Source organism: Crinia signifera, chromosome 19 (assembly GCF_055691185.1).
Source record: "Crinia signifera chromosome 19, ASM5569118v1, whole genome shotgun sequence".
Lineage (NCBI taxonomy): Eukaryota > Metazoa > Chordata > Amphibia > Anura > Myobatrachidae > Crinia > Crinia signifera.
Genome location: NC_139226.1, coordinates 65947162 through 66072429, shown reverse-complemented (window position 1 = coordinate 66072429; position 125268 = coordinate 65947162). Strand labels below are relative to the sequence as shown.

Here is a 125268-nt window from a genome sequence, read left to right as displayed (position 1 = left end):
AGTAAACAGGGCCTGGGGAATGCATGCACTTGTGTTGTGCTGTATGGTTTGAGGGTATTGGTAGGAGGAGAAGTGATAAAGTGCCTGATACATTATCACCAGCCAATGAATCTCCTAACTGTTAAGTTACAGGCTGGGTTTAAAAATGAACAGTGTGGAGCTGATTGGCCGGTGATAAAGTACAGTACCAGGCACTTTATCACTTCTCCTCCCTTATCACTGCTCCGTACATCTACCCCACAATGTGGCCTGGCTGCTCTGATTCTCTACTGCCTTCAAAGAAGCTCAGGAAGCAGATGCTCACAGTATAATCTGCCCCTGATCCAAGGCCCCTACAATTGGAGGGCCCTTGGGCAGCTGCCCATTAAGCCCATACGCTAAGATGGCCCTGATTCAGGCTGCAGTTCAGGGTGCAGAAGGTATTGGCTGTTTTCGTTTGTAGTAAAACTACTGCAATAGCAGTCACTTTAATGAGTATTGGGGAGCGAGACTCTTAATAACCGTAACATGGATGCGGGGGGGGCAGGCAGCTGACGTCAACAGATGTCAGCTGCCTACCAGCTTCACGCACAGGGATGCCACAGATCTAAGACACGAGATCTGTGAATGCTGTATAAATCATTCAATAGTCGGACACCATCAAATTATTTCGCCCCCGCATGCAAGGCTGCGGAAGGATGTTTATTCTAGACATCCATTTGCATGTGTGCGGGGAAATCAGCGTGCAAGTGGGGGGGACCGTCGTGCGGGCTGGCGATGGGTAGCATTTAGATGACCTGAAAAACTATGAATTTCACAGCTTTGGGGGTCAACCAGGATCACCTACCTTATCTCCACCCTTGTGAGAGCTGGGAACAAAACAGTGTACCTGTACTATATAAAATACACCATTACGCTATACTTGCCATAACTCACCTGTGTAGTGTTAGATGCAGATAAATCACCCACATCAGCAGAATTTTTGCGGGAGACATTGTCCTCATAAAATAGCAGAGGGGAAACTCCAATCTAGTTGAGAGGATATACAGAATAAATGAAATGATTAATAGCCTCAATGTACTGCAATATATTCAGTTGTTTCCTTGTGTCTTTATACAATAATTTATACAGGGGTCCTCAAATATGGAGACATTTGATATTTATTTTCTACATTTCTACAATAATAGATTGGTTATTTATAATGGTCACAAAAATCAACTGTCTGTTATTTATAGGAATGCCAAATAGATTGTTTATGAAGTACTGTATAAGAAATTATAAACTAGTGAACGTTTTACACATTTTATATTATATATTATTAATAGATGTGTAATATCCTAAAAAGAATGCAATGCAACTACACTTCAGCACAATAATGAAATCTTTCACTATCATCATCCTCATGTCTTAACACACTGGCTTTTTTTGCCCAGCGCGTATGCGCAGTGATCGCTGTAATTGCTGTGCTGAAAGATCTCATTGCATACATACTGAGCGATTTTCCCTTGTCCAGCGATTTTCGCTGCTGTGAATGGCTTTCACTAGCAGGACGCTATGGCACCACACCATAAAAAAAGATATTGTAGAACAGGAGAGGGCTCAGAGAAGGAAAAATAATTTGATTAAGGGTTTAGAGTCATTGGGCTATGAAGAACGGTTAGCCAAGTTTATGCTGGAAAAAGACACTTAAGATGGGATATGATTAACATATACAAATGCATCAGGGTCCAATACAGAGAACTGTCAGGTGCTCCGTTTTCTATGAGGTCTATGCACAGGACATACGGGCACCACCTAAGGTTAGAGGAGAGGAGATTTCACATCCTGCATAGGAAAGGATTCTTTACAGTTAGGGCAGTTATGATTAGGAATACTCTGCCACAAAGGTTGTGATGTCAGACAAAATTATTTTATTTGAGAAAGGGTTAGACAAATTTTTAGCAAAAAAAAATATAATCCAGAGATACAACCATTAGTTTTAAATAATATAGGTTGAACTTGATGGACCAATGTCCTCTTTTATAGATGTAGTCGCTTTCAGCCAGCCCGCCATATCGCAGTTTCTGGCAAAGCTGGTGGATGGCAGCATCTAACTTGCTCACGCGTCCTTTTACTATGCTGACGGGTGTACCTCATGCAGGCTTCGGGGGTCGGTGCAGGATTCGGGTGCAGATGTGCAGCAGAGCTGGCAGAGCTCTGCTGCGCTGGTAATCGTGCCACTGTAATCGTACAGCTGGAACGGTCACGAATGTGGTACACGTGCGTCTCATTCGCACGCGTACCCCATTCCTGATGGACCTGGTGCATGGCCATAGTCATGCCAGGTCCCCATCTAAGTGGCTCCGTCTGTATATTCAAGTTGTTTGTTGAAGTCTCCACATACTTAATCCACTATTATCAATGTCTTTTTTCAATCTCATTAAATATGTTCAGCTGGACTCTGAAGAGGTTTAGAAGCCAGTGTAGGGATTCTTATTTTTTTTAAATTGAGTAATTTTTTTATTGTTGTTATTCATTTCACATAACATAAACAATATTGAACATGTAAACACAACATACATAACATCTAAGGCTTGAATACCCATTTCCTTAAATATTTAGATATCTTGGTGCAGGTAATCCCTCAGTAACCAACATTTGTTACCGATACAGCCATTGGGAGATGATTTATATTCATTTGTCTGCTAATTCTACCACTGGAGGGCTTTTTATATATATATATATGACTATTTTCCATCGGCTAAATTACATAGCTTTTCTTAATTTATTCTCATTATCGTTTTTTACGGAGGCTTGGTTGTACATTTCGGAGGGGGCAGTGCGATGTGATTTGGGGTATGTGTTTTCTGTGCTGTGATTGACAAGTGTGAACTCTGTTTAAGGCCAGTGAATTCCACTCCTAGTGCTATATCTATAACAGTGAGGTCCTTCTGAGGGAAAAAATAAATATATTTTTCCTTTTTTTTTTCTTTCTCTTTTTTGTAGATGTATATACATGCCTGTATATACATCTAAATTACTATTTGTGTGCTATAAGTGCTCGTGCTTGTAAGTCAGTTTCTAATTCCTAAAGAATCATGTGTATAATTACTATTGGGCCCAATAAGTGTAGTTTGTGTATAAACCTATGTGTATTTGCCCCCCCTTCCCTCCCGTTTTCCCCCCTCTTCCCTCCCCTTTTACCCCTCCCCTTTCCTACCCCTATCCCTTTGTTGGCATCTGAGGGATCCCTGCATTCAGGAGAGCAGAAAAAAAAACAAAAAAGACATTCTTATAGCAGCATTGCAAACCTTAGAATAAAAAGAAAAGAAGAAAAAATACATATATACATATAGATAACAAAAAAAAATAATAAGAGAAATAATTAAAAAATAAATAAAATAAATAGAGAGAAAAAAAAAGTATTCGTTAACCTAACTATATTGTGCCATCCACTAACAGCGTCCAGCTATTGTGACTCTATTATTTCCTTCTTATCTGTTCTCTACCTACCCAAATATTTGCTTAAGGAGATATACAGTCAACAGGTATCAACAGGTTATTCAGTATTGTATAGTCATCCTTATACCCCCACCAATAGCTTAGCATCCACATCTATAACGGGTGACCTTTTACAGGCCGACTAAATATCCCTTGCATTCTCCTCATTCTCGCCCAGTCTAGAAATACACCTCCTATCCCACTTTTCTAAGAATTTTGGGGTGGCTCCCTGTATTTTGTACATATATCGTTCATGCCGAGCCACCTCGCTAACTAGTACTCTCCACTTATGTATATTTGGGGATTCTTGTGCAAACCAAATCCTTGCTATTACCACTTTTGCCAACGTAGTAAGGCATAAAACGTATCTATATATATATTAGTTGAGTACCTTTCTTCCAGATGTAGCCCAAATAGACAGATCAGTGGATTAAAAGTAGGGAGTGCAGGAGTAGTAGACCGCACATCTCTCCAGACTTTCTCACAAAATTCATATATAATTGGGCATTCCCAAATCATATGCCAAAATCCTGCATTTTCCCCTTGACACTTAGGACAATGTGAATTATCCCTAAGACCAGCCCTCTGGAGAGACACCGGTGTCCGGTAGGCTCTGTGAAGAACATAGAAAACTACTTGCCTATATCTAATGCATGGGGTAGTGTGTTGTAATGATCCCAGGATCTGATTCCACTGTTCATTAGAAAGAGACCCAAAATCTATTTCCCATTTTAATCTAAGTTTAGTAATTTGATTTGGAACTAGTATATCATTGATAAGTGCATATATTGTGGACATCTTGCCCCTCTGTACTAGGTTGAGTAACATTTTCTTAATGGGTGAGTCTGAAATCATAGGGAGACCCTGCAGAAACTGTGCAGTCGCTGCATGCCTTAACTGAAAGTAACGATACAGGGCTGTATTGGGTACTCTAAAACTTTCCTTCAGTTGCTGAAAGGACCTAAACACACCATCACTATATAACTGATCTATTGATATCAGGCCCTGAGTAACCCATATATTGTCTTTAGATAATTTAAACATTTCATTAAATGCTCTATTAAACCATAACGGGGTATCTCTATCTTGATCTGACCACTCATAAAATGTATCAGCCAAACGCCAAACCATTAAAGCTTGGCGAAGCAGATGTGGCTGCCTAGTGGATGAAAGGCCTGACAACAATATTTGAAGAGGAGAAAGGGGAAAGGTAGAGGAACACTCCACCTGCTCATCCAGAAAACTGGCCATTGTTGGATCAACCCTACCCCTTACCCATTCAATCAAATGTACCAGTTGTGAGGCCACGTAATATAACCTCAAGTTAGAAAGACCCAGCCCTCCTTATATAGGAATCTTATATATTAATCGAGATTCTAGCTGGACCATTATTCCAAATATATGTTAACAGGACACTTTCAATCCTACTAAATATCTGCTTTGAAATATATATAGGAGAGTTCTGTAACACATAAACAAATTTGGGTTGGATGGCCAATTTAAATAGATTGATTCAACCCAGAACAGATAAGGGCAATTTTCTCCAGGCTACGGCCCTATCTCTAAAGTGTTGAATAATAGGATCTATATTTTGTGCTACGTATTCAGTAGCCTGGGGTCCAATCCACACCCCAAGGTACTTAAACAGAGTTGTCCATCTCAAGGTTTGGTCTATATCTCTATTATCATGAATCTTGATATTGGGAATATATATGATTTCTCCCAATTGATCAACAATCCTTAAAATACCCCAAATCTTTCTATTATCTGAAAAGCAGCTTTAAGAGAGCCTTCCGCGTCCTATAAAAAGAGTAACGTGTCATCAGCGTATAGGGCCACCACATCTGTCACTTCTCTTGTTCTGATCCCTCGAACCTTCTCTGCGTCTCGCAGTATACATGCCATGGGTTCTATAGCAATTGCAAATAATTCCGGAGAGAGAGGGCACCCCTGCCTAGTCCCTCTCTCTAGTGGAAACATTTCCGATGTATACCCATTTACTGTCACTCTAGCTCTAGGATTAGAATATAGGAGCTGTACTATCATGTAACAAATCGTGGCCCAAAAGAGAATCTCCGAAGAACCCCCCAGAGATACCTCCACTCAACAGAGTCGAAGGCCTTGGCGGCATCTAAGGATACCACCACTGCCCCCGACTCTGCCGAGGCCCCCCTCTGAAGATGACAAAACAATCTCCGCAGGTTCTGGGTGGTAGATTTCCCTGGCATGAATCCAGTTTGATCTAGGTGGATTATAGACATAATAACTCCATTTAATCTAACTGCTAATATCTTTGCTAAGATTTTTACGTCTGAATTTAACAAAGATATGGGGCGATAGGACTCAGGAAAAGTAGGGTCCTTGCCCGCTTTTATTAATGCAATAATATTAGCTTCGCTCATGGATGGTGGAAGTGATCCCCATTCATAGAGCGAGTTAAATAGATCCAGTAGATATAGTGAGAAAAATTTACTATGTGTTTTGTACATTTCTGCTGGTAGTCTGTCGCAGCCCGGAGCCTTCGAAGCAGGAAGCAATAATATAGCTGCTTCTATTTCCTCTACTGAAAACGGAGCATCTAGAGCCTCAGCCTCCGCCTCCGCCCTTGACAAACATGGCAATTTTATTGCCTCTAGATATTCCCCCAGTTGTGTCTCGGAGTATGAGGCTCTTGACTTATACAAGGAGGAATAAAAGTCCAGAAAACACTTGCCACCTCTGCCCCAGAATAACATAACTGCCCATCAGGCTTTCGTATGCCTTGTATTATATTACTGCTGCCTAAATCTGCACGTGCCAGGTATGCCAAGTAGCTCCCATTTATTTCAGCCTGAAAATATTTCTCATGCCCAGAAAAGATAAACCGTTGCCTAGATTTTTCAAATAGAAAATCCACCCATTCCCGTTGCCCCTCTTGCCATATTATCCTATCCGACTGTGAGTGTGAACCTATGTAATTAGCCTCCAACTGTTGGCTCTTGACTTCTAGCCTTTCTTCTTCCTTTCTATTTGCTGCTTTAATTTTAGATATGCATTTGATAAATGAGCCTCGTATATAAGCCTTAAAAGCGTCATGTTTAATTGTGGGGTCCGAGTACGCTGAATTATCTATTTGAAACCCCTCCCAGGTTGAAGTTGGGTCCTTATCCTCCCCTATCTGGGTTAACCAGAAGGGGTTGAGTTTCCACATCCTCATACCTTGGTCCGAGTTTATCCTAATAGTGAGAAGGACCGGGGAGTGATCGGATATACCTCTCGACAAATATTCTATCGCCACTACATCTGGCACTAGATCTGGAGAGAGAAGGGCCATATCTATTCTTGAAAAAGTATAGTAAGACGCGGAGTAGCACGAGAACTGACTTACAGCCGCGTTCCTCTTTCTCCACACATCAACCAAACCCATCTCCATCACTAATCGTGCAAATGGGGTAGTAGTAGAGGTTTGTGCATTATCTAGTGTCCTCTCTCTCCTTCTATCCATACATGTATCCATAACATTATTGAAATCTCCTATGCATATTACGGGGATCATATGCGAATCTGCCATAAATTTGACTGCTTGCCTCATTAGTATATGGGGGAGGAACATATATAGCTAGTATATGTAACAGTTTTCGGTTAATATACGCACAGAGAAAAACATATCACCCGTATAGATCTATCTCGCTCTTTTCCAAATGAAACTGCACACTCTTCCTAACTATTACAGATACCCCACTTGCGTTACTTGAAAACGTAGAATGGAACACCTGACTAACCCATGGTTTTTTTAACGACAATACCTTACTACCAAACATGTGTGTTTCAAATAAACATATTACATCAGCTTGATATTTTTTTTATCTGTGACAAAACCAGCGACCTCTTAATTTTGTCACTTAGCCCTCTAACATTCCACCCTAATAAGTAGATTTCTCCTGAGCTGCTAGTCATTCAAAGAAATAGAATAAGAAATTAGTTGAGGAATAGAAAGGGTGTCCTTGCCAAATAAACAATATGCTCCTATGAGCACCTTAACCTTGCTTCCTAATAGTGACAAAATATTTTCATTTTTCGTTGCATGCCTAATTTTTATAGATTTAATCATTTAAATTCACACACGTGCACATTTATACACATCTACATATGCATAGAGAGTGTCAATAAACAAACAAGGTTTTAAGTGAATTCTCCTCTCCTCGAGCATTATGGTCACTTTTCTAGCAATATTGAAGATACTTGCATAATAATGCCCATCTGATCTAACTTTTGTAGGTGGAATACTTTGTAGAGAGACATACAATCAACCAGGAAAAAGAAAAAAGAAAAAAAATGATGCTGGCACTTACAGATGGAGCCGGCCTTAGTGTTGCTGGCGAATCGGGCACCGGGCGACCGAGGGCAGCACCGTCGGAAGGGGATGCACGCGCACCTCGTGCGCGTGCGTCCCCTTCCGGCATACAGATGACGCGGGGCAGGGGATGGCGGCTGGCGTCGCCATCGCCATCCCCTGCAAAGATGAATACAGCTACATCTGTAATACAAAAAAAAAACCTTCCCAACCCCACCCTGTATAGCCTTGAAAACCTAAGGAATACCCATACCCAAAAAAGAAAAGAAAAAAAAAGCCTAAACAGAACCCTTCGCGGTTTAATTTAGGGGATAGGGGCATGCTGAAATAACCCCTACACTATCTTCAGTAGGATCTCCTCCATATACATCGGTATTATTTACCCTGACGCCAGCCACATCTAAATATATTTATGGGAGACAATAGTGGAGAGAGAGGAAGGAGAGAAAAAGAAGACAACAAAAAAAAAAAAAGGGAGAAAACATTTCCTTCCCGTCTCTCAACCCTCCACCCACCCCCATGCACATCCCCTTTATTGATCCACTTTCAGTGGTGTCCACACTGGCTTTTCAAGTGTATGATCTTTTAGCTTTTAATACCCGGCTGCCTCTCTAACCAATTCTCCGCTTCCTTCGGGGAATTAAAAAAATGGGTAGTATTATTATAAACCACCTGCAGTCTAGCCGGGAATAACATTGAGAATTGATTATTGTGATCACGCAGTCTTTTCTTGATTTGCACAAACTGCGATCGACTCTTCTGCACTTCCTGGGCGAAATCCGGAAAAGTTAGCACATTCTGTCCGTCCCACTGCAAGGGCCCCTTCACTCGTGCCAATTGAAGAACAGTATCACGGTCCTTGAAATGCAAGAAGCATGCAATAAAAGTTCTGGGAGGGGCACCTGGTGGTAGTTGACGGGTTGGAAGCCTATGGGCTCGCTCTATAGCAAATTGAGAAGTAAATGCTTCTTTCCCAAACAGCTGGACGAGCCACTTCTCTAGGAAGAATTCTGGGTTAGTACCCTCCACCTTTTCTGGAAGCCCAATAAATCTGACGTTATTACGTCTCAGCCGCCCTTCAATATTGGCCATTTTAGCCTGCATATTGACCATCTGGGTAGATAATTCTTCTACTTTTATTTTCAGGGGTGATGTGGTATCTTCCAGAGATGAAATACGATGTTCGGTCTCATCCACCCTTTCTCTGATCTTTTGTAGAGCAGCGCATCCATACAGTGTGGCCGCACAAACAGCCCGGCTGCCAGGACACAGGAGGGTTGCAGCCGGAAATGACCCAGTGCGACTCGTCAGGCAGTGTATCTATCAGTCCCGGTGCCGCTCTCTATCCTCGGCGCTCAAGCACCCAGCCGGCTCCGGATTCCCCCAGGTTAGTAGCGTCTCAGCTCAATCCACAGTCCCTGCAGCACACGGATATTTCCCCGCCAGGTGTATACCTATCTCAGCTTGTCAGGGTTCATGATATTTCCTAGGATTTGGCTGGAGGAGACGCAGCCCGTGCTGCTACTCCATGCTGATCCTAGCCACTCCCCCCCAGTGTAGGGATTCTTGAAGAGAGGAGAAAGATATAGTACATCTGGTAAGAAAGATGAGTCATGCAGTGGCACAGATTAGAATGGAGAGAGGTAGAAAGCAGGGAGTTCCAATAGGACGAGGTCACAGTAGTCCAATCTGGAAAGTGCAATACTGTCAATAGGTAATGAAATGATTGCAAGTGAGGATATGCACGAGGTTGGAAAGATGATCAGTTTGGTCCTAGACATGTTAAGTTTAAGGAATCAATAGGAATTTCAGGAAGATATTGCAGAGAAACAATTGGAGATAGAAGTGAAGCGCGGAAGAATAGGTCAGAGGGGGTGTACAGTAGTTCTGGGTATCATCAGTATAGAGGATATTGGATGTCAATAGAGGGAGAATAGTAAAGGTCTAAGAACAGGTCCTTGATGGAAACCTACTGTGATATGAAGCCAAGAGAGTAGACAGAGAATAAATGGTCAAAGAGGTAGAAGGACAGCTAGGAGAGGCTAGATTCATATAGACTGGGCATCACCAGCTACTCATAATGCCCTTCACGAGTGTTGAAGTCTGACTTGCATTCATCTCTCTGCAGTAACTATAAATTTTGCTCTCCCTGCCAAAATAGTATCTGGCAGTGGTGCTGTACATGTTCTTGTTGGGCAGGAGCAAGGGCACACATAGGGTGAGCAGGGGCAAACATGGGGTGGGCAGGAGCAGGGTCACACATAGGGTGGGCAGGGGCACACATATGGTGGGGAGGGGCACACATGGGGTGGGCAGGAGCAAGGGCACACACATGGTGGGCAGGGGCACACATGGGTTGGACAGGAGCCAGGGCACACATATGGTGGGTAGGGGCACATATGGTGTGGCCAGGGGCACACATGGGGTGGGCAAAAGCAAGGACACACATGGGTTGGGCAGGAGCAAGGGCACACATGGTGGGCAGGGACACAAATGGGTGGGAAGGGGCAAGAGCACACATATGGTGGGCAGGGGCACACATGAAGTATAAAGAGGCAGTGGCACAGCCTCTTTCTACTTCTAAATCTAGAATCACTGTTACAGGAATTAGGGGAGGACAGCAGAAAGGAGGAGCTGTAGCTGGAGATCTGGGGGCGGAGCAACACATACAGGAGGTAATGCAGAGCGGATGCTTCTGAGCTGCAGTCTGCTGTGTTATCTGAGGGGAGAGAAGACCGGCCAGGGGGGATCAGGCTGGAGCGCTTTCTCCTCCCCTGCTGTAGCTTGATGCTGCCTGTCAGCTGTTTGACAGGAGCAGCAGGGAAAGTGCTTGTCCTGGCTGTTGCCTTCCTGCACTACAGAGACATTACTCAAGGCAACTTCCTGTTGTTTGAACAGGATATTTAATCCTCTTGCCTAGCATGGATGTGCAAGCTAACAGGATGGTAACTGTAATCTCAGGAGTGGAATTAGAGGATTGCAGTGAGCGTTCAAATGGTGAATGCTGAACCACTGCCAGCAGGGAGCTAAGGAGTTACAGCTGTCAGAACACTGGGCTAGAGTCTCTCGGGTGTTTAATCAGGGAGAGCTGAGCATAGTTTCACACACAATGATTGCAGCCTAGGTGCAGGCTAAATTAATCCAGGCAGAATACACTGAAAGACCATGCAGAACAAACACCCAGGTTCGTGACAATCAGAATACCTTAATGAAAAAGAACCCCATACCAGCTGGCAAGGTGGAGGGATGAATAAACCCCTTGACTGTAGTTTCCTTAATATAGACACACATGGCTTCCATTTTAGGAATCTAAAGTGAATATGTGCTTCCCTTGGGAGGCATCTTCCCCCAAATCAAATCCATGGGACAGTCCGATGCCTGTGAAGTGGGTGCTGACCTCTTTGGTGGACTTCGAGGGAAATAATTTGAGTTTCAGCCTTCAAGCTGTAGGGTGATGACACAAAGCACAAAGTGCTGAGGTCTGCAAACAGCAAAACTGTATAGCAAACCAAAGTTAACCTTGTATCTTATTCTTCTTTTGATATCTCAAATGCACCAAGGGCCTTATTCAGACCTGTTCGCTTCTGTGCGAATCAGATAGTTACCGCCCAGACAGGGTGAAAATCCACCCTGTGCAAGTCTGAGAATGGCTGCGAAAATATCACTATTCGTTATCCAGCTGAAAATCCACACGCAACTCACTCACCATGGAATGATTTTTCTGTTGTGGCAAGTGTGCGTTACACTGACCTTTTCACACGTGTGCGACAGTGACAGGCTGATCAAGGTCTGAGCTGACATCATACAACCACCCTTAAAATGCCTGGCCATGCCTGCTTTTTTGTGACACTCCCAATAAGTGTCTGGTTACCAGCCCCGCATGGTAGATTCCTGTCAGCCAGGGATTGCAAAAAAGTCATTGCTGATTTTTGTCGCTGTTTGGCCTTGCAAATTCGCAATGTTGTCCATAGTCATGCCGCTTATTCGAAAATCGATCATCTCATGAATTTGCACAACAGTAATCAGCTCTGAATAACCCCCCAAGTGTTTTGTGTATTATTTTGCCAATTACCTCACTGTAGAACCTGTCTCCCTCATTACTGATGACAAGTAGAGTTACTTGATTCCCACTGTTCTGAATGAGACTGACAATATCCTCATGCTCCATCCCTTTCACGCTCTGTCCATTCACCGCTAACAAACGGTCCCCTTCACGCATTCCAGAATCTTCTGCTGGCAGTCCTGGATCCAATTCACGCAGGAATTGTCCTAGTTTGGTGTCAAGGTACAATACAATACAGGTACATTTAGATATTCAAGTATTTGTTTAAAATCAGTACAATGTACACAACAAATATGTTTTTTTTATAGTCTAAAATTATAGTCTAAAACAGGGATGGGGAACCTTCAACCGTCCAGCAACAGCTGGCGGGACAAAGGTTCCCCATCCCTGGTCTAAAATAAGACATTTACATATAGTATGACTGATGCATAGTTTTTTGGAAAATTTGTTTAATTAATAAGGGCGGCATGTACTAAGGGGAAAATGCGGTAAACCCCCCATTTTACCGCATTTTCAAATGTACTAATACCCAGCTACTGTACCGCGGCATCGCAGGACAGGGTATCGCCACCTTATGCACTGCACCCCGCTAGCGGACAGTACTCTCCGGTCAAAAAGGTGAGTCTGATCACAGATGGACAAAGAGGGCGTATTGTTGGTGTTCTTATGGGAGAGGCTAGAAAACAGGGCGAAACTGGGCGTATCCCTGGGCGTACATGGGGGCGTGTACCCAAACTGCACGGAGGTGCATTCGCTTGGCTCGGCAAGCGCTCGGGACACTTTCTGTCTAAACCATCTGTCTGGCAAAAACTGCTCCCTAGCACTCTTAGACCATCCGGATGAGTACGGCCGCAATCGGTTGGCTAATTAACGCGCACCACACCTAAAATACTGACATCTAAATGCAATAATAAGCAACGCTGCAGGCAATTTAGTATAATAGCTCATTTGAGTACCTGCAAGCCATACACAGCCCTGAAACACATCGGAAGGTTCACTTTTCTACACTTGCCACCGTTCCAAGTTAGGATTGTTTTTATTGTTTGATATGTTTTTATTGTTGGAATCAGTGGCGGAGATGCTGTAAGGCAGCCCCCGCTGCTGCTTGGGGGAGTGGGGGCTGCGTGGGCGCCGGGTGCTGGACAAGTGATTGTCCGGCACTGTATGCTGCTGCTTGTTGTGCCACGGCCGCCGCCTGCCGCTGCCCGTGCGCTTGCTGATTACACATCGGCGAGTCGGCGTGGGCGCGGCCATGACAGTGGATCTGTCATTCGACAGGTAGGTGGGTTGCCCAATGGGAGTGCGGCTGGGTGGCTGGGAGCACAGCCTTGTAGTGTCAGACTGAGGCAGGGGAAGCAGCAGTGTCTGCTGGTCCCTGCCTCAGCTTCAGCTGCTCCTATGCGTGTGACGTCATCACGTCACACGCTGGAGCCTAGAGACTGAGGCCAGAGGAGCCGAGAAGCCAGCAGGAGGGAGCAGTTCCCACTCCTCTCCTGTGTCTTGCCTTGTCTTCTGCTGCTCTAGATTTGCCCAGCTAATCTCTCCCCCGTCGCAAGCCACCCTCGTCGCATCCCACCCACCTGCACTCTCTCCCCCGGGCCCCCATGAACTCTATTGTGCTCCCTGGACAGGCAGAGGAAGAGAGAAGGCTGCAGCCTCTTCTATACTGAGGAGAAAATGCCTAGTGCAGGCAGAAACCTGACCAGTCCAGTAGTACTAATGGTAAGTCCCAGGCATGAAGAGGGGCTGTAGCATGAGGGGATCACTGTTCTGCAACACAGCATGGGGGGGGGGGGGGTAATCTTACGGTCATCAGGGGGCCATCGCCCACACACCCCCTGGCACTGTGTACAATGCCCCCTAGTTATCTAGGTGCCTGTCTCCCTGTCATCAGGGGGCCTATGTGATGGGGGACAGCACTCACCCACTAACCCCTATGTACAGTGTCCCCTATATATGAAAGTGGCTGTCTCACTGTCATCATAGGTGCAATGTAATGGGTGCCCTCACCCACTCACCTATTAGCCCTATATACAGTGACCACTATGTATCTAGGTGGCTATCTCACTGTCATCATGGGTGCTATATGATGGGAATCATCTGGCTATAGGTAAGGGTAATTTTGTTATGTGGTGTAATGTGTAATTGTCATTACAGTGTGTGTCGAATAGTGTATGGAACATTACGGGGTGTGTCCTATAGTGTAAGGGTCATAATGGTATGTGACAAAATGTGTAAGGGGCACTACGGGGGGGGGGGGGGGGGGGCGCAGAAAGCTATTTTGGCTGGGGGGAGCAAATTATATAGTTACGCCACTAGTTGGAATATGTGGAATTAGGTCTCTTTTAAACATCTACCACCTTAATGCAAGTGTGCCTGTCATGTTAGGACAACAGGACACACAATTCACAGGAGTCGACATGTGTCAACACTCACACTTGCACAAAAGCATACACTTCACATCATTAAATTACACACCTCTATCAGGTCGAACAACAACACTGCATACTTGCCTACCAGACCCTTTCCATGCGGGAGAAAATGCTCTGTTCCTGGACTTCCCTGGTAATGTTTGATTGCCATCACCTGTGGTGAAATACCTTTACCTTGCTCCCCACAGGTGATGGCAATCATACATTACCAGGGAAGTCCAGGAACAGAGCATTTTCTCCCGAATGGAGAGGGTCAGGTAGGCAAGTATGCATCGCTGATGTGTTTCTAACTAGAGATGTGCGGGCTCGGATTTCAGAGATCCGAGCCCCCATGGACGTCATCATTCCGAGCCCGATTCCGAGCAGTGCTTGGAGATTCCCGCCTGACTCGGGTCCGTCCGCGTGATTAGAACGTCATCTCCCGGCGTTGGATTTCGCGAGGCTTTATAAGCGGCTGCCGCGCCCGCCATCTTCACTCCAGTCAAGTAGTGGGTTGGGAGAGGGTGTGTTGGTGCTGCTGCTGGGGCTTAAACTTGAGGTTGACCTTGAGCTTGAGCGCAATATTTTGCAATCGCTGGTGCTGTCTCTCAGTGCTGCTGTGTAGTCTAACTGTGTACTACTTGTAGTACTACTGTCTACTCTGTGCGGTCTACCTCTGGTGTGCTGTGCTGTAATTAATTATTTTATTCGCTGGGGCTGTCTCCCTCAGTGCTGCTGTGTACTCTGTTCTCCTCTGCTTAGGAGAACAGTCTAACTGTGTACCTGTAGTACTACTGTCTCCTCTGTGCTGGGGCCTACCTCTGGTGCTGTGCAGGCTGTAATATTATATTATATATTAATAATTAATTAATTAATTAATTATATTATATAGTCCACTTATGCTGCCTGCACTGAATCTGCCAGTATTATTTAGTTACTCAGTTACTTTTTGGGTGGCTAAACTTTTTTGTGGGCGGCTGCAATGAAACTTCTTTTTAGGCGGCTAAACTTTTTTGTGGGCGGCTGCAATTAAATTTCTTTTTGGGCGGCTAAACTGTTTTGTGGGCGGCTGCAATCACACTTTTTTTTGGGGCAGCTTAACTTTTTTGTGGGCGACTGCAATTACACTTCTTTGGGTTCGGCTGCAATTACACTTCTTTTTGGGCGGCTAAACTTTTTTTTACCTGTCTGGTGCCCACTGCTGAGAGTCATTCGTATGAGGGACTTGTCTTTTAAATGCATACAACTGTTTGCATTCCACTTGATTGCTGCATCTTCATGGGTGAGAATGTGATCTCCCTGACCTGGGGGAGTCAGGGCTGGGGCAGGAAGGCTGCAATTACACTTCTTTTTGGGCGGCTAAACTTTTTTGTGGGCGGCTGCAATGAAACTTCTTTGGGGGAGGCTGCAATTACACTTCTTTTTGGGCGGCTAAACTTTTTTTTACCTGTCTGGTCTGGTGCCCACGGCTGAGAGTCATTCGTATGAGGGACTTGTCTTTGAAATGCATATAACTGTTTGCATTCCACTGATTGCTGCACCAATCGGCAACTGCTGGTTGCAGCTCTCACCCTGCATTAATTTGGGAGTCTGCCACTGCAGCCTTTTTTTTTGGAGCCTTGAAACTTTTAGGGATGCTGTACTAGCCGACACCTTTAGGTGGACTCTGGTCTGTCTTGTATCAAGCACAGTGGTCTCGTGTGCAAGAGATTGTTCTCTGTCCTCTTTTAGAATTGTGTCACCATCACCATCTTCATGGGTGAGAATATGATCTCCCTGACCTGGGGGAGTCGGGGCTGGGGCAGGAAGGCTGCAATTACACTTATTTTTGGGCGGCTACACTTCTTTTTGGGCGGCTGCAATTACACTTCTTTTTGGGCGGCTAAACTGTTTTGTGGGCGGCTGCAATTACACTTCTTTTTGGGCGGCTGCAATTACACTTCTTTTTGGGCAGCTAAACTTTTTTGTGGGCGGCTGCAATTACACTTCTTTTTGGGTGGCTGCAATTACACTTCTTTTTGGGTGGCTGCAATTACACTTCTTTTTGGGCGGCTAAACTTTTTTGTGGGCGGCTGCAATTACACTTCTTTGGGGGCGGCTGCAATTACACTTCTTTTTGGGGCGGCTGCAATTACACTTCTTTGGGGGCGGCTGCAATTACACTTCTTTTTGGGCGGCTGCAATTACACTTCTTTGGGGGCGGCTGCAATTACACTTCTTTTTGGGCGGCTAAACTTTTTTATGGGCGGCTGCAATTACACTTCTTTGGGGGCGGCTGCAATTACACTTCTTTTTGGGGCAACAAAGAAAGGAACTAGGTGATCAGGTGCGCACGACACACAAGCAGCTTATAAACAGTTTAAGGTGACATTCAATGACCACCTGGTATAGACAATGTGCAAGAAAGGGTTAAGGGCCGCATTTATCAAGGGGGTAATGACACAAAAAATGCGAAAACCGGCCTTTAACGTGAAATTGAAGTATCCCACAAATGTATCAATGTGCTATCACCTTTATTATCGCAAGATGAAGGACACAGATATCGCATGTTTACTGTTTTCGCAGCTCCCATCTTTACTATAGGAACTGCTGTCTTTTGAAATGTATCAAGTTCCGAAAGCATTTTTCTTTCGGAACTTGATCCCCGATATCTTCGCGAGGCTAAAGTGGCGTTACCACCCTCCCCGGTGTGCCCTCCTAAATTACCTGTTAGTATGCTGCCATTGCCGCTCAGCATTACTGCCATCTTTCACCCACCAGAGCGGGGTCCCAATAGCAGGCAGCTTGTGTCCCCCACTGCAGCGCTGATTGGATCACCCACCAAACAGCAGCCCCGACATGAGGCAGCTTGTGTCCCCCACTGCAGCGCCGGAGTGGTGATAATAGTGTGGAGAGATTGCTCTCACTACTCAGCAGTAGCCAGCACATCCTCTCCTCTGCTCCGGCTCCCTCCGTGCACAGACTGCTCCCTCCGTGCAGACTGCTCCTGCTCCCTCCGTGCAGACTGCTCCTGCTCCCTCCGTGCAGACTGCTCCTGCTCCCTCCGTGCAGACTGTTCCTGCTCCCTCCGTGCACTGGATCTTTAGGTTATGCATGTGTGACAATGTATATCTGTACATATATATATATATATATATATATATATATATATATATATATGTATTTCTGTGTAATAAAAAAAAAAATATATATATATATATCAAGTGCCTGTAGAGCCTTGCTGCATGTCCATTGATTGGTCTGGTGAAAAGGGGGAGTGTCCGGGCGAGTGTTCTTAGAAGAAACACTTCGCCTTTACAGGAAGCTGCTGATCGCTGGGACAGCGTTTTTACGCACCCACTCTCCCTGCCCACATCCTTTCATACATTCAGGTGATGTTGGAGAACACCGCAATGCGATGCCAATGCGATGTTCAACGATGTTATCGTGAGTACATCGCCTTTCATTGATAAATGGGGCCCAAAAACTGTTCAATTAGCGCTGGTGTTGTTTCCATAAAATAGTCTCTGTGTTTAAAAAACACCAAAAAGTCACAGAATTGTCACCAATGAGGTTCCACAATAGGTAGGATTTCACAAGGGTTCAGATCCTCCAATAACAATGTCCTCCCAGTTAGGATATGAAATGACACAAAGAGAAATAATAGTGCATAACTTTTTAACCCCTTCCTGACAGAGCCAGTTTTTGCGTTCCTGACAGAGCCCTTTTTTTCAAATCTGACATGTATCACTTAAGTGGGGATAACTACTTTTTTTTGCTTTTACTTATCCCAGTGATTTTGAGATTGTTTTTTCGTGACACATTGTACTTCAAATTAGTGGTAAATTTGGGTCGATACAGTCTGTGTTTTTTTGTGAAAAATACCAAAATGTCGTAAAAAAATGGAAAATTTAGCAATTTGCAAAATGTTAAATTTTCTGCTTGTGAGACAAATAATCATACCACTCAAAATAGTTAATAACTAACATAGACCATATGTCTACTTTATGTTTCCATCATTATTTCAACTTCCTTTTAATTTTTTTGGACACTAGGAGGCTTACAATATGAATTGCTGAGAGTCATTCGTATGAGGGACTTGTCTTTTAAATGCATACAACTGTTTGCATTCCACTTGATTGCTGCATCTTCATGGGTGAGAATGTGATCTCCCTGACCTGGGGGAGTCAGGGCTGGGGCAGGAAGGCTGCAATTACACTTCTTTTTGGGCGGCTAAACTTTTTTGTGGGCGGCTGCAATGAAACTTCTTTGGGGGAGGCTGCAATTACACTTCTTTTTGGGCGGCTAAACTTTTTTTTACCTGTCTGGTCTGGTGCCCACGGCTGAGAGTCATTCGTATGAGGGACTTGTCTTTGAAATGCATATAACTGTTTGCATTCCACTGATTGCTGCACCAATCGCCAACTGCTGGTTGCAGCTCTCACCCTGCATTAATTTGGGAGTCTGCCACTGCAGCCTTTTTTTTTGGAGCCTTGAAACTTTTAGGGATGCTGTACTAGCCGACACCTTTAGGTGGACTCTGGTCTGTCTTGTATCAAGCACAGTGGTCTCGTGTGCAAGAGATTGTTCTCTGTCCTCTTTTAGAATTGTGTCACCATCACCATCTTCATGGGTGAGAATATGATCTCCCTGACCTGGGGGAGTCGGGGCTGGGGCAGGAAGGCTGCAATTACACTTATTTTTGGGCGGCTACACTTCTTTTTGGGCGGCTGCAATTACACTTCTTTTTGGGCGGCTAAACTGTTTTGTGGGCGGCTGCAATTACACTTCTTTTTGGGCGGCTGCAATTACACTTCTTTTTGGGCAGCTAAACTTTTTTGTAGGCGGCTGCAATTACACTTCTTTTTGGGTGGCTGCAATTACACTTCTTTTTGGGTGGCTGCAATTACACTTCTTTTTGGGCGGCTAAACTTTTTTGTGGGCGGCTGCAATTACACTTCTTTGGGGGCGGCTGCAATTACACTTCTTTTTGGGGCGGCTGCAATTACACTTCTTTGGGGGCGGCTGCAATTACACTTCTTTTTGGGCGGCTGCAATTACACTTCTTTGGGGGCGGCTGCAATTACACTTCTTTTTGGGCGGCTAAACTTTTTTATGGGCGGCTGCAATTACACTTCTTTGGGGGCGGCTGCAATTACACTTCTTTTTGGGCAACAAAGAAAGGAACTAGGTGATCAGGTGCGCACGACACACAAGCAGCTTATAAACAGTTTAAGGTGACATTCAATGACCACCTGGTATAGACAATGTGCAAGAAAGGGTTAAGGGCCGCATTTATCAAGGGGGTAATGACACAAAAAATGCGAAAACCGGCCTTTAACGTGAAATTGAAGTATCCCACAAATGTATCAATGTGCTATCACCTTTATTATCGCAAGATGAAGGGCACAGATATCGCATGTTTACTGTTTTCGCAGCTCCCATCTTTACTATAGGAACTGCTGTCTTTTGAAATGTATCAAGTTCCAAAAGCATTTTTCTTTCGGAACTTGATCCCCGATATCTTCGCGAGGCTAAAGTGGCGTTACCACCCTCCCCGGTGTGCCCTCCTAAATTACCTGTTAGTATGCTGCCATTGCCGCTCAGCATTACTGCCATCTTTCACCCACCAGAGCGGGGTCCCAATAGCAGGCAGCTTGTGTCCCCCACTGCAGCGCTGATTGGATCACCCACCAAACAGCAGCCCCGACATGAGGCAGCTTGTGTCCCCCACTGCAGCGCCGGAGTGGTGATAATAGTGTGGAGAGACTGCTCTCACTACTCAGCAGTAGCCAGCACATCCTCTCCTCTGCTCCGGCTCCCTCCGTGCACAGACTGCTCCCTCCGTGCAGACTGCTCCTGCTCCCTCCGTGCAGACTGCTCCTGCTCCCTCCGTGCAGACTGCTCCTGCTCTCTCCGTGCAGACTGCTCCCGAGTCCTGCTCCCTCCGTGCAGACTGTTCCTGCTCCCTCCGTGCACTGGATCTTTAGGTTATGCATGTGTGACAATGTATATCTGTACATATATATATATATATATATGTATTTCTGTGTAATAAAAAAAAAAATATATATATATATCAAGTGCCTGTAGAGCCTTGCTGCATGTCCATTGATTGGTCTGGTGAAAAGGGGGAGTGTCCGGGCGAGTGTTCTTAGAAGAAACACTTCGCCTTTACAGGAAGCTGCTGATCGCTGGGACAGCGTTTTTACGCACCCACTCTCCCTGCCCACATCCTTTCATACATTCAGGTGATGTTGGAGAACACCGCAATGCGATGCCAATGGGATGTTCAACGATGTTATCGTGAGTACATCGCCTTTCATTGATAAATGGGGCCCAAAAACTGTTCAATTAGCGCTGGTGTTGTTTCCATAAAATAGTCTCTGTGTTTAAAAAACACCAAAAAGTCACAGAATTGTCACCAATGAGGTTCCACAATAGGTAGGATTTAACAAGGGTTCAGATCCTCCAATAACAATGTCCTCCCAGTTAGGATATGAAATGACACAAAGAGAAATAATAGTGCATAACTTTTTAACCCCTTCCTGACAGAGCCAGTTTTTGCGTTCCTGACAGAGCCCTTTTTTTTCAAATCTGACATGTATCACTTAAGTGGGGATAACTTTTTTTTGCTTTTACTTATCCCAGTGATTTTGAGATTGTTTTTTCGTGACACATTGTACTTCAAATTAGTGGTAAATTTGGGTCGATACAGTCTGTGTTTTTTTGTGAAAAATACCAAAATGTCGTAAAAAAATGGAAAATTTAGCAATTTGCAAAATGTTAAATTTTCTGCTTGTGAGACAAATAATCATACCACTCAAAATAGTTAATAACTAACATAGACCATATGTCTACTTTATGTTTCCATCATTATTTCAACTTCCTTTTAATTTTTTTGGACACTAGGAGGCTTACAATATGAATAGCAAATTCTCAAATTTTCAAGAAAATTTCAAACACTGATTTTTTTAGGGACCAGTTCAGTTCTGATGTGACTTTGAGGGACTTGTATGTGAGACACCCCCATAAATGATACCATTTCAAAAACTGCACCCCTCACAGTATTCAAAACAGCATTTTGGAAGTTTGTTAACCCTTTAGGTGTTTCACAGGAATTAAAACAAAGTGTAGGTGAAATTTCAAAACTTCATTTTTTTTGCAGATTTGCAATTTTAATACATTTTTCTAAGGAACACAGTACATTTTACTAGAGAAATGTGACTAAAAATTGATTCCCCCAATTCTTTTGTTTTCATAAATATCCTATATGTGGCCCTAGTGTGCACGTTGACCAAACCACAGGCTTCATAATAGAAGGAGCACCTACTTGATTTTGGAGCCTCCTTTTTATGAGATTATTTTTTAGGCACCATGTAGGTTTCTAGGCACCATAAGATGCTAAAAGTTAGGAACCCCCCCACAAGTGACCCCATTTTGCAAACTACACCCCTCAGGGAAGTCATCTAGGGGTATAGTGTACATTTCAAACCCCCAGGGGTTTCACCAATTGTGGTACAACTGGGCAGTGAAAATGAAAAATTACATTTTTTACACAAAAATGCAGTTCTGGCTCCAAATTTGTCATTTTCACAAGGAATGAAGGAGACCAAGCACCCCAAAATCTGTGCCCCAATTTCTCCCGAGTACGGCAATGCCTCACATGTGACCAAAAAATACCATTTGGGTGCATGGCAGGACTCAGAAAGGAAGGAGTGATTTTTGGATTTTGCAGCTCAGATTCTGGTGGAATGTTGGTGGGTGCTATGTTGCATTAGCAAGACCCCCCAAGCACCAATACAGTGGAACCCCCCCACAAGTGACCCCATTTTGCAAACTACACCCCTCAGGGAATTCATCTAGGGGTATAGTGTACATTTCAAACCCCCAGGGGTTTCACCAATTTTGATACAACTGGGCAGTGAAAATGAAAAATTACATTTTTTTTCACAAAAATGCAGTTCTGGCTTAAAATTTTTCATTTTCATAAGGTATGAAGGAGAAAAAGCACCCCAAAATCTGTGCCCCAATTTCTCCCGAGTATGGCAATGCCTCATATGTGACCAAAAAATACCAGTTGGGTGCATGGCAGGACTCAGAAGGGAAGGAGTGATTTTTGGTGGTGGAATGTTGGTGGGTGCTATGTTGCATTAGCAAGACCACCCAAGCACCAATACAGTGGAACCCCCCCACAAGTGACCCCATTTTGCAAACTACACCCCTCAGGGAATTCATCTAGGGGTATAGTGTACATTTCAAGCCCCCAGGGGTTTCACCAATTTTGATACAACTGGGCAGTGAAAATGAAAAATTACATTTTTTTACACAAAAATGCAGTTCTGGCTCAAAATTTTTCATTTTCAGAAGGTATGAAGGAGAAAAAGCACCCCAAAATCTGTGCCCCAATTTCTCCCGAGTACGGCAATGCCTCACATGTGACCAAAAAATACCATTTGGGTGCATGGCAGGACTCAGAAGGGAAGGAGTGATTTTTGGATTTTGCAGCTCAGATTCTGGTGGAATTTTGGTGGGTGCTATGTCGCATTAGCAAGACCCCCCAAGCACCAATACAGTGGAACCCCCCCACAAGTGACCCCATTTTGCAAACTACCCCCTCAGGGAATTCATCTAGGGGTATAGTGTACATTTCAAACCCCCAGGGGTTTCACCAATTTTGATACAACTGGGCTGTGCAAATGCAAAATTACATTTTTTACACAAAAATGCAGTTCTGGCTCAAAATTTTTCATTTTCACAAGGAATGAAGGAGACAAAGCACCCCAAAATCTGTGCCCCAATTTCTCCCGAGTACGGCAATGCCTCACATGTGACCAAAAAATACCATTTGGGTGCATGGCAGGACTCAGAAAGGAAGGAGTGATTTTTGGATTTTGCAGCTCAGATTCTGGTGGAATGTTGGTGGGTGCTATGTTGCATTAGCAAGACCCCCCAAGCACCAATACAGTGGAACCCCCCCACAAGTGACCCCATTTTGCAAACTACACCCCTCAGGGAATTCATCTAGGGGTATAGTGTACATTTCAAACCCCCAGGGGTTTCACCAATTTTGATACAACTGGGCAGTGAAAATGAAAAATTACATTTTTTTACACAAAAATGCAGTTCTGGCTCAAGATTTTTCATTTTCATAAGGTATGAAGGAGAAAAAGCACCCCAACATCTGTGCCCCAATTTCTCCCGAGTATGGCAATGCCTCATATGTGACCAAAAAATACCAGTTGGGTGCATGGCAGGACTCAGAAGGGAAGGAGTGATTTTTGGTGGTGGAATGTTGGTGGGTGCTATGTCGCATTAGCAAGACCCCCAAAGCACCAATACAGTGGAACCCCCCCATAAGTGACCCCATTTTGCAAACCAAACCCCTCAGGGAATTCATCTAGGGGTATAGTGTACATTTCAAACCCCCAGGGGTTTCACCAATTTTGATACAACTGGGCAGTGAAAATGAAAAATTACATTTTTTTACACAAAAATGCAGTTCTGGCTCAAAATTTTTCATTTTCAGAAGGTATGAAGGAGAAAAAGCCCCCCAAAATCTGTGCCCCAATTTCTCCCGAGTACGGCAATGCCTCACATGTGACCAAAAAATACCATTTGGGTGCATGGCAGGACTCAGAAGGGAAGGAGTGATTTTTGGATTTTGCAGCTCAGATTCTGGTGGAATTTTGGTGGGTGCTATGTCGCATTAGCAAGACCCCCCAAGCACCAATACAGTGGAACCCCATCACAAGTGACCCCATTTTGCAAACTACACCCCTCAGGGAATTCATCTAAGGGTATAGTGTACATTTCAAACCCCCAGGGGTTTCACCAATTTTGATACAACTGGGCTGTGCAAATGCAAAATTACATTTTTTACACAAAAATGCAGTTCTGGCTCAAAATTTTTCATTTTCACAAGGAATGAAGGAGACAAAGCACCCCAAAATCTGTGCCCCAATTTCTCCCGAGTACGGCAATGCCTCACATGTGACCAAAAAATACCATTTGGGTGCATGGCAGGACTCAGAAAGGAAGGAGTGATTTTTGGATTTTGCAGCTCAGATTCTGGTGGAATGTTGGTGGGTGCTATGTTGCATTAGCAAGACCCCCCAAGCACCAATACAGTGGAACCCCCCCACAAGTGACCCCATTTTGCAAACTACACCCCTCAGGGAATTCATCTAGGGGTATAGTGTACATTTCAAACCCCCAGGGGTTTCACCAATTTTGATACAACTGGGCAGTGAAAATGAAAAATTACATTTTTTTACACAAAAATGCAGTTCTGGCTCAAAAATTTTCATTTTCATAAGGTATGAAGGAGAAAAAGCACCCCAAAATCAGTGCCCCAATTTCTCCCGAGTATGGCAATGCCTCATATGTGACCAAAAAATACCAGTTGGGTGCATGGCAGGACTCAGAAGGGAAGGAGTGATTTTTGGTGGTGGAATGTTGGTGGGTGCTATGTCGCATTAGCAAGACCCCCAAAGCACCAATACAGTGGAACCCCCCCACAAGTGACCCCATTTTGCAAACTGCACCCCTCAGGGAATTCATCTAGGGGTATAGTGTACATTTCAAACCCCCAGGGGTTTCACCAATTTTGATACAACTGGGCAGTGAAAATGAAAAATTACATTTTTTTACACAAAAATGCAGTTCTGGCTCAAAATTTTTCATTTTCAGAAGGTATGAAGGAGAAAAAGCACCCCAAAATCTGTGCCCCAATTTCTCCCGAGTACGGCAATGCCTCATGTGTGACCAAAAAGTGGCAGGACTCAGAAGGGAAGGAGTGATATTTGGATTTTGCAGCACAAATTCTGGTGGAATGTTGGTGGGTGCTATGTCGCATTAGCAAGACCCCCAAAGCACCAATACAGTGGAACCACCCTACAAGTGACCCCATTTTGCAAACTACACCCCTCAGGGAATTTATCTAGGGGTATAGTGTACATTTCAAACCCCCAGGGGTTTCACCAATTTTGATACAACTGGGCAGTGAAAATGAAAAATTACATTTTTTTACACAAAAATGCAGTTCTGGCTCAAAATTTTTCATTTTCAGAAGGTATGAAGGAGAAAAAGCACCCCAAAATCTGTGCCCCAATTTCTCCCGAGTACGGCAATGCCTCATGTGTGACCAAAAAGTGGCAGGACTCAGAAGGGAAGGAGTGATATTTGGATTTTGCAGCACAAATTCTGGTGGAATGTTGGTGGGTGCTATGTCGCATTAGCAAGACCCCCCAAGCACCAATACAGTGGAACCCCCCCACAAGTGACCCCATTTTGCAAACTACACCCCTCAGGGAATTCATCTAGGGGTATAGTGTACATTTCAAACCCCCAGGGGTTTCACCAATTGTGGTACAACTGGGCAGTGAAAATGAAAAATTACATTTTTTTACACAAAAATGCAGTTCTGGCTCAAAATTTTTCATTTTCAGAAGGTATGAAGGAGAAAAAGCACCCCAAAATCTGTGCCCCAATTTCTCCCGAGTACGGCAATGCCTCACATGTGACCGAAAAATACCAGTTGGGTGCATGGCAGGACTCAGAAGGGAAGGAGTGATTTTTGGATTTTGCGGCTCAGATTCTGGTGGAATGAATGGTGGGTGCTATGTGGCATTAGCAAGACCCCCGAAGCACGGTGAAATTATGAACCTAATAATCCATAGATGTGTGGTATATTTTAAAACACTCCTTTATACATAGGCCGGGTTTGTCGGGGCAAGTGTCACACTGGAAAATAGTTTGCTTTCTTATTCCCTTTTTATAGCAAACTTTGCACCTTTTTTGTGTCCTGCCCTTTTTACCAGTGGAGGGGATTTCATCAGGAAAATGCTGCCCTGGTACAATACGGGGGCCAGTACTAGAAGTACTGGGGCCCTCTGCCTGCTGGTTCCCAAATATTAGGCCCTTTATGACTTCCTCTTGAAAGTGCATAAATGTCCCCCTCTGGCCGGTAGAACGGAATAGCACGTAAGCGTTATACAGTGCCATCTGGATGATATACACGGCCAGCTTCTTGTACCAGATTTTTGTTTTCCGCAGGGCACTGTACGGCTTCAGTACCTGATCTGAAAGATCCACTCCGCCCATGTACTTATTGTAATCCAGGATACAATTAGGTTTGGAGGTGTGGGTACTGGTACCTCGTACAGGGACGGAGGTGGTACTGTCTCCGTGAATTGTTGTCAGTATAAGGACATCCCTCTTGTCCTTATATTTGACCAACAACATATTTTCGGTGCATATTCCCCTGCTTTCACCCCTTCTCATTACTTGGGCAATGTGCGTTTTTGGGAGGCCTCTTTGGTTCTTGCGCACAGTACCGCAAGCTGCTGTACCTCTTGAACCAAGGGCCTTAAACAGGGGGATGCTAGTGTAAAAGTTATCCACATAGAGGTGATAACCTTTATCCAGGAAGGGGTGCACTAAATCCCAGACAATTTTTCCACTAACACCTACGAGGGAGGGGGGGCATTCTGGCGGTTCAATTCTTGAATCCTTCCCTTCATATACCCTAAACATGTGGGTGTACCCTGAGGTGCTTTCACACAGCTTATACATTTTTATGCCATACCTTGCCCTCTTACTGGGAAGGTACTGGCGGAATTTAACCCTTCCTTTAAAATGTATAAGGGACTCGTCAATACAAATAAATTTTTCAGGGATGTACATCTCTGCAAATTTGGCACTGAAATGATCAATGACCGGCCTGACTTTGAATAGCCGGTCAAAGGTGGGATCATCTCTGGGAGGGCACTGTGCATTATCGTTGTAATGCAAAAATTTAAGGATCGTCTCAAATCGAGCCCGGGGCATGGCCATACGGTAAAATGGGGTGCTGTACAGAACATCTGTACTCCAATATTGCCTAATTTCTGGCTTTTTTACTATGCCCATATGAAACACCAGACCCCAAAACGTCATCATCTCTACTGCATCTACAGGGGTCCACCTAGCAAATGATGACGTGGGGTTTTGAGCAATAAACTGCTGGGCATATAAATTAGTTTGGTCCACCATTAAATTTATAAAATCATCAGAGAAAAATAATTTGAAAAAGTCAATTTCTCTGAGACCTGTGGAATCAAATTGGATTCCTGGCATGGCCAAAAACTCAGGAACCTGGGGCTCAAAATTGTCTGGTGGTGGGGTCCATACGAGATCAATTATTGGGGGGGGGGTCTCAGCTGCTCTACGGGGGCGTCTTTGAGGGGGTCCCTCATCACCAGAGGAGGAAGAGGAGCTTAAGACAAATCCTTCAAATTCCCCGCTTGCATCACTGGCTGTGTCAGAGTCAGAGGCAAGCATGGCATATGCCTCCTCCGCTGAATACATTCTTCTGGATGACTGGGATGACATTTGGGATGACATTTGGGATGACATTTGGGATGCCATTTTTATTTTTGTGTTACTGGTAGTGAAATGTTTCAACACGTGTATAGTGTAGGGGGGGGTACAAACTTTATTTCAACCCGGGGGGTATGTAGTGTGTAGTGTGTATGTAGTGCAGAAAAAAAAAATACTTTATACAGGAATTTGATCCCAATAAAAAAAAAAAAATTTGAAGGGGTTAAAAAAAAAAAAAAAAAGCTCCTGCGCCAAAAATTGAGCACAGATGTTGGTCAGTAACGTCCGTCACTGAACAGCGCTCAAAGGCAACAGGAATTTGATCAAAAAAAAAAAAATAGATCAACCCTGTGCCGAAAAAGCTGATCAGTGATGTACGTCACTGATCAGCGCACAGTGGCCACAGGACACCCACAAAATCACAGTGTGTGTAAAAAAAAAATTAAAAAAAGACCCCACAGCACCCTCAAAAAAAAAAAAGGTGATCAGTGATGCGACACTGATTACCAGTGAGGGGCAGCAGGTGCACAACTGGTGCAACTGACAGTGCAACTGGCAGCAACTGACAGGTATATATAAAAAAAAAAACCCTGCGCCCCCAAAAAGTTGCTGATCAGCACAGATATACTGATCAGCACAAAAGGGGGGGTAGCAGACACAAAATATACACTCTCTATCACTATCTCTCTCTATCTCTCACTATCTCTCACTATCTATCACTATCTATCACTCTAGGACACTGCAGCAGCAGCACTGACAGTTATATGTATAAAAAAAAACCTGCACCCCCAAAAAGGGGGGGTAGCAGACACAAAATATACACTCTCTATCACTCTCTGTCACTATCTCTCTCTATCTCTCTATCTCTCACTATCTATCACTATCTATCACTCTATGACACTGCAGCAGCAGCACTGACAGTTATATATATAAAAAAAAAACCTGCACCCCCAAAAAGGGGGGGTAGCAGACACAAATCTCTCTATCTCTCTATCTCTCACTATCTATCACTATCTATCACTATCTATCACTCTATGACACTGCAGCAGCAGCACTGACAGTTATTTATATATAAAAAACCCCTGCACCCCCAAAAAGGGGGGGTAGCAGACACAAAATATAGCTCTCTCTGTCACTATCTCTCTATCTCTCTCTATCTCTCTCTCTATCTCTCTATCACACTGCAGCAGCAGGAAGTCCCAAGAAGTCAGATCCAGGAAGCGTCCAGCACGCTACAAGCAGTGATCAGGTGATCAGGTAAGGTATTTGCAAGGATCAGGTAAGTATTAGCAAGGATCAGGTCAGTATCACGGCAGATAGGCACGGTGACCGCTCTGCACGCTATTCCAGACCGGAATGGCGTCTGCAGCGCAGTCACCGTTAGTTTAAATGTCGCGCCTTGGCTGTGATTGGTCCGTGGGTCCCACGGACCAATCACAGCCTTGGGGGCAGGTGGGGTGAGGGTGGGGTGAGGTGTCATCGTCACCGATGACCCCCTCATGCCCCCTGACGCCCGGCGGTGATTGATACCTGTGTTACCGAGCGTCTGATTCGCTGGTAACACAGGAAAATGCTGTGAATGGCTGTTCACACTGAACAGCCAATCACAGCGATCGCCGACGGGGGGGGGCGGCATCGCAGCCCCCCCTGGGCATGCAGGGACATGTCTGCTGTCAGGGACAGCAGACATCATCCCTCTGTCACTGCGTCTCTAGACGCAGTGACAGTTTAAAGTCATGACGTACATTTATGCCATGTGTCGGGAAGTACATCCCGGCCATGACGTAAATGTACGTCAAATGTCGGGAAGGGGTTAAAACATGTATTCTAATAGGGATGTGCACTTACAATTTGGTAGGGGTAATAAAAGCATCAATATAAAATCGCTCAAGGCAAGACTGGCAGCAAAGTTTTCCAGCGCTGCATGGAGCAACAGTTCGCTGGCTCTCCCTGTGATATCATCGCTGTCAGCATTCCTTATCTGCACAGCCGGGTCCATCAGTTACTGCCACTGCTGCAACCAATGCTAGTGATGGTTACGCATGCCCTATGGCATCACCACGGGCAGCAAAGTTTTCCAGCGCTGCATGGAGCAACAGTTCGCTGGCTCTCCCTGTGACATAATCTCTGTCAGCATCCTTATCTGCACAGCCGGGTCCATCAGTTACTGCCACTGCTGCAACCAATGCTAGTGATGGTTACGCATGCCCTATGGCATCACCACTGGCAGCAAAGTTTTCTAGCGCTGCATGGAGCAACAGTTCGCTGGCTCTCCCTGTGACATCATCGCTGTCAGCATTCCTTATCTGCACAGCCGGGTCCATCAGTTACTGCCACTGCTGCAACCAATGCTAGTGATGGTTACGCATGCCCTATGGCATCACCACTGGCAGCAAAGTTTTCTAGCGCTGCATGGAGCAACAGTTCGCTGGCTCTCCCTGTGACATCATCGCTGTCAGCATTCCTTATCTGCACAGCCGGGTCCATCAGTTACTGCCACTGCTGCAACCAATGCTAGTGATGGTTTACACATTACATTACATCTTCCATCTGCCACCTTAAAATTGATTAGCCCCCTCTCCTACACCCATTAGGCAATGATTTAAGAGACGACTGGTAATAAATGAATAATAATTACAAAATTAAACAATCAGATTACATTAATTAATCATAATCACACAATCAAGCCAGATAGGGGTCTTGTTGGATGTTAAAGTGATCAAAACAGTTACACACTTGCAGACAAACTCTGTGCTGCACAAAATGCCCACCGCTCCTTGGCTGCACATGGTAAACAGTGCATGATCAAGCCAGATAGGGATCTTTTATGGGCCTATTTTTTTAAACTGCCATCCTGTCTGCCGCTGCAGTGCCACTCTTACATGAGCCACGTGTTTGTGCCGCACACTTGTTTGGCTTAGCATAGTTATCCAGCTACCTCGGTTCAAACTTTTGCCCTAAAAACAATATTGTGAGGTGTTCAGAATAGACTGGAAATGAGTGTACATGAATGTTATTGAGGTTAATATAGCGTAGGAGCAAAAAAAAAAAAAAAACAAATTCTGCGATTTTAGCAGTTTTTATGCTTTTTTAACAAAAAAATCAGAACCCAAAACCCAAAAAAATCCAAACACAAAAAACTTAGGAGGTGTTTTGCCAAAACCCATTAGAACCCAAAACCTCAAGGTAATCAGAACCCAAAACCCGAAAAGTGGCCGGTGCCCATCTCTATTTCTAAACCTCTTTTCTTTTCAATGTTTTGGAAATCAGTGTCTTTACTCTGTCCTGCTCATGCACACATTATGGGACACAAGTACCAAGCTTACAAAATTGTTAACTTGGACACTTATATTTAAGCAGGTAATTTGCTCCTAACTGTCTTTTTCACACTCTGTATGTTAGGGGCCCCATACATCAGCAATCACAATTAATGGATTTCCCGATCCAGGGATCTTTTGACCAGATAAATGGATTCTACAATGTATTTGACTTGCCAACACATTACAGATTTATTTCAGTGATCAGCCGATTTTTCCATCTAAAGATTGCATCTTTATATCTGGAAATTGCCCAATCGATTGTCATTTCAGCTGTTCATAATGTAAATAGATGAAGAAGACGAATTGGGAATGCCCACACATATAAAAAAGATCCGCAGATAATACCAGATTATTAAGCATGTTTAAAAATGTGATTAAGCAATCGATTGGCGATCCCTATTAATTTTTGATTGGGATTGCCAAAAGGGGGAGCCCACACATCTAAAATTAATTGTGGCAATCATCTCCAGATCTCAGGATTGTCACAATTAATTGCTGATGTATGGGGCCCATAAGATGGCAAGTAGGACATGATTGCCTCCACCTATCTCTGGTTAAGGCTTCCTACATCTACCCAACACTCTGTAACATGGAATTTGGGAGCTTTTTAGCTTACTGTTTACCACTCTCTATTTTGACACTTTTGAAGGAAACACACATCTGGCCCTCTACCACTCACTATCACCATCCACCACTGCTGTTTGGGAACTGTGCACACATCTTTATTCCTCTCTTACACATAAATCCATCACTTCATCCACTTCAAGGCCCTACACGATATGTGTGTGACACATACACACAAATAGATGTTCAACACTGCACAGAAAACAGTTCACAATAAACTCGACTTGATTTTTTTGGGTAGATTTTATTGCTGTTAATCGTCACAGGTAAAATATTTTTTTTTTCTTTGCAATAATTTGCACAATAAAAAAAACAGACAGAACAAAATGTGCCATTAACTAAAACATCTGAGACACAACGAGGGAAATTTACTAATATGAAAAACCTAGTTTTTCGTATTAGTATTTCCCCTACGACTGCATACGACTGTTTCAGTCGTATGCAAAGTCGTGTCCCGGAGGGGAAATTACAAAACAGTCATATACGACTGCTTTGTAACCCTCCGATGGTGTAACCATTCGTATTAGCTGGCCATATATACGGCCGCTAATACGAATTCGTACAGGCAGTCTGCACGGATCAGTCAGATCCGTGCAGGCTGCAGAGTGTAAAAAAAAATAGAAAAAAAAAAAAAAAAAAACAGTGTGGGGTCCCCCCCACAGCTGTAACCAGCACCAGGCTGAAAGGCAAAATAGGGGTTCCCCGATATTTAACAACCAGCCCCAGGCTCCAGGTTCGGGGCTGGTTCCCAAAATACGGGGGACAAAATGAGTAGGGGTCCCCCGTATTTTAAGAACCAGCCCCAGGCACAACCAGCCAGCAGAGTAATGTCACAGCCGGGGGACACTTATTATATAAGGTCCCGCGGCCAAAACATTAACCCTACCGACCAGTCAGCCTGGCCAGGGGCCCTGGGGGAGTGGGGACCCCCCCCAATAAAGGGGTCCCCCCCCTCCAGAACTTACCTGACCAGGCTGAAGCCTGGGGCTGTCCCCGGTGACCCTGGGCTGTGGTCACCGGGCTGATAGTGGTGTAAAAAAAATAGATGAAAAAACTATTGTTTAAAACTGTGGAACTATGAGTCCCAGCAAGCCTCCCCCGCAAACTGGGACTTGGAGAACCACAAGTCCCAGCCTGCGGGGCATTAAAGGGCCCGCTGGGTCTTGTAGTTCCACAGTTAAAAAAATAGTACAATAAACACACACTGACACAATGAAAATAAAAGTTTAATACATACATTACACACATACTGATACTTACCTTTCTTGATCCCATAGGTAGCCCTCTGTCCTGGTGTCCGGTGTCCTGTGTCGTCCTCCAGGTCCATGTCGGCGGTCCGTGTCGTGCTCCAGGTCCATGTCGGTGTCCGGGTCCGAAGAAATCCATGTTGGAGCTGTGGAAGGAAATCCTACTCACCTGGTCCTGTGCTGAAGATGTCTTGTCTTGGTCCGCCGTAATCCAGGTAATCTTCATGCTGTCGCCGGTCCCCGCACTGTCCGCATCGCACTGAGGAGAGATGCAGAGATGTTTCATACTCGGCGCCTCTCCTCAGAATGATTTCTATTGGCCGCCTAGTGGCCAATCAGGAGCCGACTTTCTTGGCTCCTGATTGGCCACTAGGCGGCCAAAAGAAATCATTCTGAGGATAGGCGCCGAGTATGAAACATCTCTGCATCTCTCCTCAGTGCGATGCGGACAGTGCGGGGACCGGCGACAGCATGAAGATTACCTGGATTACGGCGGACCAAGACAAGACATCTTCAGCACAAGACCAGGTGAGTAGGATTTCCTTCCACTGCTCCAACATGGATTTCTTCGGACCCGGACACCGACATGGACCTGGAGGATGACACGGACCGCCGACATGGAACTGGAGGATGACACAGGACATCGGACACCAGGACAGAGGGCTACCTACGGGATCAAGAAAGGTAAGTATCAGTATTTGTGTAATGTATGTATTAAACTTTTATTTTCATTGTGTCAGTGTGTGTTTATTGTACTATTTTTTTAACTGTGGAACTACAAGACCCAGCGGGCCCTTTAATGCCCCGCAGGCTGGGACTTGTGGTTCTCCAAGTCCCAGCTTGCGGGGGAGGCTTGCTGGGACTTATAGTTCCACAGTTTTAAACAATAGTTTTTTCATCTATTTTTTTTACACCACTATCAGCCCGGTGACCACAGCCCAGGGTCACCGGGGACAGCACCAGGCTTCAGCCTGGTCAGGTAAGTCCTGGAGGGGGGGGACCCCTTTATTGGGGGGTTCCCCAGGGCCCCTGGCCAGGCTGACTGGCGGTAGGGTTAATGTTTTGGCCGCGGGACCTTATATAATAAGTGTCCCCCGGCTGTGACATTACCCTGCTGGCTGGTTGTGCCTGGGGCTGGTTCTTAAAATACGGGGGACCCCTACTCATTTTGTCCCCCGTATTTTGCGAACCAGCCCCGGACCTGGAGCCTGGGGCTGGTTGTTAAAAATTGGGGAACCCCTATTTGTCGGGTTCCCTGATTTTTAATTACCGGCCCCGGCTCTTTCAGCCTGGTGCTGGTTACAGCTGTGGGGGGGACCCCACACTGTTTTTTTATTTATTTATTTATTTTTTTCTATTTTTTTTACACTGAAGCCTGCACGGATCTGACTGATCCATGCAGGCTAAAAGCAAATATGACAGGGAAAGCAAGGTGTATTTTCCTGTCGTATTTGCGTGCCTGTTTCACGCCAATTAGCAGCCGTATTATCAATACGGCTGCTTAGTAAATCAGGAACCACCATTCTTTTGAATGGTGATTTCTGTCGTATTCTATCGATGGTGAAGACATTCGTATTTGTGAATACAAATACGAATGTCCCATCATTAGGAATACGAATTGTTGTATTTTCGGGATTGTAAATCCCGAAAATACAAATGTGTAAAAAATAGGTGTATTTCTGCCTACGAATACACCTATTTTTTACGAATCCATTTTGGTAAATTTCCCCCAACATCTGCGTGCTTAAATGAAAGTCCACCCCAGCAAGGATCTGCATCATCCAGGAATTATGCTAGGCAGGATACACAACATACAGATGGGGCCGCTGCCAGCGGCCGGCTACCGCCAGGGGCTTACGTGAGACGCTCATGTGCCCCGTGGCAATGGAGCCTGCCAGGGGTCCCCCTCGCTGCCCCGCCCCTGAACTGGGAAGCGTCTCCCTGAAGCAGAGATGGGCACGGAAATGCTGCCCAGCTGCCATGATGCTGGGACTCGCGTACGCGTGAGACGCACGCGTGTCCCAGTCCCTATCGCCGGAGCTCATCAGTGAAAGGAATCTGGTGGGCGCCGGGCAAAGATGTAGCATCTGTAAAAGCAAGACCGTACATTTACAGAATATGAACTTGGGATTTTGGTTCCCTTTGCACGGGAATAGAAAGAGTTTACCCACAGGAAGTGGCCCTCCAAAGCAAAGGACAAGATTTGGGGCAAACCACAGACAAAGTCAATAAGGTGGCACCACATACATACACATTTTTGCCCTTGGCTGGTGTTGACTTGGGTGCGGCCGGTCTGTATCCTCGTTGGGCTGTGGCCTGAGGAGGCTCAGCTGCTGAGGAAGGGGGTGGTGGTGGGCAGCATCTGGCAGCATGGGTGGTGCAGTAGGTGGATTGGCTGCCTGGCCTGCTACAAGTGCCCTGGTGGTGCATGCAATATCTGGTCTGCTGCACCAGATTGTTAATGGCAGCTGCCAGAATGTCACTCTGGCGGCTGGTCTGCTGCACCAGATTGTTAATGGCAGCAGCCACCTTGTCCAGCACCACCACTTGGCGCTCACCAGTTTCCACCCCAAGCTGCCTAATGTCCCTCAGCAGCTGGGTTCCGACATCCTCCTCAGGCTGTGTGGCGCGTTGCTGTTGGTGTGACCCTGAAGTGGAAGCTGCTGGTGACAGTGGAGGCTCCTCCTCAGCTGTGAAAAGTAAAAAACTTTGTCACCATCACCATCACATCAATATACAATGTATGTTAACACCAACAAGGCATTTGCCACGTTTACCTGGTAACTCTGAATCAAAAACCTCCACTGGGAGCTCACTATCCATGGTAGCTACCCCCCTGATCTCAGCCTCATCTACTGCAATACGATCCAGGGAGGTCAGCTCCAGGTCTGATGGCATTGGTCCACTCCCGATGGTCATGCTGTGTCTCCACCGGTCAGTCAGCTACCTCTTCAGGGCACACTTGAAGTCCTGCCACCTAAAATTGCCAAAGTAAAGAATGTAAATCTACATATGTCATGGTCTCTGCTACCACACATCATCACTAGTGAAAAGTTAGCATTGTGGCTGGTATGGTATGAATCAATATAAGTTAGCAGCTTTTAGATTGTGGACTCGGATAAAACAGCATGAAACTATGACATATTGCAACCCATTGAAGTGAAACGACATCCACATGTTTAATGGCCACAGTTTTGGACATATTACAGTAAGGTGAGTTAGGCCACACATTTTTTCCCCTCTTTTTGGTACACACAATTATGGCTATATCATCACATACTGTTATGCTTGCCGCTAGGCACAGTGTGTTGGTAACCGGGAACAGGGAACGGGAGATCAGGCGTGAGCCCACAGCCGGGACCGCCGGTTAGGACGGCCACAGCGAACCCTATACTGACTCTGTTGAGTACCCCGGGCAGATGACCAATCCCTGCGGGAACTAGGCTTCACCTGTGGCCGCCGCGTTCGAAGGAGCGAGTTAGGCCCGCTCCAACCCCGATGCAGCTAGGTCTATGAATGGAGAAGGGAGAAGCGATCGTCAGGGGTAACTCAAAAGGAAATACTAACTACCGGGCCTAACTGAAAGACAACCCCTGTCTGCCGGCACCAGGCCAATAACGGGAATACGACCCAGTCGCAGACACAAGGAGAACTAGACGGGGAATCTCCAAAAGAATACAATACACTGCTAGGTAGCGAATCCCCAAAACCCCCAAACAGGAGTAGATAGGAAGGGAAGACCCTGCCTAGGACAGATAGGAAAAGGAAAGCAAGGACCGGAGCAACGGTCAGGGACAGAGAAAATACAGTTCTGAATTAGGCCCACGGTGGGGCAGGTCCAATGCCCCAGCAGGGGAACGGAACCAATATGGGCACAACCTGAGAACAGAAAAGAAGCTCGGCGGCTCCACAGAAATAAACCAGGCTCCAAAGGAGCACTTACTTGACCCAGGGTCACTTGTAGGAACTGCAGAGAAGCTAACCTCCAGCTGCGACAGGCAGGGAGACAGGAGATCCCCTGGGAGGGATCCAGAAGGCAGAGCAGCGCGGGGATGAGCCAGGGACCGGGCAGGCGTATGGGAACGCTATAACCGGCGTCTGTGCCCAGCAGACGCCGGCTATTTATTCAAACTTTGGCGCCGCCTGCGTGACGTCAGGCGCGCCGTGTGTGTGCTGCTGCTGGGCGGAAGTCGGGAGCGTTGCCTAGCAACGCCCCGACGCTCAGCGTGAGACTGAGGCTTGGAACGCTGCCGAGCAGCAGCGTCACCAGCCTCGCGGCCCTGCTCCCCATCCGCCGACCGTCCAGGTGCTGGGGACACCGGACGGCGGCGTGCGACAGTACCCCCCCCTTGAGGAAGGGTTAACAAACCCTTACCCCCAGGTTTATCAGGGAACTCCCGAAAGAAAATTCTTTTGAGATTGGGCGCATGAAGATCCCTGTCAGGAACCCATGACCTCTCCTCTGGACCAAAACCTATCCAGTGTACCAAAAATTGCAAAGAACCTCTCACAAATTTGGAGTCCAGAATTCTCTCTACCGGGAACTCCTTTTGTCCCTGCACCATCACCGGGGAGGTTCCAGTGTCACTCCTGCGAGGAAACTTTTGAGAAAAGAACACCGGTTTGAGCAGGGAGGCATGGAAAGTATTGGCTATCCTTAGCGATTTGGGTAGAGATAGGCGAAAAGCTACCGGATTTACCCTCTTTATGATCTGAAAGGGACCAATAAATCGAGGCCCCAGCCTCGCTGAAGGTTGATGAAGTTTGATGTTCCGGGTCGAAAGCCAGACCCAGTCACCAACCTTAAAACGACAAGGACGTCTGGACTTGTCCGCCGATGCCTTCTCCCTTAATGCGGCCTCCTTGAGAGCAACGTGAATACCTCTCCAAATGACTCTAAGTCGAGAGGCCAAAGGAGAACCCGAACTGGATGCTTCAGGACCTAGAGAGTTGGCTCGAGGATGAAATCCATATACTGCGAAGAACGGAGAAGTCCTGGAGGCTGAATGATGAGCATTATTATACGCAAACTCCGCCAGCGGTAAGAAACTTGCCCAATCGTTCTGTAATTTGGACACAAAGCATCTCAGATATTGCTTGAGTGATTGGTTCAATCGCTCAGTTTGTCCATTGGACTGAGGATGGAAAGCCGAAGTTAGACTGGTCTTCACTTTCAACGCTGTGCAGAAGAGCCTCCAAAACTGCGCCACAAATTGTGGACCGCGATCAGAAACAATATCTGAGGGTAGACCGTGCAACCTAAAAATATGCTGCAAGAACAGAGCTACCAACTCCCTGGCTGAAGGCAATTGTTTCAGAGCCACAAAGTGCGCCATTTTAGAAAACCTGTCTATAACGACCCACACCACCTGACAGTGAGCGGATACAGGTAGTCCCACAATAAAATCCATGGCCAAGTGTGACCAGGGTCTGACAGGAACGGATAAGGGGATCAGTTCCCCGATGGGCCGAGACCTAGGGACCTTATGCCGAGCACAACTTTGACAGGATAATACAAATTCCCTGGTATCTCGTGACATACCAGGCCACCAAGCGACACGGGAAAGAAGTTTCAAGGTTTTGAAGACTCCTGGATGCCCGGCCAGTTTGGAATCATGAAACTCCGAAAGGACCCTGCGTCTAAGCGATGGAGGAACATACAACTTGTTGGTAGGGGTTTGGGCTGGCGCCTGACTTTGCGCTTGACGGATGAGGCCTTCCAGAGTCTGTTGGGCTCCAGCATGGATACAAGACTTAGGCACGATGGAAGTCTTGCTGGCTTTGTCATCGTATTGAGGAAGAAAACATCGAGACAGTGCGTCAGCTCTGATGTTCTTCGAGCCCGGTCTATAAGAGATCACAAAGTTAAAGCGCATAAAAAACAGCGCCCACCGAGCCTGACGAGCGTTCAGCCTCTTAGCTGTCTCAATATATTGCAGATTCTTGTGATCCGTGAGAACGAGAATCTGATGAATTGCTCCTTCCAACCAATGACGCCACTCATCAAAGGCCCACTTGATGGCCAACAATTCCCTGTTCCCAACATCATAGTTGGCCTCTGCCTGTGAAAATTTCCTGGACATATACGCACAGGGGTGTAAATACAGTGATTCCGGATCCCTTTGGGATAACACTGCTCCCGCCCCTACCTCGGAGGCGTCCACTTCCACAACGAAGGGAAGGTCAGGATCAGGATGTTTCAGAACAGGGGCCGAAACAAACGCCTGTTTCAAGGATTCAAAGGCCTGTTCCACCTGAGGAGACCATCGAGACGGATCAGCACCTTTTTTGGTTAAAGCCACCAATGGTGCAACAATGGAAGAAAAGGAATCAATGAAACATCTATAATAATTGGCAAAGCCAAGAAAACGTTGGATTGCCTTTTAACTGGTAGGACGGGCCCAATCCACCACGGCTTGAAGCTTCTTAGGGTCCATTTGAAAACCCTGAGAAGAAATAATGTAACCCAGGAAAGAAACTTGTGTGACTTCGAACTCACACTTCTCAATTTTGGCAAATAACTGATTCTCTCTCAGTCTTTGCAGGACCTGCCGAACCTGACTTCTATGTGATCTCAAATCTTGTGAAAAAATCAAGATGCCGTCTAAATAAACGACTACGAATTGGCCCAAAAAATCACGAAGGACATCATTGATAAAGTCCTGAAAAACAGCGGGCGCATTAGAGAGGCCAAAGGGCATCACCAAATATTCATAATGTCCCGTCTGAGTACTGAAGGCTGTTTTCCACTCGTCACCTTCCTTGATCCTAATGAGATTATAAGCACCTCTGAGATCGATTTTAGAAAAAATCGTAGCGGATCGTAACTGGTCAAAAAGTACTGTAATCAAAGGAAGGGGATAGGTGTTTTTCACTGTGATTTTATTTAGGGCACGAAAATCAATACAAGGCCTTAAGGAACCATCCTTCTTGGCCACAAAGAAAAACCCTGCGCTGAGAGGGGACTTTGACGGGCGGATAAACCCCTTCTTGAGACTCTCCTGTACGTATTCATCCATCGCCTTTATCTCCGGGATAGATAACGCGTACAATCTACCTTTGGGCAAAGGAGCATTGGGAATTATCTTGATGGCACAATCGTACGGACGATGAGGCGGAAGACTGTCAGCTTTCCCCTTAGAAAATACGTCCGCAAAGTCTTGATAAGGGGAAGGGATCCCGGAGAGGGAGGCCGAGGCCACCAAGGCTGAAGTATGAAGACAATGCTGCTTACAGTAAGGACTCCAATGGGCTATCTGCGCCGCACTCCAGTCAATAATGGGATTATGTTTGACTAACCAAGGATATCCCAAAACTATGGGAACGAGAGGACAAGAAGTTAACAAAAATGAAATATGCTCCCTATGAAATAAACCGACCGTCATCGAGACTGAGGGAGTCTGAAAAGAAACTGCCCCATTGGACAAGATATTCCCATCCAAACCTCGAAGAGTGACGAGGCCCTGGAGTTTCAAATGAGGAATACCCAGTCTCTGGGCCAAACTGATATCAAGGAAATTTCCGGCTGCACCGCTATCAATAAATGCAGTGCCGGAAAATGTATCTTCCTGAAAAGAAATGCTACATGGCACCAATACCGAATCGTGAGAGGAAAATAATTGCAGGCCTAAGTGAACCCTCTCCTCGTTCACTTGGCCAAGGCTTTTACTGGCCTATTGGGACAGTTCTTAAGGATATGTCCTTTAATACCGCAATATAAACAAAGACCTGAAGTCAACCTACGATTTCTCTCCTCCGGAGAGATACGAGTCACCCCAATTTGCATGGGCTCATCAACCTCCTCTGGTACTAGAGGAACATAGGGAAGAGAGCGAGCTTGGACGCCCCGCTCCGACCTCCGTTCCCGGAGACGACGGTCAATCTTTATCGCCAGTTCCATAAGTTTATCAAGGGAACTAGGTACGGGGTACTGGATAAGGCTATCCTTGATGATGTCGGACAGGCCACAGCGAAACTGACTCCGTAAAGCGGGGTCATTCCATCCGCAATCATTCGACCAGCGGCGGAACTCAGTACAGTATACTTCGGCCGGGTCTTTCCCTTGTTTAAGGGCTCGGAGATGAGTCTCCGCGGAAGCCTCTCTATCAGGGTCATCGTACAGCAGACCTAATGAACTAAAAAAGTTGTAAACCGAGGATAGGGTCGGACTGTCAGAAGGAAGTCCAAAAGCCCATGTCTGGGGATCCCCCTGTAATAAAGACATCACCAGGCCTACTCGCTGAGACTCGGAACCGGATGACCGGGGTCGAAGTCGAAAATACAATTTACAACTCTCTCTAAAGTTGAAAAAAGCCCTCCGATCCCCAGAGAATCGATCGGGTAGGTTAACCTTTGGCTCCGACACCCCTGACTCAGGAGGACGCACCCTCTGCTCCTGGGAGGCTACCTTGAGGGACAGATCCCGGACCATTTGGGTTAACCCTTGGAGCTGATCTGAGAATGTCTGAGGAGTAGGATTCATAGTATTCCCACGGTAATTCTAAACAAGGAGTTGTTATATAAACCCTCTTTATATAACCTGTTGGGCCGGTTATAATGTTATGCTTGCCGCTAGGCACAGTGTGTTGGTAACCGGGAACAGGGAACGGGAGATCAGGCGTGAGCCCACAGCCGGGACCGCCGGTTAGGACGGCCACAGCGAACCCTATACTGACTCTGTTGAGTACCCCGGGCAGATGACCAATCCCTGCGGGAACTAGGCTTCACCTGTGGCCGCCGCGTTCGAAGGAGCGAGTTAGGCCCGCTCCAACCCCGATGCAGCTAGGTCTATGAATGGACAAGGGAGAAGCGATCGTCAGGGGTAACTCAAAAGGAAATACTAACTACCGGGCCTAACTGAAAGACAACCCCTGTCTGCCGGCACCAGGCCAATAACGGGAATACGACCCAGTCGCAGACACAAGGAGAACTAGACGGGGAATCTCCAAAAGAATACAATACACTGCTAGGTAGCGAATCCCCAAAACCCCCAAACAGGAGTAGATAGGAAGGGAAGACCCTGCCTAGGACAGATAGGAAAAGGAAAGCAAGGACCGGAGCAACGGTCAGGGACAGAGAAAATACAGTTCTGAATTAGGCCCACGGCGGGGCAGGTCCAATGCCCCAGCAGGGGAACGGAACCAATATGGGCACAACCTGAGAACAGAAAAGAAGCTCGGCGGCTCCACAGAAATAAACCAGGCTCCAAAGGAGCACTTACTTGACCCAGGGTCACTTGTAGGAACTGCAGAGAAGCTAACCTCCAGCTACGACAGGCAGGGAGACAGGAGATCCCCTGGGAGGGATCCAGAAGGCAGAGCAGCGCGGGGATGAGCCAGGGACCGGGCAGGCGTATGGGAACGCTATAACCGGCGTCTGTGCCCAGCAGACGCCGGCTATTTATTCAAACTTTGGCGCCGCCTGCGTGACGTCAGGCGCGCCGTGTGTGTGCTGCTGCTGGGCGGAAGTCGGGAGCGTTGCCTAGCAACGCCCCGACGCTCAGCGTGAGACTGAGGCTTGGAACGCTGCCGAGCAGCAGCGTCACCAGCCTCGCGGCCCTGCTCCCCATCCGCCGACCGTCCAGGTGCTGGGGACACCGGACGGCGGCGTGCGACACATACAGCACATAAAACCAAACGCGGTCCTCAAGGCACCCCAACAGTCCAGGTTATAGGTATATTCTTGGCTCAGCACAGATGGTTAAATCAGACTGACTGAGTTACTAATTAAGTCACCTGTGGCCAATTACCCTCTATAAAAGTGCTCACATGTATAAATGAACTAACGACATATCAACAAACACTTCTTATCCTAAAAGGTCTATACAATTTTTGTATTTTTACACAAAACACTACATATCAGTTCAAACAACACACTTGCCGTTTGCGCATAGACTTCACATCCCTGTGCAGTGGTGCCACCTTATTGATTTCATCTGTAATTTTGCCCCAAATCTTCTCCTTCGCAGAGGGGGACAGCTTCCTTTTGGTTAAGCCGATCCATTCTCGTGCTCGGGGTACCAAAATCTGTAGTTCACGCTCCAGAAATGCAGGGTTCTTGTGTTTTTTGTTGGGATCCTGCCTACGCTGTTTCCTAGATGATGCAGACCCATTGCTGGGGTGGCCAGTCACGTCAGCATGCAACTGCTGGTTCTCAGAGGTTTCAAGTAATGGCATATCTTGTTCTGCCTGGTTGCTTGGCCCCGGTTGAGCCACAGAACTTGGGCCTGCCTCTGGCTGTGAGGCTGCCCCTTGGTCTGACTGGGTCCTTTGGGCGTGCCTCTCTCTCTTCCTCCTCCGATCCTCTGCCCTCTTCTGTATATTTTCTGTTATTAACTGTTATTATGTTAATAATAATAATCAATACAGCTACCATGGCAAGCTATTATTTGTGGATCTACCAGAAAAATCTTGCCAAGGCAGCCCAACCATGTTTGTAACTGAAATTAACTGCCAAAAAGACATTTGTTTGGAAGAACGGCTCCAGTTCACTAAACTAAACAGACATTTGTTATAAAAAAACAAAAAAAATCAAAACAGGCAGGCACTGCCCGCCTACTTCTGTGACATCAGAAGTTGGACAGAAGTTGGCTGAACTAAAAAAAAAAAAGTTTACTGGTTGGAAGAAAAGTTGGTTAGATGTGTGGGGAACTGTTTTAGTTGGACTGTCAAGTTGGATCGTTGGAGGTTTGAAGGGTTTTAAAAAAGTTGGTCAGAAGTTGGTCTGATGTGTGGCCAGCATAAGTCCTGTTGGTCATCATTATTATCATCTGCTATTTGCACCAACCCCAGACCACCCACAAACAATATGGCTTTCATCTGCATATTACCTTATTTTCCCCATTCTGCATGCGCTTGCACATATAAAACTTTGTCCTACTGTACCTGATTTATGTTAGAAAAACTTAATCACAGGTACTAACACTTGTGGTAGAATAATGCAAATATGCATAAATGTATATTAAGTGTTCTGCCTTTTTAAAATTTGTGTGGTAGGATTTTCAATGTTTTCTTAAATTTTAGAAAGAGCATAAAGATAAGAAGTCTTAATTGGACATGTTATTCTAGATGTAATAATATCTCTATTAATGCCCTGTTTAAACATATTCCACTACTGTTATGGTAAAGGAATACTTCTTAAGATTTACTAAAAGCCTGGTACTCTCCATAGTCCATGTTTTTTTTTTTTTAAATGTCTGCAATGTCTCTGGTATCTCACATAGGGTACTCAGTACGTTGCTTATTGAATGATGTTAGTCCGCTGTCTGCATCTTCCTACACAAGTAACAGTCCATAAACACCACCAGTGGACATCTCAATACACATCCAAGCGGCTGCAACATTAGCATAGGGAAGACCATCTTTGCAGTCACCATTGATGGATGCCATTGATGGCGATACTGCACCCACCCATTGATTTCAATAAACTATATGATGGTTGACCATCATATAGTTTCTTGAAAATGGTCATCCATTTTCTTTCACTGACTGACCCGTCGTCCAATCAGAATGTGGGGACGGGGCTTCAGGGTTGTTGGGAGCTGAGCTTACACCTTTAAAAAAAAAAATTGGTTCTCCCCCATTGATGGCAAAAGTATTCAACGTCGGCATAGGCGTGCGCACGGGGGGTGCCAGTGGTGCACAGGCACCTCCTAATGACCCCCCACAGGATTGCATGCAAAATGGATTTTCAGCAGCAGCACCCGCGGCGGTCAGGACTGCTGCATGACTTGCCTGCCACCGCCGGTCTCCAGCCCGCCAAACAGACCACGGCAGCTGGGGACATAACGGGTGTTGCTGCTGCGTGGATGGACCTGCAGTGCTGCCTCGCTCGTCTCCATAATGTCAGCCCCCTGGCCCTGCTCTGACCTTTAGATGTCACGGAGCACAGCGCGCACACCTGCTCCGTCCCACCTCCATCCTGTCTGGTCTCCCACCTGCTCTATCCCACCTCCCGCCTGCCTGGTCTCCCACCTTCTCCATACCACCTCCCACCCGCCTGGTCTCCCACCTGCTCGGATTCAGGTCACCTCACCTCCCCGTGACCTGCAAGTTCTGCCTGCAATTGTGCCACACTGAGCTGGAGCCAGCTGCAGGCAGTGTTCATCCTAGGTGGAGGAAGATTGCTTTTTAAAAATTAACCCCCTGGACAACAAACAACTTGGCAGCAATCATGCAAGTCCCCTTGGCAATGAGCATGTAAGTCCCCTCTGCAACAATATTACAGTGGGTGGCACTGTCCAGATTTATAGTGTATTTAAGGGGTATGATTCATTCTGAATTGCATATACATAAATAAGTCACCTTGTATTTTGTGTACATTGATGCCCAATAAGAGTTTATAGACATGCCCAGAAGGCGGTGATGGACACGCTCAGAAGGCGGTGATGGACACACCCCTCCAATGGTGCACCCCCTAAAATAATGGGCTGCGTACGCCTATGAACGTCGGCCATAAAACATCGATGATTTTGAATCACTGGTGGTCGATGGCCATCTCTACATTAGCATATATGTGTACAGGCACTGCACACTGAATATCAGCTGTGTTAACATTTGTGTACATCTCTAAATCAGGTCCTGTATTCCCTACTACTAAAAATAACATATATATACAGAGCAGGTTTCCACTATAGTAGGGAGGCCATAGAACAAATAACCTGCCTAAGTTGGTCAGCGCAGAGCTGTTCCTGAAATGGCTTATTGCCATTCCTCTGTACATAGGTGAATTTTAGATACAGAAAAATATCTTTTTTTGGTACTTGTGTACTAGCACAGCCCCCACAATAATTAGTCGCCCGATTTTTTTATCGCATCGCATGCCGTACACCCGATGGCATGCGATGCGATTTTGACCCATATACGATATTAAATTGTATAAGCTCCCTAATGGGTGCTTTTAAGCACCCTAATGCGTGCTTACAATGCTTAAATGCACCCCCACGCCACCCCCAAGTATAAACATGAACCCGAAGCGTGGCGAGCGCAACGAGCCCGCGAGGGGCGGCGGTATGTGTCCCACGACCTTTACATACCCCCACTATCCACGTCGGCGTGGAGTTGACTTTATAAAGTGTGGCGAGCGCAGCGAGCCACCAAGCCCAAAACGTGGCGAGCGGACGCGGATACCTGTGAAGCCTGCGAGGGGACGTATATACCTGTGAAGGTATCCGCATGCGCTCGCCACGCTTCGGGCTCGGTGGCTCGCTGCGCTCGCCACACTTTATAGAATCAACTCCACGCCGACGTGGATAGTGGGGGTATGAAAAGGTCGTAGGACGCGTACCGCCACCCCTCGCGGGCTTGCTGCGCTCGCCACGCTTCGGGTTCACGTTTATACTTGGTGGGTGGCGTGGGGGTGCATTTAAGCATTGTAAGCACCCATTATTATCACAAATTATAATCGCATCCCATCACATTGTATGGCATTGTATGCCATATACAATGCCATACAATTTTAAAATTGTATGACATTGTAGAACATCGGCCGATATCGCATCGCATGCGATATGGTCTGCGATGCGATGGGCGCCATGCTAGTACACAAGTACCCTTCTTTTGTTTTTGTTTTTAACACATCACAGTATGTCTCTGCAGTTTATAATATAAAGTAATCTTACCATGTCCTCCTAGACACTTCTCTTGCCTTAATAGGAATCCGTACCCCTGAGGGCCCCGCAGAAGATGAAGCTTCCGTGTTTGGTAAGGTAATGAAGATGTATCAGCTAATGCTATACTTGGTGTAACGCCATGAGATTCGTACACGCCTAATGCAGATGATTCTAGGACTAGTAGGACCACACGTGAAGTATTTTGTTGCAGCTGTAAGAGTTAAGAATAAAACATTATAGCATGCAAATCTACACAAAAATGGACTCAAAACTATACGACAAGCCAGTTTTTTCCAACTTTATTGCTGGGAGAAACTCTCTAAAGTATATAGCGCTATTCCGTTCCATCGTATGGAGTAATAAATGACTGAGACACAGTATATATGTTATAATTGTTATTGTCTGTTCCTTGCATTCTTTATGTACAATAAAGAACTGCTTTTTCAATCAAATAACTGTTGCTTTGTGGCCTAAAAGGAATGCTAGGACCCAGTCTAACCCTGCAGGATCCCTGGAAGACAGGGAGTCCTTAAATTGACTGGCGCCTGGCAGGAAAGGAAGGGTGGTTTGGCCTGATTTGGCTGAGGAAACAGAGGCCCTGATTTGCGCATGAGTAGACCCTGGCAACGAACAGCTTTGGAGAGTTACACACTCGCCTGGGCCCTTCGCTGCTGGGAGGGAGGGCTGGGGGCAGAAACGGGGCTCACCCATGGGAAAGCCCAGCGGGCTGATGCCTGCAGGGGGCAGGCGGTTGACGTCACAGGATGTCAGTGCCCACCCCCTCTTCGGCGGTCACCGAAAGAAATAAAAGTCAGTGACTTTTATATCCAAAGACAGGAGAAATCATTCGATGGTCAGCGACCATCCTGCTAGGTGAGATCCGCCCATTGTATATGCGATCCTTGGAAAAGTGGCCTCACAGAGAGTTTCCTGCGCTGACATAGAGTCCACACCACAAAGAGAGTTGCTGCAGCCACAGGTGTGCAGCCAAAAGAGAGACAAGGTGTGTGACTGCTGGAATGCTGAGGAGGCAGTTGGGTGCTGTGCACGCTGTTCACTTTTAGCGAACAGTGAACATTGAATAGGGTGCATCAGATTTTCAGTGAAAAAGATTCACCGAAGGGAGTAATAACAGCCCGATTCCCCGAAAAAGAACGGTGAATTGGGAGCATTGAATACTGCCCTCAGTGTTGCTGTTAGTGGTCAAGGTTTCTTCAGGGTGTTGTGGAGAGGCATTTGTACATCAGTACCAGTAAGGGACAAGAAAGAAAGATACACTAATATACTTTATTCTTGCCTGCTTCAATATTTGCATGCTAATGGCTTAAACTAAGTAAGTGCACATTCTTTTTACTGCTTCTGACCATCTCAACCACTGCAATTTCCCCATTGATTATTACCCTTTATTCTCCTGCATCACTATGGGAATCCATGGTTGACCGGGATTGGTACGAAATCCCGGCGGTCGGAATCCTGGTGGTCAAAATCCCGACGGGAGAATCCCGACCGCTGAAATCCAGACAAGGGGGGGGGGGGACGTGGATCGCCCCCCCCCCCCCACGCCCTTGCAGGCTCGCTGTGCTCAGCACGCAGCGGGCCCTGTGCCACGCTACGCTGGGCACACTAATGTATTCTCCCTCTATGGGTGTCGTGGACTCCCATAGAGGGAGAAAGTGTCAGGATTTCGGCGGTCGGGATTCCAGCCGCCGGGATTCCGACCGCCGCGATTCTAACTGCATCCCAGTTGACCATGGATGCTTGTATTTTAAAGGCTCTTAAATTCCGAGACTGAGCCCCATTTAAGCTTATATCGCCAGCTGGTGGTCAGTTTATATATACTACCTTAATATAAAGAATTTTTTTTCCATCCTTCTGCCTGAAGTTTTCTAGGGCTTCTGATATGGACATCGTAAAAAAGCAAGTACAACTGACAAACGACCACCAGACCACTACAATACAATATTTTTCCACTATACTGTATCAAGGTATTAACTTGGCATGTTAGTGGGCTTTGACTACCACCAGCTTGTGTTTAGGTCAAAAAGATCCACTGAGGATGCTGCTTCTTTGGTTGTCTAAGCCGGTTTGTCATTTAGAGACCAAGGATTACTATGTAAAGATTGTTGTTTGTGTATTATAGTCCCACTTTTAACACCATTGTGCCAGCTGTGCTAAATGACAAACTTCGAGAGATTGGTTTTGCCAATGTGTAATTGGTTATTAGATCTTTTTACTGATTATCCACAGTCAGTGAGGGTTGACACCACTCTCTCATCTGGACTTTTACTGTATATACAGTAGGAGTCCCCCAAGGGTGTGTTTTAAGACCCTTTATACAGTATATTCATTATATACTTCAAGAACAATCCAATTTTATTGTAAATTTTGCAAATTACATTTATTAGTAAGGGAGAGGAGAAGTTATAAGAAAGAAGTAAATCAACTTGTAAAGTGGGAAGAGAATAATAATTGATAGGAAGCTGTGGAAGGAAACCATACTCACCTGTCCCAGGGCAACGTAGTCCAGGTAAGGGGTCTTTGCAAAAAAACAAACCAAGTATGCAAACCAAGCGAACAGCTGAGAGCCGCATGATGTTTGTGTACAACCCATAGTCTCTCACTCCACTGGCTAGCCCGGCCCCCGTCCTGTGTCACCTCTCCTGCAGCATCTGATACGCTGTTTGCCCGTAGGTTTCAGGGATGGTTGCCAGGGTGATCTGGGGCGCTCCTCAAATGTAAACACAAACATTTATATAATCGTGTACATTACTGTGCATGATTTAACATCAATTGTGCGTATACCATTCAAACGGATGTTAACATCCTGTCTGGAAATTTCTTTAGTAGTGAATGTGTCACATGATGCCATGCTATACTAGAAGTAGGAACATTAGGGATTATGTTGTCAAGACCAACATTTCACAATTCAGCACACAGGGACCAGCGAGCAACCGGTGGCACGGCACTTCGTGGCCATGAAGCATAGCATGGCCACGTTGAGATATAAAATAATAGATCAAGTGCCAGACAGCCCTGTTACAATTGGAGTCCCGCTGGATTTTCAGGTTGGAAACTTTGAAACCCAAAGGACTCAACGAGTCCCTAGGGTTGATTAATTTTCTGTAGACAGATAGTCTCATTGTTTATTCTCACAGTCCAAATAGAAACAACTGGTCTTCACAGGCTACATTGGGGGGTTGAGGTGACAACACGGCAGGGGTGGACAGGTGAGACATCTGTTCCACCCAGTTTACTCATAAAGTTATTAGTGAAAAGGCTTTTTTATCTGTTATAAATAAGATCTCCTGATATGTGCAGATGGGAAGCACTTTAACTCAGCTTTTTAATACTAAAATAAATCCGTTTTGCACAGGGCCTTCGGTGCTGGTTATTCCAGCAGCACCCCGACCCCTCTTTTAGCACTAGAGCACTTTAGAGAAATTTTTCTCATTTTTAAGCACTTTATTTAAATTCACTAATGTCAATATGAGGTCATATTTAAAAGACGATGCACTTACTAATAGGGGCGCACGATATTGATAACCAGACTATAGGTGCTGGTAGCACAAGTGTGTAAATAGAGAAGTGCCTCCTGTTTTACTTGAGTAAGGCTCAAGATAGTGTGGAGAGTTGTCCAGGCACTTGGACACGTATTAACGTGACACATTCACTACTAAAGAAATTTCCAGACAGGATGTTAACATCCGTTTGTATGGTATACGCACAATTGATGTTAAATTATGCACAGTAATGTACACGATTATATAAATGTTTGTGTTTACATTTCAGGAGCACCCCAGATCACCCTGGCAACCATCCCTGAAACCTACGGGCAGCCAGCGTATCAGATGCTGCAGGAGAGGTGACGCAGGACGGGGGCCGGGCTAGCCAGTGGAGTGAGAGACTACGGGTTGCCCTGGTAACCGCCAGCGTCACGGAGAGGCGGGCCAGTGTGGAGGGCGGAAGCCGGAGAGGTCAGAGGGTTGAGAGTCCTCTGGTCGCCCGGAAAACGGCAGTAAACAACTGACGCACGTCCGCCCTGCAGCATAGCATACCTGTATGACGGCCGGATGTACGGGGCAGGACCACAGAGATGCGGGAACGCCGGGGGGCGTGGGTAAGTTGTTTGGAGTGTATTTATTGATTTCACTTGCACCATGTATTTGTCCTGATGAAGGGGTGATATCCCCGAAACTGTAGACGAGTAAAGTTTTCACTTTTTTGCACCGTTTGAAGACTCAGAGTGCCTCTGCTTTCTTCCAGAGTTTGTATATATATATATATATATATATATATATATATATATACATATATATATATATATATATATATATATATATATATTCATTTTATGCAAGCACATGAATAAGAATAGCATGCCCCTTCACAGAAAAAAAAATTTCTGATTTTTGACACCAAAAAAAATAAAATAAAAACCCCTTTATTTTAAAAGATCACATTCCAGAGTTCTCCTAAAAAAGATGACGAATGCAAAACAGTGAATCATGGCGAAAATCACTGGACAAAGCAGTTCTCCATTTGAGCATTGAATACACTCTCGGCGAATTTGACTAAAAACCCCATTGAAAACCACCGGTGAATCGCACATGGCGAATACTGGCCACAGCCTGTGACATAGCTGGTAGGAGCTGATTGGCTGGCTGTTTATCACACTCCATTTTATCACTTTTGAAGCTTGGTGCATCTGGCCCCTTGTGTGAAAGGTGGTCTGTGACTAAAATCCCAGGTAGTATGTCTAAAAGGGGTTATACTCACTCCATCAGTGTTCAGACCCTGCTACTGACTTGTCCAAGGGGGTATGGGTCATTTTGCTGTATGAAGGTTGACATACATTAGGTCAACCACTAGAGGTCGACAGGGCTTAGGTCGACACAAGCATTAGGTCGACAATGGGAAAGTCAACAGTATAGGTGTGCGCACATTGAGTGTTAGGGGTACACAGGCACCCCCTAATGCTGTGCCCACCCTTATGAACCCCTAGCAATACCAGTAATACCTTTTACCAAAGACTTTGCTTTTTACAACTGTATTCCATTAAAAGAAGAGCCCATCAATCAATTATGTGTGTTTTGCTTTTGGTAATTGTATTAGACCATTGTCATATCAATACATACCTGCGTCATCCATATCACTACATACCTGCATCATCCATATCACTACATACCTGCGTCATCCATATATGTTTTTTACTTTATTTGCATGTACCGTTACACAGAGTAATTGGAAGATTTAGCGAGTACCAAAAGATGACGGTAGACACGCCTGATTGTTGGTGTTAGACACACCAAAAGGAGCTGTGTTAGACATGTCCAATAGGTGGTGCTAGACCCACCCCTTTAACGGTGCACCCCCTAATAAAATGTGCTGTGCACACCTATGGTCAACAGTCAAAGTGTTGACATTAGTTTTTCATGTTTTTTTGTACTGAAGTCGACATGGACACCGTATTAGTGTACTACATCCCCTCACATGGTTCACTGCACTCCACATGCTACCGGCACAGTGCTTTGCTGCGCTCTGCACACTATTACATTCTCCTTCCATGCCCTAGTGCAGGGGTAGCCAACTCCAGTCCTCGAGAGCTACCAACAGTTAATGTTTTCCAGGTCTCCTCACAGAATCAATAGTGAAGTAATTAGTTCCACCTGTGGATCTTTTAATATGTGTCTGTGAGTAATGAGTACAGCTGTGCAGCAGCTAGGTTGTCTGTAAAATGTGACCTGTTGGTAGCTCTCGAGGACTGGAGTTGGCTACCACTGCCCTAGTGGATGGTAGGGTTTGAAATACCACCTGTCAACACAAGTCCGCTCAAAGTGAAAAACTCATGGCGACGGTTGACTTTCCCACTGTCAACCTAATGTTTGTGTCAACATTCTGACCCTGTTGACCTATTCCATTTGTCAACCTTTATTTGTTGACCTAATGTATGTCAACATTTATAGTGTCGGCCTTGCGACCACATCCCATCCAAGGTATTCAGCTGCTTCTGTATTAGTAAGGCTACAGTATGTACAGGTTGAGTATCCCATATCCAAAATGCTCGGGACCAGGAGAATTTTGGATAACGGATTATTCCGTATTTCGGAATATTTTAATATTTCAATTATGCATTTTGAAGTATCTTGCATGTATAATATATTTTATTTGTTCAAAAAACAAGGTTTCAAAACATGAAACAAAATTTGTGTACTATCTCAGATATTGAATTTGAATGCCAAGCAATCATTTTCTTGCACAGACATACCTCCCAACTGTCACGATTACAGCGGGACAGTCCCGATTTTCGGGTCCTGTCCCGCTGTCCCACCCGCGGCAGGCAATGTCCCGCTGTGGGGGGTGGCAGTTGGGAGACCCCCCAATCCCCCCAGAATGCGCACAGCGTCTATTCTCGTATGAAAATGAGGTCGCGGCTAATTAGCATAAGCCGCGCCCTCATTTGCATACGCCCCGCTCCCTTTTCAGACAGTGTCCCTATTTCATCAACTCACAAGTTGGGAGGTATGCACATATATAGTGCCAGTTACATATCATGTCACCAGTAGTGCTGTTACAAATGTCCCCAGTGAGTTTTTAGCAAAAAAAAAAATTTTTTTCACTTTCTGGAATGTATGGTTTTCGGAATAATTCGGATAACGGGTACTCGGATACGGGATACTCAACCTGTATTAGGTTATAAGGCTTTGCTACAGATTTGCTATTTTCTCTTACAATTCTATAGCATTATTTTATGAGCAGTATCATAAACTCACCATCGGGTATCCCTTTGGTCCCACCTGTCTGTTGACACACTAAAATATAACTTATATAACCTTATCTAAAAACTTAACCTAAAATAAAGACACGACACAAGTGCTGGCGTTTCAAAACAGAATGTCAAATTTATTTGACAAATTAAACTAAGACTATGAATGGTGGCGGCGCCAAAGAACGGTCATTATAGGAAGGAGGGGTTAAAGATCACTAAATCATACATACAACGCTGGATGACCACTCTCCCTGGTCAGCCACCAGGCCTGGTGGTGACGGCCATCCCCCGGGCAGAAGCGTGGCCCATGACAATCGTTGTCGAGGGAGAGTGTACCCCACTACCTACACACACACAGAGTTCTTAAAGCATGACCGTTCTTTACCGCCGCCGAAGAGGAAAAGAAAAACAGGGAAGGGTGGGTGGGGCTTCTTGGACAGGGGCAGATCACTCTAACTCGTGATCATTCCTACCCTGCTTAGACCCTCCCCTCTGTTCTGATAGGCCTTGTGCCCATCCTCATTATCATAGTCACGTGACCAACAGCAGAGTGTACCCTGTGAGAACCCTTAGTGGTTTATGTCACTTCAGGCTTAATCAGCCTTCTGTGTTTCTTTCAGCTACTTTGCCCATACATCATAACCCTAGCAGTCCTAAACTGCTTCCCTAGTTTAAAGCTTGAAAATACTCAGACTGTGATATTATAATTGTCATAAGTGCTGCTGATTCGAAAAGACTGGCCGGACATTGATTGGCTGAGAGAATTCAACCGATCAGGGTCCGGTCAGTCCCTTAAATTCAGCAGCGCTTCCCACCCCGATGGCACATAGCGCTACAATGCAAGCTGTCCGGAAAATCCCCGCTGCTGCACATAGGTGAGGGGAGGGCTGTCGGTCAGACCTTCAGCTCCTGGGGGCTGAAGTCCCTTAAATTTAGCAGCGCTTCCTGCCCCGACGGCACATAGCGCTACAATGCAAGCTGTCCGGATAATCCCCGCTGCTGCACATAGGTGGTGGGGGGGGCTGTTGGTCAGACCTTCAGCTCCTGGGGGCAGTGTGCAGCGAGGAGCGGGGCAGCATTTTAGCAGCCAGACTCAGCATGTGGGAAGGGGGGGGTGTCCAGCTGGCCGAGGTGGGGAGGGTTTACAATGCACTGATTGAGACGGTTCTGCCTGTGAGCTTACTGCACTCTCCCTGCTCTGTGACTGAGCAGTGATTAGAAGCAGCCCTTTTTCTGCAGTCATTAAGTCCCACCAGGGTGATCACAGTCTGGACCAAGGGGGGGGGGGGGGGGGGTACATATAGGCATGTGGTGGGAAGGGACTAGGGGGGACACAAAGGGACCAGGGTAGAAACAGAGAGGCATGTGTTGGGAAGGGACCAGGGAGTCATGTAATGGGAAGGGACCAGGGAGGCATGTGATGGGAAGGGACCAGGAACGACACAGAGAGGCATGTGGTGGGAAGGGACCTGGGGGGACACAGGGAGGCATGTGGTGGGAAGGTACCAGGAAGGACACAGAGAGGCATGTGGTGGGAAGGTACCAGGAAGGACACAGAGAGGCATGTGGTGGGAAGGGACATGGGAGAGACAGAAAGATAATGTGTATGGAACATTATTGGGGGGGGGGGGGGTGGGGGGGGTAAAAATGTTTTAGCTTGGGGGAGCAAAATTTATAGTTATGCCACTGGCCCCTTTATTAGAGTCAGGTCAAAGAGAAACTAAGGGCTAAATGTAAAAGATTCTGTGGTGCCACTGGTGCTGAAAAAACGTGAAGCAGCAATTATTTTCCGGTAAAATCAGAATGACCCCTTAGTCTCAGTAATTGTACTGTACTTTATCTTTCTTGCTACATGTATCTAAGGTATATTGAGTATTTGGATAACTGAAAGTTGTGAAAAAAATCACACGCCATATTACAGAAGTCTGTATACAGAATTATAATATGTTACCTTTTTGGTCAGCTGACTCAGTGTGAAGCTCATGATATTTTCACCATTAACATCAAGAAGTCGCGCTCCCTGAGGAACACCAGCTTTTTGTGCAGCACCCCCATCTTCCACTGTCAGTAGAAATGTACCACGAACACCTTGGACACAAAAAAACAGTTAATACAAAACTAATATGATAGGAATGCAATGGTATAATAATACAAAATACATTTATTAAAAGAGGCAAAGTTCAGTTCCTGTACTATAAACGTGGGTATAAAAACCCCTCAAAATGCCGTCACTGTTGTGTATTGGCATACGCTGGGTACACACTGGGTGACACGCCATCTGGTCAGTGAAGTGTGAAGGGCAAAAAAAAACAAAAAACTATTGGTATCCCCCCCCAAAAATCCATAAAGCACATACAGCTCAAAATGCTAATCCTTAAAAATCAATGGAGAAAAATCTCACTAGATAGGAATAATATGTGTTCTACTGTAGGCTCTCCAGTGGTGGCATAAATGGTAACAGGAGTAGCACCATGGTGTAGAGATGTATTCCACTGGGGATACATCTGCATCTGGCATTGGGAACACGCATCAGATCCTAGCACCAATTGAACAGCCTCCACCACTTTTCAAATTCAGTGTCAGATTCAAACAATTTTAGCTAACCAGGAATGAAAACATAGTGGCTCTTCGGGTCATCACTCCAGCCACTTGCTCCAGCTTTTACTAGACAGTGCAAGCTTGCAAAGTCAGACCAGTAGAATAGATGTTCTCTTGAAGATACAACATAGAAGAAGTGACAAGAAGATCAAAGGCAGCAGAAGGAAGACTGATGGTAAAGCCAAATGTCTCTAGGATTCCTAACCCATGGTGGCAAGGGATCTGTTGAAAAAGAGCTTTTGCTACCCCTTCACCATTCAGAAAAAGTCCAGCAAGAGTCAAGTAGCCAGAGGATTCAAGCCTAGAAACACATTTCTCAATGACATGTACTTTTAGGGTACATAAGTCAATACATCCATCTTCAATTACGAAAAGGTCCATAAAATCAGGATTGGTTATTACCAGTGGCGGCTCTTACCTCTGTGGAAAGGGGGGTCTGCCGCAATGCTGGCCCCCCTTCTGCTGCAGCCGCTGCTGGTACCCGCAGCTGGTTACAACCCCCGTCGTGGTCACGGGACCAGCGCATGCACAGTAGCTTCGCTACTGTGCATGCGCTCTCCCCTAGCCTCTATGGGCTGCTTCGGCAGCAGTCCATAGAAGCATATTAATGGTCCCAGGTCCGTTGCATGCGCAGTATCGTCCTCGGTACTGGGCATGCCCATAGAGGCGTCTTGGAAGGAGGGAACTCCTCCTAATGGGACTGCTTCGGGTGACTGGCAGGTCGGACTTCAAATAGGAATTCACTGCCAGACACAATAAAGCCAGTGCAGTCTCACAGACTGAATCTGGCTTCACACAGTGACGGATTTTACCTGTGGGGGCTGCAGCCCTGCAGCCCATAGGTAAAAACCACCTCTGGTTCTTCTTATTATTAATAATAATAATAATAATAATAATAATAATCCTTTTTTTCAGGGACGTGCAGTTAGGGGAGGCAGGGGAGGCAGTGCCTCCCCTGTCATAATGATGTGAATAATAAAAAGAAAATATATTTATATATCTTCTTTTATTATTTTCATCATTTCTACCTCTCCCCCTGCCTCCTACCATCCTACACTGCTGCATGTGAGGGTGGGAGGCAGCGGGAGAGGTGCCTCCCGCTGTTAACATTAAAACACCGGGCAGCGGGGGGCGGGTAGGGGTGGGCAGGGGGAAGGGTGCAGCAATGGGCTGTAAAAGCCCATTGAAAATGAATGGGGAAGCGGCACTCATACTGGTGCCGCAATGACAGGGGCACCAGTATGAATGCACGCCCCCAGATGTGATTGGGTCAGCGGATCCAGTGATGGATCCGCTGTCCAATCACACACATGCAGCAGCGTAGGATGCAGCAGCGCGACAGCGTGGAGTCCGGCGCCGCTGTCACCGCCGAGGAGAGGTGAGTCCGCCGGGGGAGGGGGGCTGCCTGTGCCCGGCCGCTGCATATACCATATAGCATGGTATGCGGGCGGGCGAGGGGGGGGGGGGGGTCGGGGGTCCCGTGCGGGGAGATCAATGCCTCCCCAGGCAATGACCTCACCGCACGTCACTGCTTTTTTTTTATATTGTGCCATAAGAGATCTAAATGTCCCAGATTACAGAGTAGATAAAAGAGTAAGCAAACCAGAAATCAGTGACTTACAGTTGAATACAATAGACCAGTGGTTCCCAAACTTTTTTCAGTTACGGCACCCTAGAGTATCAGGGTCGCTATATATCTCGGAGAATGCTGAATAGTGATCATTCAGGGAGAACACATGGAACACGCACGTACGGCTGAACGTGAAATTTACTCTCACAGTCTGACAGACTTTGCAACACTTTACCAGAAAAACCATTAGGTATGATTACTCTATTTACCCATAAGAGGGAAGATTAATCTAAGGATTTAACATAGGGGAACCCATATTATATAAAAAATAAGGAATATGCCTTAGATTTACGACATATTTAATACAGGCAGTAACCCACCTTGAAGCTGAAATATAGTACCTTACAAAAGGAAAAATTAGGAACACATGGTCACAATATACTGTACGTGCTGTTTTAAACATGCACAAAATCCACCTTGTTTGTCTAATTCTGGGGTAGCCAACCCTAGTCCTTGAGAGCTACCAACAGTGCATGTTTTGCAGGTCTCCTCACAGAATCACAAGTGAGCTAATTAGCGCCACCTGTGGATCTTTTAAAATGTGTTAGTGATTAATGAGTGCAGCTGTGCAGCAGCTAGGTTGTCTGGAAAATATGAACTGTTGGTAGCTCTCGAGGGCTAGGGTTGGCTACCACTGGTCTAATTCATGTGTTTTTATATATTTTTCAGTTTTAAGGAAACATAATAAAGTTTACCGTATTTTTCGCACCATAAGACGCACTTTCTCCCAAAAGTGGGGGGAGAAGTATGTGCGTCTAATGGAGCGAATACTGCCAAAAAAGAGCGTCCAAAAAACTCCTGGATGATGCTCCTGCAGTGACATCTCAGGAGCTGCAGCAGAGCCCGCTACCCACCCTCCCCTGGTACTTGTATGCTCACAGAGGTCCAGGTAGTGTGCTGTGGGGTCCGTTCGGCAAATATTAAATCATTGGCAGGGTCCCTGCGGCAGATGGGAACTAGTAGAGCTACTAGTTCCCATCTGCCGCAGGGACCCCGTAGATGATTTCGCTAACACAGTGTCCCCTCGGAATAACTTTCTATATGACTGTACATGTTCCCCCACCTGTTTATATTGTCTATTGTTTATACTGTATGCTGTTAACTTGTTACCCACCTGGCTGCTGCACAGCAAACCAAAAACAAATTCCTAGTATACGCAAGTATACCTGGCCAATAAAGCTGATTCTGATTATGTTGTTTCCCTGACATGTTTCAACTGCTCTATTGACTCTTGTATTACCCCCCCCCCCCTCCTTTTGCCCCATTTTCCAGAAGAGGTGGGTATACCTGTTCTATCCTGAGGAGGTTTGCATGGTGCAAGCTTAATGCCGGTATCTCTCCCGCATGTCTATATCCATATTTATAGGTATTGGAAGTCTGGCCCTGGTTGTTTAATCCATTGCGAAATTTCCTATTTCTATTACTGTGTTCCACTTTTCTCTTTTTCTCTTTATTATTACTCCCTGCCCTTTTTCTGTTCATCCCTCTCCTCATACTGGCCCTAACTACATGTCCAATTGTGCGTACATGTGTAATGTCTGGTTAAGTGATGCTCGCCTATCGTATCAGATTCAGTTTTTGATATTATACTATTTTTTTTGTGACTTACTGAACAATGCATGTTTGTTCCAGGAACATAGGTTGCATCCAGTGGCGTAGCTACGTTTTGGGCGCCCCCCCCCGCCGCCGCCCCGCCAAGTCCCACCAATCCTGCCGCCCATGCAAACCCCCCCAATCCCCCACAGCCTTACCTATCGCGCTGGTCCCGGCGGCTCCGTTCTTCTGCTGAGGACCACCACAAAATGGCCACCATCATACAGCAGACAGTTTCAGAGAACTGGGACCAGCGAGATAGGTAAGTCTGCGGGGGATTGTGGGGGGTTTAACTATAGCACCGCAGCCCCTGGCGCCCCCACATGCACAGCGCCCCCCGCGGTGGCGGGGGCTGCGGTGCTATAGTTACGCCACTGGTTGCATCAATTCTCCAGCCAAACGGCGGAAAATTATAATGTATAATGTCCCAGCAACATCACTTCCGCCGGACATGAGGTCAGATACAGGAAGTGCGGGGACCGTGGATGGATGGTGTGACTGAAGTCTGAGTTCCGTGGCCTTGTGTGATGCTGGCCAAAGTCGGTTGTTTTTTTTTTTTAAAGGGGCCATCATTTACAAGGCAAAAGTATTCCGAACTTGGACTTCATTACATCCGTCTCTATATGAGAAATTCTAGTAATCGTCTGAATACATTGGATAACTTACCACCTGTAGCACTAGCAGTGAACCCAAAACCTCGTCCCTCATTCCGTACAAGGCAGAGCCGTGGTCTGGGGCAGGACTCAGGAAGACATTTAGTAAGAATGGACAATGGCGAAACATTATCATTGCGCAATTTCTCAAAGCTGTTCTTGTCAAGAACTACTAGTGATATGCGGGAACCACTAGAATTAATTTTCTCAATAACCTGAGGAAACAAAATTACATATATGAGGTATAAAATGGGAAAAATGGGAAAGTGAAAGCTATACAGTATATGAGAGTGAAAACTAAATAGACAGCACAAGACAGCAACTTTCATTATTACTGCTGTTTTCTTTAACCTTAACTAGTTTTGCCTATGGCTTCATTTATATGGATGTCTGTTATTGCTCAGTGGAAATCATTTACAAATTACATTGCATTCAACAAATGTCAAGCATCTGGTTTTTCCTTTATTGCTCCTCTACCTGATGTCACATTGACATAATACATACTTTAGGTAAGTTTCTTTCTAGGTCAATATAGCAAAAATAGAATCTATATTCATCCAGTAGTTTTTGTGTAGTGCCTTAACTTTGTCTCCATAGTTCATAAATAGTCCCTAGAAGCAAGGGCCTAACTTCCATAGGTGCAGGGGGTGCAGCTGCTCAGGGGCCCTGAACTGTGAGGGGCCCTTCTTTCCTGTCAAAGTTACATTGTGCTATATAATTTGTCACGATTATGTAGCACAAAAGGGGCCTTTAAAAACTTTTGCTATGAGGCCTACAAGTACCAACACAACCCTTATAGTTTTATATTTATAGATTTGTAAAGCATCATCAGCATCTTATACATTGTTTAATAGATATAATATAATCCCTTGTGTCAGTCCAAACTCTAGTACAGTCTAAATTCCCTTTCACATATGAAAACTTTAACCTACAGTTTTTATGGCCTTATTTATAAAAAGCATAGAGTTCAATATGGCTCATTATCAAATTGCCCTATACATCATAGCAGTTAGACATACATATATTATTGCTGCTGATAACATTGCTGGCTTATGTATAAGGAAGTCTAGTTAATAAGTATGTGAGCAGCCAACAAGCTGGCTCACCCAGCACGTAATGACAAAGAATAGCCAAGCAAAGTGGTAAATTAACTATTACCTATGCAGCTACTGTTTTTTACCACCATATATAAATGAGTGTCACACTGTGCTACAGTATGTATACTCTATGAGTTGTAACACATAAGGGCTTATGTAATAGTAGTGTTACCACCCGTCTGGACAGTCCGGTAATTAAGCCGGAGGGGTGGTAACCCCAAACTATAAAATGTCTGGGAATTCTGTGCCCCCCGCAGCCGCAGCTGCAGCATTCGCCTGCCTGCGGCTCGGCCAGCCTTTTTCCCACTGATGACACACCACTCAGCCATGGGACACTCTGGGAGGAGGAGGAGGGACAGTTTCGGTCATGTGCCCTCCTGCTCCAATGCAGCAGCATGTGACTTACAGTGGCGCCGAGGCCAAGTAGTGTGACACTCCCTGTAGTCTCGCTGCCCACACCAGGGCCCAGCCAACTGGCCCAGCCAGGCCGCGGAGAGGGAGCAAGGCAGCCAGGCCAGCAGCATGACAACTGACTGAGGTGAGCTCAAAATTGAAAAAAAGGGGTACAGCGGCGCCCATGCCCAAGCCAACTTGCTTAAGCCATGGAGAGCAAGGCAGCCAGCAGCTGAACTCAGCTCAGTGAAAATTAAAAAAAGAACCAGCGAGGGGACAGAAGGACACAGACAGTCAAAGTGACAGAGTCAGACACTTCAAGCAAGGACTGGCATGGTTCAGAGACCTGGCTCCTGTCGCAGATGGAACACAGGACTGCTAGCACCATTTAACCCAATGTGGACTTGAACCTCATATACTTCTCCTTGAAAAAGATCCTTGCTGGATCGAAATGTTGGACGTTTTTTCTGATAGCTTCACCTGATATGTTTATTCTTTTTTAAAAATAAACAAAAACGTTTTTTTCATAACTTATTTGGTGAGTGTTCTTTTTCCCTATTTGGGAATACTGGACTATATTTGGCAACCCCCCCCCCCATTGACTTATGGCGAGTGTGAACTCAGGTACTCTGGTGTGTGTGTGTGTGTATGTATGTATGTATATATATATATATATATATATATATATATATATATATATATATATATATATATATATATAGCGATGCGGTGGTGCGGCACTCAGCTGTTTCAAAGTCCACTCGGGGAGGCAGTGGTTAACAATGTTTCAGTTTTTTACTTCAAACTGTTTTCAAGTCAAGTAAAGTGCAAGTGCAAGATTAACCAACATTTATACTTACAACCCAGCTGATGGATGGCGTGGTGCCGCACACCGGCGGGGGACCGTCTCTCCGTCCTGCCGTCGTCAGTGTGGATGACGTCACTCCGCCGGACGTCGGGGATCACGCTACACAGTGTTTCCGTTGTCATGACAACTGGGACGCTGTGAATACATCAGTATAGTAACACCGTGAATCATTTATAGTGGAACATCAGAAATACATGTAAAGGACATCATAACATGGTGCAGGCATGAGATATATATAAAGACAAATGTATAGAATAAAATGCATATAGGCTTTATGGTATCTATGAAAGAATCGATAAACATTAGACTCAATGAAAGCATCCATAGGAGATGCCTTCGTTTAACCCTTTGGGGGCGATTACATCTAATCTTGCGATCCACCGGCTCTCTAATTGTAATAACTTTAACCCTCTGTCGCCTCCTCTGATCGATGGGGGCACTGTATCAATCATTCTATACCGTAAAGTATTGAGGGGGTGTTGGTGGCTCGCAAAATGGCGGGCCACCGGTTGTTCGCTGGACCCTTTTTCTATAGCAAGACGAATTGCAGATCGGTGGGCTGTCATTCTGTCCTTGAACCTGCATTCGGTTTTACCGATATATACAAGTCCGCAGGGACAAAGGATTTGATAAACCACGAATATGGATGTGCAATTAAACTTCTTTCATAGATACCATACAGCCTATATGCATTTTATTCTATACATTTGTCTTTATATATATCTCATGCCTGCACCATGTTATGATGTCCTTTACATGTATTTCTGATGTTCCACTATTAATGATACACGGTGTTACTATACTGATGTATTCACAGTGTCCCAGTTGTCATGACAACGGAAACACTGTGTAGCGTGATCCCCGACGTCCGGCGGAGTGACGTCATCCACACTGGCGACGGCAGGACGGAGAGACGGTCCCCCGCCAGCGTGCGGTACCACACCATCCATCAGCTGGGTTGTAAGTTGTAAGTATAATTGTTGGTTAATCTAGCGTATGGAAGAACCGGCACTCCTTTGAGTTGTGGTGCATCTGCCCAGGTGCCTCCAGAATATATATATACTGTATATGTATATATATATATATATATATATATATATATATATATATATATATATATATATATACATATATATATATATATATACATATATATCTATAATTTATATATATATATATATATATATATATATATATATATATTTACCTGAAACCTGTGACAGCTGCCCCTTTAATTCAGGTGCTGTGTTTGGGATGGTCTCACCTTTAAAAGCCATAAGGACATGGCAGTTGAGCTTTAACCCAGGAAAATAACACATGTTCATTTTAGCTATGATGTGCAAACAGTTGCCAGGTTCCCATGAAAATCAGTTGTTAGTGTAGGACTTGCAGTGAAATTGGGTCCCTTGGCGATGGGCTGCAAGCTTAAATGCATTGATCAATTCATGAACTAAAACCTCATTATTTATTTAATTGATTATTTGAATGTTAAGGTGAGTTAGTTTGTTGTAGTGAGTGCTGGACCCCTTGTGTTTGTATTTACTAGAGTGTGTGGTCACAGGCCAATGCACCCCATCCTGGGAAGTGGGTGCTGTTTGCACCCCATTCTTAGGAATCACGAGTGTGTTGGTACTTCTGTATCTATCTATCTATCTATCTATCTATCTATCTATATATATATATATATAATGGGCATCACGTAAAGTGTTACGGTGCCCACTGTTGCACAAGGAGCAACGGTTGGCGGATGTAGACAGGTGGTCAGGCGTGAGCTCGTAGCTCCGTTGAGTCCCTGAGGCAGATGGTAAACCCCTGCAGAGCTAGGCTTCACCTGTGGCCACCGCGTCCGAAGGAGCGAGTTAGGCCCCCTCCGACTCCGTTGCAGCCAGGTCTTATGAATTGACAAGGGGTAAACGATCGCCAAAGGGTACCCAAGAGGACTGCTAATTACTGGGCCTGAGGGTCGAGAACGCGGAACCTTATGTCGGGCACAATCCGGACAAGACAGCACAAAATACTTGTTGTCCCTGGCCATCCCTGGCCACCAGACCACACTAGACAGAAGAGCAAGTGTCTTATATACTCCTCGATGACCATCAATCTTGGAGTCATGGCATTCTGCCAAGACTCTGCGTCTTAGAGATAGAGGAACGAACAACCAGTTCTCTGGTGTTTGGGCTGGAGCTTGTCCCTGAGCTTGACGGAGAAGACCCTCCAAGGTTTGACTAACTCCAGCATGAATACAGGATGTGGGAATGATGGGCCCTAACTTGACTCTACTCTCCTGTTGAGGGAGGAAACATCTAGAAAGAGCGTCTGCTCTGATGTTTTTAGATCTAAGAGATAAAGAAATTAAACCGCATAAAGAAGAGAGCCCACAGTCTCTTGGCTGACTCAATGTATTGCAGGTTCTTATGGTCAGTCAAGACAAGAATCTGATGGACCGCTCCTTCCAGCCACTGTCGCCACTCGTCAAAGGCCCACTTAATGGCGAGTAATTCTCTGTTGTCTACGTCATAATTGGACTCTGCCTGAGAAAATTTTCGGGACATATAGGCACAAGGGTGGAACTGTAGTGATTCGGGATCTCTCTGAGAGAGAACCGCCCCGGCCCCTACTTCGGAGGCGTCGACTTCTACCACAAATGGCAGATCGGGATTGGGGTGCTTAAGAAGTGGAGCTGAAATGAAGGCCTGCTTCAAAGTCTTAAAGGCCTGTTCTACTTGAGGACTCCATACTGATGGATCCGCCCCTTTTTTGGTCAGAGCCACCAAGGGTGCCACAATGGACGAAAAAGCATGAATAAAACGCCTATAATAATTAGCGAACCCAAGGAACCGCTGGACTGCTTTTAAATTAGTGGGCCAAACCCAATCCACAATGGCTTGTAATTTCTTGGGGTCCATTTGGAACCCTCGGGAGGAAATTGTATATCCTAGAAAAGAAACCTGGGTCACCTCAAAATCGCATTTTTCTAGCTTCGCGAATAACTGGTTTTCCCGCAATTTCTGCAAAACCTGGCACACTTGTGCCCTATGCGAGTCCAAGTCTCGGGAAAAAATTAAGATATCGTCCAAATAGACAACTACAAATTTACCCAAGAATTCCCGAAGGACGTCATTGATAAAATCTTGAAAAACGGCTGGGGCATTGGAGAGGCCAAACGGCATTACCAGGTACTCGTAGTGCCCCGTCTGAGTACTGAATGCCGTTTTCCATTCGTCCCCTTCCTTGATTCTAATGAGGTTATAAGCCCCCCTAAGATCTATTTTGGAAAAAATGGTAGCGGATCGAAGTTGGTCAAACAGAACTGTAATCAAAGGAAGGGGATAGGTGTTCTTCACCGTAATCTTGTTGAGGGCACGGAAATCTATGCAAGGCCTCAAAGAACCGTCTTTTTTTGCCACAAATTAGAGTGATTTAGAGTGCCGAATAAAACCCTTTGAAAGACTCTCTTGGATGTACTCATCCATAGCCTTTGTCTCCGAGACAGATAAGGTATAAAGCCTGCTCTTGGGTAGTGGAGCGTTGGGAACCAACTGGATGGCACAGTCGTATGGCCGGTGTGGAGGCAAACTGTCGGCCTTGCCCTTTGAAAAAACATCTAAAAAATCTTGGTGGGGACGGGGACCCCTGCTAAAGAGGTGGAATTTACTGGGAGTGAGATCTGAAGGCACTGTTGCTGACAAGTGGGACTCCAATGGGCAATTTCTCCCAGATGCCAATCAATGATGGGATTGTGTTTTTTCAACCAGGGGAAACCCAATACGATGGGCACCGACGGACAGGAGGTTATCAGGAAGGTAATTTCCTCCTGGTGAAAAAGACCAATGGTCAACTGCACGGGAGGAGTCTGAAATAAGACGGCCCCATTGGAGAGCACTCCACCATCTAAACCCCGTAGGGTGATGGGAACAGGAAGCCAGAGTTGGGGAATCCCCATACTCTGGGCGATGGCAGAGTCTAGGAAGTTGCCAGCCGCACCACTATCAATAAAAACAGACCCTTAAAAAATGGTATCCTTGAAAGGATATACACCCCGGTACTAATAACGAATCTAGAGAGGAAAACAGCTGAAGGCCGAAGTGAACCCTCTCTTCGTTCACTTGGCCCGGCCTTTTACTGGCCTATTGGGACATTTTCTCAGAATGTGACCCTTGCACCCACAGTATAGGCAAAGTCCTGAGCTCAGTCGGCGAGCCCTTTCCTCCGGGGAAATGCGAGCTGCCCCAAGTTGCATTGGTTCCTCGCTTTCCTCAGGGGTCACCGGGACATAGGGAACCACCCGGGTAAGAAAGCCCCGTTCAGACCTCCGCTCATGGAGGCGACGGTCAATTTTAATGGCTAATTCGATTAATTTATCCAGAGTTTTAGGTGCTGGGTATTGAATGAGGCAATCCTTAATTTCATCGGCCAGACCACAACGAAATTGGCTGCGTAACGCTGGATCGTTCCATCCGCAGTCATTTGCCCATCGGTGGAACTCTGTACAATAAGCCTCAGCTGGGACTTTCCCTTGTTTAAGGGCCCTAAGATGAGTCTCTGCTGAGGCTTCACGGTCGGGGTCATCATATGACAACCCAAGAGAACTAAAGAAACTGTCTAGCGAGGTCAAAGCTGGGCTGTCAGAGGGCAGTCCAAAGGCCCAGGTCTGGGGGTCACCCTGGAGTAAAGATATTACTAGACTGATACGCTGGGCCTCGGACATGAAAGAGCGCGGTTTGAGCCAAAAATACAGTTTGTAGCTCTCTCTAAAATTAAAGAAGGTTTTGCGATCCCCAGAGAACCGATCTGGTAGGTTCATTTTGGGGTCTGAACCTCCTGACTCTGGGGGCCGCATCCTTTGCTCTTGAGAAGCTACCTTTAAAGATAATTCCCGCACCATCTGAGTAAGCCCCTGGAGCTGATCAGAAAAAGTCTGGGGAGTGGTACTCATAATACAAGATCAACCAACAAATAACAGAAGGAGATATAAGACTAATTATAGCCTCTCTTTTTTAGGCCGGTTATAATGTTACGGTGCCCACTGTGGCACAAGGAGCAACGGTTGGCAGATGTAGACAGGTGGTCAGGCGTGAGCCCGTAGCCGGGACCGCCGGTTAGGACGGCCACAGCGGATGCTACTCTAACTCTGTTGAGTCCCTGAGGCAGATGGTAAACCCCTGGAGAGCTACGCTTCACCTGTGGCCGCCGCGTCCGAAGGAGCAAGTTAGGCCCGCTCCGACCCCGATGCAGCCAGGTCTTATGAATTGACAAGGGGTAAACGATCGCCAAAGGGTACCCAAGAGGACCGCTAACTACTGGGCCTAGCTGAGGGTTGACCCCTGACTGCCGGCACCAGGCCAAAACCGGGATGCGACCAAGTCGCAGACACAAGTGGATCGGAAGAGGAGTCCCCAGCAGGCTACGCCCCAGGAACGGCGACTCCTCAAAACTAGGATAACAATAGAGGACACTCCCTGCCTGAAAGATACTAATAAAAGATGATAACAAGAATGTACCCACGGAAGGGCACGACCAGGGCGGGCCACTGGAGATGGATGAAAGAGAAGACTGAGCCCACGGAGGGGCACGGCCACGGCGGGCCACTGGAGATGGATGGAAGGAAAAGAGAATGAACCCACGGCGGGGCACGGCCACCGCGGGCCACTGGAGTGAGTAAAGACCGAGGCTCCACTGGAGCACTTACGTGACCCACGAGAAGATGGGGACAGTGGGCCAAGCACAGGCTCAGGCTGAAGCAGGTCTTCTGGCTGAAGCAGGATACAAAACAGGACACTCCACGGAAGGCTGGGGGAAGCAGACACTGGAAGAACAAGTAGCTGGACAAGGACAATGGGCTGGGAAGCCCAGGGGACCGGAATGCAGAGCAATCTGCTAGCTGGGCAGAAAGCTATTAGCTAAGACAGCTTACAGCTATGTGCCCAGCAGACGCCGGCTATTTATTCGAATTTCGCGCCACCTGACTGACGTCAGGTGCGCGCGTCTGCTGCCGCCGGGCGGAAGCTCGAGGACGTTGCCTAGCAACGTCCCAATGCTCCGAGTCAGAGGGAGGCTTGGGATGCTGCCCGGCAACGTCCCGGCCACGTCACTGTGAGCAGCATCCGCCGTCCGTCCGGGTGTACTACAACCCGGGCGGCGGCGTGCAACATAAAGGGCATTACTGTGTTTGGTATAACATGTAATAAGCATTATGGTGTGTGGTATAATATGTAATATATATTATGTTGTGTGCCATGTGTAATGGGCATTACTGTGTGTGGCAGGGGTGGATCCAGGAGAAAATGACAGGGGGGGGCACCGTGATAGTAGAGGGTTTGGGAGGGGGGAGCATTAGTGGTGTTAGTGTACATGCTAAGAGAGCAGTGAGAGAGAGGAGAGCAGAGAGAAGTCAGGAATGGGATAAAAAATACGCCACAGGCCCACCTTGCCGACAAAAGTCAAGGATGTAGTTGTGCACCCGCCGAAGACAAGCTCTGGAAAAGGGGGTGTGGTCAATCAAAAGGGGGCATGACCCTGAGTGTAGTGTACCACAACATATACAACTTCTACACATTATGCAACAAAATACTAGACCCCATTATACTTGCCCATTACACATGATGCCAAATGGAATGAGCCAACATTCACATAATGCCACATAGATTGAGCCAAAATTCACATAATGCCTCATGGGTTGAGCCAAAATTCACATAATGCCAACACGGATTGAGCCAAAATTAATTTAATGCCACAGGGATTGAGCCAAATTTCACATAATGCTACATGTATAGAGCCAAAATTCACAATATGCTTCACAAACAGGGATATTGCCCACCAAAGGTACACATTAAAAATTTACACTATAAAGCCCACTACATGTTAAGCCACACATCATAATGGCCATTACATATTATGCCAAACACCATAATGCCTATTAAAAATTATGCTACATAAGTGCTACTTATCTACATGCTGATTGCCAAAGGTCGCATACTCATTGCCAGGGGTTCCATGCTCGTTGCCATGTAGGATTACAGGCTCATTGCCAAGGGGGAATACATGCTCGTGGTAACTGGGGGACAGCCGCCGCCGGGCAGAAGTAACAGCCATTGGCAGCCAGGCAGAGAGCGGGGGGCTGCCTGGCTGTATTCAGAGCACTGCAGGTCCCGGCTATTTGAAATTATACCCCTTTCACACCAGAAAATTTACCCGGGAATATGGTCCCAGGATCATGCAGGAACATTCCCGCATTGGCCCCTTTTACACCAGCCTAGTCCCTGCATTTACTGATGTGAGAGAGAGAGAAAACCACCCCCTTCCCCCCTTTAACCGGCTATATCATTTAACCTGCTATATCTTCGAAACCAACTGACCCATTTACATGAGACCAATATCATATTGAAGAACTTTTGAGTGGGCTTTGAATGATTTTGGTCCTATGAAAGTGACAAACAACATGAACAGCCATGAAATTACATTTCAGAAAAAAAAATTGGTTTACCCGCATAGTCTCCGGAACCAATTGACACATATGGACCAGCCTGCTATCAGATTGAGTGTTTTGGGTTCAAGTGAGATCAAACACGTGCTTCTGTGATGCCGGGGGGGGGGGGGGGGGGGGACTGGCAGCCGTCGGAACTGGGTGGGGGTCAGAATTAGCGGGTCCCATGTTTAGCTATGGGGAAAATCTTCCAGCTTTGCCCTGCGGTATCTCCAGTTCCTGGGGGCTAGCGAGGCAGCACCAGGCTCACTGGAAAGCCCCCGTCCTTTGCTACAAAAGGTACTTGTGTATTATCATGGCGTTAGCGTAGCGGTGCTGTCAGAATCAGCATAGTGTTCATGCGCCCAGTGTAGTCAGTGTCCCTGTCAGATTCTGCGTAGTGTTCCCGCGGTCAGTGTATATTCAGATTTGGCATACTGTTCTCGCGGCCAGTACTTTGTTAAGTTGCTTTCTTCTTATTATTATTATTAACTAAAATCCAGTTACCAGTTAACACATGTCGTCATTACTGTCTCAGATATATGATATGGCAGGTGTGAATGTTTACCTGAAACTCCCCCACTATCCGTGCCAGCCTGAAGCGTGGTGAGTGGATGCGTTACGCATCCTCCCGACTTGTTCATATCTCTACTATCCACGGAGGTGTGGAGTTGATTTTATAAAGTGTGGCGAGCCACTGAGCCCGAAGCGTGGATTACTTCACATGTATTCCGAGTGCAAAACGTGTGATGGGTATCGCAGTGTGTGGCAAACTATGTAATAGGTATTACTGTGTGTGGCATAACGTGTAAGTAGCAATACGGTGTGGAAAATAAAGAATAGAATTGGAGCACATGTTGTGGTGGGCCAATTGGTGGGCTGTGGGTGGCTCAAGGGGTGGGCTACTGTCCAGGAATCTCTCAACAAAAAGGTGGTAACCCTATGGAATAGCCTATGATATGCAGGCATGGGCACACTTCCAGTGGGTAAGCCGGTATTTTTAAGGTGGCAGTTATTCAACAGGAAAACCAGGATGGGGACCCATCTATCTCACTATGGGTGGGCACATCTGTCTCACTCTGCATAAACAAGATGGAATAGACCAGGGGTCCTCAAACTATTTTGCTCTTGGACCCCATCAGACAATAAAAATAATGACAGGACCCCAGCAAGTTACTGCAGAAGGTCATCACATCACATGTGTAGTCAGCAGACAACACATACATGGCAGCATTGTGGAGGCACAAAATGATCTGAGCTAAAATAACAGACAAATCAATAGATTTCTCAGACTCCTTGAATCACTGACTGAGAGTAGAAAAGTCGGTACTTATGTAGTATCTGGGCTGCCGATATTGTGATTGTATGCCTTACCTTAAGGCATACAATCGGATGCGATGCGATGCGATTCAATGCGATTTTGCATAGGATTTAATGTTAAGAAGGTCCTGTTCATTTCCCCACTATCCAAGTGGGCATAGAGTTGATTTTATATAGCGTGGCGAGCGCAGCGAGCCACAGAGCCCGAAGCGTGGCGAGCGAACGCATATTTCTTAAAAAGTATTCTGTGTCCGCTCGCCACGCTTCGGGCTCGGTGGCTCGCTACGCTCGCCACAAGTTTATATCCTACTCCATGCCCACTTGGATAGTGGGGAAAGGAAAAGGACCCCTTTTTCCCATTGAATTCTATGTTAAAATGGACACAGACCATTTTAACATTGAATCCTATGGAAAAATCTTGACCATCGCATCGCATACGATTTGGTCGCATGCGATGCGATGCGATCCGATTTCTAAATCGGACGCCCAGATACTACATAAGTACCGAAAAGTCATCAGCCTGATGGTCAGCAACATGGAGCCGTGACCCCATGCTGAGAAGGTCGGGACCCACTTTGGTGTGAGGACCCACAGTTTGAGAACCGCTGGAATAGACCATTCGCAATTATATGTTTACACATCTACATACTAATAATCACAGACATATAGCATTACAGCAGTGAAATATTGGCAACATTGCTATGGACTCACCCTTATGTGTTCCTGTTCATGTACATACTCCCCATTAAATTGCAGTAGCTGGTCTCCATCCTTTAGTCCCCCAAGATGAGCTGGTCCTCCGGGAGCAACATAGTTTACAAAATGACCATGTCGTTCCAGATCCATATTTAGATGGAAGCCAAACAGACCATTTGCATCTTTTCTCAACACACAGGTTCGAGTTGCCGGCTCAGGGGCTAAACCTGAGGGAATAAATGCATCAAAGCACAGGTAGTAAAAAATGAGGAGACGACTGAAATGCATAGAATTTTTTGGGGCTTTATATACTGTAGCATTATCAAGGTTTACAGAGAGACAAATAATACAGTGTGTATGTGATATTCCCTGTGGGACCTAGAAAATGTGTTATTTCCATGTGGAAAACAATGCTTTTTCCCTGTGACAATGTGCGTGTACTGTAAATGGGGAGGGTGAGAACGCAGTATAAAGAGTATACTGGGTATGAGTAAAAACCGGACCAGACCACCAAGCCGGACTTTAAAATCTGGAGTCCAGAACTGAGGGGGGGGGGGGGGGGGGGGCGTAACATCTGCGGCTAAACTTCTTTGAAGTCATTTAAAGATCTGATGATGATATATTTATTATAATATATTTTATGGGGTAACATCCTGATAATACTGCCCCTTAGTGAGGGAACAAAGCAATGGGATATACAGTATATTGAGACATTATCAAGAACAGAATTTACAATATTCCCAAGCAGGCTACTCCAACACCTCAAATACATAAACTAGAGAACAGATACCAATTGGTTGGAAAAGTATAACAAATTTTACTGTATTAAAATACATGCATAATTACAATATTACATAAAATATATATAAAAAATAATAATAATGTAACAGGTAGGGTGGGGAATAAAAAGTAAATTGTAATGAATGAAAACCAAGCCTCAATGGATACGTCTGGATATATATTGTGATCACTTTTTGGGGGACGGGTAAGTGCACGGTACCAATTGATGTATTAGGATCCTTTCTAGGTGGTGTAACCGGGGGTCCTCACGATGTCTGCGGCTGAGTGGAATTGCCACTGGAGGAACAATTGCTCGCTTGATGATGTTCAGTCCTCTGATTTAGGGTGAGAGAATGATGTTTTTAGCTCAAATCACCTGGAGGAATCTCTGAAGCGATATACCCGGTGGATATTACAACAATGATGTGGAGTGTGGCTTCCGTGCCCAGTGATGGTACTCCCTGGTGTGGATGTTGTTCACCTGGGGTGCTGAGCACGGTGTCCGCCAATTGAAGTGTCCAAAGTTAGGATGAATGATGAAAGGGTGTCCGCAAAAAGGAGGGGTTCACAGCGATATCCAGAGTCTGGGAGGATCACCTAACGCGTTTCACTGCGTCCTGCAGCTTTATCAAAGGTGTTGAGACTGTGTACCTAGCTCAGGTATATATACCCTACTAAATAGAGAAATCAATACACCTGTGGGACTCAATCATCAATTTTGTTTTATAAACCATATAGAAAATTAACACAGGGGTAAGGGGGCAGACATATGTCATGATAATAAGTGAAAACAAATAGTACCTATTAGAACTTCACAGTAGAAATACACAAAAGCTCATTAATAAAGATTATAGCTCCAGTCACGTGATCATGATAGGTCACGTGATCGGGGTAAATAGAGTGATTTATACATAGATGCGTATCTCTTTAGACATCATAATGTGTATATAATTATTTAAATGGTAAGCATTACTAAGTTGGGTATAGGTCGAGTTTAAAAACAGGACTTTTAATGTATATAGCAATGATGTCCAGTGCATGATTGGAACGCATATATGCGTTCCACATGAGACAGATGAAACAGCCTCCGCTTACAACCCGGAAGTGTAATGGGTTTTTCGGCTGTAATTTTGTCTGGAGAGAGGACGGAGACCAACGGTCCAATCAAAGTATTCATAGAAGGCGGTCACATGACCAACACCCAACCACACATCATAAACTGACGTGATTGATCACGTGCACATCACGTGACCGCCGTCACAATAATCCGGAGCGCCTTTGCATTCCAGGATTAGGTCACGTGGTCGGAACTTCCCATATGTAGTTATATGGAGCGCATATGCGTTCCATAGTCCGGTCACGTGGTTCAAATTTTCCTTCTTGTTATTGAAAGGACAAATTCTATATATCTACATAGCTGGGAATATGAATATTTTATAAGAAAAAAAACAATATAGAGAAAATATCAGATAGTGGGCCTTATTCAGATCTGATTGCAGTACAAATTTGTTCTCAAAATGGGCAAAACCATGTGCACTGCAGGGGGAGAAGATGTAACATGTGGAGAGAGTTTTAGATTTGGGTGAGTTATTTTGTTCCTGTGCAGGGTAAATACTGGCTGCATTATTCTTACACTGCAATTTAGATTTCAGTTTCGACACACCCCACCCAAATTTAACTCTCTATGCACATGTTACATCTGCCCCACCTGCAGTGCACATGGTCTTGCCCATTTTGAGAACAAATTTGTACTGCGATCAGATCTGAATAAGGGCCTGTATATATATATTAACAGATATATTAGTAGATGTCTTTCATAGAAAAGCACATATTTTAACAAAGATATAAAATAACCGATGTTACCTGGTTAAGAAAGCCGCCCTGTGTGCGGCGAAACGCGTTCCCTAAAGGACATCAGAGAAAGGACACCCCTGCCGCCGACTCACCCGCACTATCAGAGCCGATTCTGGGATACCCATCTACCGCAGACACACACTGTCTTCACGGACGCAGTGACAGAGCGCCGTGTGAGCCTCACAGCCTGAGAGTCTGCAGCGAAGGAGGCAGCTGCTGTTGGGACATTTCCAAAGGCTGATCCCCTGTTTAGACCTGAGGCAGCCGAGCGGCATCCAGGGGTGAGCAAGCGCTGCGGCGCAATCTTGTCAATTACTGACCGCACTAACTGTATTCACTGCCGTGCAACCAGTACACAGTGGAGGCAGGACGGACACTGTCACCCAGCTACCAGACAGAAGTCCTTGCCCTCCACTTGCACGGGCACCCACAGATTCCACCAGTGTGTTTTGCCAAAGAAATTAATGCGCATAACAGCCCTCATTTGAGAACAATATCTAACAATTTGGACGTTTATAGTCCCTATCAGGAATTGCACTGGGACTTAATTGGTTGACTTATGAGAGAAAATCTCCAATTTATGGTCACGCTTACATCTCAGCGTTAGGTACAATGGTGCACCATTGATTGTGATTTTAAATGCATTGTATGTTTATTATTATTGTGTGTTGTTTTTAATAAATTGTCAGTTTTCACCTTTGAGCGCCCCGCATTTTTCTTTGCATATTCTATTTATTTAGAGGCTGGCAATCCTCTTATGTGGTGGCTGCAGGGGAACAAGTTACAGCACCTAGTCTCTAGCGCCAAAGACTTAAAACTTTTGTTCTCAAACCGATGTTACATGTTGAGAGCGAATACATTCCAAGGAATGGAATTACTGTTATCCACACAGAAAAAGAAAGTTTCTCTGTGTGTATATATAATAATCCTTAAAGTACCATTATGTAACTAATGAGGATATAACCAGGGCAGATGTAATTATAACCAGGTATAGCAGAAAGATCATTACTTTATAGTTTTGTTTTTAAATTTTATTCATTCTGATATAAAGATATATCCATATAGCAGAGAGTGTGTATAATAGGTGCACATCCTCAGCTATACAGACAAAAGGATTGTGGAACCTGCAGTTCCCATTGAATGGTATTAGAATTATCATATACTATTATGGTTAGGTAGTTGGGTATTAAGCTGATGAAAGGAATCAGAGGACAATATTGAGTTCCATTGCCTCGTCGAGGCCCCTAGGGAAGAGACAGTCCATTTTGAAGGTCCAAAAAATTTCCTGTCTACATAAGGTTTCGCATCTACTAATATATCTGTTAATATATATATATATATATATTATCTGATATTTTCTCTATATTGTTTTTTTTTTTATAAAATATTCATATTCCCAGCTATGTAGATATATAGAAATTGTCCTTTCAATAACAAGAAGGAAAATTTGAACCACGTGACCGGACTTTGGAACGCATATGCGCTCCATATAACTACATATGGGAAGTTCCGACCACGTGACCTAATCCTGGAACGCAAAGGCGCTCCGGATTATTGTGACGGTGGTCACGTGATGTGCATGTGATCAATCACGTCAGTTTATGACGTGTGGTCGGGTGTTGGTCATGTGACCGCCTTCTATGAATACTTTGATTGGACCATTGGTCTCCGTCCTCTCTCCATACAAAATTACCGCCGAAAAACCCATTACACTTCCAGGTCGTAAGCGGAGGCTGTTTCATCTGTCTCATGTGGAACGCATATGCGTTCCAATCACGCACTGGACATCATTGCTATATACATTAAAAGTCCTGTTTTTAAACTCGACCTATACCCAACTTAGTAATGCTTACCATTTAAATAATTGGTACTCTTTACCTAGATGGGCGCCAGCGATTGAAATCGCGGGCGTCGGGGGTAAAAATCGCGGTCATCGCGGGCATCGCGGGTAAATCGCGGGTACATAAAAATCTGCTACCCGCGATGACCGCGATTTTCCCATAGGGAACAATGTTAAAAAGGCTGATTGAGCGCGATTTTCATGTAAAATGCCTCAATGCCCGCGATTTGGCCATAGGAATCAATGTTAAATGGGCTACAGAGCCCAAATAGGCACAATTAACCCTTAAATGTCCCCCCAAATTTTTAACGCACTACCCACGATCCACGCCAACCCGAAGCGTGGCGAGCGCAGCGAGCCCGCGAGGGGCGGCGGTACGCGTCCTCCGACCTTTTCATGCCCTACTATCCACTAGGGCGTGGAGTGAGAATAGAATAGTGTGGCGAGCGCAGCGAGCCACCGAGCCCGAAGCGTGGCGAGCGCAGCGAGCCCCGCGAGGGGACGCGGATACCTTCACAGGTAGACGCGTCCCCTCGCGGGCTTCACAGGTGTCCGCGTCGCCACGGACACCTGTGAAGCCCGCGAGGGGACGCGTATAACTGTGAAGGTATCCGCGTCCCCTCGCGGGGCTCGCTGCGCTCGCCACGCTTCGGGCTCGGTGGCTCGCTGCACTCGCCACACTATTCTATTCTCAACTCCACGCCGACGTGGATAGTAGGGCATGAAAAGGTCGGAGGACGCGTACCGCCGCCCCTCGCGGGCTCGCTGCGCTCGCCACGCTTCGGGTTGGCGTGGATCGTGGGGTGGCGTTAAAAATTTGGGGGGACATTTAAGGGTTAATTGTGCTTATTTGGGCTCTGTGGCCCATTTAACATTGATTCCTATGGCCAAATCGGGTCCATTGAGGCATTTAACAGTAAAATCGTGTCCATCGGGCCTTTTAACATTGATTCCTATGGCAAATCGGGAGCATCGCGTCGCGGGCATCGCGGGTACATTTATGGCCGGCCGCGACGCGACCGACGCGATTTCCATGTTTAACATGGGTTTCAATGGGAAATCGCGGGCAAATGTACCCGCGATCACCACGACGGGCGCCCATCTAGGTAAAGAGTACCAAATAATTATATACACATTATGATGTCTAAAGAGATACGCATCTATGTATAAATCACTCTATTTACCCTGATCATGTGACCTATCATGATCACGTGACTGGAGCTATAATCTTTAATAAAGAGCTTTTTGTGTATTTCTACTGTGAAGTTCTAATAGGTACTAATGGTTTTCACTTATTATCATGATATATGTCTGCCCCCTTACCCCTGTGTTCATTTTATATATGGTTTATAAAATGAAATTGATGATTGAGTCCCACAGGTGTATTGATTTCTCTATTTAGTAGGGTATATATACCTGAGCTAGGTACACAGTCTCAACACCTTTGATAAAGCTGCAGGACGCAGTGAAACGTGTTAGAGGATCCTCCCAGACTCTGGATATCGCTGTGAACCCCCTCCTTTTTGTGGACACCCTTTCATCATTCATCCTAACTTTGGACACTTCAATTGGCGGACACCGTGCTCAGCACCCCAGGTGCACAACAGCCACACCAGGGAGTACCATCACTGGGCACGGAAGCCACACTCCACATCATTGTTGTAATATCCACCGGGTATATCGCTTCAGAGATTCCTCCAGGTGATTTGAGCTAAAAACATCATTCTCTCGCCCTAAATCAGATGACTGAACATCATCAAGCGAGCAATTGTTCCTCCAGTGGCAATTCCACTCAGCCACAGACATCGTGAGGACCCCCGGTTACACCACCTAGAAAGGACCCTAATACATCAATTGGTAACGTGCACTTACCCTTCCCCCAAAAAGTGATCACAATATATATCCAGACGTATCCATTGAGGCTTGGTTATCATATTCATTTTCATTCATTCCAATTTACTTTTTATTCCCCACCCTACCTGTTACATTATTGTGTTTTTTTTATATATTTTATGTAATATTGTAATTATGCATGTATTTTAATACAGTAAAATATTGTCTATTAATACAAGCGCTGCTCGACTCGCCTAGTGCGTGTCCTTTTCTTGAGTGGGGAGTGACTACCCCCACATTTGACACACAAAAAAAAGGCTTTTTTTCCAATCGCACAGGTGAGGATATTTGTGTATGTGATATAACCCTTTTATATAATGATGAGACTTTAAATAAGTCTTTATTTTAGGGTGTGCTGCCACTAGAACAGAAGATTAGATACAGTTTTTGAGAAAGAGAAGGCTGTCATTAGTGTGGCGCACTGGTAAAGAGAGGTGGTTTTAATAAAAATTAACTTTTAATTATTACATCTTAAAATGTAATATATAAAATACATAACATACATGGGTAAAGTTTTGACAAGGTAAAGATAAAAAAGGAATGAATCCTTGCTTAGTGTGTTTCGATATCCCTTAATGCAGGGGTTCCCAATCTTTTTTTAATCACGGCACCCTAGAGTATCAAAATTTTTTCACGGCACCCCATGGCCAAAAATAAATTTATTAGATTGGGTTTATATGTGATTCTTTGGGTCAGGTATGTGGTAAAGGACAGGATTTGCTTCTGTTTGTACACATTGTATTAATGGCAGCCACCAGCATTGCTTTTGCTTATAAATAATTAACCATTAATAATTTGAGTTGGTCCTGGACTACCAACCCAGGGCACCCCTGCATGTGTCTCGAGGCACCCCAGGGAGCCACGGCACACAGTTTGGGAACCACTGCCTTAATGAAAGTTATGGACAGTGGTTGTATCAGTGCCACACTCGATGGGTGCACTGATCACTGCCTTTAATAATATCACAAGTATCCCTACTGTTCGGGCCCCCTCACATTTATTTTATGATGATTTGGTGTGTCTTGTTCAAAATCGCCTGGTGTGTATCCACACGTAATTTCGTATGCAATAAATTGGTTGGATATGGAGTATTATACTTCCTCAATTATAAAGAGAGAGAAAAGTGTGTCCTATGTCGGTGCACCAATAAAGATTCTAAAACATAACTTTTATTGTGTTTATTTTAAGAACTGCGAGATAAAAATACATATAACAACAAAAAGACAAGGGTGGAGTGACACTTTAAAAACTATGGTGGTGGGCAGATGCTTGCAGATGAATCTATGATGTATGTTGATTCTGTTTTGAAGACAGTGTGCTAGTAAATATGGGTAGTGGGAACAATTAATCTATTAAGTATAGATCAGAGCAAGTATAGCCTCTTTTTTTTTTTTTTTTTTTTTTTTGAAAATATATTTATTCAGAGTCAACAATCGAATAAATACAGACTTTGATATGTTCTGGCAACGGTCATAAAGGAAAAGAAGCAAAACATTTTCAAATATCCTTAACTTTGCCTATGGCCAGAATTACAATTAAAACATTGTTAACTCGTCAATTTTCTGTTAAGGGGGGGGGGGGAGGAGGGGGATGTTGTTGGTATTGGAGGGAGTTGAAGGGAGGGGAAGGGGGAGGGGGGGGGGGGATAAAAGTATCATAGTAATATGCTTTGTATGAACATTTCTGATGCAATAAAGTTTCACATTATTCACTCTAGACATTGTGTATATCGATTGTTTTATAGATATCATCTCTCAATGATTGCGTGCGACTGTCGATGAATGGGCCCCACACTCTGAGGAATCGTGTGGGAGGTGTGCCTGTATGCCGAAGAATGTCGTATCGGTCATAATATAAGTACTTTAGAAGTAGTGATTCCACCTCCATGATATTTGGAATGTGAGGTTTGATCCAGGCATTTAGGATTGCTTTTTTTGCGACCGTGACTGCAAGGGTCAGGATGGGGATTAGTTGAAGTTGGGGTGGGGTGAGAGCCCATTCATCAAAGTTCGCAAATAGGAGAGGTATTGGATGCAATTGGACCTGTAGTCGGAAGTTGGAATTGATAAAGTATATGAGTTTATACCAAAATCTCTTAATATATTTACAGTCCCAGAGGTTGTGCAGGTAGGTCGCCGATTGGTGTTTACATTTGGGGCAAAGACCTGTTTCGTCTTGTACATAATGACTTCTTTGCTGCTGGGTAATATACGCTCTATGGAGCGTTTTTATGTGTACCTCTTGTAGAATTGAGGCTTTCAGTGTACGAATAGTGCTGTGATAATATTTGTATAGCAGGTAATTGTCCCATATGCCGCAGATTCACTTATGGCAGTCAGGGAGTGAAATATATAATAACTTAGTGAAAAAATCAGAATCTGAGGATTGGCATACGCTTATCAATCTTATTGGTGTATGGGTGAAAATCACTCTATTTCCAACAGGAAAATCCCGTTCTGATTCACTAAAAATAGTTATTATGGGGAAGGTGCAGTGCCACCAGGTAGAGGGACTCCTATAGGCTAAAATGATATGCCTTACATAGGAGCCGAGTGGTTGCCCTGCTACCTTTAATTCAATATGCTGGTTTAAAGTAATGGTCCCATATGCCGCAATTTCACTTATCGTAGTAAAGGAGTGAAATATATAATAGCTTAGTGAAAAAAATCAGAATCTAGGGTTTGACATACACTTATAAGTAGTCTCAGCGTATGGGTGAAAATCACTCTGTTTCCAACAGGAAAATCCCGTTCTGATTTACAAAGATAGCTATTATGAGGAGGGTGCAGTACCACTAAGTAAGAGAACTCCCATAGGCTATAAAATGGTATGCCTTAAACAAGAGCCAGGTGGTTATGCCCTGCTACCTCTGATTCACTATGCTAGTCCAAAGGGGTCGCCCCCAAGTGGACCGTAGCTGGCTGCAGTGAATGCCCTGAAAAGGGCTGTAGCGGCAATACACTGTTCACAATAATCTATAATACATTGATAAGAAAAATAACAAACATCTGCCCACACACCGCTAGCCGGCACGCGCTTCGCAGATTTTAGCTTCCTCAGGGCCCTGTGATGGTCACAGTGCGGCTCCCCCTATCAGTGCAACTTTGTATTCCGGTTACACGCTGATGTTACAGGTAGGCAGTATGGACGCCGGACTCCTTTAACAGCACAAACGGCTGGCTGCTGTGCAGCAGGACTGGAGGAGATCGTGGTCAGTGTCTGACCCCACGACTCGTGTCCGATAGTCTCTCTGGTGCTGCCTGTGGTGCGCAACAATCACAAATCAAAATACATTGTATATTGGGGAAGGGATATGGGAGTTTAACACACTAAGTGTTGGCCTTCCCCAATACACAATGGCCCTTATTCACATTGGCGCGTACGCATGCGAATTTGCACGTTTCACCCTGCTACCCCCATTGCGCATGTGCAGCTAGCGCACTGCGCATGTGCAATGTAATTAAAAAATACTCGCAAGCAAACTTTCGCGGAGATTTCTCCGTGCGAACGAGTGCATCGGTAGTAGGCGTGCAGTGGGCGTTAGCATGGGCGCGACTATTATAATGAGCAAAAGTGGGCGTACACATGGGCGTACACATGGGCGTTCACTATGAGTGGTGGGAGTGCTTTCGCATGAGTGCAAGAGGGATTGTTCCCCTCCAACGCAAAACTTTTCGCCAGCTCAAAGCAGGTTTTTAGTTTCGCACACCTTGCTCCTTGTAATGTGCTCATTCGTACGGAGCAAACACACGCATGAAATGGCTAAATCAATGGGTAAATCAATGGCACCTGCACACTATTGACACCAATACAAGGTTGATTTCATGAGACAATTACCTCAGCACAACTTCTGATTGCATACCACCAGCAATCAAGTGTTAGCAGATAAAAACTTCTTCTGTTGCTAAAGTTATTTTGACCAAACCAATGCGCTAAAACCAAACAAATCCCACCCTTATAAATTTGCCTTGTGTAACATACCACCACTATTGTCATTTCTACTCTGCTATATTTAGTATGTTGCCCCTGTCAACATTAGTCGACATGTGTCACCTCACATGCAACATAGATATCAGATACTACCTTTACAACACAACACATGTGCATACTAGTATTTGGTCTATTGCAATCAAGTTATATGGTCCATTACATGAAATATGGGTACTTGTTTCCTAGCACGGCCACAATCGTATGGCTAGGACAAAATATCGGGGGCATCGCGTCGGTCGGGACCATTAACAATGGTCCCGACGCGACCGACGCGATGCCCCCGATTTCCCCATAGGCTTCAATGTTAAAAAATATTTTAACATTGAAATCGTGACGGGAAAGGTAAAATATCGGGGGCATCGCGTCGGTCGGGACCATTAACAATGGTCCCGACGCGATGCCCCCGATTTTTCCATAGGCTTCAATGTTAAAATATTTTTTAACATTGAAATAGTGAAAAAATGTGAAAAATGTGAAATGGGCCAATATGACCCATTTCACATTATAGATGTCCCCGTCGTCACCCCACGATAGACGCCAACCCGAAGCGTGGCGAGCGCAGCGAGCCCGCGAGGGGCGGCGGTGCGCGTCCTCCGACCTTTTCATTCCCCTACTATCCACGTCGGCGTAGAGTTAAGAATAGAATAGTGTGGCGAGCGCAGCGAGCCACCGAGCCCGAAGCGTGGCGAGCGCAGCGAGCCCCGCGAGGGGACGCGTATAACTTCACAGGTATACGCGTCCCCTCGCGGGGCTCGCTGCGCTCGCCACGCTTCGGGCTCGGTGGCTCACTGCGATCGCCACACTATTCTATTCTCAACTCCACGCCGACGTGGATAGTAGGGGAATGAAAAGGTCGGAGGACGCGCACCGCCGCACCTCGCGGGCTCGCTGCGCTCGCCACGCTTCGGGTTGGCGTCTATCGTGGGGTGGGGTGTACGCCGTTAAATTTGGGGGGGTTGGGAATATTTTACATTGAATCCAATGTAAAATCGGGTCCCAGGGACCCGATTTACATTTCATTAAAAAAAAAATCGGGTCGAAAATCGGTCGGTCGCGTCGATCGCATCGATCGACCCGATTTTTCCGACACGACCACCCCGATGTAAATCGGGGTGGCCGTGCTAGGAAACAAGTACCGAAATATTTTATCATAGAGCCATGTGGATTTTCCTTCACAAACAGAAAAAACGAAAACAGGAGAACACAATATTTCTATCTTTCAAATGGTGAGTCCGTGGCATAGTCAAGTCTCAAAAGTGGGTCTGATGATAAGAAGTCATAATGGTGTAAACTAAGAATTCACTCATGTAACCGCTCCTATAAAGGTAGGGAGTATGTGCAATATATGCATGAGAGGGTGTAAAGACTGAGGATTGTAAAAAGCAGATGTGTACACCATTGATGACCAGTGTTGTTTGGGGAACATAATAGGGGGTCAATCCTAAATACACCCCCCACTTGTCCTGCATTATCTGTGTTGCTGGTGTGTCTCTAGTTGTGCAGGACTCAGGACTGTACAAAGCAGAGTTGTGTACATCGTCTGTGGTCAGTATTGTCTGGGGGATACAAGAAGGGGTCATTTCTAAAGAACTCTCCGACTTGTCCTGCACCATCTGTGCTGCTGATGCATCTCTCTGAGCCATGTTGTGAATAACATCTACATGAGTAAGTGGAGCGTTATCATCAATGGCATATGCAGGGTCAGCGTCATAGAAGTTGTCAGTTTGAACTATACCAGGTGTGTCTTTACCAGTATTACAATCTGTTGGAGGAGCCAATACTCCATTAACAAGTTCAGTAATCTGGTTAATTTTCTTGTCAAAATAGGGTAGAAAAATCTGCGATAATTTAGCCACCACTTGGGCTAAAAACTTAGTAGAATCAATATTCACGTGTCTGGACATATTTTCTTTGCCTATTATATACCCAATAATGGAATTATAGTTTAACAGGAGTTTTAGAACAAACCGTATGAGAGAGTTAATTAGCTCATAAATTTGGCTTATCTTGTCAGTAGCAATCAGTCGAGCCCTACGGAGAGGTCCAAAAAGAAACCCTGATATCAGACGGCTGTTAGAGAGGCCATAAAAATTCCTAACATTTATCTTAACAGCACAAGAACACTACCATTAGCTCATATGTCTCGGCAGTATAGAATGGAGAGGATTTAGGACACTTGCCGTTCGGGATTGTATAAAAGGAGGGATAGAAAGGTTATCAGTGACTAATGAATATATGGCAGTTTATTCACAATACAAACTTTTGTGAGGGAATTTTTCCCCGTTTAAGTCCAATGTTATCCCAACAAAATAGGAACAGGGTCAGGGGCGTAACTACACTAAGGCAGCCACCGCCACCGCTTGGGGGAGCGAGTGGCAGCGCTGTCTGTGTGGGCGCCGGCATCCAGCACTTTATACTGCCGCTGCCCACCCCGCCCGCCGCCCGCGCTGGTGGCTGGCTGCACAGCCAGCCCACCCATATTGATGTGACGCGCTGGCGTCACACCGCGCTCCCCCTCCCTCTCCCCCGCCCTGCGCTGCCCTCCTCCCGAGTCCGTACAGAGAGCAGGGCTGGCGTCTAGGCTGAGGGAGCTGCAGCGCGCAGCTCCTCTCATCATCTCCCTTCCCATGGGGCTTAGCAGCAGATCCGGGGCTGGACGCGGCCAGAGGCAGAGCTGGGCTGGCTGGAGGAAGAGACGGGCTGGCTGGAGGAAGAGAGGGGCTGAACGGAGGCAGAGACAGGCTGGGCAGAGACATCCTCCTGACTGACAGCTGGTCTGAATAGCGGCTGGTGGTGGAGGAGCGCGGGCATCTTTAATCCTGGATGGGTGAGCTTAAAGTACATGTCGGCTGTGTGTACTGTAGTGTATGTATATTGTGTGAGTCTTTATGCTGCAGCTGTGTGTATGGATGTGTGCACCTGCTGTGTGTATGTATGCTAAAGTTTGTTTGTGCATGTGGGTGTCTCCTGTGTGTGTGTGCAGGGCCGGCCCTAGGCATAGGCATTAGGCATACTAGGCAATTGCCTAGGCCCTAGGGGCGGCAACGTCCTTTACTATTGGTGGCCAGGGCAACCTCTGCAAAGCAGGGAGGAGCAGTACTGAAGAGGCTCTCTCCCTGCTGTGATTATGATGCCCCCCCCCCGGTAGGTACCTTGCGGGGATCGGTGCTGCGCTGGGTCCCTTTGGCGGATGTGAGGTCAGCAGTGAGGTCCCTGCGGCGGATGGGAATTGGGAACTACTAGTCCCCATCCGCCGCAGGGACCTCGCTGCGGACTTCACATCCACTGCAGGGACCGGGTGCCTATAACACAGGGCCGTATTTCTGCTGCTGGGTCTCCACCAGAAGACAGCCAGGGTCCCGGAGCTTGCTGACCGTGCCAGGAACCGGCCACGCATGGCGTCTCCTGAGGTTGCAGCGCGGAGCACCACTTCCTCCTGCACACTGTTTGGACCGGGTGTCAGCTCATCCAGTGCTCCCCAGACATCAGCAGCCTGCTGCGGGCCCCAGAGCATGGCCACCTGCGAGTACGTAGCTGGGATGCGACTGGCCGGGAGTGGGAGACGGACTGTTCAAATTGTCTAAGCAGGAGCCAGGGGATATCATAAGGTAGTGGTCTGAATGTGCCTTGACTTGTAGTGTGGTGGGATGTATATATGTATGTGTATGTATATATGTTTGAGAGCGCCAGTGTGTGTAGTATGAATGACAGCGGCAGTGTGTGTTGTATGTATGAATGACAGCGCCAGTGTGTGTAGTATGTATGAATGACAGCGGCAGTGTGTGTAGTATGTATGCATGACAGCGGCAGTGTGTGTAATATGTATGCATGACAGCGGCAGTGTGTGTAGTATGTATGCATGACAGCGGCAGTGTGTGTAGTATGTATGCATGACAGCGGCAGTGTGTGTAGTATGTATGCATGACAGCGGCAGTGTGTGTAGTATGTATGCATGACAGCGGCAGTGTGTGTAGTATGTATGCATGACAGCGCCAGTGTGTGTAGTATGTATGAATGACAGCGGCAGTGTGTGTAGTATGTATGCATGACAGCGGCAGTGTGTGTAGTATGTATGAATGACAGCGCCAGTGTGTGTAGTACAGTATGTATGAATGACAGCGCCAGTGTGTGTAGTATGTATGCATGACAGCGGCAGTGTGTGTAGTATGTATGCATGACAGTGTCAGTGTGTGTAGTATGTATGCATGACAGCGGCAGTGTGTGTAGTATGTATGTATGAATGACAGCGCCAGTGTGTGTAGTATGTATGAATGACAGCGGCAGTGTGTGTAGTATGTATGCATGACAGCGGCAGTGTGTGTAGTATGTATGTATGAATGACAGCGTCGGTGTGTGTAGTATGTATGAATGACAGTGCCAGTGTGTGTAGTATGTATGTATGACAGCGGCAGTGTGTGTAGTATGTATGCATGACAGCGGCAGTGTGTGCAGTATGTATGTATGAATGACAGCGGCAGTGTGTGTAGTATGTATGCATGACAGCGTCGGTGTGTGTAGTATGTATGCATGACAGTGTCAGTGTGTGTAGTATGTATGTATGTATGAATGACAGCGGCAGTGTGTGTAGTATGTATGCATGACAGTGTCAGTGTGTGTAGTATGTATGTATGAATGACAGCGGCAGTGTGTGTAGTATGTATGCATGACAGTGTCAGTGTGTGTAGTATGTATGAATGACAGCGGCAGTGTGTGTAGTATGTATGCATGACAGCGTCGGTGTGTGTAGTATGTATGAATGACAGTGCCAGTGTGTGTAGTATGTATGTATGACAGTGTCAGTGTGTGTAGTATGTATGTATGAATGACAGCGGCAGTGTGTGTAGTATGTATGTATGAATGACAGCGGCAGTGTGTGTAGTATGTATGCATGACAGCGTCGGTGTGTGTAGTATGTATGAATGACAGTGCCAGTGTGTGTAGTATGTATGTATGACAGTGTCAGTGTGTGTAGTATGTATGTATGAATGACAGCGGCAGTGTGTGTAGTATGTATGTATGAATGACAGCGGCAGTGTGTGTAGTATGTATGCATGACAGCGTCGGTGTGTGTAGTATGTATGAATGACAGCGCCAGTGTGTGTAGTATGTATGAATGACAGCGGCAGTGTGTGTAGTATGTATGCATGACAGCGGCAGTGTGTGTAGTATGTATGCATGACAGTGTCAGTGTGTGTAGTATGTATGTATGAATGACAGCGGCAATGTGTGTAGTATGTATGCATGACAGTGTCAGTGTGTGTAGTATGTATGTATGAATGACAGCGGCAGTGTGTGTTGTATGTATGCATGACAGTGTCAGTGTGTGTAGTATGTATGAATGACAGCGGCAGTGTGTGTAGTATGTATGCATGACAGCGTCGGTGTGTGTAGTATGTATGCATGACAGCGCCAGTGTGTGTAGTATCTGTGGTAGAAGATGGTGCTATCTGTGTCCTGGGGAGAGGGGATGTAAAATGGAGGTAGATTTTAACCTCCATTTTAATTTGATTGCTCTGCATCAGATGAAAACATTCCAAAGTGCACTAGTGGATGGGGCCTTAACACTTGAAGAGACCCCCTCCCACCACATAACAGAATTTAGCATTATTCGTTGTGCTGTAATGTGAATTTTTGCTCAATCTGGGTGCCATAACGTGAATTTTGGATCATTTTGTATGGCATAACGTGAATTTTGACTCATTCCATGTGATTTTTGGCTTATTCTATGTGGCATAATATGAACTTTAGCACATTCAGTGTGGCATAATGTGACTTTTGGCTCAATCTGTGCGGCATAATATGTAAGGGGCAAGTATAAGGGGCCTGCTATTGTGTTGCATGATGTGTAAAAGGGGTATATGGTGTGCTACAATACATTGAAAGACACACCCCCTTTTGAGTGACCACACCTTCTATTGCTGGAGTGCGCCCCTCGAATATTTGCTGGAAGTGTTAAGTGGTGCCCCAGCTGATATAATTGCCCACCCGTGGTATGTACATGTATAAAATGTCATTAACCAGCATGTTATTTTTGGTGTCTAACCACTAAAGTTTGATGGTATTATCACCTGCTAGGGGGCACCAACAAAAATCTTGCCTGGGGCATCAAATTGGATAAGTAATTGTAAAAAGTAAGTACAGACATTCCTCACTTAACGACCAGGTTCCGTTCCTACGACCCACCCATATCAATGCTCGTCTGGCCGGCTCACGATGTGACGTGCTGGCGTCACACCATGCTCTCCCCCGCCCTGCGCTGTACTCCTCCTGAGTCAGTACAGCGCAGGGCGGGGGAGAGCGCGGTGTGATGCCAGCACGTCACATCCCAAGCCGGCAGAGTACAGGAGGAGGCAGGAGAAGATGCAGCCGGGACCCACAGCCACTTGCTGAAGGAGAAGGGGGCACAGGAGCAGGGTCGCCGGAAGGTCTGCTCCCTAATGTGATGCCCTGCTTCCCACTGCAGCCTCCACGGGGCAATGGCCGCTGCCTCTACGGTACACTGATTGTCTAAATGATTGCTGTCCTTATCTCTGCTGTCTTTATCTCTCTCTGCTGTCCTTATCTCTCTCTCTGCTGTCCTTATCTCTCTCTCTGCTGTCCTTATCTCTCTCTCTGTTGTCCTTATCTCTCTCTCTCTCTGCTGTCCTTATCTCTCTCTCTCTCTGCTGTCCTTATCTCTCTCTCTCTCTCTGCTGTCCTTATCTCTCTCTCTCTCTCTCTCTCTGCTGTCCTTATCTCTCTCTCTCTCTCTCTGCTGTCCTTATATCTCTCTCTCTCTGCTGTCCTTATCTCTCTCTCTCTCTGCTGTCCTTATCTCTCTCTCTCTCTCTCTGCTGTCCTTATCTCTCTCTCTCTCTCTGCTGTCCTTATCTCTCTCTCTCTCTCTCTCTGCTGTCCTTATATCTCTCTCTCTCTCTGCTGTCCTTATCTCTCTCTCTCTCTGCTGTCCTTATCTCTCTCTCTCTGCTGTCCTTATCTCTCTCTCTCTCTGCTGTCCTTATCTCTCTCTCTCTCTGCTGTCCTTATCTCTCTCTCTCTCTGCTGTCCTTATCTCTCTCTCTCTGCTGTCCTTATCTCTCTCTCTGCTGTCCTTATCTCTCTCTGCTGTCCTTATCTCTCTCTCTCTCTCTCTCTCTGCTGTCCTTATCTCTCTCTCTCTCTCTCTCTCTCTCTCTCTCTCTCTCCTCTTTCTGCTGTCCCGCTCTCCCATGTCTTTTCTCTTTCTGTTGTCCTTTTGTCTCTTTCCACTCTTAGTGAGTACATGCATCCTGGCAAAATATATATATATATTTTTTTGTCTGTGGGAGGGGGGGGGGGGGGGCGCCACAAATTTTTTAGCAGGGGGGAGCAAAATTTATAGTTACGCCACTGAACAGGGTAATGATAATCTGCCCAAGGGCAAGACACAGTTCACTGAACAGAAGCAGTATATAGTAACACCGTTACGAGTCCCAGTCCTACCACTGCTTTTACTGTTGTTAATCAGGGTGGATATGCGGAGCCTTGCTTCACCACTACTTAAATGGTATATGCTGTGTCAGATAACATATCCAGGGGATGGGAGAAGAGGGTAGCATTCAGAACATACTCTGTATCTTAGCTCCGCTGCCAAATTCAATGTGTTCCCACGCTGTCTGCCACCTACTGTATTCAGCAAACTCCCCACCAGTCCTCCTCTCTGGGTGTGCGGACCAACATCAGATGGTTGAAGTCTGGGGCCGTTGTGTGCAAATGAATGATTATGCTTTGATCAGCTTGCGAAGGAACAGTGTGGAGGGTAAGGCTGGTTTCACACTGTCCGGCTCCTGCCGGACGGGAAATTACTGCACGGCTTAAAAGCCGTGCCGCCCCTACAGTGTGCAATGGACAGCTATGTGTCCATTCACACAGGACGGCCACGGCACAGTTACCGGGTAGCAGCCGGATCTTTCCACTGCAGTGTCCGGCTGCCGTGCCGTGGCCGTCCCGTCCTCACAGGTCAGTGTGTGCTGAGGTCGATGGGGGCCTTTCACACACACCGGTCATTTGGTGTCCGGTTTTAGCTCTCCACCGCCCCCAAACTGACGTCACTTCAGTTTTTACCCTCAAATTTACATAGCACTGGCTCACGGAGCCGGTGCATGTGAAAGAGACAACTGTCAGGCAAAAAGCCGGACAAAATGTGTCCGGCTTTTTGCCGTCCGGACAAAACCGGAGTGTGTGAAACCAGCCTGATGCTGGTTTAATTATACAGCTGTATAGAAGTCCCGCAGTCTGTTATACAGGGAGCCGTTGATTCCTTTCCTGGGGTGGGGGTGGTGTTTGGGGGGGTCCCAATCGCGGCACTGTCCAAGGGAGGATAATAATCACCACAAGTGTGTCCTAGGAGAGCTTCCTGCACCTTTCCATACAGGCATCAATAGCTCATGGAACGCTCACACAGTTATCTCTGTAACCTGCTCCGCGGCACAGTGGTAATGTAGAGAGACTTTGGCTTACTGCGTGATGAGGAGTCTGCGTCTGCCGTGTCATGCTGTCCTCTCACAGGAGGAGTTCAATAAGGTTCTGCACCTCTTCTGCTTTTGGGGGGGTAGGCTACCGGTATACTGTTACCAACAGGAACCCCAGCTATAGTTGTCAGAGAGTCCTCAAATACAGTAACGGGCTCACTCCCACGCCATTTTTCGTGCCAGAAGTCATGGCGGTCATGCAGGCCACCCTCTTATGTGGCCGGACTCCGGTGGAAATACAGTCTCCTGAGGTCTTTATGGTATCAATCAAATCCGCAGTGAGTAATCTTTCAAAAGGTGTTACTTGTAAGATCAAAATAAGTTTAGAAGATGCGGATGACTATAGATTCTTCAGGTCCCCTCAGGAGCTCAACTAAAAAGCGGCCATACTTGATGCCCCGCCCACCGGAAGTCCTATATATCGCCATTTTAAGATGTAATAATTAAAAGTTAATTTTTATTAAAACCACCTCTCTTTACCAGTGCGCCACACTAATGACAGCCTTCTCTTTCTCAAAAACTGTACCCAAACATTTGAGCAGCTGCTTCCATTGAGGATTCAGCTCATTACCAACTGCCTGACTATTCCTAGTGAATATACTTTCTCTCTAGAGAACAGATACGACTATAAAAGTTTTTGGACCTGATTCTGGTTTACACGCTATGCTGCGAATTCTCAGTGGCTGCATATTTTAGCTTACTTACAATTAGAGATGAGCGGGTCCGGATCCCCGAGATCCGCCAGATCCGAATATCGTGATCCGGGTCAGGATCCGAGTCGGCTTGGTAGTTCCCGCCTGAATTCCGGACCAATAACAAGGCCGAACGTCATCATCGCGCTGTCGGATTCTCGCGGGATCTGGAATCTATATAAGACGCACGCGCGCCCCGCCATCTTTACTCCAGCATAGGAGAGGGAAGAGGGTGGTTGTGCTCTGTGCTGTGTGCTGTGCTATAATAATATATTATTTTGCTGCTGCTCACTCGATTAGGGTCTGCAGGGGCTGCTGTACACAAGTCCAGTGTACAGGGGCTGCAGTGGCCAGTGTACAAGGGGCTGTACAGGGGCTGTGTTCAGTGTGACAGGGCTTGTGTCCAGTGTGACAGGGCCTGTGTACAGTGTGACAGGGTCTGTGTCCAGTGTACAGGGTTTGTGTCCAGTGTACAGGGGTTGTGTCCAGTGTACAGGGGCTGTGTACAGGGGCTGTGTCCAGTGTAAAGGGGTTGTGTCCAGTGTACAGGGGCTGTGCACAGGGGTTGTGTCCAGTGTGACAGGGCCTGTGTCCAGTGTAAAGTAAGGAAAATAAATAAAAGTAATAAATAAAATAAAAACACATTTTTGGAGGATGATGGAGGAAATAGTGGGAGATCAGCAACCTGATAGAAGTGCTGAAGCTGCTACCACCAGTCATGACAAGGCAGATACCTCTTTGTATTTTTTGCTCTTTGGAGCATTTCTCTTTTTTTGGGATAATTTATTAAACTGCCACCCTGTCTGCCCCTGCGGTGCTGCTCTGCTTCCAAGATGTGCCAGGTTGGAAGTGTAAGGTCCACATGTATGTAATGCCCACTGCTGTCGCTTAGCTTAGTCATCCAGCTACCTCGGTATAACCTTATGGCCCAACTACAGTAAATGAAAACAATTTTGTAAGCTGTGAAGTGATCAAAATTGACTAGAAATTAGTGGAAACTAATGTTATTGAGGTCAATAATACTTTAGGGGCAAAAACAGGCCCAAATTCTGTTATTTTAGCAATTTTTTGCATTTTTTTCATAAAAATCCAGATCCAAAACCAAAACCAAAACCCACAAGGGTGGTTTTGCCAAAACCAATCCAGATCTAAAACACGAAGGGAGATCCAGATCCAAAACCCGAAAAAGTGGCCGCCGCACATCTCTACTTACAATGCACATGTGCAAAGTTGTTCGGACCTCCAAACTGCAGCACTACGTTCATAAAAACGCTTGTAAGCCCACAAAAAAAAAAAAGTTGTGGGTGTCTCTCTGGGTACACCTCGGAACTAGAGATGTGCAGGTTCTGATTTACTTGGATTTACTCTGATTTCAAAGCAGGATCTTCTTGGCTATCCCAAATCACATAACAGTTGTTGACAGTTGATAGCCAATAAGATCCTGCTTTGAAATCAGAGTAAATCAGAGTAAATCAGAGCCTGCACATAGGGTGACCAACTCATCCCTTTAATCCGGGACATATTAATTACACAGGTTCTGTGGCAGTTTAAAACCAGGTGAAATGGAGTCTTGAGGTGTGGCAGTTTAAAACCAGGTGAAAGCCAGCCACAGAACCTGTGTAATTAATATGTGTCCCGGATTAAAGGGATGAGTTGGTCACCCTACCTGCACATCTCTACTCGGAACACTGCGAAAATGGGCGTAAAAGGGGTCATATACAAGGGGAGTATACAAAAAGTGCTGGGTGGTGTTTTCGCAAACCATACACTGGTAGTGTTGGGAAGGAAAGTCCTTTGCAAAACTAAGTAACTCCAGGGTGTCTCCTATCTGTAACTTAACTGGAAGCGCTCACATCACCAATACCCACTCTCAATTGCTAAATTACATACACCTGCACAAACTACAGAGGTACAGTATGTGCCATACAAGTTTCAATCATTAACCAATTAGCTAAGCACATATAGTGAATGTAGGCCCACAGTAAGCACAGTTCTTAAGGTGCCCATACACGTTACAATAATTGCATGCATTTTGAACTAGATTGCATCACATGTGATTTGAATGCAATTTGCATGCAATGCGATGCGATCCGAACTAATTGCAGGACATACGTTTTGAACTGTGCGATGGGATGTGTGCGGGATTGCGCATTGCATCGCACACGCACCGTGTATTTACTTTTACCTTTAGCTAACACATTTATGTTTCATGCTTAATATATGATATATATGTGTGTATATGTGAGGCCTCCATCTCGATCTTATTACAAACTGTTGCTGTGTGCATGTGTAAACCTTCATTTGGAAACAATATTACCACAAAATGAGTGTAATTACTGACACTACAGATTACAGATCTGGACACAAACATCATACTGAGCATGTACGCACATTGCAGTAACATTCGCACACATGAATGTGCATTCGTGTGCTGGTGCCGTGCTCACACTTCCCCATGTGTACTGTTGCAAAGACTACCGTTAAGATGCGGTGTGGGCAGTGATGCACTTGACTGTGGGCAAACGGTCACTCTGTGTATTTACGTGTGCGAACATGCACATGAAAACTAAAGCAATATAAGTATTTGTTGTGCAGGAGTGGAGAAGCTTCTGACATATTTGGTGACATTTAATAGAATGAGAGTTTTTCACACTAAAATCGCACCATATAGCCGCAAATCGCACTTTTTTTCGCAGTTTTCAGTGTGTTTATTTAACTATTTCTTTTACTGTGGAACTACAAGTGCCAGCGGGCCCTTTAATGCCCCGCATGCTGGGACTTGTGGTTCTACAAGTCCCAGCATGCGGGGGAGGCTTGTTGGGACTCATAGTTCCACAGTATAAGACAATAGTTTATCATCTATTTGTTACACCAAATATCACTCCCCCAGGACCCCTGCCCATGCTGACCGGTCAGGGGGATGAATGCTTTGGCCGGGGGGACTTGTATAAAAAGTCTCCCCCCGGCTGGCTGGTTGGGCCCGGTGCTGGTTCTTGAAATACGGGGGACCCCTAGTCATTTTGTCCCCCGTATTTTTGGAACCAGGACCGGCCCTTGAGCCTGGTGCTGGTTTTATAAAATCCAGGGAAACCCTATTTGTTTTGCCCCATGATTTTATGAAACCAGGAGCGGCTCTTTGAGCCCGGGGCTGGTTATGCTCAGGAGGGGGGGACCCTACGCCGTTTTTTTAACGTTTTGTTTTTTTAACGTTTTGTTTTTTTATCTCTATTTTTACACCAGAAACATGCACAGATCACAATGATCTGTGCATGTCTCTGACCAATTTGCACATCAGACCCTGGTCTGAAAAAAGTGCGATTTATATCGACCAAAAAAGTGCGATTTCCGTTTGGGCATGCTATTAAATAAGCGATTTGTATACTTTTCTGTGCGAAAACATCTGGATGCTAATTAAGTGCGATATTTTTACGCACTTTTAGAAAGTGCGATTTATCGTAAAAAAAATGCGAAAAACTGGTCGTTGCGCATCCTATTAAATGTGCGATTTGGCCCAAAAATTTGAAAAATGCGAAATCTTCATTTTTATGCGAAAATACAGATGGGTCAGGTCCCATCTTTGCAGGGGATGGCGCTGGCGTCGCCAGCCGCCATCCCCCGCCAGCGCCATGGCGATGGTGAGAAGGGGACGCGCGCGCACGAGAGGCGCGCGCGTCCCCTTCCGACGGCGCTTCCATCCGTTCCCCGGGTCCCCGCCGGCTTGCCGGCGCTAACCCGGGGTCCCCGCCGCCTGCCCGCACCCCCCCTAACCCCCCCTAACCCTGTCCGCCTCTAGTGCGACGGAGACTGAGACGCGCGTGCGCGTGAGACGCACGCGCGTCTCAGTCTCCTCGCTGGCGTGGCTGCTGGCGGGTCGCCAGCGCGTACGTTCTGGCGACCCGCCAGCAAGGATGAGCATAATAACATACTGTATCGCAAAAAAAAACACAAATCGACTCCTATTAAATGTCACCCATTGTGTACATTAGATAACACTTTAATTCATGGACAGATGTACTCTTTAAAGTAAACACACCAAATATGAGGAAGCATACCTGGGTCTTCTCCAAGGCACAAAGCAGGATTATCAATCCCTAACTTTGGGTTAAACTGAAACATCCTGAAAGAACAAAGCAGAAATACATGTTAAGTACTGTACCATGGGTGTAGTAGTACATAGTTTTCCTGCTTTTACAGGCGGGTTAATGTGGGGAGGTCCCAGCTGGCTGCAGGCACTGCAGCTTGTTTGGCTCCTCATGTTCCGGCGCTAGGTCACCCAGCAGCTGACGCCCGCGGCAATGAAAGGGCGCACAGCTGTGGACATTACTAGCACTAATGAATTATCTGTACTAGCAGTGTCCACGTCTGTGCGCCCTTTCATTGCACCGTAGTTCTGCCTCTGGCTGAGAGCTCAACTATATATTTGTGGTGCTGCGGCGCTGAGCTGACAGTGCAGCGGTGGGAGGAGGCGGGGCTACATGGGGTCATGGCTATGATTGCTGAGGCTGAGATGTCCTGCGGCGTCCAAGGCCACATTTTCTGGCCGGTGTTACACTGTGACCTGTTACTGTGTGGAGCATCCGGCCTCTGGTTTTTCCGGCCTCCCGGGAAATGTCACAGTGACTTTAATGGCCAATCCGCCCCTGGTTACCATACTGTAATTTGACCCTGTTTTATCTCAGCTAGTCTAGTCATGATTCATGCTACTGTTGCACTAAGCATTACATATTAAGGCGTGCATTCATCATAAGGCCCATACACACTTGAAGATTTTCATTTCAAAAGACTTTGCCAAAATCTTTGATAGATATATCTTTCACCAAAGTAGTGCGTACACACTGAGCTATTTTCCCCAAAGAGCAAGAGATTTTCAGGAGGCGAAAGACTTTGCTGAAAATCTTTCATTATAAATGGGTTGGGTTTGAATTCCAAGGGTTATATATATATATATATATATATATATATATATATATATATATATAATATATATTGGTGGCAGTGGGCATATAAATATATGAACATTTGAACATTGGTGGACAGTGATGGCGGTAATGGATACATTGCTGGCCTGCGCAATAACTAAATATACATTGGTGGGCAGTGTTGGCACTAATTTATGCATTGCTGGCACAGACCAGCAATGTATACGCTACCGCCAACACTGCCCACCAATGTTTATATATTTATATGCCCACTGCCACCAATGTATATTTATTTAAATGTACACTGCCCACCTATGTATTTATGTTAATGGCATGTGTGCACTAGACGGGGGGGCGCAACTCCCCCCCCCCGCGCGTGCGTGCCCCGGAGCAACTCGGCGGCCATCGCCACATCACCCGCCACCCCCGTGGAGCAACGCGGCAGCCCTCACCTCTTCACCCGCCCGCCTCCCCCCCCCCACCCCCCCAGCGGAGACAGACATGCATCGCCGACCGCATCACCCGCCAGCCCCTTCCCTCCCTAGGAGCGATGCGGCCGTGGCTGCATAATTCCCCTGTGGAGCAATGTGGCAGCTGCATCTCCCCCAGTGGAGCAGGTAAGCGCCAGAGTGTCCCCCTCTGCCTGGGGCGCTCCTGTGCCCTGCACCATCCTTGGCCGTCCCCCATGGAGTCAGATGATGATGCACACAGCTGCCCACCAATGTTTATATGCGCACTGCCACCAATGTATTCTTTTAAATGCATCAACAATATATTATAATATTAAATATATATATATATATAATATATTTTATATCTATCTATCTATCTATCTATCTATCTATCTATATATATATATATAATATAATATATTTTATATATATATATATATATATATATATATATATATATATCAAAAGAGTGACCCCACGTGCGCCCTTAGAACTCCCTCTAAGGGGCGGACTTCAAAATCTGTAGGAGAACCATGTATTATAAAAGCTTTTATACATTATATATTTAATGTTTAGAAAAGTGTGTCGGTTTGGAGGATATAAGACATACCAATAGCAATTTAGCGGTGTTTGAACTGGCTTATTGTGCTCCAAAATTACGTGGGTCGTGATGACCTCCCTCACAGGGATATAGTTCAGATATCTGAAGAGCAAAATAATCTTTTAGATGTAAATGTATAGAATTTGTACTCTATATATGCATGATGAGGTTATAAAATGGAAACCTACCTAAAAGGTTATTTCAATATGTCTATTGACATATAGATTCCATAGTGGTCACTTTCACTTCAAAAAGACGATTACCTAACGATTGTGGGAGAATCATATGGTGAGTACTGTTATTATGCCCATTTTGGGCTAGAAGGAGTTTAAAAAAATTATTTTTTGACATACCCAGATTGTCTCTTTAAAGGGTCAGCGTGGTCTCGGAGTATCCCCAATTTTTATGGGTCTTTAGGTGGTAGTGGTGTTCAAATTATTATAGGTGGAACCATACAATAATAAAAGAGGTTATTCACCCGGTGCATTCAATTATAGGCCTAGTCCACTGATTAGGCTCCACAATGTCTGAAAAAAATAGGTAATGAATATATGGCGGTCATAGTGGATGCATCAATACCCATATGACTGTGGGATATAATGAGATGTATACATACCTACTTGTCCGATAGTAAATAAAACGCACGTAGACGGCAGAACAGAACATCCAGTTTCTGTGAATAATTGTACTAAATTAGGTATGCGTAGGAGTCAATTAAGGGGAATATAGATAAATCAATTCTCAATGCATATTTAAGTAATCCACTATGCTGCTAGAATTGATGTTAAATATTTTGCACTAAACCCATTTTTATAGCGATGCCATGCTTGTCACATATTTATTGGTGATTGTTATTATCTGTGTAAAGTAACTATGCGCAGGAATGTTCCGATATGGATACACTTGGTCCTGTATTTAAAAAGTAAAAATTGTTCTTGGACTTGCATATTGTACCCTTTTAAGGTAAAACTGCTTATACAATAGTCTGATAAGCCAGCACACCCTTTTTTACTTTAACCCCACTAACGACAATCAGTATTTATTCTTTGTTGCGATATGACTATTGCACTGGTTCATGAAAAGAAAAATTATTCGTTTACACTTATTCCTAGGAATTAGCTCAGTAAAAGGCAATTAGCCTGTGGATTACTTAAATATGCATTGAGAATTGATTTATCTATATTCCCCTTAATTGACTCCTACGCATACCTAATTTAGTACAATTATTCACAGAAACTGGATGTTCTGTTCTGCCGTCTACGTGCGTTTTATTTACTATCGGACAAGTAGGTATGTATACATCTCATTATATCCCTCAGTCATATGGGTATTGATGCATCCACTATGGCCGCCATATATTCATTACCTATTTTTTTCAGACATTGTGGAGCCTAATCAGTGGACTAGGCCTATAATTGAATGCACCGGGTGAATAACCTCTTTTATTATTGTATGGTTCCACCTATAATAATTTGAACACCACTACCACCTAAAGACCAATAAAAATTGGGGATACTCCGAGACCACGCTGACCCTTTAAAGAGACAATCTGGGTATGTCAAAAAATAATTTTTTTAAACTCCTTCTAGCCCAAAATGGGCATAATAACAGTACTCACCATATGATTCTCCCACAATCGTTAGGTAATCGTCTTTTTGAAGTGAAAGTGACCACTATGGAATCTATATGTCAATAGTCATATTGAAATAACCTTTTAGGTAGGTTTCCATTTTATAACCTCATCATGCATATATAGAGTACAAATTCTATACATTTACATCTAAAAGATTATTTTGCTCTTCAGATATCTGAACTATATCCCTGTGAGGGAGGTCATCACGACCCACGTAATTTTGGAGCACAATAAGCCAGTTCAAACACCGCTAAATTGCTATTGGTATGTCTTATATCCTCCAAACCGACACACTTTTCTAAACATTAAATATATAATGTATAAAAGCTTTTATAATACATGGTTCTCCTACAGATTTTGAAGTCCGCCCCTTAGAGGGAGTTCTATACCATCCACGTATATTCGAGGAAATACATGCTGGTATAAGCGTTCTAATAATACAATGGTATGTTCAATACCCTTTTAATTTCTCCTCAACTACATTTTCTAGTTCTCTCCCTATACAATCATGCTCTTTATTCTTTGCTCTGTGCTCGTTCTCTTAAGTGACATTGAATTTTAAGGACCAACAGGTCTGCTTATTATTTTTTAATAATATTAATTTTATAAAATGTATGTATATAATGTGTATGTATAAAATGTGAAAAAATTATTTGTATATGTATTATCAGTATATAATGTACCACCACCATTGTTTTTACCATCTGCAGTACTAAACCCTGATGAAGTCTTTTTCAAGACGAAACGCGTCGGGTTACTTGCATTTCCGAAAAGGATACTACTTCCAGATGTGACTCTGAAAAAATCTTTCAATAAAAAGCACACTGGTTTTATTAAGATTTGTACTGTTTTGTATTTTAACAAATTATTGGTTGAATCTCCATTTGGTGGTTGATAGCGCTCTCTATACCTCTACTCCTCCTATATATATATATATATATATATATATATATATATATATATATATATATATATAAATATATATATATATTATATTATATATATAAAATATATTATATTATTTATATATATATATATATATATATATATATTATAATATATTTCTGGTGCATTTAAATGAATATAAACATTGGTGGCCAGGGGGGCAGGGCCAGCAGGGTGCACTGTGTTGCCGGGCAGGGAGCAGTGCTGTCTGCTCCTGTGTTGAGCAGGACTGGGGGCGGGGCTAGTCGCCGGGGAGCAGAGACAGCAGCAGCAGCCGGAGAGAAGATGACTGGAGCTGCGGAGTCGGACCAGCTTGGTGAGTATGACAGGCGAGGGGGCGGGGCGAGGCGGCGGGGGGGGCGGGGGCGGTCCGCCGGGCTGAAAGTGGTTAATCTTTCAGCCCGGCAGGCGTACACACATGGCGATGATGGATGAAAAACCATCCATCATCACCACATCTGCTGGTAAAACCAGCAGATGAACCACTTAACTAGCGATGATGCGGGAGCGCGCATCATCGCTAGTCGGCAATCTGGGGGGCATACACACTGGGCGATTTCAGCCGAAAAACGCTCAAAACGGCTGTTTTGACCGATTTTCTGCTGAAAATCGTCAAGTGTGTATGGGCCTATACCCTCCAACATTTGAAGAGCAAAAATCGGTACACACCCAGAAAGGGGGCGTGACCACTGGTAGAGTGGGCGTGGTCACTTGTAAAGAGGCGTGGCCACCCTTTCCGAATGTGTACTCGGCATTTAAAATAAAATAAAAAGTGTAGCCAACTTTCCTTTCTGCAGTGCATCAGTCCTTCCCCATCCCTGCTCCCTCTCTCCTGTACTATATTAATATTTATTTTTGTGGGAGTGACACTTGAGATATGGTGTACTGGACATGGTGCACCATGCACATTGTCACTATGCAATTACAGCTCTCTATATAGGAGCCGTTGGGGGTCATTTTATACCGCCAGAGTTTCTTCCCCCTATGCTATACCAGAATCCACTGCACACCAACAAACAGCGGCCACTCTATCCCCCTGCCCGTTATCTATCCCTCCTTATATATACTTATCAATGACAACCTTATACTTTTATTTAATAAATATAAGTATATTAATAATACTTATTTAAAATGTACCAGACTAGAGCAGCCCACCAAGCCACCATGAGCAGCAGCCAGACAGAGCAGGACGGTGCGTCACACGGATTTTGTCAAGACACTGTGTGGAGATCATTTATATTATAGCCTGTAGCCTAAGCTGGCAGCCTCACTTACAGTCTCAGACTCTGTGCTAAAGACGCCTTTGGCCGGGCCAGGAGGATCCTCCGATGCCATGATCCCCACCGCATCACTCTCCCTCAGGCAGATTCGCGTCAAGAGCCTGAGGGAGAGCTGAGCATTCCACAGTGACTGTGCGCGGGCCAGCGCTTGACGTCATGACACACGGCACAGGCCCGCACAATGCACTATTGGGAACGGGTGGGGGAGAGCCGGGAAGCCCATGCAGATGAGATGAGCAGCAGACACGGAGCCGGGGCCCGGGAGCCAGAGGAGCCGCGGCGCAGTGAGTGCTGAGCTCAGCTGAAAATACATTTATAAAAATCGGTACATTCGGTACAATTATAATTTGCCGGTACAGACTGTTAAAAAACGTTACTGTACCGGCAAATTCGGTACAGTTGGAGGGTATGATTCATTCCAAAGACAAGTGGTTCCCAAACTGTGTACCTTGGCACCCTGGGGTGCCTTGGGACACGTGTAGGGGTGCATAGGGTTGGTGATCTAGGAATAATTCAAATTGGTCAGTATAATAAGTAAAACTATTGTTGGCGGCTTCAGATTATAAAATATGTGGACAAACATAAATTGATCCAATCCCTCACCACATAATTAACCTTAAGGATGACATTTAATTTAGTGGTACTCTTTACCTAGAACGGCGCCCATCGCGGGCATCGCATGTACATCGCATGCCATTATAATGGCATGCAATGCGACCGATGCGATGCCCGAGATTTTACATAGAAATGCATGTTAAAATGTAAATCGCGTCGGTTGCATCGCATGCGGCCAAAAAATCGCATGCGATGCGACCGACGCGATTACCGCGATTTTACATAGGCAACAATGCTAAATGGCCCAATTGACCCGATTTTACCTAGGGAACAATGTTAAATGGCCCACAGACCCCAAATAGCCACCCTGAAGTGTGAAATGGCCCCCCCAATTGATTTACTGGATCGAATTTGATATATACTTGCCTGTACAGTCTATTTTTCTTTTCGATTTAGAGAAACCAGGAGAGTGCATCAAATTGAATGTGGATCGAAAGCTGCTTAAAAACCATTCGATTTCGATTTGATTTTGATTTGGTTTTGCTTCTGTCAAAATCGAAGTGTGTGTACACAACTTTACAAATACAGACTGTCTTGTTTGTTTGAATGTATACAGTGCTCTATGCTTAGGATTACAGTGGTTAAAGTATCCAGAGGAACTAAACTGTAGATTACAATTTACAATTAGTAGAGTGAGGTGTATTGCAATGACAGAAAGTTTTAAACAATGACATCAATGGTATGTGGACAGTTCGGTAGCAGTGTAGAACTAATGTGGGTCTATGATGATGCAATTCAGTGTGAATAACATAATTGCTTTTCCTACTTGCTCTTGGTAATCAGCAGATGCTGGGGTGTAAGGGTGGCTAGTTTTTGTGAAAAGTAGGAAGAATTGCCTTCCTTTCCAGGGGAAGGAATTCCACCCAATATTCATGAGTCACCAATCTGTTTCAGAAGGTCAGGCAAGTATTACCCATGCTACTGTATCAGTTTTCTAAGTATTATGCACAGTTCTTTAATTGAAAAATGGTATAGTTTAATTGTTAACACTCATGATTATATATTTATGTAAATGCTGTATACTTACATGGTCACTTCAAGGTCATTCACAGACTCTACAAAAGATAGGAATATATTGATTACTTGTATTGAATGGATTACAGAAAATACAAATTCATGAAGATTAATATTGGTACTTATTTCCTAGCACGGTGCCCGTCGCAGGTGATCGCATACCTTAACTTAAGGTATGCGATAGATGCGACCGACGCGATTTCAGGGCTATTTTTAGCCTTTTCCCCGACAATTAAAAAATCGCGTCCATCGCATGGTTTAAGTTAAGGCATGCGATGCGACCGATGCGATGGACGCGATTTTACATAGGGAACAATGTTAAATGTGCCAATGGACCCGATTTTTCATTGTATAGCCACCCTTATGGGTATTTGACATGACAAATGTTTGACAGGACAAATGCCGCCCCCCATTGTTAACACCACCCCACGATGAATGCCAACCCGAAGCGTGGCGAGAGCAGTGAGCCCTCGAGAGGCAGCGGTACGCGTCCTCCGAACTTTTCATACCCCCACTATCCACGTCGGCGTGGAAATGATTTTATATAGTGTGGCGAGCGCAGCGAGCCACCGAGCCCGAAGCGTGGCGAGCGCAGCGAGCCCCTCGAGGGGACGTGTAATACCTGTGAAGTAATGCACGTCCCCTCGCGAGGCTCGCTGCGCTCGCCATGCTTCGGGCTCGGTGGCTCGCGCAACTCCACGCCGACGTGGATAGTGGGGGTATGAAAAGGTCGGAGGACGCGTACCGCCACCCCTCGCGGGCTCGCTACGCTCGCCACGCTTTGGGTTGGCGTTGATCGTGGGGTCACATTAACAATGGGGGTGCATTTGACCCATCAGGGTTGGGAAACAATAAAAATTGGGGTCTGGGGGCCTTTTAACATTGGGGCCAATGTAAAATCGGGTCTCAGGGATCATTTCACATTGATTCCAATGTAAAAATCGCGTCGATCGCATCGCAAGCGATTTGGTTGCATGCGATGCGATCGACGCAATTTTTTTGGACCCGATGGATACAATCTTGATCGCAGGCGCCGTGCTAGGAAATAAGTACCGGTACTTCTGTAGTTTCACGGCGCCGCCGCGCGCACACTCTGGCTCAGAAAGTTGCCAGACTGCCAGAGGCTCTGATTAACCGTGCGCGTGCCGCTCTAGCTCAGACAGAGCAGACAGAGTGTGCTCGCGCCGCTCTAGCTGTACTGACAGCTACGTAAACAGCGTGGCGGCCGGGAAGCAGCAGCGCGCTGCCCAGGCGCTGGCAGGTCACTGTGGTACTTGTAGTTCCACAGTGAAATAGGCAGCTCCTGGGCACCGCTGACAACAACGGGGGCAAGTGGACACACCCCGGGCACAACGCTGACGTGCCGGGGCTTGTAAAGGACACACCCCGGCACACCGCTGTGTCCCCCATGTACACGCTAAATTCAATGGCATGCAGTCTAGATCTAGGCGCTAATGCGCCTGGATTCACACTCCCTGCAAGCCTGGGTGTAGGGGTACATCTAAATTTAGACGCAAAAGCATCTAAATTTAGCTGGGTTTAGGGGTACACTATTAAAACCCGTCCACAGTGGCACTAGTCGACGCAACAGCTGTCAACCGTGTAAATCCCACTATCCACGTCCGCCCGAAGCGCGGCGAGTGCAGCGCGCCCCGCGAGGGGTGGCAATACGCGTCCTACGACCTTTTCATACCCCCACTATCCACGCCGGCGTGGAGTTGAGAATAGATTAGTGCCCGAAGCGTGGCGAGCGCAGCGAGCCCCGCGAGGGGCCGCTGACACCTGTGAAGCCCGCGAGGGGACGCGGATACCTTCACAGCTATCCGCGTCCCCTCGCGGGCTTCACAGGTGTCAGCGTCCCCTCGCGGGGCTCGCTGCGCTCGCCACGCTTCGGGCGCGGTGGCTCGCTGCGCTCGCCACACTAATCTATTCTCAACTCCACGCCGACGTGGATAGTGGGGGTATGAAAAGGTCATAGGACGCGTACCGCCGCCCCTCGCGGGGCTCGCTGCGCTCGCCACGCTTCGGGTGGGCGTGGATAGTGGGATTTACACGGTCGACAGCTGTTGCATCGACTAGTGCCACTGTGGACGGGTTTTAATAGTGTACCCCTAAACCCAGCTAAATTTAGATGCTTTTGCGTCTAAATTTAGATGTACCCCTACACCCAACTAAATCCAGACGCTTTAGCGTCTAAATTTAGATGCCCCACCACCTTTGCGGCTCCCAGGGAGCCTAGATTCAGACGTCTAAATCCAGACTTCCCCGCATCTTAGCGGCCAGCAGGGTGCCGCCTGGATTCAGAGGCTTTTGCGCCTAAATCCAGGCGCCCCCCTCCTTCTTAGCGGCTTGCAGGGAGTGTGAATCCAGGCGCATTAGCGCCTAGATCTAGACTGCAAGCCATTGAATTTAGCGTGTACATGGGGGACACAGCGGTGTGCCGGGGTGTGTCCTTTACAAGCCCCGGCACGTCAGCGTTGTGCCCGGGGTGTGTCCACTTGCCCCCGTTGTTGTCAGTGGTGCCCAGGCGCTGCCTATTTCACTGTGGAACTACAAGTACCACAGTGACCTGCCAGCGCCTGGGCAGCGCGCTGCTGCTGCTGCTGCCCGGCCGCCACGCTGTTTACGTAGCTGTCAGTACAGCTACAGCGGCGCGAGCACACTCTGTTTGAGCTAGAGCGGCACGCGCACGGTTAATCAGAGCCTCTGGCAGTCTGCCAAGTTTCTGAGCCAGAGTGTGCGTGCGGCGGCGCCGTGAAACTACAGTGGTACCTAAGTACCTTATTATTTGTTAAATTCCATCTATGTTGATCTAATGGAATTGAACTCAAAAGCTGAACTGAAATCTAAAGTTAATGTGGTGTCATAGATAAAAATATCCTGCCCTTTGTGTCTATACCTGCCACTAAACTACAGACCCCTCTATACCTGCCACTAAACTGCTGACTTCTCTATACCTGCCATTAAACTGCTGACCCCTCTATACCTGCCACTAAACTGCTCACTACTCTATATCTGCCACTAAACTGCTGACCCCTCTATACCTGCCACTAAACTACAGACCCCTCTATACCTGCCACTAAACTGCTGACCCCTCTATACCTGCCACTAAACTACTGACCCCTCTATACCTGCCACTAAACTGATGACTTCTCTATACCTGCCACTAAACTACTGACCCCTCTATACCTGTCACCGCGCCCGAAGCGTGGCGAGCGCAGCGAGCCCCGCGAGGGGACGCTGACACCAGTGAAGCCCGCGAGGGGACGCGGATAGCTGTGAAGGTATCCGCGTCCCCTCGCGGGCTTCACAGGTGTCAGCGGCCCCTCGCGGGGCTCGCTGCGCTCGCCACGCTTCGGGCACTAATCTATTCTCAACTCCACGCCGACGTGGATAGTGGGGGTATAAAAAAGTCATAGGACGCGTACCACCGCCCCTCGCGGGGCTCGCTGCGCTCGCCACGCTTCGGGTGGGCGTGGATAGTGGGATTTACACGGTCGACAGCTGTTGCATCGACTAGTGCCACTGTGGACGGGTTTTAATAGTGTACCCCTAAACCCAGCTAAATTTAGATGCTTTTGCGTCTAAATTTAGATGTACCCCTACACCTAACTAAATCCAGACGCTTTAGCGTCTAAATTTAGATGCCCCACCACCTTTGCGGCTCCCAGGGAGCCTAGATTCAGACATCTAAATCCAGACTTCCCCGCATCTTAGCGGCCAGCAGGGTGCCGCCTGGATTCAGAGGCTTTTGCGCCTAAATCCAGGCGCCCCCCTCCTTCTTAGCGGCTTGCAGGGAGTGTGAATCCAGGCGCATTAGCGCCTAGATCTAGACTGCAAGCCATTGAATTTAGCGTGTACATGGGGGACACAGCGGTGTGCCGGGGTGTGTCCTTTACAAGCCCCGGCACGTCAGCGTTGTGCCCGGGGTGTGTCCACTTGCCCCCGTTGTTGTCAGTGGTGCCCAGGCGCTGCCTATTTCACTGTGGAACTACAAGTACCACAGTGACCTGCCAGCGCCTGGGCAGCGTGCTGCTGCTGCTGCTGCCCGGCCGCCACGCTGTTTACGTAGCTGTCAGTACAGCTACAGTGGCGCGAGCACACTCTGTTTGAGCTAGAGCGGCACGCGCATGGTTAATCAGAGCCTCTGGCAGTCTGCCAAGTTTCTGAGCCAGAGTGTGCGCGCGGCGGCGCCGTGAAACTACAGTGGTACCTAAGTACCTTATTATTTGTTAAATTCCATCTATGTTGATCTAATGGAATTGAACTCAAAAGCTGAACTGAAATCTAAAGTTAATGTGGTGTCATAGATAAAAATATCCTGCCCTTTGTGTCTATACCTGCCACTAAACTACAGACCCCTCTATACCTGCCACTAAACTGCTGACTTCTCTATACCTGCCATTAAACTGCTGACCCCTCTATACCTGCCACTAAACTGCTCACTACTCTATATCTGCCACTAAAGTGCTGACCCCTCTATACCTGCCACTAAACTACAGACCCCTCTATACCTGCCACTAAACTGCTGACCCCTCTACTGTATACCTGCCACTAAACTACTGACCCCTCTATACCTGCCACTAAACTGATGACTTCTCTATACCTGCCACTAAACTACTGACCCCTCTATACCTGTCACTAAACTGCTGACTTCTCTATATCTGCCACTACACTACTGACCCCTCTATACCTGCCACTAAACTACTTACCCCTCTATACAAGCCACTACACTACTGACCCCTTTATACATGGTTCCACACTACTGTCCCCTTTGTACCAACCACTACACTACTGACCCCTTTATACATGATACCACACTACTGACCCCTTTGTTCCCACCACTACACTACTGACCCCTTTATATATGATACCACACTACTGACCCCTTTGTACCCACCACTACACTACTGACCCCTTTGTACCCACCACTACACTACTGACCCTTTTATACCCGCCACTACACTACTGACCCCTTTATATCCGCCACTACACTACTGACCCTTCTATACTGTACCTTATACTACACTACCAAAGCCTCAGTGATGGCAGGCTCTGGAATCCCCATGCAGAAGATCCACAGGTAGCCCGCCCCTTGACCCACCCACAGCCCTCCCCTTGACCCACTCCCAGCCCTGCCCCTTGACCTGCCTTATGCTTTTTTTTTAACTCTTTCTTTTCCAAGAGAATCAGTACATAGTATGGTCACATAAGTTACAAGAAAAATACCATTCTCTTTTTTTTTCCACATTAAAGCTACAACAAATAAAAATGAAAAGGATAGGAGAAGGGAGGGATGAGAGGAAAGGAGGGGGAAGGGAGAGAGAGGGGGAGAAGAGGGACAGGAACAGGTACAAATATATCAAGGTTCCTTGTATATACTGTATAATGGAATAAAGCTAAATACAACTTTCAGGTATTTGAAAATATAAAAACAACAAAGGAAAACTCACTGTGAGAAAGAGGTGAAGCCCCAAGAGGGTGCAGGGGCGGCCTGGTACAGCAAAAATAACCATTCTAGCTATAGAAATGCACCAAGAACGGACACATGTAACAAGAGGAGATGATACGGGAGGCTATGTAAAAGCCATGGACCCCAGACAATATAAAATTTATGGAGACGATTGTGGAGGTAATAGGTGATCTTTTCCATTACAGCTATGGACCAGGCATAGTTCATTAGGGGCGAGGGGGGCAGGAGATTTCCAGTCTTTAGCAATAAGGGACTTGGCCATGGTTAGGATAGGGCATAGTAAATTATTAAAGGAAGGATCTCAGTCAGGAAAAGGACGAGCTAGCAGGAACGACCATGGGTCTAGGGAGAGTGGGATACCTAAAATAGATTTAAGGAGCAGGGCTATCCTAGACCAAAAAGGGGAAATAGAAGGACACGGCCACCAAATATGGAAGAGCGTTCCTCTATGACCACAAATACGCCAGACCACAGGAGTAGAAGAGGGAAACATTTTGTAAAGCCTATCTGGGGTATAGTACCATCTGAAGTATAGTTTTGTAAGATGTTTCTTTAAGTCGGATAGAGATAGAGCTTTTAGCTATGCCCTCTAGCACCTCAGCCGAACAAGAGTCATCGGGTGGCGGCCCCAGGTCCAGCCCCAACCCCTTTCATGGCGGCTAGGGGAAACAGCAGTTACTTTAATTAACATTGAAAAGACAGAAGGGATCATGCCAATTCAGGCATAGAGATTCAAATGGGATGGGGGTACGAAGTGGGTCAACTTGATGGAGAGACAGGAGTAAATGCCGGAGCTGAAAATACTCAAAAAGGGGGGGAGACAGGGAGGGAAATTAATGTTTGATATAAGCCCACGAGCCCTGTACAATAAGGTCATAAACTACATGGAGGCCAGCTAAGCTCCATGTTTTGAATAGGTGGGAGGAGTTACCTTGGGGGAAAGCAGGGTTACTCCACAGAGGTGTAAGAGGAGAGCAGGCAGAGGAGAATTTGTAGGTAGAATAAGAAGAATCCCAGATCGCCTCACAGAATCTGAGAGATGGTAGGGGGGTAGCCAGCAAAGATCTATGAGGCTTGGACAGGCCTCATAAAGAGGCCAAAGAGCAAACCCCCAAATCGGCAGCCTCCAAGTCAACCCAAGAGATAGATCTTGGAGGAGCAAAGGTAGCAACCACCTGGCTAAAATGACAGGCCAGGTAATAGAGCTTTACATCATGGTAGCCCTTACCACCTTCATATCTAGGCATTTTTAGAGCAGAAAAGGCGATTCTAGGGGTCCTGTCACTCCAAACAAATCTCAGGAGAGCGGAATGAACATCATTAAGAACTTTAACCGGGATCTTTATAGGTAAGGTTTGGAACATACAGTAGTTGGGGAATCAGACCGTCTGATTCCATGACGGAAAAATGCCACCTGGCATCCACTTACACCTGCCACTTGTTCTACCCAGCTGACTCCAAACCTTACCATCTTTTCCCTCTGTGTTGGTTTACCTACAAGGGGAAGGGCGACCTGCGGCGAACCCTGACCAATTTGGACAACAAACGGAACCCCCGAGAGGTACAGCTTGCATCGGGTCTCACATCAACAGAGTGCGGCAGGTATCCAGTCACTCTCTCCACGGGACAACACGCCGGTGGATGAGACGGCTTCCAACTACAGTACCCAGCTGCGCCGCTGTTTGCTCTGAACGTGCTCCCGGCCAATTACCATCACCCGCCGGTTGAAGCACAGGACCATCTTTCCAGCAAGTGAGTTCTATGCAAGCTCCATATCCCTACCCCATCCATCCTCATCTCCCCTTCCATCAGTCTATTCACCATGTTGCCTATAACCATTACCGGACGGACTTTTCTAAGGACATATTGGGGGAAATTTACCAATATGAAAAACCTAGTTTTTCGTATTAGTATTTTCCCTACGACTGCATACGACTGTTTAAGTCGTATGCAAAGTCGTGTTCCGGAGGGGGATTTACAAAGCAGTCATATACGACTGCTTTGTAACCCACCGATGTCGTAGGAATTCGTATTAGCGGCCGTATATACGGCCGCTAATACGAATTATTTCTAGCAGTCTGCACGGATCAGTCAGATCCGTGCAGGCTGCAATGTGTAAAAAAAAATAGAAAAATAAATAAATTAAAAAAAAAAACGGCGTGGGGTCCCCCCCACAGCCGAAACCAGCACCAGGCTGACAGAGCCTGGAGCCGGTAATTAAAAATCAGGGAACCCGACAAATAGGGGTTCCCCGATTTTTAACAACCAGCCCCAGGCTCCTGCTCTGGGGCTGGTTCCCAAAATACGGGGGACAAAATGACTAGGGGTCCCCCGTATTTTAAGAACCAGCCCCAGGCAAAACCAGCCAGCAGGGTAATGCCACAGCCGGGGGGAGACTTTTTATACAAGTCCCCCCGGCCAAAGCATTCATCCCTACCGACCAGTCAGCCTGGCCAGGGGCCCTGGGGGAGTGGGGACCCCCCCAATAAAGGGGTCCCCCCCCTCCAGGACTTACCTGACCAGGCTGAAGCCTGGTGCTGTCCTCGATGCCCCTGGGCGGTGGGCATCGAGCTGATGGTATGGTGTAAAAAATAGAATAAAAACCATTGTCTTTTACTGGTGAACTATGAGTCCCAGCAAGCCTCCCCCCGCAAGATAGGACTTGGAGAACCACAAGTCCCAGCCTGCGGGGCATTAAAGGGCCCGCTGGGTCTTGTAGTGCCACAGTAAAAGAAAGAGTTAAATAAACACACTGACACACGTGAAAAATAAAAGTTTAATACATACATAACACATACATACTGATACTTACCTTTCTTGATCCCGTAGGTAGCCCTGGTCCTGATGTCCTGTGTCGTCCATGTCGGCTGTCTGCGTCGTCCTCCAGGTCCATGTCGACGGTCTGTGTCGTCCTCCAGGTCCATGGCGGTGTCCGGGTCCGAAGAAATCCATGTTGGAGCTGTGGAAGGAAATCCTACTCACCTGGTCCTGCGCTGAAGAAGTCTTCTCTTGATCCGACGTAGTCCAGGTAATCTTCAAGCTGTCGCCGGTCCCCGCTGTCTGCGCTGTCTCTGCATCGCGCTGAGGAGAGATGCTGAGAAGTTTCATATTCGGCGCCTCTCCTCAGACTGAATTCTATTGGCCGCCTAGCAGGCCAATCAGGAGCCAAGAAAGTCGGCTCCTGATTGGCCTGCTAGGCAGCCAATAGAATTCAGTCTGAGGAGAGGCGCCGAATATGAAACTTCTCAGCATCTCTCCTCAGCGCGATGCAGAGACAGCGCAGACAGCGGGGACCGGCGACAGCTTGAAGATTACCTGGACTACGTCGGATCAAGAGAAGACTTCTTCAGCGCAGGACCAGGTGAGTAGGATTTCCTTCCACAGCTCCAACATGGATTTCTTCGGACCCGGACACCGCCATGGACCTGGAGGACGACACGGACCGTCGACATGGACCTGGAGGACGACGCAGACAGCCGACATGGACGACACAGGACATCAGGACCAGGGCTACCTACGGGATCAAGAAAGGTAAGTATCAGTATGTATGTGTTATGTATGTATTAAACTTTTATTTTTCACGTGTGTCAGTGTGTTTATTTAACTCTTTCTTTTACTGTGGCACTACAAGACCCAGCGGGCCCTTTAATGCCCCGCAGGCTGGGACTTGTGGTTCTCCAAGTCCCAGCTTGCGGGGGAGGCTTGCTGGGACTCATAGTTCACCAGTAAAAGACAATGGTTTTTATTCTATTTTTTACACCATACCATCAGCTCGATGCCCACCGCCCAGGGGCATCGAGGACAGCACCAGGCTTCAGCCTGGTCAGGTAAGTCCTGGAGGGGGGGGACCCCTTTATTGGGGGGGTCCCCACTCCCCCAGGGCCCCTGGCCAGGCTGACTGGTCGGTAGGGATGAATGCTTTGGCCGGGGGGACTTGTATAAAAAGTCTCCCCCCGGCTGTGGCATTACCCTGCTGGCTGGTTTTGCCTGGGGCTGGTTCTTAAAATACGGGGGACCCCTAGTCATTTTGTCCCCCGTATTTTGGGAACCAGCCCCAGAGCAGGAGCCTGGGGCTGGTTGTTAAAAATCGGGGAACCCCTATTTGTCGGGTTCCCTGATTTTTAATTACCGGCTCCAGGCTCTGTCAGCCTGGTGCTGGTTTCGGCTGTGGGGGGGACCCCACGCCGGTTTTTTTTTTTAATTTATTTATTTTTCTATTTTTTTACACCGAAGCCTGCACGGATCTGACTGATCCGTGCAGGCTAAAACGCAAATACGACATGAAAATGGTGTTCTATTTTCCTGTCGTATTTGCATGCCTGTTTTACACCACTAAGCAGCCGTATTATCAGTACGGCTGCTTAGTAAATCAGAAACCACCATTCCTTTGAATGGTGATTTCTGTCGTATTCTATCGATGGTGTAGACATTCGTATTTGTAAATACAAATACGAATGTTCCATCTTTAGGACTACGAATTGTTGTATTTTTGGGATTGTAAATCCCGAAAATACAAATTCGTAAAAAAAAGGTGTATTTCTGCCTACGAATACACCTTTTTTCTACAAATCCATTTTGGTAAATTTCCCCCATTATCCTTACCTCAATTCCTATCATAAACAAGCTCCCCGCTATTTGGACCTTACAACTTCCAACAATTAGTGGGTAAGAGATACCGGACTTTATATTTACACCATCAGAACTGTGATAGGTTGAAGTGGTTGCCCATGTGTGTCTAATCTATCTTTTAGATTTATTAATCACCACTGAGATTGAGTATTTTAAATAGTTGTTGTTTTTTAATAAATGTGTGAATGTAAATGTGTGTTTAATTCAGTGCGCTCTCTACAATTATTATCTTCGAATAATATTAGTCTGGTTATATTCCATTATTACCAATGCAGGAAAATGTTACTGGTGACCCCATTTGAATTTATAAATCTCTGATTTAATTTTTTGCCGAAAAAATGTAACATCTACATAGGCTGTTGGCTAGGTTAAATTTGGGAGATTGCTGGACTAATCAGGGAGTGAGGGAGATTGCTGCTATTTCAGGGAGTCTCCTGCAGATGGAGGAGGATAGGTAACTATGACTGTACGGCTCCAGCATACACAACCTAGGTTATACCCTAGGTACAAAGATTTCCTGTGACCTCAAATGGGGGCCCAATATCACCACAACTGTCAAGAAGGCCCAGCAGCGGTTGTTCTTCCTGAGGCAACTCAAGAAATTCAACATTTCACAGGAGCTGCTGCTCTTATCCTAAACAGCCATAGTAGAGTCTGTTCTATGCTCCTCGATCACAATCTGGTATGGGGGAGCAAAGGAGAATGACAGACAAAGGCTGCAAAGGGTGGTGAGGACGGCAAAAAAGATCATAGGGGTGGACCTCCCCACGGTCCAAGAACTATACCTAGCCAGGGTCATGAAGCATGCAGGAAAGATATCGGTGGACAAGCTACACCCTGGCCACTGCCTGTTTGATCCCCTCCCATCAGGCAGGCGCTATATTCGTCCATCCCAGCAAGGACGACAAGAACCAGGAAAAACTTCTTCCTAATAGCTGTCAACTAAACAATTCTGAACGCACCAAATTTTTACTGCTCAAAAACACACACACACAAACACACAAGCACTGCAATGCTTCAGTAGACACAAAAATATCATTGGGATTACCAGGTTCTTGGGTGCAGGGTGTTAAGAGAGTCTGTGCCCTCTGTGAACCGGCCCCCTTAGAGCCCCCCTTCCCCAGTTGTAGCCCTGTCTCGCAGCAATTCAGATTGGATTGGAACATCCTTGGACAGTCTGTGTATTTTGAGAATTAAATAGAAAATAGCACAGGGCCATCTTAACAAAATTGTAGGCCCTGGGCAAATCATTGCATTTGTGGCCCATCCACATCCAATTACATTAGGCAACAGCCAAAAAGGATCCTACACAGTGGCATAACTAGATATCCGTAAGCCCCATAGCAAAAGTTTGTAAGGGCCCCCTATTTAGCAACTGATTGTGACAAATGTATGTAAATCATTTTACTTAGACAGTAAAGATGGGCCCCCTTCAGCTCTGGGCCCCATAGCAGCTGCACCCCTTGCACCTATGGTAGTTACGCCCTTGATCCTACGTAAAAACAACCAATTCTTACTGATTTCAATGTGCTGAACACAAATATGATGTTTAAAATGGTTTATTACTGTAGTTCGAGTTTTGAAGATCCTTAGCGATGAACTAATTCTTAGATCAATGCTGTGGTCCCACATTGCAGACATTTTCCCATTTTAAAATATTTGAAAATATGATTTCCTCGTATCAGACACTTGGGTGCAATATGTCTTTGAAGGATCCGATATGATTTCCCGGCGGTCGGGATCCCGGCGGTCGTAATCCCGACACTGGAATCCCGACCGCCGAAATCCCGACAAGGGGGGGACATGGATCGCCCCCCCTTGCGGGCTCGCTGCGCTCGCCACGCAGCGGGCCCGGTGCCTCGCTACGCTCGGCACGCTATTTTATTCTCCCTCTATGGGTGTCGTGGACACCCACGGAGGGAGAAAGTTTCGGGATTTCGGCGGTCGGGATTCCAGTGTCGGGATTCCGAGCGCCGGGATCCCGACCGCCGGGAAATTAACCGCATCCCGTCTTTGAAGATGCATTTTCTTCATTTTCACTTAGATTTTCTCCCAGTTAACTGCGGCACCTTTAGTGATGAACACAGTGAAGGTTTTCACCAGGATATTTCTAAGATGGAGAAGAGATACCATGGGAAATGGAATGCTTCAATGTTAGCAGACTATGTTGGACACTTAGGAAGAAAAGAAAAAGTACTCTCTTTTTTGAATATTACTATCATCATTCATGCGATTGACTTGTGCACCGGTCCCGTACCCTTCCACCCCCCCCCATTGTATGTTGGACACTTGTCAAAGATGCCCTGGAATTAGTGTACAAGCAACTTAGTGTACAAGCAACTTGAAAAACGACAAATGTAATTTTCAGCACCCTAAAATCTATAAATAAACATATGTAATTTTTATGATCCATAAAAAAGGTTAAAATTTGTTGTCCAGTGTTACTGGAAATAAAAAGAAATTATAATATGTGGTCCTGTGCAATCTCTCCATTTGTTTCCATACAGTGAAGGGCTGTCAGCAGTGTGATTGGTGAATGCTGTAGATCCAGCATGCTTGCTGGCTGGCAGACAGGTAGAGAATGCTGCAAAAAAAGTTTTTTTTTGCTACCTAGGTAGCAAAAAGAAGGGAGTTGGTGTGGGAGAGCTTTGCCAAGCAGCTACCGTAAAGAGGGAGCAACTCCTTAGAAAAGGTTAAAATTAAAAGAAAAAAGGGGTAGGGCTAATATACCAATGAGCTTTTAATAATAAGACATTGTATTGTGCACTTCAAAAAATAAAATATAAATGATAAAATATATTAAAATCAACAATATAGGGACACTGGCATCTAAGGTGAATAGCTAAATGGTCATCCATTTCTAGTTATATCGCCTGTAGAGAAGGTTTATTGACAAATAATACAGTCTTTGGTGGGTCTCTATGTAATTAAATGGTATAATTACCAACAGTGTCCTCCAGGAGAATTGATTCAATTTAGGAAAGCATAGCAGCTGTATCCTCCTGGGTGATGGTGATGAAATAAAGTCCCACTTGGTGGTGAAAGAGGGCTGTGACTGGTTCCCACAATGGTGACTGGTCCGGGTGGCAAAATGCAAAGTGCTGTGCAAAGATGACAGTGGCAGTATGGCTGGCCTGCAGCTCCTGCCGTGCTTTTTCAGGTAGAGAATGCTGGACTGTGATTGGTGGATAGCTCCAGCCATCCACCGATCAGCATGCTGTCAGCCACTGACTGTCTGGGAGCAGGCTGGGAGGCAGGTAGAGAATGCTGCCTGGCTGCTGTGATTGTGTGTAATTCACAATCAGAGCAACCAGGCAGCATTCTCTACTGCCCCCCAAGAAGCTCAGGAGGCAGATGCCCAAAACCAAATCTGCCCCAGCTTGAAGACCCCTAGGATTGTTGGGCCATTGAGCAAATAATAATAGAACTGCCCTTTTGATATCATAACAAAAAAAATATTTAATATTAATCAGGAAATACAATTAAAAATATATAGTGAGTGTCACACACATAAACATAGATTGATTAATAGTAATATATTCTCCCAAATTGATAAGCATCAGATTGTTCTGAGCAACTCTAAAGTTCCTATCCAAAGGACAGCTTCTCTTATTAAAATAAGTGGATGGAGGAGTATCCAAGTGTCCTCGAATCTCCAATTGTAACAAATAATGGTACCTAATGGGGGTTATTCTGGTTCACTCGCAAAGGCAAATTCCTTCTCAAATGGACAAAACTATGTGCACCACAGGTGGGGCAGATGTAACATGTGCAGAGAGAATCAGATTTGGTGGGGTTTTACTTCAAAGTGAGATCTATATTGCAATGTAAAAATAAAGCAGTCAGTATTTTCCCCAAATCTAAATCTCTCTGCACATGTTACATCTGCCACCACCCCCCCCCCTGCGGTGCACATGGTATTGTCCATTTGAGAAGGAATTTGCCTATGTGAGTAAACCAGAATAAGGGCCAATGTATGGAAGTCCAGTGCGGCAGATCAAAGGATATTACAGTAGGTTGCTGTTTCCAGCAGTCCAGTTATACAGGTGCATATGGCTGGTTGTATGGAGGCAGTGGCGGATTCAGGGGGGGGGGGGGCACCTGGGCACGTGCCCCCCTGTCATTCATCTGAGGACCAGGGCTTTCCAACAAGCCCAGCACCGTGTCTCTAGCCCCCCGGGAACCGGAGATATCGCCTGGCAAAGCTGTAACGTTTTTTCCCCATAGGATAATATGGGACCCGTCAATTCCGACCCCCACCCGGTTTCGACGGCTGCCAGTTCCCCCCCTGGCATCACATAAGCTTGAGGTTGATCTCATTCAATTCCAAATCGCTGGGCCTTCAATATGATACCAGGCTGGTCCATATCGGTTAATCGGTTCCAGAGATATTACGTGTAAACTAATTTTTTTATTTTTGAAATGTAATTTCATGGCTGTTCATGTTCTTTGAGGGCAGATTACTCTGGAACCAAACGTTCCAGTTTCACTGGACCAAAATCATTCAAAGCCCACTCAAAAGTTCTTCAATATGATACTTGTCTCATGTAAATGGATCAGTTGGTTCCGAAGATATAGCCGGTTAAATAAGATAACTGGTTAAAGGGGGGGAGGGGTGGTTTTCTCTCCCCCTCACACCAGAAAATGCAGGGACTAGGCTGGGAATGCATTTTCTGGTGTGAAAGGGGTATTATTTCAAATAGCCGGGACCTGCAGTGCTCTGAATACAGCCAGGCTCTGCCACTGTCAGTGGCTATCACTTCTGCTATCACTTCTGCCTGGCGGCTGTCCCCCATTTACCGCGAGCATGTATTCCCCTTGGCAATGAGCATGTAATCCCACATGGCAATGAGCATGGAACCTCTGGCAATGAGCATGGGACCCTTGGCAATGAGCATGTAGATAAGCAGCACTTATGTAGCATAATTTTTAATAGGCATTATGGTGTTTGACATAATACATAATGGACATAATGGCGTGTAACTTAACGTGTAATGGACATTATGGTGTAAATGTTTGGTGGACAATGTTCCTATTTATGAAACGTATTGTGAATTTTGGCTTAATCTGTGTGGCATTATGTGAATTCTGGCTCAATCCGTGTGGCATTATGTGAATTTTGTCACAATCCGTGTGACATTATGTGAATTTTGGCTCAATACGTGTGGCATTATGTGAATTTTGTCTCAATCAGTGTGGCATTATGTGAATTTTGGCTCCTCAATCCATGTGGCATTATGTGAATTTTGACACAATCCATATGGCATTATGTTTATTTTGGCTCAATCCATTTGGCATTATGTAAATTTTGGCTCAATCCGTGTGGCATTATGTGAATTTTGACACAATCCATGTGGTACTATTTGAATTTTGGATCAATCCATGTGGCATTATGTGAATTTTGGCTCAATCCGTGTGGCTTGATGTGAATTTTGACACAATCCATGTGGCATTATTTGAATTTTGGCTCAATCCGTGTGGCATTATGTGAATTTTGGCACATTCCATTTGGCATCATGTGTAAGGGACAAGTATAATGGGGTCTAGTATTTTGTTGCATAATGTGTAGAAGTTGTATATGATGTTGTACACTACACTCAAGGACACGCCCCCTGTTGAGTGGCCACACCCCATTTTCCGGAGCGCGCCTTCGGCGCGCGCACAACTACATCCTTCACTTTTGTCACCATGGTGGGCCTGCGTACTTTAAATGCCAGGACCTATTTTTAATCCCATTCCCACCCTCTCTCTGCTGCTCTCTTAGCATGTACACTGGCACCACTAACACTGCCCCTTCCCCACCTAAACCCTCTTTTATCATGGTGCCCCCCCTGTCATTTTATCCTGGATCCGCCCCTGTATGGAGGTCTGTGCTCAGATGTTTTGAAACAAGATGGTGATCCTGGCCTGCAATGGGTGGGTGGTCGGCTGGAGGCTGGATGTATGGTGGCGTGCCTCGGAGATGGAAGCGGGATGTGTACCTGTAGAGGCCGCTCATATCAGTTTATGAGTGGCTGGAGGCTGGAGGACAAGCAAGGTGCCTCTGTGTAGGTTTCAGGAACCACACCAGTGATGATCGCAAGCAGCAGTGTGTAAGCAGCAGCCGTCTCACATCTGGAGCCCTAAAACCCAGTAGACCGATGTTGCAGCATGGATCAAATTGGTGGCAGGAGGTGTGCCGAGTCCGCTAGACAGCCGTTTTCACTGTAGGGCAGATGTGCTGTGGTGCTGGTAACGTGGTTGGATAATTCCCAATAGTATTTGCCGCACAGGAGAATCGGTTGTTTAGCCGTGCGCTGAAGTCTGTGCGCCGGTAAAGGATTATTAGTGATAACAGTCATCCAGAGCACTGGTAGCTATAATGGGTAAGAGCAATATTAAAATAAAAAACGGCCCATATACAATATTTTTTGTGGATTTTTGTATGCATAAACAGAGAATGTGGTGTGGTATAATTTGTTGATGCTTAGAATATCAATGTGAGAATGCTAACATGATCGTAATGTTGACATGCTTGACATATTGACATTAACCATGTCAACATTGATTAAATATAAAATATGATTAGACTATCAACAAAATGCCAGCATCTTCAGTGGTGTGTTCGGGGTACACTACAGTGGTGACATTCTAATGGTTTCCTGTGTATCCTGCATGACTTCCAGTGCTGAGTATTGCTAATAATGTCCCCTAACTCCAAATGAACCCAAAACTCCTCCTGCACCCTCTCCCTAACCCTCTGCTACCATCCTATGCAGAGCGTGCACATTTCATACGTTGACATAATAATGTTGACTTCATGACTGTTGACATTTTGATTACGTACAGTATCAATAAAAACAAAGCATGGTCTTTGCGCATGGTATTTCCTTTGTACATATTACAACCAGAAACTTGAATACTATCTAACAAAGGGCCTGATTCTGGTTTTGATTGGTTGGGGCCAAATTCAGCCCCTTTTCGATTGTGCAGGTCTGCGTATGGGTGAATATGTGCATGTGCAGACCACCTGAATTTACGCCGTGGGCAAGTATGACACTTGCCTAGGCATCCGAAGAGGCAGGGGAGGGAAGGTGGCGGACAAGGGGCTGCTGCAGGTGAACGCCCAGTATTTTATGGGCATCCCTATGAAAACGCGGGGCATTCTCCATGTGACATCAGCTGCCTGCCCCTTTTCGGCCGTCTCCTTCGGAAATAAAAATCAGTTTAGACTGACTTTTATTTGCAAACGAGAAAAAAAATCATTCGATGGTAGGCAACCATCGAATGATTTTTCACCCGTGTGGCCGCAAGCGAAGGGATGTGTGTGCTTAAAGGTTTTTGTTCTGTTTAATATTATTGCGTGCATAAACAAATCTCCACAACTGGAAAGTGCAAAGTCATGCTCAGTGTGGGGAAGAACTGTCAATGATCACAGCAGAATTGTAATTATTTCCCATCAAACATCACCACTTCTATGGCAAACTCTTGGGGTTATGTTAAAGCCTGAATTTTAAGACAGATAATGTACATTTAACTTCTAAATGTCTGGCAAGACTTTCACTGCATTCCAAAGCATGCTTCCATCAGTGCTGTGTGCGCTCAGCCCGCATCGCACAGATCCAGCACTCTCCTAGTGCCGCTGTCTCCACAGTGATCCAGCAGTCTCCCAGCACCTTTGAAAAAGCTGTCAGTGGACGGCGAAACATGTCAGGGAGCACCTGCTGATTTTATTGGGTTTATTTGGCTACAATTGGCAATTCTTGGAGGAATAACTTGTCATACAATATCTGGATCATCAACTGGGCTAAATACATCCTATATTTCAAAATTGGGACACCACCACCTGCACAATAAGGATTACAAGGGCGCACATCGTTGAGGATACCCACAATCCATCAGGTCTACCATCTCCCTCCAGCGCCACTTATCCGGCAAGGTTTATGGACCCCATATTAATTCAGCCTCAGGAAGTCTAAATCCAGCTACTACAAGTACCTCCAAAAAAGGACAATAATACGTGAATCCACGCCATAAGTAGTATAACCCACATTCTTTTATTCTCATTATTCTATTGTCATCATTTTTGTATTTTGTTCAATTATGTCTTTATGTAATTTCTTTGTGTAAAAAATATTTTATACCTATCAAGTGGTTACAAACCCACTTAATATTGTAGGAGCCGGACTGGAGGCAAAGCCTGGGGGTAGGCTCCCCTGACAGGGTTTGTAGGGAGCTGACTAGCAGTTAGTCATAGGAGGAGTGCTTAAGGAGAGGGTCATAGGGGGAGGGGCTTAACGGGGTGTTGGAGGGGTTTATAAGCAGGGTTCAGGCAGGAAATAGGGGTCACTGGGAGTTTTTCTCAACAGCTAAGCAGCGTGACATCTCCCATGGCTTCCCCAGGCAACGCTGATGCAGAGGTATCCGCTGCGCTTGCTGCCCTCAGGGAGGCAGCTGGCACCAGAGGGACTGAGTGGCTGCAGCAGCAGATGTCAGGTCTGCTGGGGGGACTGGGAGCAGCAACGCAAGAGGCTGCTCCAGCGGGTGCACGGCCTCGGAGGTCCAGGCCTCCGGAGCGCTTTAGCCCATCTGTGTCCCCCAGGGTTCAGCGCCGTTCACGGAGCCCCGTTAGGGACCCTCCAGGCCAGGCTGTGGGCCGGGCACCTTCCGCCCGCAGGACCAGGTCTGGGAGGAATCCAACCAGCAGGCGGAACCCTCTGCGCGGGGGGGATCCCCCCCACGTGCAAGAAGATCCGGCGTTGCGTGGTACTGGACCTGGTGCGGTGGGGCATGCGGGGCATGCTGCTGCCCAGCGTGGGGTGAGTCGTGCCAGGGGGGCAGAAGTACAGGCTGAGGACCGCAGGCCTGGTACACGGAGCGAGAGGCGCACAGCTGGCTCCGCCTCCAACGAGGTCACGCCGGCTGGTGCTGTACCTGAGGGTCGGGATGTCAGGAGAAGAGTGATGGCAGCGTCAGCAGATGATGGAGAACTACCTGGTCCTTCCTCATTGGCTGGAGTTCGTCAGGACACTGGACCTGCGGCTGCTGGGTTCACAGCCCCCAGGCAGCCTGGTGAGTCTGTCTCTATGTCTGTTAATGCTTTAGCGCAGAGTCAGGGGGGGGGAGGGTTAGCCCTCCAAGGGGAAATGAGTAGAGGTTTTACTGAATTATTGAGTGGTTTTGCAGATTGGTTGGTGGGTTTGCGGCAGGGGGCGGGGCCGTCCCCGGCGGCAGCATGGGTGCCGCAGAATGCGGGCACACCAGCTAGCATTAGTGTGCCAGTCAGTAATAGTGTGCCGGTTAGCAGTGGGGTGCCGGTTAGCAGTGGGGTGCCGGTGAGCAGCGGGGTGCCGGTATCCGGCGGTGAGCAAAATAGCAGTAGTGCAGGGGCAGAAGGGGGCAGTGTTGGGACGCAGGAGGAGAGTGGAAGGCTCAGTGACACTGCAAAAGGGGAGGTGTATGTATGCTTTGAGGGGCCATTGGGGGCCCACCTGAAGCAGGAGGTGAGGGAGAAGATTTGGAAAGGGGAATACGTTGATATATTTTCATTGCTCCCTTTAGAGCGTTTTAATCTGGATAGGCCCCGTAAGGAGGAGAAGAAGGAGGAGGAGGAACGGCGGCGGTACCGGCTGATACCGCGGTCATTCACGAACTGGCTCCAAGCATTTGCTATTTTAGCTAGTGTGATTGGGGAGAAGGCGCCTGACAATTGTTCAGGCTTGTTTTGTTACATGGATGCGATAGGAGAGGCATACCGTGTGTATGGGGGCTTGGCTTGGCTCAGGTACGATGAGCAGTTTAGGCAGAGGAAGGCTGTTCGCCCTAACATACGTTGGGACCATAAGGATATTGCTTTATGGTTAAAGGTGACGGCTCCCACAAAAAGTGGGCAGCCCTTTCGTGGGGACGGGGGGGGGGCCGAGGGAGGCCACAAATGGGACGGCCATGCAGAAGGGACTCTGCTTTGCCTTTAATGACGGGTCATGTCGTTTTGGGGCAAAATGCAAATTTAAACATGAATGTTCCTCGTGTGGAGGGACCCATGGTGCAAATAAATGCTTCAGAGGGAAGTCACGGGACGGTAATTCAAAAGGGGGAGACACCGGTTCGGCTGGAAAGGATGCTGGGGTATCTGCGTAGGTATCCTGACCAGCAGACAGCCGTGTTGTTGGAGGAGGGGTTTAGGGAAGGTTTTAAGATACCTTCCGACGTGCAGGTTTCAGGGGGCTTGAGGAGGAATTTGAAGTCTGCAAGGGAGCATCCAGAGGTGGTGCAGGATAAACTGCGTAAGGAGGTGCAGCTGGGTCGTATGGCTGGACCTTTTGGGTCGGCACCATGGCCAGATTTGATAGTCTCTCCATTGGGGGTGGTGCCAAAAAAGGAGGCGAACAAGTTTCGTCTTATACACCATTTATCTTTTCCAAAAGGGGCGTCGGTCAATGATGGCATTGACCCTGACATCTGCTCGGTGGTTTATACATCGTTTGACGCGGCTGTTCAGTGGGTGAAGCGGTTTGGGAAAGGGGCCAGATTGGCAAAGACTGATATTGAATCGGCATTCCGTTTGCTGCCGGTTCACCCAACCAGTTTGCGTTTGTTGGGTTGTTGTTGGGACGGGGAATTTTTTGTTGATCGTTGTTTACCGATGGGTTGTTCTTTGTCATGTGCTTATTTTGAGGCCTTTAGTTCTTTTTTGGAGTGGGTGGTTAAGGATGTCTCTGGGTGTAGTTCAGTTATTCATTACCTAGATGACTTCTTATGTATTGGTCCTGGGGGGACCGGAGTATGTGACTTATTGTTGAGGACTGTTGAAAGGGTGTCGGCAGACTTTGGGGTCCCGCTTGCTCCAGGTAAGACGGAGGGCCCTGCGACTGTGATTAGTTTTTTGGGTATTGTCATTGATACCGAGAATATGGAGTGCCGCTTGCCCGAGGAGAAATTGCTGGGTTTGAAGGCCGAGGTAGGGAGGGCATTGCTGTTGAAGAAGATTAGATTGCGGGAATTGCAATCCTTGCTGGGCAAATTGAATTTTGCGTGTCGCATTATGCCTATGGGCCGCATTTTCAGCAGGAGGCTGGCAGCAGCGACAGCAGGGGTGGTTCTTCCTCATCATTTTGTCAGATTAGGTAGCGAGTTGAAAGGGGACTTGCGGGTGTGGGCAACTTTTTTGGAAGTTTTTAATGGCAGAGCTTTGTGGATGTCAGACACATGCGTCGCTACTGAGCTAGACCTTTTCACAGACGCGGCCGGGAGTGGTGGGTTCGGGGCATATTGCCAGGGACATTGGTGTGTAGGCCGGTGGCCGGAGTCTTGGGTGCAGAGAGGCATGGTTAAAAACTTGGCATTGTTGGAGTTGTTTCCTATCTTGGTAGCAGTAGTTGTTTGGGGGGAGCTATTCCGCAATAGGAAGATTTGTTTTCACTGCGATAATTTGGGGGTTGTCATGGCTATTAACCAATTGTCGGCATCTTCACCGGCAGTGGTCACTGTTTTGCAGCAGTTAGTATTGGAATGTCTGGCTTTGAATTTGTGGGTTGTGGCTAGGCACGTTCCTGGTGTCTCTAACGGCATTGCGGATGCTTTATCTCGTTCACAGTGGGAGCGTTTTCGGGAGTTGGCACCAGAGGCGGACAGGGAGGGGACCGGGTTCCCGAGTCGGCTCTGGGCTCTGCTTGACGGGTAGTCGATCAGCTCATCAGGGAATCCTTGGCCCCGAATACATGGTCGGCATACAATCAGGAATGGCGGAGCTGGTTAGAATGGCGTGAGGTAGTAGGTCTGAAGGAGGATGATGACGAGTTGGCTGTCTTGCTATATATAGGCCATTGTAAGGAGATTGGTTGGTCAGTGGCAAAAATCACGCGCTGCATGGCGGGCTTGGCTTTTGGGTTTCGTGCAGGCGGCAGGCCTGACGTCACTAAGAATTTCCTGATTGCGCAGGCTTTGAAAGGTTGGAGGAGAGGTCATGTCGTACAGGATCAGAGAAGGCCGGTGTCTTTCCAGTTGTTACAGAATATGGGCATGAAGTTAGGGGAGGTCTGTAGTTCCAATTTCGAGGAACGGTTGTTTGGGGTAGCTTTTTCGCTTGCCTTCTTCGGGGCACTGCGGATTGGGGAGCTCGTGAGTCCAAGCGTGTCCAGGCCGGGAGGTTTGTTAGGAGAGGATGTGGATTTATACTCGGATAGGGTGGAGCTAGTGGTGAGGAGGTCTAAGACGGATCAGTTAGGGAGGGGGAAGAAGGTAGTTCTCTTCTCTGTACCAGGGTCGGATATGTGCCCGGTGGCACGGCTGAGGATATTTAAGGAGGTCAGAGTGGGCAGGGAAAGGGATCCTTTGCTGATGCATGCGAATGGATCCTTTTTATCACGGTTTCAGTTCACAAGTGTGTTTAGAGCAGTCCTGCGGACGTTGGGCCTCAAGGGGGAGGAATACGCGGGTCACTCTTTCCGCATTGGGGCCGCAACTGAGGCTGCTAGAATGGGATTTGGGGATGAGTTGATTAAGCGTATTGGGCGGTGGGAATCGTCTCGCTTTCGGTCTTATGTTCGTTTAGGGGATTGTTGAGGTTGACCGTGTTTTTTCTGTTTTAGGGCAGCCTCCGTGCCTGATTTGGATTTTAGGACATTCATATGTCTTTTGGGGAGCTTTACGGGCGGATGTCAGACCGAACGGCCGCCAGCTGGGTTTGGATAGAGAGGAGGCAGTGG

General features: G+C 46.2%; 1 protein-coding gene across 1 annotated transcript; it reads right to left on the bottom strand.

Moving 5' to 3' along the window:
• Positions 1 to 5222: 5222 nt before the first annotated feature.
• On the bottom strand, positions 5223 to 100906 carry NHERF4 (NHERF family PDZ scaffold protein 4). The gene is made up of 11 exons (XM_083161511.1): positions 100847 to 100906; positions 97614 to 97681; positions 95074 to 95138; positions 71499 to 71710; positions 59661 to 59862; positions 55125 to 55261; positions 46417 to 46618; positions 11865 to 12061; positions 8857 to 9001; positions 5557 to 5701; positions 5223 to 5259 (listed from the first exon to the last, which is right to left on the bottom strand). Exons 1-11 carry the CDS (start codon positions 100904 to 100906, stop codon positions 5223 to 5225), a joined length of 1470 nt encoding a protein of 489 aa, XP_083017637.1.
• Positions 100907 to 125268: the final 24362 nt, after the last annotated feature.

Bases quoted from the DNA above. Each gene is read 5' to 3' on its own strand.
- NHERF4 (XM_083161511.1), bottom strand. From the start codon at position 100,906: ATGGCATCGGAGGATCCTCCTGGCCCGGCCAAAGGCGTCTTTAGCACA. The intron at 97,682-100,846 runs GTAAGTGAGGCT...TACCTAATTTAG, and splicing joins TTAGCACAGAGTCTGAGACT to TACAATTATTCACAGAAACT. The intron at 55,262-59,660 runs GTAAGTTATCCA...TTTGTGTCCAAG, and splicing joins CACTGCTAGTGCTACAGGTG to GTGTTCGTGGTACATTTCTA.